Source organism: Cloeon dipterum, chromosome 1 (assembly GCF_949628265.1).
Source record: "Cloeon dipterum chromosome 1, ieCloDipt1.1, whole genome shotgun sequence".
NCBI lineage: Eukaryota > Metazoa > Arthropoda > Insecta > Ephemeroptera > Baetidae > Cloeon > Cloeon dipterum.
In genome coordinates this window covers 38,430,372-38,572,882 of record NC_088786.1, presented here as the reverse complement: position 1 = coordinate 38,572,882, position 142,511 = coordinate 38,430,372, and the positions used below count along the sequence as shown (strand labels likewise).

Here is a 142,511-nt window from a genome sequence, read left to right as displayed (position 1 = left end):
ATGAATGGCATTTTGATTTGAAAATTGCAAAAAATTCGCAAATTCGGTGTCTATTGCGAACTTTGAATTATTCCCAAACTTTGCAACCCTTAAAAGAGAACTAATTACTGAGAATCTCAATTTCTATTCAGTGTTCCTGATCACACAATACCCTTTAGTAATATTTTGTCTGTCATGAATTGTCCCACATTTATTATTCAATGATTTCCATGTGTTTTGGTAAAATTTTGCCGTTTTGTCCTTTCAACAACGTTGTTTCCTAATCAATTGGTCTTACAACGGAGGTAAACCTCAGTTGAAGCCTCGAAAATACTATAAATTTTGGCTCTCAGCCGTCCGAATCGAGCACGTTGTGATTAAATACAGCGGTCAAGATTTTGGTCCAATCGGCCGATATTTGACGCAACCTGAGCAAGGCCACACGTTTAAAGTATTTCCCAATGCCTTATTGAGTCTATTTCATCAGATTTAACTCAAAACTCACCTTGAATTTCGTTGGAATATAGAAATTTGAAGTGAGCAGCGACCACTCAACACGACCTTCCGATGGCGAGAGGAGAGAAGATGTAAACAAACACAACACACCTTCGATAGTTATTGCTTGGAAGCGCTGGCGAGCGTTGTGGCTAGGGTTGCCAGCTGCTCGGTGCTAACAATCTGAATTAAACGAGTGTTGTGTTAAGGAAACTGGAATTTTACAGTCAAATCCGATTATTTGTATCATATTTTGCAGGTTTTAAGGCCTTACACGATCCTATTATTAATGATTATGAATAACCTTTGCATGAAATTTCACATGTGGCAACCTCAGCAGCAAATGGTCGCATTGCCAGGGTAGTGTTCATTTTGTTTTCCTGAGAGTAAACTTGAGACGGTAAATTGAAAACCTTTACTTTTCTTAACACCATGCTCATTTTACTTCAAACACATGGCGCAATGATTGGAAAATGTTGAATTTTTTAAGTGATATTTTCAATTCTTCTGAACAAGTGGTTCCGTCCTTTCACCTAAAATCCAGTTTTGCAAGAAAATGCAAAAATGAGCAAAATGATGCAGTTTTGGTGAATTTTTTTGCGTCCCTGAATAAATGAAATTGCGATTTAATTAGAATGCAGCATCAGAAAGTGTTCATTATTTGTAAACAGAAATTATTATTTTTGGTTGAGGAAAAAGAACAAAATAATGCAGGAAAAATGCAAAATTGAGCGAGGAAAAATAAAACCTTCCTGAAAGTTTTTGAAATTTTTATCCCACCCCAGCCATATTTAACGGGGTGTTCAGTTCCATTTAAATTTAAATTTCTGCTTCTCCCTGTATTAAATAATCCTATTTATCTGAATGGTATTTTCAATTTCCTACAACCCTGTGCAAAATTTCAATTTTAAAATAATGAAATATTAATTTTAAAATTATTTCTTCTTAAAAGAAATAAAAATGCGTCTTAGGCAATCTGCCTGGTGAAAGTGATGAGCGGAAAAACTATAAACTTTCTTCTTTTGCAGGCGCAGAATTCAATTTAATTTATTGTTTTAATTATACGGAAATGAAATATCTATTAATTACAAGAATATAAAAATTTAATCGTAAAATCCCCCCCAAAAAAATCGACAATGAAAAAAATTTTTGAGTTTTAAAGGAACAATAAAACATGGATTAAAGTGAACCAATAGAAGGCAACGAATATCATTATTTGAATTGTTGGATGCATTAAAAAATTAAAAACGGCCATGATTGAATGAAATTTCAAATTTTCTCTACATTTTCCGGCGCTTGGCCACATTTTCTTGGCGAAATTTTATGAAACAAAAACTGCTTGATCTATTTTTATTTATTTTCCATTAAAATACAAAGAAATTAAGAACATTTCATATTTAATTTAACATAGGTACACTTTATTGCCAGCTGACTTTTTGTACATTGCGAAATTGACGAACCCTGTGACTTATGAAAACCGATTTCCCGCCTAATTCACTTCTTTTATCTGAAAACATCATTGCTCCTATTCTTAAAAAAAAATAAATTAAAATTATTTGAAAGGAAAAACACAGATGTATTACAAAAATCTTCATAAACCTTATACTTTTCGCGTCTATTTTATCGCATAAAATGCCACTTATAGCGGGTTCGCCAAATTTGCAATGTGCAAAATCGATCAAACTGCTGTTTTTTGCATATAAAGCCATCGGGAAAATCCACCAGTTTTAGGTTTTTCTGCATTTTTTTCCGAAAAACACCGAAAAGGTTACATTACGCACCGAAAGAGTCAGAAATTTCGGAAAATTACGATGACCACAGTGTTAAAATTTTCGGTCTTTTGGTAAAAACAGTGACTTTTTTACTGCTTTTCTAAAAACCCCTTTTTTTAGTTTTATAGCTTCATGATAATTTTATTTTAATAAAAATGCATGAATGTGTTTCGGAAAAAACGCGCAAAATTGCAAAAAAACTGCATAAATACAGTATTTTTTGCAATGCAGTGTTTCCCCGAAAAAATACGGGATTTTGGGATCTCTGTAGTTACAGCGTGTTATAATTGAGTTTTGAGTTATGCAGCTGTCAGGGTTTTACCTGACGATATTACGATCGCATTAATAATTGTTGCACTCCGATATGTATTGACGTGAACTTTCGGGCGCCCACAGGGAGGAGCGGAGGGAGAAACTCAGGTATCAATAGAGGCAACGCAAGAGCCTCCCTCTCGCGAGCACACGACCCGCTCGCACCCAGGCCTTCGCTCTGCTGACGGCACACGAGCAAGAGGGTAACTCTCTCGCTCCCCCGCTCGTCCCTCTGGGCAGCCACGCTGTACTGTCGACGCCATCAACAATAAACTGGTATATGGTAAAGTAACTGGGCATTTTCCCTTCTTGTCCACCCTGCACCCTTTAAAGTCTACCATGGCTAGAAGAACGGGGGGCTCCGATCTCGTGATGGGGATAAGGCGCACCGGCAGGGCCGATTGCACCCATTCGGCGGCCCTGCCCAGCGTCGCTGACAGCAGCTTTTAAAAGCACATGAGCCGGCTCCAAGCCAGCCGCCAGCCGCGCCGATGGGATTTGCCAGCCGGCCGCCAATGTCTGTATAGACCCCTCGGAGCCGGAAAGCCAGCCGCCGATCAAAATGTGGGCGTCTCAGATGTCTCATTACATAAATGTTTTCTCTAACGCCCAAAGAGCGTAGTTCGGAAGACAATTCGTCCAAACCTATTTGATCGTGAACGTGGTCTGCGAAACACAAAATTCGAAAGTCAGTCATGTTGGTAAAAATCGAGCCATTTCTAATCCGTTTTAAAAGTGACTCTTTGTCAACCATCTCGAACATATAGGCACGAATATCAATTTTTTGAAGAAGTGGCGCAGAAAAAACTCTGTCAAGACTTATTATCTCTTCTTCTTCAAACCTGTGAAAAAAAATCCGGTTAGAAAGAAATTCTTTCGTTTCAAAATATATTTTTACGTTCGGTTCCATTTCAAATTCTTCAATTGGCCAAAAGAAGCTATCGGTTCATCATCGGACACACTTGAGCGACGTAAATCTATGGTTTCCAAATCAGTGCAGTGTTCAAAGATTTGTTTGAACGTCAAATTCAATTCTGGCCATATAGATTCAAGGATGAGAGTATTCAAAGTTCGTCCTTCTCTTCTCAAGATTCGCCGCAAATGGTTTCTCTTCAATAGAGTGTCATCGAACCCCAGGTCTAAATCTCTCGCGGCCAAAATCTGTAAAAAATTTAACTTTGTATAGCAGTTCCAAATCAGGCTAAAAAATAAATTACTTCTAGTTGCGTCAAAGGTGGGAAGATGTCATGCATGTCGTTTGAAAGAGAGACCTTTGCCTGTCGATAAGGTACATCAGCGTCTGTCTTCATCAAAGCTATTCCTATTTCTCTTGGATATTTCACTGCATTATACACTTGGTGATCAAACTTGGATTCCAGAGCCGTCAGAAACTGCTTTATTGAATTTGGTTCAATATCGATCAATATTGATGCGCGAATTGACTCCAAATTTTGGCTCTCTCTACAGACTCTCACAAATCCCGAAAATTGGATGTAAACACCAATGATGATGACATGCGTTAAATTCCTCATTTGCAACAGCAGATCAATGGCAAGTGGCTCTAGCTGTGCTTTTTTGAACATAAACATGTTGAAGTAAAACGTCCTTGGGTCTTCAATGTATAAATGTTGCAAATTCGGAACAAACTCAACCAGGTATTGCAGGAACTATTAGAAAGAAATAATCAAAATTCATCCTACATTTTCAATTTGGCTTTTTTACCTCTTCCATGGAAACACAACCTCCGAAAATCTCTCCTGTTTTCCCCATCAAGCGGAAAATGGTAGCGAAATCCTTGGTTGAGAAACTTTCAGTCGTCCTGTGCTGATCAAGGTATGGAAGAGCAGCCCAAACTTGGTCTTCTCCAATTTCTCTTTTCCTTGCCATCGCTTCATCAAATAATATTTTGCGCATAGGGGGAGCTAAACGTTGTTAATAAATATTGAAAAGCTAAAATAAATTATGTTTGTAGTGTACCAATTTTCTTCGTAATGAGGTCTCTGTAGCCTCCAATATTTTTGACGATTGTGTTGATCACCGAATCTTGCAGGGAACGAACAGCAGGGGGTCTCTCCACCTCACGGTTTGAGTCGTTACCACTCATCTGGAAATATGAATGGCATTTTGATTTGAAAATTGCATGAAATTCGCAAATTCGGTGTCTATTGCGAACTTTGAATTATTCCCAAACTTTGCAACCTTTAAAAGATAACTCTGATTACTGATAATCTCAATTTCTATTCAGTGTTCCTGATCACACAATACCCTTTAGTAACATTTTGTTTGTCATGATTTGTCCCACATTTATTATTCAATGATTTCCATGTGTTTTGGTCAAATTATGCCATTTAGTCATTTCAATAACGTTGTTTCCTAATCAAATGGTTTTAAAACGGAAGTAAGCTTCAGTTAAAGTCTCGAAAATACTATAAATTTTGCCCTCAGCCGTCCGAATCGAGCACGTTGTGATTAAATAAAGCGGTGAAGATTTTGGTCCAATCGGCCGATATTTGGCGCAACCTGAGCCAGGTTACACGTTTAAAGTGTTTCCCAATGCCTTATTGAGTCTATTTCATCAGATTTAACTCAAAACTCACCTTGAATTTCGTTGGAATTGAGAAATTTGAAGCCAAATGAGCAGCGAGCACTCGACACGACCTTCCGATAGCGAGAGGAGAGAAGATGTAAACAAACACAACACACCTTCGGTAGTTATTGCTTGGAGGCGCTGGCGAGCATTTGGGCTAGGGTTGCCAGCTGTTCGGTCCTAAGAATCTGAATTAAACGTGTGTTGTGTTTAAGAAACTGGAATTTTACTTTCAAATCCGAGAAATCGTATCATATTTTGCAGGTTTTAAGGCCTTACACGATCCTGTTTTTAATGATTATGAATAACATTTGCATGAAGTTTGACATGTGGCAACCTCAGCAAATGGTTGCATTGCCAGGGTAGTGTTCATTTTGTTTTCCTGAGAGTAAACTTGAGAGGGTAAATTGAAAACCTTTACTTTTCTTAACACCATGCTCATTTTACTTCGAACACTTGGCGCAATGATCGGAAAATGTTGAATTTTTTAAGTGATATTTTCAATTCTTTCGAACAAGCGGTTCCTTCCTTTCACCTAATATCCAGTTTTGCAAGAAAATGCAAAAATGAGCAAAATGATGCAGTTTTGGTGAATTTTTTTGCGTCCCTGAATAAATGAAATTGCGATTTAATTAGAATGTAGCATCAGAAAGTGATCATTGTTTGTAAATGGAAATTGTTATTTTTGGTTGAGGAATATGAGCAAAATAATGCAGGAAAATGCAAAATTGAGTGAGCAAAATAAAAACCTGAAAGTTTTTGAAGGACGTGCTGTGGAAATTTTTATCCCACCCCAGCCATATTTATCGGGGTGTTCAGTTCCATTTGAATTTTTTAATTTCTGCCTCTCCCTGTATTAAATAAACCTATTTATCTGAATGGTATTTTCAATTTCCTGCATCCCTGTGTAAAATTTCAATTTTGAAATAACGAAATATTAATTTTAAAATTATTTCTTTTTAAAAAATACCATCGCTCTATCAAACGCGACATCTGCCGGCACCCGCGGAAACAATTTCCACCCCCTGCGTGAATTAGATCTGGAGCATGAGATGAAATTCATTCGCTGCGGAATATACGTTCCTGGGAAAAAGTGTATTCAATCAACGGAGATAATGACGGGAGATTGCAGCGTGCTCCAGGAGAAGAAATAAAAATGCGTCTTAGGCAATCTGCCCGGCGAAAGTGATGAGCGGCAAGACTAACTTTCTTCTTTTGCAGGCGCATAATACAATTTATTTTATTGATCTTTTTATACGGAAATGAAATATCTATGAATCATAATAATATTGAAATTTAATTTAATAATCCCCAAAAAAATCGAAAATGAAATAAATTGTTTCAATTAAGAAAAAAACAGTATAACATGGATTAAAGGGGATCGGTAGAAGGCAACAGAAATCATTATTTGAATTGTTGGATGCATAAAAAATTAAAAATGGTCATGATTGAATGATATTTCAAATTTTCTCTACATTTTCCGGAGCTTGGCCAAATTTTCTTGGCGAAATTTTATTAAACAAAAACTGCTTGATCTATTTATATTTATTTTCCATTAAAATACAAAGAAATGAAGAACATTTCATATTTAATTTAACATACGTACACTTTATTGCCAGCTGACTTTTTGTACACTGCGAAATTGACGAACCCTGTGACTTATGAAAACCGATTTCCCGCCTAATTCACTTCTTTTATCTGAAAACATCATTGCTCCTATTCTTTAAATAAATTTTAATTAAAATTATTTGAAAGGAAAAACACACATGTATTACAAAAATCTTCATAAACCTTACTTTTCGCGTCTATTTTATCGCATAAAACGCCACTTATATCGGGTTCACCAAATTTGCAATGCGCAAAACCGATCGAACTACTATATTTGTTGCATATAAAACCATCGGGAAAATCCACCAGTTTTAGGTTTTTCTGCATTTTTTTCCGAAAAACACCGAAAAGGTTACATTACGCACCGAAAGAGTCAGAAATTTCGGAAAATTACGATGACCACAGTGTTAAAATTTTCGGTCTTTTGGTAAAAACAGTGACTTTTTTACTGCTTTTCTAAAAATCCCTTTTTTAGTTTTATAGCATCATGATAATTTTATTTTAATATAAATTCTCGAATGTCTTTCGGAAAAAAACGCGCAAAATTGCAGAAAAAACTGCATAAAAACAGTATTTTTTGCAATGCAGTGTTTCCCCGAAAAAATACGGGATTTTGGGATCTCTGCAGTTACAGCGTGTTACAATTGAGTTTTGAGTTTGCAGCTGTCAGGGTTTTACCTGACGATATTACGATCGCATTAAAAATTGTTACGCTCCGATATGTTTTGACGTGAACTTTCGGGCGCCCACAGGGAGGAGCGGAGGGAGAAACTCAGGTATCATTAAAAGCAACGCAAAGAGCCTCCCTCTCGCGAGCTCACGACCCGCTCGCACCCAGGCATTCGCTCTGCTGACGGCACACGAGCAAGAGGGTAACTCTCTCGCTCCCCCGCTCGTCCCTCTGGGCAGCCACGCTGTACTGTCGACGCCATCAACAATAAACTGGTATATGGTAAAGTAACTGGGCATTTTCCCTTCTTGTCCACCCTGCACCCTTTAAAGTCTACCATGGCTAGAAGAACGGGGGGCTCCGACCTCGTGATGGGGATAAGGTGCACCGGCAGGGCCGATTGCACCCATTCGGCGGCCCTGCCCAGCGTCGCTGACAGCAGCTTTTAAAAGCACATGAGCCGGCTCCAAGCCAGCCGCCAGCCGCGCCGATGGGATTTGTCAGCCAGCCGCCGATGTCTGGATCGATGCCTCGGAGCCGGAAATCCGGCCGCCGATCAAAATGGGGGCGTCTCTGATGTCTATTTACATAAATGTTTTCTCTAACGCCTAAAGAGCGTAGTTCAGAAGACAATTCGTTCAAACCTTGTTTATCGTGAACGTGGACTTTTTCATACAAAATTCGAAAGTCAGTCATGTTGGTAAAAATCGAGCCATTTCTAATCCGTTTTAAAAGTGACTCTTTGTCAACCATCACGAACATATAGGGACGAATATCAATTTTTTGAAGAAGTGGCGCAGAAAAAACTCTGTCAAGACTTATTATCTCTTCTTCTTCAAACCTGTGAACACAAAATCCAGTTAGAAAGAAATTCTTTCGTTTCAAAATAGATTTTTACGTTCGGTTCCATTTCAAATTCTTCAATTGGCCAAAAGAAGCTATCGGTTCATCATCGGACACACTTGAGCGACGTAAATCTAGAGTTTCCAAATCAGTGCAGTGTTCAAAGATTTGTTTGAACGTCAATTTCCATTCTGGCCTTATAAATTCAAGGATGAGAGTTTTCAAAGTTCGTCCTTCTCTTCTCAAGATTTGCCGCAAATGGTTTCTCTTTAATAGAAAGTCATCGAACACCAGGTCTAAATCTCTCGCGGCCCAAATCTGTAAAAAAATAACATTGAATAGCAGTTCCAAAGCAGGCTAAAAAATAAATTACTTCTAGTTGCGTCAAAGGTGGGAAGATGTCATGCATGTCGTTTGAAAGAGAGACCTTTGCCTGTCGATAAGGTACATCAGCGTCTGTCTTCATCAAAGCTATTCCTATTTCTCTTGGATATTCCATTGCATCATACTCTTGGTGGTCAAACTTGGATTCCAGAGCCGTCAGAAACTGCTTTATTGAATTTGGTTCAATATCGACCAATGTGTCTGCTTCAATCGACTGCCAATTTTGGTTCTCTCTACAGACTCTCACAAATCCCGAAAATTGGATGTAAACATCGATGATTCTGACGTGCGTTAAATTCCTCATTTGCAACAGCAGATCAATGGCAAGTGGCTGTAGCTGTGCTTTTTTGAACATAAACATGTTGAAGTAAAACGCCCTTGGGTCTTCAATGTCAAGCTGTCGAAGGTTCGGAACAAACTCAACCAGGTATTGCAGGAACTATAGAAAGAAATAATCAAAGTTCATCCTACATTTTCAATTTGGCCTTTTTACCTCTTCCATGGAAACAGCTAGAACCTTCAAAAATCTCTCTTGTTTCCCCCTTCAAGTGCTGGAAAATGGTAGCGAAATCCTTGGTTGATAAACTTTCAGTCGTCCTGTGCTGGTCAAGGTATGGAAGAGCAGTCCAAACTTGGTCTGCTCCAATTTCTTTGATCCTTCCCATCGCTTCATCAAATAATATTTTGCGCATAGGGGGAGCTAAACGTTGTTAATAAACATTGAAAAGCTAAAATAAATTATGTTTGTAGTGTACCAATTTTCTTCGTAATGAGGTCTCTGTAGCCTCCAATATTTTTGACGATTGTGTTGATCGCCGAATCTTGCAGGGAACGAACAGCAGGGGGTCTCTCCACCTCACGGTTGGAGTCGTTACCACTCATCTGGAAATATGAATGGCATTTTGATTTGAAAATTGCATGAAATTCGCAAATTCGGTGTCTATTGCGAACTTTGAATTATTCCCAAACTTTGCAACCTTTAAAAGATAACTAATTACTGATAATCTCAATTTTTATTCAGTGTTCCTGTTCTCACACAATACCCTCTAGTAATATTTTGTTTGTCATGATTTGTCCCACATTTATTATTCAATGATTTCCATGTGTTTTGGTCAAATTTTGACGTTTAGTCCTTTCAATAACGTTGTTCCCTAATCAATTTGTTTTAAAACGGAAGTAAGCTTCAGTTAAAGTCTCGAAAATACTATAAATTTCGGCCCTCAGTTGTCCGAATCGAGCACTTTGTGATTACGTAAAGCGGTAAAGATTTTGGTTCAATAGGCCGATATTTGGCGCAACCTGAGCCAGGCTACACGTTTAAAGTATTTCCCAATGCCTATTGAGTCAATTTCATCAGATTTATTTCAAAACTCACCTTTAATTTCGTTGGAATTGAGAAATTCGAAGCCGAATGAACAGCGTGCACTCAACACGACCTTCCGATAGCGAGAGGAGAGAAGATGTAAACAAACACAACACACCTTCGATTGTTATTGCTTGGAAGCGCTGGCGAGCGTTGTGGCTAGGGTTGCCAGCTGCTCGGTCCTAACAATCTGAATTAAACGAGTGTTGTGTTAAGGAAACTGGAATTTTACAGTCAAGTCCGATAAATTGTATCATATTTTGCAGGTTTGAAGGCCTTACACGATCCTGTTTTTAATGATTATGAATAACCTTTGCATGAAATTTGACATGTGGAAACCTCAGCAAATGGTCGCATTGCCAGGGTAGTGTTCATTTTGTTTTCCTGAGAGTAAACTTGAGAGGGCAAATTGAAACCTCTACTTTTCTTAACACCATGCTCATTTTACTTCAAACACTTGGTGCGATGATCGGAAAACGTTGAATTTTTTTAAGTGATATTTTCAATTCTTTCGAACAAGCGGTTCCTTCCTTTCACCTAAAATCCAGTTTTGCAAGAAAATGCAAAAATGAGCAAAATGATGCAGTTTTGGTGAATTTTTTTGCGTCCCTGAATAAATGAAATTGCGATTTAATTAGAATGCAGCATCAGAAAGTGATCATTGTTTGTAAATGGAAATTATTATTTTTGGTTTAGGAAAATGAACAAAATAATGCAGGAAAAATGCAAAATTGAGCGAGGAAAAATAAAACCTTCCTGAAAGTTTTTGAAATTTTTATCCCACCCCAGCCATATTTAACGGGGTGTTCAGTTTCATTAGAATTTTAATTTCTGCCTCTCCCTTATTAAATAATCCTATTTATCTGAATGGTATTTTCAATTTCCTACAACCCTGTGTAAAATTTCAATTTGAAAATAATGAAATATTAATTTTAAAATTATTTCTTCTTAAAAAATACTGCGCATTTCCGTGTTTTTTGAGCAGTGTTTTAGAAATTTTCTCTCTTTGTAGAGTTTGAAGACGCACTAATATGATATTAAATGTTAAATTAATTTCAATTATTAAATTATTTTAAATCGAAACTCACCAGGAAGTCCAAATAAATTAAAATCCACTCTTTACTTTGTATTTTTGCGCCGCCGAATGCATTCAGACCACCAATTAAAAGATGCAGCATTTGTTATTTTTATTCAGTTTTTCACAGGGCTAGAAAATGAAGCAGAAAACTAAAATAGCACTTTTGATAGGATAAAAATTTTATTTTGAGTCGCTTGATTATTGTTTTCTAATTTTCTCTAGCCGATAAATATCCAAAACATTTAAGAATTGAGTCATTTTCCCCGCTCAAGACGAGGCCTGTTCTGAGCTGCCTCCTGTCGGTCGAACGGAGAATCAAAACCCATCGCTCTATCAAACGCGATATCTGCCGGCACCCGCGGAAGCAATTTCCACCCCCTTGTGTCAGTTAGATCTGGAGCATGAGATGAAATTCTTTCGCTGCGGAATATACGTTCGTGGAAAAGTGTATTCAATCAACGGAGATAATGAGGGGAGATTGCAGCGTGCTCCAGAAAACGAAATAAAAATGCGTCTTAGGCAATCTGCCCGGCGAAAGTGATGAGCGGAAAGCCTAACTTTCTTCTTCTGCAGGCGCAGAATTTAATTTAATTTATTAATCTACGGAAATAAATTATTTATTAGTTAAAATTTAATTTAAAAATCCCCAAAAATATTGGAATTAAAAAGTAACACTAAAACATTGATTAAAGTGGATCGATAGAAAGCCACGAAAATAATTATTTCAATTGTTGGATGCATTAAAAGATTAAAAAAAGGCAATTATTGAATAAAAATTCAAATTTTCTCCAAATTTTCCAGCGCTTGGCCACATTTTCTTGTTAGATTTCTATTCCTCTCGTCTAAATCTGTCCAACAGCGTGTGAAACCTTTTAGTGAAGTTCTTTGCTGTGAAATAAAATAGGATTTCAAGTAAGGAGACTATGCTAACTTTGCAGCCAATTTTCTAATAAAAAAAAATCAAAAAAATTGAGTTAGATAATTTTTGCAGTAAATAAATTTTTTTTAAAAAAAAACGTCTTGAAACCCTAAATTGGTTCAGCTCTTTGCCACGGAAAGGAATGATTTATATCTGAAAATTTCAAACTAAATAATTCAAAATACCTAATTTTAATGACGTCACTTCCCCAACAAAATTAAATTCCTGAATTTCCACACAATATGAAGGGAAAAAACGGAAGACAGTCAAATTTTTCAACGGGCTGGACAAAAAATCCTGGTCTTGCAGAGAAAAATCCCTATTTCCTAAATAAAATTGTCCGTTTTCCAACAAATAGAAAATTTACGTTCTTCGTGATTTTGGTCTGCAAATTGCGGCTCGGGAGGAAATAAGTTTGCATTAAAAGTCGCTGCTGAGCCTGGATAATGAGGAGGCAGGGTGGTTTGGAGCGGGGGGTGGGTGGGGGTTGGCGTGACAAGAAAAGTGGGCCTCTAATGATGTAATATAAACAACGATACGCCGGCTGACTGAACCGCTCGATGGGCTTTTAACTTGGAGACATTAAGGCGATTTGCGTGTTTGCGCAGCGCCCTGGGGAAATTATCGCGGCGTGCGCTCGAGATGTCAGCCGTGACAGCCAGCCAGCCAGCCAGACTATTTTCCAAGCCGATATTCGCCGCGTAATTGGCCACTTTGCCGCTGCCGCGAAATATCTTCCTGCGCATCGCAAAAACTATTATTTTTAACTGTCCGAAATTGACAAAAATTTTACGGATTCAATTTAATATTAATTTCTTTAAAATTCTAGCGGAAAATCAGGAGAATTAATTTAATTATTTTTATTTCTGCAGAAATGAAAAGAATGCGTATTTTTCGTATGTGATTTATTTTATTTGTATTATCGGATCTCGGGGGAGATTAACATGAGCGCTCGTGTCACTAAATCCGCTGTAATTGGCCATTCGAGATAAACCACTAACCTTCCCTGCACGACGTGCCCTCTCTCGTTATTTATCGCGAAAAAAAAAACAGAAAAACGTCAGTTTCAATCCTTGATAGTGAATTTTCCTGCAAAATCCTTAAATGCGCATACAGATTAGGTCCTGAGGATCATTTACAGTTAAAAACATCAATAGGTAGCGGTGTAAATTTTGGAGAAAATCGGCCTGAAAGTTAGCATTGTTTTAAATGGAGAATTCTCAACAGGAATTTGTCAATCGCGATTTTCACTTAATTTCCGCGTTTCCCCAAAGAAAGACTCGCGCTGTCAGATAGATCTTGATAAGAGAATTCCAAATCATGGGAGAAAACATGGTCCAGCGATGGAAATTTCGGAGAAAACTGGCCAGCAGAGGGGGCGTGGCACGCACTTTCCCGCTTTGATACAGAAGAGGTGGCCCAATTTCACTTAAATATCATTTTAATTGCGTTTTTACCTCTGAAAATCAGATGAATTATTAATATTAAATGAAAGAAAAAGGTTGGCGACATGAAAGGGTGAAAAATCGTCGCTGATTGTGCTTGAAATTTGTGAAATAAAGCATTAAAAACAGATCTCAGGTCCGGGTACCCTGAAAAAGGTCGTTTGAATACCCCTGGTTGAAGCCCCGTCCGAAACCTGTCCGATGAGGGGTCGTGGTTGACGATCGGACGAACGGCCGAATTTTAACAAAAATAAAACCATTTTCAACCGAGTCGCGAAGCCGAAAAATCCGAGAAAAAAATTAATTTTAATTTTTCTATGGGCGCGAGAAATCTGAAAATCGGTTTCCAGACCGGAGGTGGTCCTCCACGTGCGATACAGTCAGTAAAACTCTTCAATCTTGCTGCGATGAGAAAAAAATGAAAATTTTCAATTTCCATGTTGTCCTTATGGAGAAAGTGCAAAAATCACGTTTTTAAAACTTCAAAATCTATTTCTTCCTGGGATTTTGATCTGATTGACTCGTATTTGGTCTTAAAATAATCCCAAATAAATTTAGCGTCGAGTGAGTAGCTATTTATGAATTTTTGTTCTTGTCCGGAGAAATCATAAAATTTTGTCAAAAATTTGGCAGAAAAAAATTCGTAAAAATTCTAGAAATAGTCCGATTTTAGAAAACCAAACATTGGTGGATGCACCTCACTGAGGGGCGTTGATTGGTAACAAAATCGGTGCAGTCCGACCCATAGAGGGTCCCTCTCGACTCTCTCGAGCCCCAAAAACCTCGTTTTTTCGACTTAAAAAATTTATTACTCAGCTTCTACGGATCATATTTTTTCTGAGAAGATTCTCGAATAATTTAACTTAATTTTGGATATTTTTATTTCTCCCAAACATTTTTAAAGGTTTTCTAACGGCCAGTTGGAACTTTCAGACGGTTTTTTTTTCGAAAATGGTAAATTTTAGAAAAAATTACTCAATAGGAAAAAAGCTGGAAATTTAGTGAGCTTTCTGAATTTAGGCAGTTTTTGACGCTAATCTCAACTGCTGAATTTTAATCAGGCAAAAAACACACCCCTTTCGAAAATCTGCAATTTTTAAAATTAACTTTCAAGACTCAAAAGAACTATTTTTTATCTTCTCACTATTAAATTTTCATCATTTTTCTCACTCCGGAAGCAATTAATTTTCTTCGATTTAAAAAATGGGCGTAACTGGTAAAATTCGAAAAATTGGATTTTTGGCACTTTTGGTCAAAAATTTTGTAATATCATTTTTAAAATAAAAAAATCACTTTGAAACAGAAGAAAAATCAACTAACTGTCTAAATCATTCCCTTTTAAAAGGAAAAAAATATAATAAACGATGATTGTTCGTCCGTTGCGTAATAATTGGCGGCATTTTTGCGTCAGCACAATCAGAAAATTAGGAAAATTACGCAGGCAGAGCTGCGCCATTAATGGATGCGAAATTCTGCTCTAGTTAATTTGATTAGTTGATCGCTAATTAGCTTGTCGAGCGCCCTCGCCGGCCCGCCCTCAACGACGGCATGCTGCTGGCAAATTATTATCATATTGTTGCCGATGAGGTGATTTAATTAAAAACATCCCTTCCACCCACCCATCGCGTGCCCTGCTATGCTACCGCGTCTGGAATTTCAGACTTAATGAACGGATGATGAGACAGAGACACAGAGAAAGAGCAGCAAAAAATGTCGTCGTTGCGCCAAAATTAGACACATTTTCGTTCATTTTCCGGGAATAAAATAGAGATAATGTTTGAAATTTCATTTCATATTTTTCTGGATCCACGTAACGCGCAGATATGGCGGGAAAGTTGTTATTTCTTTTTATTAACAGCTGATTAGCCCGGTAATTGGCGAATCGACCGTTAGATGGCACACCAGGCTAATAGAAATGTAACAAAATACGCGGGAATGAAATTATTAGCTCGGCACGCCCCTTTTTTGACGCTTCTGACTGGCCGCTGGACTGTCTTCTGATTTGGCCTCAATTATTTCGACGCCATCTTATTAACTTCTGACCGGCGAGAACCAACACAGATCGCAACCAGGCCCCCCGGTGGGAATTACGACTGCGCAGAAGGTTTTAATTTGGTCCACGCATGCGCAGTAATGAGTTTCAGCCTTCCTGTGAGATGAAGAAGCGATCTGAACATACTGCGCATGCTAAAGATGCGCACAAATTTACTGCGCAGCTTCAAAATGGGCGTATATTTAAAGTTAATATAAGCACCTTGAAAGCCTCCATTATTTCGACGCCATCTTGAATTCTGACCGGCGGGAACCAACACAAGCTGCTTAAATTGAGGCAAAATATTTTTTGGAATTTAAGTTAAAGAAAATCATGATTTTAAGTAATTTTATTTCTGTACATATTACTTTTGTTATAATTATCACACGCATTGATTTTCAACTATTCTATAACTAGAAATTATTACACATTTTATGCATTACACATCGCGAAAGTATAACAGAGAATTTTTCATTCAACACGGTCCAATTATCGATTGCACGGCCCCGGATCTCCGACGATGTCGATGTCCTCGGAGTCGCTGGACAGGTGTCCTCTGGCCGTCATCGAGACAGGAGAGCTCGACCGGCTGCTGCAGCTCGAGTAGGCGGCATGGCCCCGCGACGAGAAGTCGACCGGCCCATCGTCTGAAAATTCAAATCAAGAACAAAGACGCTTTTAAAAAATTTTGTTACGCAAAAATTGATCTAAATGTATTTAAATACCACCTTTGACGAAGTTTCTGAGCCCACCAATCGATTCCTGAGGGTCGAATTAGGTATAGTGGATATTTTTCCCGCCAAAAAGTGCAGCGCGACGTGCGAACCTTTTTTCCCGCCAAAACAATATGAATGCGAGATCTGCGCAGGCGTGAGAGCTGGATCTGACAAAGAAGTTATTCGTACTAACGGTTTCTCTGCAAGTGCTCAAACCAGCTCTGACGCGTGCGCACTTCTCGCATTCTTATTGTTTTGGCGGGAAAAAAAGTTCGCACCTAACGATGCACGTTTTGGTCGGAAAAACATCCACTTTACCTAATTCGACCCTCAGGAATCGATTGGTGAGCTCAGAAACTTCGTCAAAGACGGTCTTTAATAGGAAATAATTTAATTAAAAATGTTTAGGCTGCCAAAAACCATCTTAATAACAAAAATAGAAATTTAAATAAAGAAATCCATTCAATTCAGCCTGAAAATCAATTAATCACGCATGAAAAATATCAATTATTGGTTTGTTCAAGCCAATGGAACAATTAATGGAAGCAATTTGCGCAACAGCGACCGAAATCAAATCACAATTCCGCGCGCACTCAATGCAAATGCAAATCAGAGATTCAATTATCATATAATTATTCACCTGTACGCTGCTGCTGCTGCTGTTGGAATCTGAGCGCGTCCTGGTGCTTTGCGTCCGTTGCCCCCGAGCCGTTGGTGCTGCTCGACGATGCGTTCTTGTCGTCGCTGAATTTCCTCAGCTGCTTTTTGTGCTTCATTCGACGGTTTTGAAACCACGTTTTCACCTGGAATTAAAAAATCCAAACGCGCTTTTGTATTTTAAGAGCGATAATTGGCGGTGTAAAAATAAGAAAAATGTGACATAATTGTCACTTGCAGATTAATTTTAATTTTTGCGGGTTTTACAGGGACATTTTGAGAGTGTCAAAAATAATTTTGAGTTAGTGCGTTGAACTCCTCTCGTCACGAGACCGAATTGGAGGTCATCGGACAAGATTAAAGGTCATTTTTCAGAAATTTTGGAGTATTTTTTGGATAAGGAAATATTTTAAAAATCCGAAACGCCCATAAAAAGTGGTCTCAGGGTACGTGGGGACTTGTGGGAAATTTCCAAGGTGGTATTTGGCTTCGTTTACGAGAATCTAAATTTTGAATTTAAAAAAAAACGCAATTTATTCAAATGTTCTGAGGGCCAAATCTCGGGTTTTAAGAGTCAGAATTGCAAAAACTACCCACTGTTAGACTCTTCTCAACTTTCCCTAACTTACTGAAGGGTTTAGGGGGTGCTTAACCCCACCCATTTATTGCTAAAATATTTTAAAACCCCGCGGAACATGCTTTTGAGTACATTTTTCTCCTTTAATTTTAGCAAGGGGGTTGAAAGGGGTGGAGGGTTAGCACCCCTTGAACCCTTCAGGTCTTTAGGGTAGATTTAGATGTGTCTAATGGTGGGTAGTTTTTGCAATTCTGATAATTAGAACTCGAGATTTTGAGTTTGCAAAATACGACAAAATCGACAAAATTGTGATTTTTGTGTTTTTTTGCTAATATTTCTAACTCTAAATCTCGGGTTCTAACCACCAGAATTGCGAAAACTGAATACCATTCGATTCCTCTCAATCTCCCTTAATCATCTATAGGGCTTAAGGGGTGCTTACCCCCACCCACTAATGGCTAGAATAATTTAAAACCCGCGGAAAAATGCTGCTGAGAACATTTTTCTCCAATACCTTTGGCGAGGGGGTTGAAAGGGGTGGAGAGTTGGCACCTCTAAAACACTTAAGCTCTGTAGGGTAGTTTAAGATGTGTCTATTAATGGGTAGTTTTTGCAATTCCGATCATTAGAACCTGAGATTTGGAGTTTGCAAAACACAAAAAAAGTTGAAAAATTCGTGGTTTTTGCGTTTTTGTCACTTTTTCAAACTCCAAATCTCGGGTTCTAGGCACCAGAATTTCAAAAACTACCCACCGTTCGACTTGGCTCAACTTTTCCTAAAGAACTAAATGAATTTAGGGGTGCTCACCCTCAACCCCTGTTCACCCCCCGATCTCAAAGTTGGCAAAAAAACGTGCCATAAAATCCGTTTTTGTGTCAATTCTCTTTTTGAATTGAGATTATTTTAAATTAAAATACTGACCTGAGTTTCTGACAGGCTGAGGGCAGCGGCCAGCTCGACCCTCTCGGGCGTGGACAGGTATCGCTGCGCCTCGAATCGCTTTTCCAGGCCCGTCAGCTGCTGGTCGGAGAAGACTGTTCTCGCCTTGCGACGCCTGCAGTGCTTCGAGCCCGGCTCTCCGGTGAAAAGCGAGCCAAACGGAATTCCTGACACACAAATTTAAAAAAATTGAGAAAATTAATTTTATATGGACACTTGGAGACGCCATTTTTAACAAACCTGCGAGGCGGGAACGGATTTAAAATAATTGATTTTAATTAATTTTAAATTCAAAACACCAGGAATGTGATATTTTTGAATTTCTAGAGCGTGCGGCAAACACATTGAGGGTCGAAAATAGCTGATAGCGCGCGCGCGCGTGTGTGTGTGTGTCGCCGTTAGAGGTAACAAAATTAGGAACTAACGAGCCGCCGCCGGTAACTTTGCTACACGCATCGGGCGTTCAATTACCGCTGCGGGCCGGAAATTCAAAGTTTGAGCCGCTATTCTTCACTTTTCACGAAAGGGATCTTTCTTTGCACGTACCTGCGGTGGGCAGGAAGAAGTGGTCGCTCGGCTTCGAGTGCTGCAGGAAGGCGGGGTGCGGCCCTGGCTGCAGGTAGGCGGCCACGGCGGCCACCGCAGACGAGTGGAACAACGGAAAACCCGACGCCACGTCCGGCAGCCCTCGGGACACCATCGGACCCTCTCGACCCTGCACACAAAAATACAAATAATGAATTTTTATTAATTCAATGATATTTTATTTTTCCTAAAATATTAAACGACAAATAAAAGACCTTGATTATCGACTAATAATCCATTTTTCCTCACTTTTTTTAATTCATATAAATTTATGTGACTTAAAAATGCTTAAAAAATAGTTAAATTTCAGACTTTGCCAAATTTCTCGAAGAAAATAATGATTTTTCGCTCGATTCATGGCGGGAGAAAATCCCCTAAATCGTGTTTTTACAGTAGGGAACAGTGCTCGCCGCTCGATTAGCCGATTTTCTGAGCTATTACAACGGCAACCTGGCAAATTTTTGCTTTTCCCTCGTATTAATTTATTAATTTTATCAAATGTTCTGTACATTTATTTAAATTTATTTAAAAAAATGTAATCACCTTCTACCTTTGGGAGTGAAGAGGACAATAAAAATATTTTTAAGAAAAATATGCGAAAGAATGTTTCTGAAGACATTTTTGCTGCGAGAATTTTAGCAAGGGGGCTAAAGGGGTAGAGGGTTAGCACCCCTTACACCCTTCAGATTTTTAGGGTAGGTTGAGATGTGTCTAATGGTGGGTAGTTTTTGCAATTCTGATAATTAGAACCCAAGATTTGGAGATTGCGAATTACAAAAAAGTCGAAAAATTTGTGATTTTCGTGATTTTTTGTCACTATCAATAATTTTAAATCTCGGGTTCTGGCCACCAGAATTGCATAAATTACCTCCCATTCGACAGGTATTAAACTTCCCTAACCAGCTAAAGGGCTTAGGGGTTGCCTACCCCCACCCAATAATTGCTAAAATATTTTAAAAACCTGCAGAAGAATGCGCTGAGAAAATTTTACTGCGAAAATTTTTGCGATGGGGTTGAAAGGGGTGAAGGGTTAGCAACCCTTAAACCCTCTAGCTATTTAGGGTAGATTGAGATGTGTCTAACGGTGGGTATTTTTTGCCATTCCAATTATTATAACCCAAGATTTGGAGTTTGCAATTTACAAAAAAGTCGAAAAATTTGTGATTTTCGTGATTTTTTGTCACTATTAATAACTTTAAATCTCGGGTTCTAACTATCAGAATTGCAAAAACTGCATACCATTTGACTTCTCTCAACCTTCCCTGACCATCTGGTGGGTTTAGGGGGTGCTTACCCCCAGCCACTAATTGCTAAAGCATTGCAAAACCCGCGGAAAAATGCATCTGAGTACATTTTTCTGCTATAATTTTAGCGCGAGGGTTGAAAGGGGTGGAGGGTTAGCACCACTTTAACCCATCAGCTATTTAGAGTAGATTAAGATGTGTCTAATGGTGGGTAGTTTTTGCAATTTTGATAATTAGAACCCGAGATTTGAAGTTGGCAAAATACGGAAAAGTAAAAAAAATCTGTGATTTTCGCGTTTTGGCAAATATTGCCAAGACTAAATCTCGGGTTTTAACCACCAGAATTGCAAATACTGCATACCATTTGACTCCTCTCAACATCCTCTAACCATATGATGGGTTTAGGGGGTGCTCACCCCCAGCCACTAATTGCTAAAACATTTCAAAACCCGCGGAAAAATGCATCTGAGTACATTTTTCTGCTATAATTTTAGCGTGAGGGTTGAAAGGGCTGGAGGGTTAGCACCCGTTTAACCCTTCAGCTATTTGGGGTAGGTTGAGCTGTGTCTAATGGTAAGCGAAAATTCCTTAAATTTAAAGAAAAAATTGTGATTTTTCAGTAGGGAACAATGAAAAAAACTGGCTTTTCCATCATTTTTTGGATATTTCGCAAATTTTCTGTACAGCAATTTTTCCAAAGTAAAAACGTGTAAATACCTGTCTGGCTTTCGGAGTGAAGAGGATGTCCTCGATGAGGAACGAGGTGCGGCTCCGCATGTCCGAGATGAGGTGCTGGTTTGCGTTCTCGAGGGGCCTTGCTGCTGCGGCTGCGGCGGCGGCGGCTGCGGCGGCTGCGGAGGCGGCTGTCGGGGGCCTTCGGTCCATGTGGAGGGCCGCGGGCGACTGCACGGGGGGCCGGCGGCCGCCCATCGATTGCGGACGCGTGGGGGCGGCGCCGCCGCCAATCAGCGCCACCGGCTGGCTTGCCACGCGAAAATCATCCCTCGCGTGCCGCCCCCACGGGCCCGAGTGCCGCGCGTCGGGGGTGGCTCCGCCCCGGAGTCCGCTTAGCGGTTGCTAAGCTACACTTTCCGATCGCTCGCAAATTATCCGCCGACGACGACGATGAACCGAATAGAAGAGAGCTAATTTCTGCACTTATCTCCAATCAAGCTCTGTTTTGTGCTCCGCGCGCCGCGCACAGCACCGCCAGCGTAATTAGCGGTTTTCCCATGTCAAGCAGCCCGCTGATTGCCGCCGAGGCTAAATCTTTCAGCCCTTCGATCTCGTTTCGGAAGATGGAATTTCATTTTTTATTAAATTTCGTTGCGGCACTGTCAGATGAGCACGAATTACTCTCGATAAACAATTAAAAAAGGAACTTGTTACAATAAAAATTCAAATTTTCTCAAATTATGCAGCGCTTGACCTCATTTTCTTGGCATATTTCGATTCCTCTCGTCGAGATCTGTCCAACAGCGTGTGAAACCTATTAGGAAAACTCTTTGTTGAGAAATTAAACAGGATTTCAAGTAAGGAGACAGAGTGCTAACTTTGCAGCCACTTTTCTCAAAAATTCAAACGGCTATTTAGCTCAATTTTGGCTTCAGCTGAATCCTAAGGGATGATTTCATGTATTGGCAGGAAAAATGTTTAAATAAATAGTTTTAAATTGTTTCAAAATTACAAGAAATTCTTTAACGTGGCCATTCACGTTTTTCCGGCATTTTACAAGCTTTCCCAATCGCTTTTAATTATTTTAATTATTTTCTCATGGGATTGGGCGCCACAATGAAGTGTCTTTTGTCATTATAAATTTTACAAAAAGGCAAACTTATCATTATTTGGTTCTTTTGCCTGCTCTGCACCGCATTCTTGGAAAATTTGAAAATATTCCAACGACGATGCGAAGCAATTATAGTTGAAATTCAGATTTTGCGATAATTAGTCTAAAAATTATATAATTTTTTGCTCGATTTTGAACCCCTTAACGCGATCTATCAAAAAATATGCGAGTTTTAGAGAAAATTTCCACCAAATTGTTAAATAAATCGTGGTTTTACAGTAGGGAGCAGTGCACGCCCTTTCATTGGCATGATAACTTTCCCTCTAAATAGGAAATTTTTATTTATTTATTTATAGTATTTCGAGCGCAGGGGGAAATACAGGGTTCCGAATTTAAATCCAAAAAAGTCAAACTTTTTGGAAAATTCCGATTTTAGGGTGATTTTTAAAAATTTTAAATTAAAAATGCCCGATGAAAGTGGTTTCAGGATACGTGTGAACTTCTGTGAAAATTCCAAAGTGGCTTTTGGCTTCGTTAACGAGAAACTCAATTTTTAATTTAAAAAATCGCAATTTTTTCCATTGTTGAGGGCGCCAAATCTTGGGCTCTAAGTGTCAGAATTGCAAAAACTACCCACCGTTAGACTCATCTTGACCTCCCCTAATCAGCTGAAGGGCTAAGGGGGTGCTTAACCTCACCCACTAATTGCTAAAATATTTTAAACCCCGCGGAAAAACTCTTCTGAGAACATTTTTCTGCTTTCATTTCAGCAAGAGGGTTGAAAGGGGTGGAGGGTTACCACCCTTTAAACCCATCAGCTGTTTAGGGTAGGTTAAGATGTATCTAATGGTCGGAAGTTTTTGCAATTCTGATAACTAGAACCCGAGATTTGGGGTTTGCAAAATACGAAAAAAGTCGAAAAATTCAATAATTTCGTGTTTTTGCAAATTTTGCGAACTCCAAACCGCGGGTTGTAAGCACCAGAATTGCAAAAACTGCATATCGTTAAACTCTTCTTAACCTTCCCTAACCATCCAAAGGGTTTAGAGGGTGGCTACATCCACCCACTAATTGATAAAATATTTCAAAACTCGCGGGAAATGCGTCTGAGTACATTTTTTCTGCTAGTATTTTATCGAGGGGGTTGAAGGGGTGGAAAATTAGCACCCCTTAAACCCTTCAGTTCTTTAGAGTAAATTGAGATGTGTATAATGGTGGGAAGTTTTTGCAATTCTGTTAATTTGAACCCGAGATTTAGAGTTCGCAAAATGGGAAAAAAAGTCGCAAAATTCGAGATTTTTTGCGTTTTGACAACATTTTAAAACTCCACATCTCGGATTCTAGCCACCAGAATTGCAAAAACTACCCACCGTTCGACTTGGCTTGACCTCCCCTGATGATCTGGATGGTTTTAGGGGTGCTCACCCGCATCCCCTATTCATCCCCCGAGTCGAAAAGTGAATATTTTAAATTGTCGCGATTTTTTTCATCTATATTTATTTTTAATTTGAAATTTGACAAACCTATTTGTCAGATATTGGAAACAACGTTCCTAAAAATCCGTTTGGATGCCTGATTGTGTAAGAATCCCTTTATTTGGATAATTTTTTTAAATTTAAGAAAATTCAATTTGAAAAAAATTGCCTCAAAATTGAAGAAAACCTGATTTCCTGTAGAGGTAAAAAGGATTTTTCTGTATAATTGATTAAAATTATTAAAAGAAAATAAAATTAAATAGAACATTGGTGAATTACCTGCGCAACAAATTAATAAACTTTGACGGCTGACAAATTGACGCGCGTCGGCGGGGCCGCATTGAGAACAGAGAGGTCTGCTGTCATTTAATTAAGTTATGAGATTACAGGGCGATAAGCGACAAAGGGCTGCTTTTCAATAACATCTCATCACTCGGCTATTATTCCGCCGACGACGCCGAGCAAAGCAATAAGCTTCATTCCTCCTGTGACGCGCGGTAATAAAGTGAAATTAAATTTAATTAAGCGCGCGTGCGAGTACCTGCGCGAGCGAGCACGAGCGCGCCTCTCGCTCTTTTCATCTCGGTGAGGGCCGAACAATAGCTGCTTTTATTAGCTAACAACCAGCCTAGCATGTCGAGCCGCGCGCCTGCATTCATTCAAAGCATCTCGCTCTTCTATGTGTGTGTGTGTTATTATATATTGCGCCGCGCTCTCTCTCACACTGAACGGTGGATGAGCGACACAGACGCGCGCGCGAGGGGAGTCGCGAACACACACAAACATCGGATTTGTGATTTCTGATCTGTAAACTACAGCCGTTTAATCTGGATTACAACACCGGTTGATTCATTTAAAATGAGTTAAAGTGGATTGATGGAGATTTTTTTATTTAAAAAAATGATATTGCGTGAAAAGGTTACCTGCTTTAACAGACCAATTTTTCAAATTTTACCGGTTACGCCCTCTTTTTTAGCAAAGAAATTTAATTAATTGCTTCCGGGGTGAGAAAAATTATGAAAATTGAATTGTGAGAAGATAAAAAATAGTTTTTTTGAGTCTTAAAAGTTTTTTTATTTTTTAAAAAATTGCAGATTTTTGAAAGGGGTGTGTGTTTGGCCTGATTAAAATTCACCAGTTGATAGTAGCGTCAAAAACTGCCTAAATTCAGAAAGCTGATTAAATTTCCGGTTTTTTTCCTACTGAGCAAATTTTTCTCAAATTTACCATTTTCGCACAACATGCGTCTGAAAATTCCAACTGGCTGTTAAGACAACCTTTTCCTTGAAATTTTTTCCCTGAAATCAAATTTCTGCTGACCCACAAGTTTGTTTCAAAATATCAAAAGAGTTTTCAAGGATTTTTCTCTCCCAGCAATTTTTCTCCCTGACAAAATTCAATTTGTATCCTCCTTGTCGCACAAATCCAATTTAAGTAAATATTTATTTATGTTTTGCTCAACCTTGAACGGGCATTCTCATTTCTCACAATAATAGAAGAGACGCAGGTGCACTTTTCAGTTTGAAGGCGAATTTATTTATCCAATATTTACGAATCTCTTGCAACAGGACGGGAGAAAAAGAAAATGCAATAGTTATTTTTTCTTTCCAAGCTGCTGCTGCTGCTCTAAAGAGCGGATTCCAAGACAGGAAATGAAATTTCTTGCTTTTTCATGGAATTCCGGCAGGACAAGTCAGGAATTTTGTTTCGAAACAATTTCAATCTTAGTTTTTATTTTTCAATAAGCTCTGTTCTTGGCACATACTACCTGAGAGGAAAAGGTTTCCTGTTTGTTACACCGTTTTAGACTTCCTAGAAAATGATCTTATATTCAGAATTTAAAAAAACGGAAGATTGTTTTACTTTTTAGTCAAAAACCTTCAATTTTATTTTCTACAAAATTATTTATTAAAACGATTTAATTTAATTTGTCGACAATTATTTGAATTGTTGGATGTATTACGCAGTCCGTCGATAAAAAAATTGTTCTACAATTTGCAATAATCAAAAAGAGGACATTTCTATATTAAAAATTCAAATTCTTCAAATTTACAACGTGTTGTATTAGATTATGACAAAATTTAGACATAAATTATCCGAATGAAGTGATTAGATCAGAATAAACAATTTAATTTATTTAATTTTAATTATTATAATTCACCAGTTGCATAAACACTAAGTAAGTGATCGAAGCCGCCAGTAGATGGCGCCCCCGTAGACTTCCGATTTTAAGGCACTTCCGCTGCGATTTCAGACTCAATCGAGCTACTGTGCATTCTTCAATTAATTTGCTATTTTTTGACGTGCTGAAAACCAAAATCGGTTCTGCCAATCGCCGTAGAATCGTGAAAAACTATTTTTTGAAATAAAAAAATCTTTTCCAACGTTTCTACGGCGAATGGCTGAACCGATTTTGGTTTTCAGCACGTCAAAAAAAAGCAAATTAATTAAAAAAAAGCAAAATAGCTAGATTGAGTCTGAAATCGCAGCGGAAGTGCCTTAAAATCGAAAGTCTACGGTGGCGCCATCTGTTAATTGGCGGCTTCGAACACTTACGGTTTATGCAACTGGTGAATTAGACAATACTATAAACTGTTCAAATTAAATTTCTTGCCTTTGGGATGAGGGTTCGCGGATCGAAAAACTAGAACAACGTTGAAAAATTAAAAATTACAAAATTGCGCGTGTTTAAATCATTTTAAACCACATCATTTTCTTGGCAGATTTCGATTCCTCTGGTTGCATTCTGTCTATTAGCGTGTTAAACCTTTCAGGGAAACCCTTTGATGTGAAATAAAAAATAGGATTTCAAGTAAGGAGACAGTCTGCGCACCATTTGCAGCCACTTTTCTAAAAAAATTACGCTGCTACTTACAAAGCTAATTTTGTATTAGATTTGGAAAATTTTAAAAAAAGTGTCATTCCCACAAAAAGAATTTCATGTAATTCAAATTTTCAGTTTAATTAATTCTACACCTTTGAAATAAAAATAATAAAAGCTCCTATCGTCTCTCCTCCCCGCTCGCTGTACCGCAAAAGAGGGGTCGAGTTAAACAGAGGTGATGGGGGAACAGGTATAGCGGCTGCTGTTTGTGCAATTGTTGAATTAATGTAAAAATTCGGCTCTTGATAAAATTCTCGACACAGTTATTTCTTTAAAAAGGAAAAATGCTAATTTGTAGAAAAATCCTGTATTGGTCGGAATTTTTCATTTGAGAAAATAAGCAAAAGTAAAATGAAATTATCGGCGAGGCATGGATAAATACGATAAATACAAGCCATTCTGTTCAGTTACTCTCAGATTCACACATCTATCTTGTGATTATTAGAATAATGCTGTTGGTCTGGTGCCTTGACAAGTCTGTAAGTCTTTGTAGAGCGCTAGATGAGTGGCTCTTCCTCATATGCTCTGAGGGACATGATATTAGGTTTAAGGTCCGGACACATGCGACTAACAGCTTTTTTAATTTTTTTTAAAAATAAAAACAAAACTAGAATACAAAGCTCAGCCACTTTTCTAAAAAATTTAGCTATTTTTTTAGTTAATTGACCAGTTGCATAAACCCTTAGTTATTGAAGCCGCCAACAGATGGCGCAACCACAGACTTTCTTAAAAATTTTGTTTTAAGCGGTTTTAAGGCGTTTCCGCTGCGATTTCAGACTCAATCAAGCTATTTTGCTTTTTTTAATTAATTTGCTTTTTTTTGACGTGCTGAAAACCAAAATCGGTTCAGCCATTCGCCGTAGAAACGTTCAAAAAGATTTTTTTATTTCAAAAAAATAGTTTTTCACGATTCTACGGTGGTTGGCTTAACCGATTTTGGTTTTCAGAACGTCAAAAAATAGCAAATTAATTGAAGAATGCACAGTAGCTTGATTGAGTCTGAAATCGCAGCGGAAATGCCTTAAAATCGAAAGTCTACGGTGGCGCCATCTGTTGGCGGCTTCGAACACTTAGGGTTTATGCAACTGGTGAATTGCATTAGATTTGGAAATTTTTAAAATCTTCCAGTTAAATTAATTCTTATCAAAAATCAGACAGCATTTAATTAAAAAAAACAAATCACCACTATTTATTTCTAGCTGAAAAATAAAAGAAGAAAAACGCACGATTGTGATTCGCCTGGCGGACCATTGAGCACGTCCGGCCCTTGAAATAAACGCTGCACTGCACTCGCGGAGAGAAAAATCTGTCATCAAGTTGTTGCTGCAATTAACAACCCGGGGAATCGCCGCGTTTAAAAAAGAGGGGGTGGCGATTTCCACAGAGGCCGCGGCTCGGGTTTCCTCCAAGCGATTTGCATTATATTATTTTCTTCTTTCGGGCCTAATCCCCGACTAATTAAGCAGATTGTTAGAATTTAATGAGCCGAGCCAGAGAGCCAGCGAGCAGCTTAAACCGTCGAGGTTTGGCATTTGGCGCGCGCCGCGCGGCGCGTCTCAAGTTTCGCCGCGTCTTTGAATGTCACGCCACAATCCTGAGGCCTTTTAGTGGCATTCACTGCTGACCTACTCGTCCTCCTGATCGACGCCCATTACCCCCAGGCCCACCCCCAACCCCCGACCCCCAACCAGACATAATTTATTAAATTGCTATTTGCCATAATGCCACTCCGAATGGAAGATTGCATAAAAGACGCTTCTTGGCGGTTTTTTCATGGGGAAAAATCTGTTATTTTATTCATTTGGAAGGAATTGTTCACACTTTTAATTAAATAAAAATATTTTAAGCAAAAATAATTAATTTTTTTCATAAATTGAAGGTTTAAACATTTTTAAAGTCACGTCAGGATTAATTTCTGCAACAATTATTTCAATAACCGGATTCAGGATTGTCTTTTGGCAGTTTTGGCTTTATATTCGAGCTGTATACCAGCGAAAACCTATAAAAAGACACCAAATTCGATGAAATTGAAAATTTTTGAAATTTATCATCTCAGGGTCACGTCAGGTACAGACCCTGAAGGTTGATTTCGACCTTCCTAGGTCTACCCTAGTCCCTCTTGACGTTACTAAACAAGCAAAATGCGGAAAAACACACTTTAAGAACGAGAAGCGAACTGCGCATGCGCGACTGAGCAGGGTTTTTTAATTTTCAAATTCGAATTGCAGCCAAACTATCGGGATTACACCTTTGAAACTTGGTGGGCTTGTGCAGAATTTCATGGGCTATATTTCAGCCGTGAACCCCGAAATAATCGGAGGGGGCTATCATCCCTTAATTTTGAATTTTCGAAAAAGTGACCTTCACCTTCGACCTGCGAATTTTTCGTAAATTTAAAAGTTGTTCAGGATTGAAAACTAGGTTGAGCAGTGAAAATTTCAGGGTGATACCTCAACCCAGTCAAGAGTTACAGTTTAGAATTCGATTTTCGGGGATTTTTTGATACCGAAAAATAGAAAACGCCCCCTTTTCCGAGCCTCTAAAACCTGGAATTTCACCATTTTTAATAGGTTATTTTAGAAATATTTCTACAACCTCCAGGCTGCGCACAATGGCCGCCACCAGCGTCCGCTCGAGCCAAAATTCTTAATTCTTTCCCTGTCTCACTGCCAACTCCGATATAATAATTAAAAACGGTACGGTGGCCGCGGACTTGAAAGCGTTTCGTGTCTCTTGCTTTGTTTTTAAAATTTGCGTTGACAGGACAGCGCTCTTGTCTGCTCTGTTCCCTCGGCGCGCGCGCGAGACGCGAGACATATTCCGTGCAGTTATGCAATATTAGCCGGAGCAATTACCGCGCGGGGCGAGCTGTGTGTGTGTGTGTTTCTTGTGTCGGGGCGCTAATGGTTTGCTGACGGCCGTAAGCACCCTCGATGCAAACGAAAACACGAGGCCGCGCGGACGTGCCTTATCAGCCGGCGGCGCAATCGCAAGCCGCGCGCGGTAATGAGTCGCAAATGTCGCGCAGCAAAGCAGCAGAGAGAGAATCTCAATCAAACACGCCAGCCAGCCAGCCAGCCAGCCAGCGCCTCTCACCCCCCTTCACCCCCTCGACAGCCAGCTCCCTCGACCGAGACCAATTAGCCGAGCAAGGAATTTTAAGGCTTGGCATTTATGCAGAATCGCGTAATCTTCAAATTGGAGAAGCGCGAGATTTATTCCTCTTTGTCAAAGGGTGTGAAATTAAATATTAAAAGGGGAAAAAATTCGGGATTTTTTTTTTAAAAAAATAGAAGGTGAAAATTTTGCTGTTGGGAAGCTGATTTTTACGAATTTTTTCGTATTTTGCAAACCCTAAATCTCGGTTTCTAATTATCAGAATTGCAAAAACTAGCCACCGTTTGACTCGTCTCAACCTACCCTAACCAGCTAAAGGGTTTAGGGGGTGCTTAACCCCTCCTACTATTTGCTAAAATATTTTAAACCCCCGTGGAAAATGCTTCTGAGTACATTTTTCTGCTATATTTTAGCGAGGGGGTAGCCCGGGGTGGAGGGTTACCACCCCTATAAACCCTTTAGCTCTTTAGGGTAGGTTGAGATGTGTCTAACGGTGGGTATTTTTTGCAATTCTGATGGTTAGAACCCGAGATTTGGAGTTTGCAAAATACGAAAAAGTCTAAAAATTCGTGATTTTAGTGGTTTTTGTCACTTTTTGAAACTCCATATCTCGGGATCTAGCCACCAGAATTGCAAAAAATGCATACCATTCGACTCCTTTCAACCTCCCTTAACCATTAAATGGGTTTAGGGGGTGCCTGATCCCACCAAATAATTGCCAAAATAATTTAAAATCCGCGGAAAATGCATCTGAGAACATTTTTTCGCAATACTTTTTGCGAAGGGAGTGAAAGGGTTGGAGGGTGAGCACTCCTTAAAGCCTTCAGATATTTAGGGTAGGTTGAGTTTTGTCTAATGGTGGGTATTTTTCGCAATTCTGATAATTAAAACCCGAGATTTGGGGTTGGCAAAATACGAAAAAAAATCGAAAAATTCGTGATTTTCAAATATTTTAAAACTCCAAATCTCGGGTTCTAGCCACCAGAAATGCAAAAATTACCCACTGTTCGATATGACTTAATCTCTCCTGGTGAGCTGAATGGATTTAGGGGTGCTCACCCCCAACCCTTATTCATCCCCCGAGTCAAAAAGCGAGGATTTTAAACTTTCGCAATTTTTTGTATTTTTTTAATTGATAATTGGAAATTTGTCACTCCTGTTTTCTTTCAATCGGCAGAACAATGTCCCGTAAAATCCGTTTGAATTTGTCAAAATCTCCTTTTTGGAAATCCATCGTGAGAATTTTTTTATTTCAGACAAAAATGTGGTTTCTCGACTAATGAAGAAAATTAACGTTTCCGTGCACTTCAACAATGTAACAAAATTCCTAATCATTATTTCGTTTCAGTTTCAGCTCTGGCATCGATTTTGCTGTTACGAATTTTAATTAGCGTATATATATTTTGTTTTCGGCTGGCTGCCTTCCCCGCCCGCGCGCCTCCCTCTGCGTAACTCTCTCACTGGGGATGGATGCGGTTTTCGAGTTTTTGATGGTTTGATAATGATTCGGTAATGATGGCTGGGTAACAAGCGCGCAGATGCCAAGATTACCCACGGCAGGCAAAAATATGACGTGCCATTGTACAGTCACGTCCTCGCCTAAACTGTCAAAGATGGTTTAATTAGCCGCCGCGCCGCGCAAATCCACCGGACGCACGCATTCCGATGGGAATTTTAATTCGAATTTGTATGCAGAGGGTGATTTTTCCTGTTTTATTTTTAAAAAGGAGGCAAGAAAGAATTTATGGTATTTTTATTATTAATTATTGTTAAATAGTGATTTTGATGAAGTTTCTGAGCCCACCAATCGATTCCTGAGGGTCGAATTAGGTAAAGTGGATGTTTTTTCCGGCCAAAAAGTGCAGCGCAACGTGCGAATTTTTTTCCCGCCAAAACTATTTTAACGTATTTGCGAGAACTGCGCATGCGTGGGAGCTGGTTTGAGCACTTGCAGAGAGACCACCTGTACGAATTAATTCTTTGGCAGATCCAGCCAGCTCTGGCGCATGCGCAGTTCCCGCAAATACGTTAAAATAGTTTTGGCGGGAAAAAAATTCGCACGTCGCGCTGCACTTTGTGGCCGGAAAAAATGTCCACAATACCTAATTCGACCCTCAGGAATCGATTGGTGGGCTCAGAATCTTCGTCAAAGACGCTCTTTAACAACAAAAGTGCAAAAAAACTAGAATTTTACATTTATTTACATTCCAAGAAATGACGTTTTCCATTTGTGGTCGATTCTGAATTGATTATAAAAATTTCATCCGCTGTTGAGCCGCAACAATCACAATCAGACCGGAACAATATGTATTTTCACATCATCGTGAATAGAGAGTGTAGCATAGCATAAAAAAGTGAGTTCCCCCTCTCTCTGATGCTCTCGTTTCTGCTTTCTACTTGCCACTCACAATCAATTACGATGCGAGAGAGAGAGAGAGAGAGAGCGCAATAGAAAAGCATGTGTCCACAATTAGGGGCGCGTGTGTGTTTGTATTTTTTATTTCGCATTCCGCACCCCATCAGCAGTCTTGAGGGCTGTCGACTTTTCAACAATAGCCCTTCGTTTAACGCGCGCACAATGGACACGTGTTTGTTTTGGCAACCACCACACATGAATGCAGATAATACATATTAACTAAATTTTATTTTTTTCTGGACATTCAGACATGGGAAACAAAATCTGGCTAAGTTTAATTTTTTTAGAAAAAAAATGCTCAGGACGAGATTTTGGGAATTTCAGGGTCTTGCCTGAGCGCCCTGATCGCTTCCAAAGGGTCGAATTGCACATTTTCTGAAAGATCTCGACTTGCTCTTTCCAACGATGTGCACATTTTATAATTTGGAACCAATACAGAGCCCGTCAGGCGTCGTTAAAGTGGCCACAAAATGTAAATTGAATGATTTCAATCGCTCGAGGGCTACCCTGACTTCAGGGGTTCCTTCCATGCTCCGAGGCGGGTGAAAATCAACACTGATCGTGCAATAATGAAATCAAGACGGAGGAACAGTTAAATTTCAGATTTTACCAAATTTCTCGAAAAATTAAATGATTTATTTGATCTCTCTTTGAGGAAAAATTCCCTAAATTTTGATTGAAACAGTAAAACGAGAAAATGCTTGAACCTCGTCCCTTCCTCCCCACTCGCTGTAGCGCAAAAGAGGGGTTAAACACAGGTGATGGGGGGAACAGGTAGCTGCCGTTGTTTGTGCAATTTTTGAATTAATGTTAAAATTCGGCTCTTGATAAAATTCTCGAAATAGTTATTTCTTTAAAAAGGAAAAATTCTAATTTGTTGAAAAATCCTCTTGTGGTCGGAATTTTTCATTTGAGAAAATAAGCAAAAGTAAAACGAAATTATCGGCGAGGCAAGGATAAATAGGAGCCATTCTGTTCAGTTACTCCCAGATTCACACATCTATCTTGACTGTGATATTAGAGTATAATGCTGTTGGTCTGGTGCCTTGACAAGTCTGTAAGTCTTTGTAGAGCGCTAGATGAGTGGCTCGTCCTCATATGCTCTGAGGGACATGATATTAGGTTTAAGGTCCGGACACATGTGACTAACAGCTTTTTTAACTTTTATCAAAACGAAAACAACAAATTTATTTAATTGAGAACTATAAATGTGACTAATCTCTTCAAATTGTATGGAAAAATAAATTTGAGATTTGAAAATTCAGTTTAATTTAGATTTCTGATTCGCGAGAGCGGTTACGTGACTGGTGGAAGTCACAATTGGTAGAAAAACACCCTAAAAAACGCATAATTTCAATTTTAATATAAAAAACTAGCCCTTTTTTAATAAAAATCACCTAAAATGTTGTTCATTATTTGATACCTATCCAAGCTGGCTAGGTGGCATTATTGAGAAAACCTCGGGTCAAGCTGAAAGAATCATTTGAAAATTTTTAGTTTTTCCAAAAATCAGACATTCAAAAAATCGTAGTAATTCTAAATACGGTCAAATAATTAATTAATTAATTAATATTAAAAAAATAATTCATCTCTGCTGAGATTTCAACACAAATTATTGACGGGTTGTCCCTGAGAAGGAGTTGGCGAGTGGCAAAAGGGGCGGTTGCGTCGGAAAAATCATGAAAAGTGGCCCCAGGACTGATTTCAGGGTGGGGTACCCTGAAAAAGGTCATCAGGGTAATTCAGATGATAGGACTCGGCGAGACCTTTCGTTTAAGACGTTGTGACTTAAAATCCATCAATCCGTTGAATTTTTCGAAAATTTTGAGTTTTTCCAAAATACAGACTTTAAAAAAATCGCAGTAATTCTAAAAATGGTCCGATTTTGAAAAACCGAACAGGGGCGGACGTGCCCTACCAAGGGGCATCAACTGGTGCCATAATTAGCGCCCTCCAGCCCACAAGGCCCAGGCTGGGCCCCGGAAACCAAAATTTTGTCATGTCGCACAACGTTTTTTTACATTAAAAAATTCATAACTCGGCTCCTATTGGTCGTAGAGGGAAGAAACAAAGTTCGTTGGACTCGTGATAGAATTCTGCGTCGAATGAATCCTAAAACGGTCCACCCCTTTCCACCCCCAAATATCTGCTCAAAAAGTACCTTATTCTTTTATTTTTTTAAAATTCCCTTATGGGCCGGAGGGTGATTTTGACTTGATTTTCCTTTATTTGGGACCGAAAAGCGTCGATTGGTGCCAAAATTCCCGTTTTTATGTTTGAAGGAATAATTTAAAAAAACAAAATAGGAAATTACGAACTGATTTTCGGCAACAATCGCAGTTAAATAGCGTTACAATGGACACGCGCCGCGTTGTTTCGGGCGAACCGCCGTCGCTGCATGCTAAATAAGTTGATTTGTCGCATTCGAGTCGAGTGAGGAGAGCAGCAAGTAGAGAACCGGGAGACACACACAATTGTGCCACTTAGTTAGGGGCGGGCATTGAATGCGCGCGGGGCCAATTTGCCGCCTCTTATTGAGTTGCCATGCCGCCAAATTGAAGAGCTGTCTCTCTCTCTCTCATTACCCGGCAGTTCAAGATACATTAAGCCGCTGGTAACTCGATTAGCCGCGCCGACGGACAAAACACAACACAACACACCCGAAAGCGGAATGGAAAGAGGGAAAAAGGCCGGCGAATCGAATCGCGACGACGACGGTTTCGCTTTGCAATTACCTTCCAATTAAGCGCAGACCGCACTCGAACGAACGAACGAACGAACGAATGAACGCCTCCTCTCCTCGCGCTAATGTTGTATATTGAACGAGCCGGCCTCCCTCTTTCCACCCTCGCCGCACACTCGCAGCGTAGATTGATAACAGTTGCTCTGCTCTCGCTCTGATTAATTGACTCACTCAAAGAGCACACATACATGCACCGCCGGCTCTCTCGCTCGCATTTAATAAAATAGACATTAATAGTTAACCCTTTACAGAACAATTTTGGACCAAAAATCCAATTTTTCGAATTTTGCCGGTAATTAATTGCGTCCGGAGTGAGAAAAATTATGAAAATTTAATTTTGAGAAGATAAAAAATAATTCTTTTGAGTCTTTTAAGATTTTTTGAAATTTTCAAAAATTACAGATTTTCGAAAGGGGTGTGTGTTTGGCCTGATTAAAATTCAGCAGTTGATAGTAGCGTCAAAAAGTGCCTAAATTCAGAAAGCTGATTAAATTTCCAGTTTTTTTCCTATTCAGAAAATTTCTCACAAAATTCGTCTGAAAATTTCCCAGGTTTCTGTTAGAATTTTTGAGGAAATCGGCTAATCAGCACTGTTCCCTACTGTAAAACCACGATTTAATTCACAATTTGGGGACTTTTCTTCAAAATTCTCCCACCATCGGATAGATTGCAACAATAGGCATCGATTTCAGGAAAAAATCTTTTTCAAAAATAAAAAATGAAATTTTGCAATCTTTTAATGATTGTATTGTTCCTAATTTTCACAAAATAAAAAATTATCCTTAATAGACCAAATTTTTAGTCCTGAATCTTTTTTATTTAAAGGATTTTGTTTCATTAAATAATTTTTGAGTTCATCTGTGCATTGCAGAATTAAATAAGATGTTCAAATCGTGCATTTCTTTATTTTATATTTAATATTTGAAATTTTTACGCTAATCGCATCTCCCTACTGTTTAAACACGATTTAATTCACAATTCGTCTAATTTTTCTCAAAATTCACCCACCGTTGGTTAAACCGCTCTGAACAACAATTAAAATTCAACACTTTGTTGGAGTTACAATGACTTCCTAGCTCAAACAATGCAAAATTTTCTTTAATTTTTGGCCTTTATTAATTGTAAGAGATATCCCCAATGGAAAAATTTTGATTATTACCACGGATTTTGCGAGTTTCGAAGTTCCGAAGATAAAATTCCTAATAAAATGTGTAATTTTTCTAATGAGAAGCCTATTTCTGTTCAATCGTGCGGTGGTATTTTATAGGAAGACTCAAATTTATTTTTAAGCAAATCGTGGGGTGACTTTTTCTGGTAGAGTCTCTTGCCGGAAAATTAGCCAACGACTCGAAATAAAGTTTTAAAAATTTCTGAGCTTACTGCCAGGTCATCTTGAGGAAAAATATACAGAAATTTTCATCTCGCCTCACGTAGAGGAATTAAGATTTCAAATTTTTTACGTTCAGTTCACCAGTTGCATAAACCCTAAGTGTTCGAAGCCGCCAACAGATGGCGCCACCGTAGACTTTCGGTTTTAAGGCATTTCCGCTGTGATTTCAGACTCAATCTAGCTACTGTGCATTCTTCAATTAATTTGCTATTTTTTGACGAGCTGAAAACCAAAATCGGTTCAGCCAATCGCCGTAGAATTGTGAAAAACTATTTTTTGAAATAAAAAAAAATGTTTCAACGTTTCTACGGCGAATGGCTGAACCGATTTTGGTTTTCAGCACGTCAAAATATAGCAAATTAATTGAAGAATGCACAGTAGCTAGATTGAGTCTGAAATCGCAGCGGAAATGCCTTAAAACCGCTTAAAACAAAATTTTTAAGAAAGTCTGTGGTTGCGCCTTCTGTTGGCGGCTTCAATAACTAAGGGTTTATGCAACTGGTCAATTAAAAAAATAGGAACTTTTATGAACTTAACCATTTTTGTTGTGAAATATCATCTGAATTAGGTTTTGTAAAAACAAAAAAAAAACAATAAAAAAGGTCTAGCTAAGCAGAGCGTTCCTCGTCCCTTCCTCCCCGCTCGCTGTAGCGCAAAAGAGGGGTTAAACAGGTGATGGAGGGACAGGTATAAGCTGCTGCTGGTTGTGCACTTTTTGAATTAAAGTGAAAATTCGGCTCTTGATAAAATTCTCGAAATATTTATTACTTTAAAAAGGAAAAATTCTAATTTGTAGAAAAATCCTGTATTGGTCGGAATTTTTCGTTTGAGAAAATAAGCAAAAGTAAAAAGAAATTATCGGCGAGACATGGATAAATACGATCCATTCTGTTCAGTTACTCTCAGATTACACATCTATCTTGTGATCTTAGAATAATGCTGTTGGTCTGGTGCCTTGACAAGTCTGTAAGTCTTTGTAGAGCGCTAGATGAGTGGCTCTTCCTCATATGCTCTCAGGGACATGATATTAGGTTTAAGGTCCGGACACATGCCACTAACAGCTTTTTTAACTTTTTTTTTTAAAATAAAAACAAAACTAGAATACAAAGCTCAGACACTTTTCTAAAAAATTTAGCTATTTTTTTAGTTAATTGACCAGTTGCATAAACCCTTAGTTATTGAAGCCGCCAACAGATGGCGCAACCACAGACTTTCTTAAAAATTTTGTTTTAAGCGGTTTTAAGGCATTTCCGCTGCGATTTCAGACTCAATCTAGCTATTTAGCTTTTTTTAATTAATTTGCTTTTTTTGACGTGCTGAACCGATTTTGGTTTTCAGCACGTCAAAAAATTGCAAATTAATTGAAGAATGCACAGTAGCTAGATTGAGTCTGAAATCGCAGCGGAAATGCCTTAAAATCGAAAGTCTACGGTGGCGCCATCTGTTGGCGGCTTCAATAACTAAGGGTTTATGCAACTGGTCAATTAAAAAAATAGGATTTTTTATGAACTTAACCATTTTTGTTGTGAAATATCATCTGAATTAAGTTTTGTAAAAACAAAAAACAAAAACAATAAAAAAGGTCTAGCTAAGCAGAGCGTTCCTCGTCCCTTACTCCCCGCTCGCTGTAGCGCAAAAGAGGGGTTAAACAGGTGATGGGGGAACAGGTAGCTGCCGTTGTTTGTGCAATTTTGGAATTGATGTAAAAATTCGGCTCTTGATAGAATTCTCGAAATAGTTATTTCTTCAAAAAGGAAAAATGCTAATTTGTAGAAAAATCCTGTATTGGTCGGAATTTTTCATTTGAGAAAATAAGCAAAAGTAAAATGAAATTATCGGCGAGGCACGGATAAGAACGATCCATTCTGTTCAGTTACTCCCAGATTCACACATCTATATCGCACAACTAAATAATGCTGTTGGTCTGGTGCCTTGACAAGTCTAAGTCTTGATGAGTCTAGACTCTTGGAGGATGAGGTTTAACTCTCAGGACATGTAAATAGTAGGTTTAAGGTCTGGACACATGCGACTAACAGCTTTTTTAATTTTTTTAAAAATAAAAACAATAAAATAACAAAGCTTGGAAAATTCTAATTTATACCAAAACGTCAAAAACAACCCAGAATGATTAATTTTTCTCACCGAACAGTGTCTGCAAACCAAATTTCAGCAAATATTTCATTTTAAAATTGAATTTTGAACTAATTTGCTACATGACAACACTAAAACCTTGAATCCTGACGGTTTTCTTGTGTAATAAACAATTCAAGATTAAATTTTTAAGCTGTTACACGAAAAAAATGTCTGTTTTCTAATTATTGACAAAGTGTCAAATCCATTTCTCAAATAGAACGAAAATCTGCATTTTTTGAAAAAATAAAAAATAACTTTCAAGACTCAAAAGAACTATTTTCTATCTTCTCACAATTAAATTTTCATATTTTTTCTCAACGTGGAAGCAATTAAATTCCTTTGCTAACCGGTAAAATTCTAAAAATGGGATTTTCGGGCACTTTTGGTCGGTTAGAGTAGAGTAAACTTTACACGAAATTCATTTTTTTAAATAAAAATCCCTATCATTCCACTTTAAACGAACAAAGAGCTTTCATTCCCACATATTTCGATCACTTAACTCGAATTCCTGCTGTTTTCCTTTTCCCGGAAAGGAAGAGTGTGTATTAATAAATATATTTGACAAAAAAGCCGCCATTCCTTTTGTGCCGCGCTCAATATTGCGCATACGTGGCTGGGAAATCGAGCCTTTTGCGCGCTGATTCGCCTAACCGGGAGCCGAGAGAGCGAGAGAGAGAGAGAGAGCGGAGCAAAAAGCTGCATCGGCAACTTCGTTTGGCGGCGAATTTTTGTACGAGCACGAGATGCTATTGACATTTCAGAGAGTGAGCCGGAGCCGGAGAGCGAGCGAGCGAGCTTTGAAAGCTTTAGGTGGATAAAAGGCTAAATCACACACGGTGTGTATGTTGGGGATGATGATGATGGGGATGGGGGTGGATATGCGCGCTCCATCCATCCATCCATCCATGCGGCTTCATTCAATTTGCTCGTCGGCAAATCCAATTTTTGCAAAGCCTGCCAGCAATCTAATGTGTTTTACATCTTCACAAAGAGCTCATCACGTGCGGCAAAAAGCAGCCACGCCTCTATCTGTTCGCTCGCTCCGCCGGCAAGCAAGCAAGCAAGCAGACAGATAGATGACAAAGCCGAAAGGAAAATCGAGCGTGGCCCCGCCGTGCAGGCCGGAAAATACAAATAAAAATAAATAGCCCTCGGATCGAGCGCAAATCTGCTCTCACGGAATTTTGTCATTTTTCTTTTTATTTAATTTTAAGATATTTAAAAATTATTTGGAACATTTTCACGAATAACAAATATTAAATCTGAAATAAGTAGAGCACATTAATTAATTTGTTGAATAAATATATTCTTGCTAGCAAGCTACAGAGTTTCAGATAAGATGAAAATTGCTTCATAACATGACTTTAATTTCGTATTTTTTAATTCAGTTTAGACTCTGCTCAGTGGATGTTAATTTAAAAACCCTTTGAAATTGACGTCAAAAAGGGGTAAAATTGCACTGCTAACATTATTCTTTGATTTAGGAGACAGAAAAGTCCAGATTTCAGTTCGTGATGTCGACAAACATGTGAATTTACACAAATAAACAATGTTATGTTTTGATGAAGCCCAAAATTTCGCCCTTAAGGTTAAGGGATGAGTTCCCTACCCCATCCCCCAACCGCATTTTTGCAAAAATTATTTACACCGGACATATTTTGATTAGTCTAGCTGAGCAGCATTTTTAAATCATCTAAAATTTGATTTTCTGGATTATTTGAACCCCCATTTTCTTGCCTTCTTGTAGATTAATTTTAAAATTAAATTTTGCTTTAAAATTTCTTGTTAATAAAAGGTGAGTAAAAAGCTCCCTATATTTTCGTTATCTAAAACATCCCCAAAAATAAAATTCTTAACTATAACTCTTGACTGAATTGAGGTATCACACTGAAATTTTCACTGCCTGACCTAGTTTTCGATCCTGAACAACTTTTCAATTTACACAAAATTCACAGGTTGAAGGTCAAGGTCCTTTTTTCGAAAATTAAAAATTAAGGGATGATAGCACCCTCCGATTTTTTCGGGCTTCAGGACTGAAACGTAGCCCGTGAAATTCTGCACAAGAATACCAAGTTTCATAGGTGTAACCGCGATAGTTTTGCCGCAATTCGAATTTGAAAATTAAAAAACCTGCCCGACCGCGCATGCGCAGTACGTCTCACGTTCGTCAAGTGTATTTGTATCACATTTCTTTTGTTTAGAAACACGAAGAGGGCCTAGAGTTGAACTTGAAAGGTTGAAATCAACTTTCAGGGTCTGTACCTGACGTGACCCTGAGATTTAAAATTTCGAAAATTTCCAATATCATCAAACTTGGTGTCTTTTCATAGGTTTTCACCATTTTAAAGCTCAAATTTAATGCCAAAACTACCGAATTTCAATCCTGAAACTGGTTCTTGATATTATTGTGGCAGTCATTAATCCAGACGTGATCTTAAAAATGGTTTAAATTTTTAATATTCGAAATTAACTTCACATTTTAATTTTTTTTAATTATTTTTCATAAAGAAAAAATATTATTCTGGTTGGAAATTTTTAAATCCTATTTTTTAGAATAAAAATGGTATTATTATTAAATTCCATTTTCATAAAATCTCCAAAAATCCAGCACTCTACAGGGTTTCTAAAAACTTTCAATTTCAATGAGCTTCGTGTGTCATCATTAGGTTTAATTCTATATTGAAATTTTGATATCTCACCTTAACATTTCACCCTAAGGCAAAAATAGATCGGATTTAGACATTAGAAAAATTCTAATTGATTTTTTTGGCAGCGAGAATTAAATTTAAAATTATTTCAAGCACTAGAAAAAGTTAATTTTTGATAAAAAAAAACCGCAACTCCTTTTTGGGAATTGTAAATTTTTATTTCGACTAAAGGAATTTTCCTCCAATTTTCCAGATATTCTGGCGCAAATTCTTTAACACCTTATTGAATTGGCGCGGAAAGACTGGAGCGCGCTTGGGCGAGAGGGTGCGATTTGATTATCGGGGTGGGGGTGGTTCTGCGCGGCGGATGATATATATAATATCAAGTTAGTCGGAGGCCCGCCCACACGTTTCAGCGGCAATTTGCAGCCTCTTATTGAGTTGCCATGCCGCCAAATTGACTGCAATATCTGCTGCTTCTCATTACCCGCCAGTTCAAGATACATTAAGCCGGGGCCCAATCGAGTTATGCCGCCGAGAGAGAGCAAAAGCAACCAACCCCTCCTATATAGCTGCAATCTGCTCCTTTTTCGCGTGTGCGTGCGCGCGCTCTGTAATTATTATTGTTGCCGGCCGGGCATTGTTCCCTTGATTTATCCGGCAAATCTGCGCCGCTGCCGCTGCTGCTGCTCGACGCCAAAGTGGAAAATTAGAGCAAAAGTGCGCGCTCTCACAGAGATAATTAAGTGCCTCGTCCTGTAATTTAGATGAAAACGAAACTTGCAAAGCTTTTAAAGCGGCATCGTTTCAATTTGAACCACTCACTTTTTCATTTTAGCCAGAGCAAAATTGGATTTTTTACAGAGAAAGAATGTAACTGTATTAAATTGAATTTGTGAAACTATGTAGTGCGCTGGATTTTTGGCTGATTTAAAAGTAGATTTTTATTCTCAAAAAATAAGATTTAAAAAATTTCAACCTGAATAACACTTTTCCAAAATAAAACAACAAATAATTCATAAAATTTAATAAAAATATTCAAAACGTACGGATTAATTCACGAATTAAAGTTTAAAAATTTTCAAGTCACGTCAGGAATAATTTCTGCAACAATTATTTCAATAACCGGATTCAGGATTGTCGTTCGGCAGTTTTGGCTTTATATTCGAGCTGTACACCGGCGGAAACCTATGAAAAGACACCAAATTCGATGAAATTGGAAATTTTCGAAATTTTTAATCTCAGGGTCACGTCAGGGATGGACCCTGAAGGACGATTTCAACCTTCCTAGGTCCTCTATAGGCCCTCTTCGTGTTTCTAAACAAAAGAAATGTGATAAAAATACACTTGACGAACAAGAGACGTACTGCGCATGCGCGATCAAGCAGGTTTTTTAATTTTCAAATTAGAATTGCGGCAAAACTATCGTGGTTACACCTTTGAAACTTGGTGGGCTTGTGCAGAATTTTACGGGCTACATTTCAGCCATGTACCCCGAAAAAATCGGAAGGGTCTATCATCCCTAAATTTAGAATTTTCGAAATAAGGTCGCGAAAGGATACCTTAACCTTTGACCTGCGATTTTTTCGTTAGTTGAAAAGTTGTTCAGGGTCGAAAACTAGGTTGAACAGTGAAAATTTCAGGGTGATACCTCAGCTCAGTCAAGAGTTACAGTTTAGAATTCAATTTTTGGGGATATTTCAGATACCGTTAAAATAGGGTACGCCCCCTTCCCTTCCTTCAAACCTAGAAGAATTCACCGGGGGCCAGGTTGTGTTCTGAGTTGGCTCCCGCCGGTCAGAAGTCAATAATGGAGGCTTTCAAGGTGCTGAAATTAACCTTTTTACAGTTGTTTGAATATTCACCAATTTTGACGCTGCGCAGTAAACTTGTGCGCATCTGAAGCATGCGCAGTATGTTTAGATCGCTTCTTCATCTCACAGGGAGGCTGAAACTCATCACTGCGCATGCGTGAATCGAATTAAAACCTTCTGCGCAGTCGCAATTCCCACTGTGGGTTCGGATTGCAATCTGTGTTGGTTTCCCGCCAGTCAGAAGTCAATAATGGCGGCCAATCAGGAGACAGTCCAGCGGCCAATCAGAAGCGTCGAAAAAGGGGCGTGGCGACCTAATAATTTAATTCCCGCGTAATTTGTTACATTTCCATCAGCTTAATTGTGCCATCTAACGGTCGATTCGCCAATTTCCGCGCTAATCAACTCTTTATACATTCATTTTGCTGATGATGATTAATCCAAATAGTGCAAAAAATTGCTCTTTCTGTAACTTTTGCATTTTTTTCATACCAAAAATTAAATTAAACAGCTGTGATGGTTTTTAGCACCATTCAATCCCTTCTCGAGGGACGCGAGGAGCAGCTACTTCCGGCGGCCGCAGTTTTTTTTTCTCTTCAATCTTTTTTCGGCGTGTGATTGTTCGTGGATATCGGGGGGAGACCGACGCGAGATTCTCTCAAGTGATAGGGGTAGAATGCAGCGTGATCGTGCCGCTCGAGGCATCTAAGTGATTGCACAATGAAAAGGTCGATGAAGATGATGGCGCTCGGTCGGCTTTGTTTCCACAATACTTCACAGGGGGTTATGCAAGATAATAGGCGCCCATTCCATTTTTAGTCCGCGCGCGACACTCGGCCGCTGCTCTTTCACCGCCGCGACAAGCTGCCACCCTCGCCACCCTCTCGCCCAGCGAAAAATCTAACAATGAGCTGCTCTCGTCGGCTCTCTCTCTCTCTCTCTCGCTTTAATTAACACAAAGGAAAATGAATGAGCGTATATCACAAAACGGTATCAAAATTACGCTGCTCTACACAAAGGAACGAGATGGATCACTTTTCACCCGACACCAGCAATTTCCGAAATTTCATCCAACTTTGCGCCGGAAATCTAGATTATATTTGTTTTCATCCGGTTTTTTATGGAATTTTTTAAGCAGGATTGAGTGAGGCTTAAATAGCAGCACGGCGGATTTTTTAGAAAAAGAAAATGAATCTCCAAAAACGTGAATTTTAGCGCCGAAACAGGCCAGTCGACTCCTTTCAGTACGAAATGAAGGAAAATAAAGTCATAATCGCCCATAGTTGAATTTATATTAAAATCAGAAGAAAAAAGGGGCTTTTCGCGCAGATTTTGGGGGCTGTTAGGGGTGGTCGGGGGTGGAAAGTGGCTGTTTTAGAGTTTATTCAACGCAGAATTTTTTAATGATTCTAAAAAACTTTGGTTTTCTACTCTACGACCAATAGGAGCCGAGTTATTAATTTTTAAATGCCGATAAACGTGTTTTGTGACATTACGAAATTTTGGTTTTTGGGGCCCAGGCGGGGTCCTATGGGTCAAATGGCGCCGATATTAGTACCAATCGATGCCCCTTAATAAGGCGCGTTTTCCCGTTTGCATTTTTCCAAAATTGGACCACTTTTCGAATTTTTACGAATTTATTTCTGCTGATTTTTTGAAAAAGTCAAAATTTTGGTTTTATTTATTTTAAAATTCGGCCATTGGTCCAATCGTCTACCATTACCCCTCATCAGACAGGTCTCAAGAAGGACTTTGACCTTCGGTACCCTAGCGACCTTTTTCAGGGTACCCCAACCTGAGATCTGCTCCGAGGCCAGTTTTTAATGCTTTTTCAGTATTTTTAAAAACATTTGGCGATACTCACGGCCTGGAGAGCAGTGATTCTGGTCCCAGTTGATGCCTCTGGGTGAGGTACGTCCCCCGTGTGTGGTTTTAGAAAATCCGACCCTTTTTGAAATTTCTACGATTTTTTTTAACGTCTGCGAATTTTATAAAAATAAAATTTTATAAAAATAAATTTTTTTTTTAAATTATTTAATAAATTCATTCTCCCAAGGTATCTATCGCACACGCAGGCCTATTGCCGATCAGGAGACTGATTTTGAGGTTATTCGCGCCCATAGAAAAATTAATTTTCGTTTTTTTACGGTTTTTCACATTCGCGCAGGTGAAATTGGTTTTATTTTTGTTAAAATTCAACGGGTGGATGGATTTTAAGTCTCAATGTCTCAAACGAAAGGTCTCGCTGAGCCCTACCACCTAATCTACCCTGACAACCTTTTTCAGGGTATACCACCCTGATATCGGTTCCTGGGCCACTTTCCGCGATTTTTCCGACGCCGAGACGTCCCTTTCGGCTCTCCACAATCAGGATTTTGTCTTAAAACAACCAAATCAATTATAATTTTCCATTTTTGAGGCTAGACACTTGCAGCCACCATATTTGAGCTTAGATAAAACTTTAAAAAAAATTAAATTAAACACGTTACTCAATTTTTATCATTTTTAATTACACAATGTAACAAATAATTTTAATTATACATCCTCTTTGCGCAGATTTGTTCACAATGGCGTCCGTCAGAGCCAGAAATCATCAAAATCTTCCAGCAGCCGCCATCTTTGCGCGGAAACGTGTCACTTATTCCATCCATCCAAACATATAAATTATTTACAAAAATTCACACGCGGTCCATTCGCCGTCCAAACTCAAATGCCGAATTTAGGATTGGTGAGCCTGACGTCGCCGTTCCTCGGCCTGCGGCACCTGCCCATTTTGGTGGCGAGGGCGCGGCGCTGGCGGTCGTAGCGGCGCTGCAGCACGAATCCGACGACGAGCAGCGCGAGCGCGACGCACGCGATCACCGTCAGCGCGATCAGCATGCCCTGCGACGAGCCCGACTGCAGCAGCGCCACCTGCGTCTCCGGCCCTGGCGGCTCCTTGCAGAAGGGCTTGTCGTCGTGGTTCAGCCAGTTCACCAGACGACGCGGCGCCAGGTGAGCAGGCGTCGCGCACCTGGAAATTACATATTTTCACTTTGTTTAACGGAATTTCTAATTGACCAGTTGCATAAACCCTTAGTTATTGAAGCCGCCAACAGATGGCGCAACCACAGACTTTCTTAAAAATTTTGTTTTAAGCGGTTTTAAGGCATTTCCGCTGCGATTTCAGACTCAATCTAGCTATTTTGCTTTTTTTAATTAATTTGCTAATTTTTGACGTGCTGAAAACCAAAATCTGTTCAGCCATTCGCCGTAGAAACGTTGGAAAAGATTTTTTTATTTCAAAAAATAGTTTCTCACGATTCTACGGTGATTGGCTGAACCGATTTTGGTTTTCAGCACGTCAAAAAATAGCAAATTAATTGAAGAATGCACAGTAGCTAGATTGAGTCTGAAATCGCAGCGGAAGTGCCTTAAAATCGAAAGTCTACGGTGGCGCCATCTGTTGGCGGCTTCGAACACCTAGGTGAATTAAAAATAATTTAAAATTTCGAGGGGAAAATAATTTTTTCGACCGAAAAATGTTTTTTAGTTGCGAGCAGCAACACAAAGCAAATCGCACGTTTCTTTGGCGCGCAAAACGTTTGAATCTTTTGGTCACTACTGCGCATGCGTCTCCCCACCCCTCTGACGTCACAGCCATGCTTCCTGCTTGGCATTGGCAGCTGGGAGAGCTGTGACGTCAGAGGGGGACGCATGCGCAGTAGCGATCAAAAGATTCAAACATTTTTAATTAATTAAGATTTTAAATTACCTGAATTCCTCCAGCATTGAAGAGTTGATTTTGTACAAAGTCGGGAGCAAAGAGTCGACCATCCACTGGGCGTCACAGCTGCAATCCCACGGATTGTGCTGCAGGTCGACAAACTCGAGCAGCGTCCACGGCAAGAGGTCGTTCGGGATTTTCTTAAAGCCATTTCCACTCAAATCGATCTGAAAAATTTAAAATTCGTCAAAATAACTGAATATTTTCTTTAATTAAAAAAGAAATACCATTTTAAATTTCCAGTCGTTTTGCATCTTTTCTTCTCCCATGAAGAAGAGTGTCTTGTCCACCGACTCGAGCTGCTTGTTGTCCGCACACCTGAGATATTATTATTTATTTTTCTTAAAGACCGTCTTTTTGACGAAGTTTCTGAGCTCACCAATCGATTCCTGAGGGTCGAATTAGGTAAAGTGGATGTTTTTTCCGGCCTAAAAGTCCAGTAGGACGTGCGAATTTTTTTTCCCGCCAAAACAATATGAACCACTATTCGCGAGAAGTGCGCATGCGTGAGAGCTGGTTGGATCTGACATAGAAGTCATTCGTACAGACGGTTTCTCTGCAAGTGCTCAAACCAGCTCTGACGCATGCGCAGTTCTCGCATTCTTATAGTTTTGGCGGGAAAAAAGGTTCGCACGTTGCTCTGCACATTTAGGTCGGAAAAAATATCAATTTAACCTAATTCGACCCTCAGGAATCGATTGGTGGGCTCAGAAACCTCGTCACGGACGGTCTTTAATTTTATTTCATTGGTTTCGAAAATAATTTGATTCCAACCTGAAAACCTGCAGTTCTGAGACTCCTTTGAGTGCAGCTCTGTCGACGCGTTTCAGGTCGGCCAGGTTGCTGATGACGAGGGTGTGCAGGGTGGCCAGTCCGGTGAACGCGGCGCCCTCCACCGTGCTGATCTTGTTGCCGTCCAGGGCCAGGAACTGCAGGGCGCCCAGGTGCGACTGCAGGCACTCAGGCACGACGGGAATTTTGTTGTTGCCCAGGTCCAAATGCTCCAGACGCACCAGGTTGCTGCACGTTTCCGTCGGGAAGTCCACCAAGACGTTGCCGCGCAGGTTTAATGACTGAAATATTGATTTACTTGTAAATAATTCTTAAAACTATGAATATCTGCAAGTTAGAAACCAAATCCGGCCCATAGGTTAATTTAAAAATAATAAAAACCAGTAAAATATTAAAATAGCGCGGATTTTGGGGGTGGTGGGGGTGGGAGATGGTAGGAAAGGAACCTAATAGACGGAAAATTTGACGGGGAGTCTAGCAAACTTTGTTATTTTATTCTACGACCCATAGGAGCCGAGTAATTAATTTTTAAAGTCGAAAAACAGCGAATAGTGACATTTCAAACTTTGGTTTTCGGGGCCCAGGCGGGGCCCTATGGGCCGGATGACGCTAATTTTGGTCACCAATCGACGCCCCTTAATGAGGCGCGTTTGCTCGTGTTTAGTTTTCCAAAATCAGACCATTTTTCGAATTATTGCGAATTTTTTTCTGCCAAAAGTTCGAAAAAGTTAAAATTTTTAATGACTTTCACCGCAGCCATATCTCCGGTCAGGGCAAAAATTAAAAAAAGCAGCTCAGTCTACACTAAATTTATCTGGGATCATTTTAAGACCAAGTACGAGCTGATCCGATCAAATTCCTAGGAAGAGATAAATTTTGATGTTTAAAAAACGTGATTTTTGGGCTTTCTCCATAATCGAAAATTGGCAATTTTTTTCCAAACGCAGCAAAATTGAAGGATTTTACTGACATCATCACATTTTCAAGACCACTGCCGGTCTGGAAACTGATTTTTAGATTTATTCTTCCCATAGAAAAATTAAAATTAATTTTTTAAGGATTTTTGGCTTTGTGAGGCGAAAATGGTTTTATTTTTGTTAAAATTCAGCCGCTCGTCCGATCATCGACCACGACCCCTCATCAGACAGGTATCGAGTAGCGCTTCAACCTGGGGTACCCTAACGACCTTTTCCAGGGTACCTCGCGACCTGAGATTCGCTCCAGGCAGTTTATTAACGCTTTTCGAGCGCATTTCGCGATACTTGGCAATAATTTTTCACCCTTGCCTGTCGCCGACCTTCCTCAGGTTGCGCACGACCTGAGATCAGGCCCCGGAGTGATTTTAGTGGTTTTGCTGGCGCTAAATATTTGGGTCCTTTAGTCAATTTCTGCTTCAACGGAATTTTCGTTGAGAATTAATTAATTTCAAATACTTGAATCCTAAATTAGGTCAACAGTAAGAAATCAGGTCAGAGATTTTTCTTAATTTACAAAAAACACATACGGACACAGTTGAAATTCCTTTTTTTACTCAAAAAGCCAATTTTTAATCTTGGTTATATTTTTTATATTTTTTCCGCTCTCCGTATAACTGTTTAAATTAGAATTTCCTTCTAGGAACGCGATAATATCTATGTTTCACTCTATCCACACTCATATATTTCTTATCAAAAGCGCGCGTTTGTTTGTCAAACACTCGAAGCCGCGGGCGTTCTCTTTCATCAATAAATGACGCGCGAATCTGCCTCATATATGAAACACACCTTGAGTTCGTGCAAATCCAGCGGCTGTCCCGTCAAATTGGCCACGTAGTTGTCCTGCAGGTCGAGGTGCCTGAGCTGCGTCAGGTCGGCGATGGAGGCCCAGTCGAAGTGCTGCAGGTCGTTCCGCCGCAGCTGCAGCACCTTCAGGTTCTTGTTTCCCTGCAGGATTTCCGCCCGCCAGTCCTTCAGCACGTTGTTGTCCATGTTCAGCTCCTCCAGGTCGAAATCCTTGAAGGCGTGGTCGGGAAGAGAGGAAAGGCTGTTGAACGCCAGGGACAGGGTGTGCACTTCCTGCTTCGCCGGCAGGTCGGGAAGACTCTTCAGGGACGCGTGGTTCACCGCAATCGACCTGGAATTAAATAACTTGATAATTATTTGAATTTAATTAAATTTAAATCTATTAAGTAGCCATGATTTGGTGTTCAAAGTCACCTACAGCCTACAGATGGTGTCAATTGATGTTTGGCTGTGTAATTTAACTGCTCAGCAACGGGGGCCGGATTCACGAGACGCGCAGACATGGCGTCTGGTAGAAAATTTGAATATTTTTTGTGTTATTTCTTTTTTATAAGCTGATTAGCCCGGTAATTGGCGAATCAACCGTTTAGATGGCACATCAGGCCGATGGAAATGAAACAAAATAAGTGGGAATGAAATTATTGGGTCGGCACGCCCCTTTTTTACGCTTCTGATTGGCCGCTGGAATGTCTCCTGATTGGCCTCAGTTATTTCGACGCCATATTGAATTCTGACACGCGGGAAACCAACGCAGATCGTAATCCGGACCCCCGATGGGAATTTCGGCTGCGCAGAAGGTTTTGATTTGGGCCACGCATGCGCAGTAGTGAGTTTCAGCCTCATTGTGAAGTGAAGAAGCGATCTGAATACACTGCGCATGCTTATGATGCGCACAAGTTTACTGCGCAGCTTCAAATTCAAACTATAAAAAGTTAATTTAAGCACCTTGAAAGTCTCCATTATTTCGACGCCATGTTAACTTTTGACCAGCGGGAACCAACACATATCACACACAACTTTTTTACAGTTGTTTGAATATACATGCATTCTGAAGCTGCGCAGTAAACTTGTGCGCATCTGAAGCATGCGCAGTATGTTTAGATCGCTTCTCCATCTCACAGGGAGGCTGAAACTCATCACTGCGCATGCGTGACCCAAATTTAAACCTTCTGCGCAGTCGAAATTCCCACCGGGGCCTGGGTTGCGATCTGAGTTGGTTTCCCGCCAGTCAGAAGTCAATATGGCGTCGAAATAATGGAGGCCAATCAGGATGCAGTCCAGCGGCCAATTATAGAGGCGTCAAAAAAGGGGCGTGTCGACCTAATAAATTCATTCCCGCGCATTTTGTTCCATTTCTATTAGTCTGATGTGCCATCTAACGGTCGATTCGACAATTACCGCGCTAATCAGCTGTTAATAAACACAAAAAATTCAAATATCCCGCGTGAATCCGGCCCCCCGTTCAAATCCCCCGACAGGTGGCACTTTTTATTTAATTTTCCCGCCAAAAATGAAGACATAAAGAATTAACAAAATTAAAATTGCTCCTATTTATTTTCTGGAGTTTTTCTTTTTCTTTATCTGCGAGCAAGAGATTAATTTGCGGTTTATGACCATTGACAAAGCGACTCATCACGCGTAAGTAATCGTGAATGACGTTTTTATATATTATACGCTCTACAAATCCGCCTTTACAATTTTATACTTCTTGCTTTGTCAGCGTAAATATTACAGACACAGCTTGTATGTGTTTATATTTAATAAATATAAATAAAGCATTACGCGACTTTGAGCCGCTTCTTAAAAAATGAAATAATGTAAGAATTATTCAAAGAATTTGGATTTTTTAAATGCCGCCGGCAATTATTTTCAAATTTGTAGGATTTTTTCTGCACGAAAGCCGGATTAACAATTTTAATTATTGCTACCTGACTTGTGCTGGCCAGACTTGTCCCCTGGTCATCTCGAGGACGGCGTCCTCGTTGTCGCACTGGACGCTCCACTGTCCACCGGCGGCCCTGGTGCAGCTGCAGACGACGCATATGGAGGGCGGCGGCTGCGTGGCGGCGGTGCTCTGCACCTCGCCGGCCGCCGTCCGCCACAGAAATAATAAGAGCAACAACAACAGCCTCCGCATCGCAGCAAAGTGCTAAACAGAATAATTATTAAATCTGCGCCGAGGAGTTGACGGAGAGAGACGAGGTGCGGCTGGCGGGCGGGCTTATCGCTCTTCTCTCTCTCGCTCGGCTTTTAGATAAAAATTTACACATCCGCACCTGTGCCGCCGCCGCCGCTGTCGGTGCTGATTGTGAGAATGAGAAGAGCGTTTGCTTTGCGCCGGTGCATCAGCAATTCGTATTATCCGCGAGCACTGATAACTGATATGATAACACGCGCATGGTGATGGTGATGGTGATGCTCGATCTATCTCTGCGCTGTTTTCAATAAGTGTGTCACTTTATTAATGGGAAGCAGAGCACGAAATTGTGAGTGAGTGACGTCATTGCCTTTCATTATTTGTCAATGGATTGTGTTATCAGTTTATTAAATTTTAAATTGAAGAAGATGCAGGTTTCTTTATTAAAAAATGGTTCTAAAATATAAATTTGTATTTTAAATAAATTTAAAATCATTTTCCAAAATTCTTAGCATATTTTGCAGCGTTTAAATTTATTTATTTATAAATCTGGAAAGCTACTCTCATCAAAAGACTACTAAACTCTGCAGTTTGTAGGTAATGGCGATCGTTTGCTTTTGATATTTAGAATATTAGATTTGAAAAGAAAATCTTAAAAAATTCCTGTTCATTGAATATTTCTAGAAAACGGAATTTATGATTAATAAAAATCCTCTGTGCCTTATTCGAACTACTTTTAAGGGCCTTGCAAATTTAATGACAGTTTAAAAATTACGAAAAGAACAAACCAATTTTCAGATTTTTCGCGCCCATGGAAAAATTGAAATTAATTTTTACCTCTTTTGGCTTTGCGACTGAGAGGCGAAAATGGTTTTATTTTTGTTACAATTCGGCAGCTCATCCGATCATGGACGGCAAAACCCTCATAAATTAATTTTTTTTAAAACAGCGCATTTTACGGCGAATCTAGCCAACTTTGGTTTTTTACTCTACAACCCATAGGAGCCGAGAAATTAATTTTTAAATTAAAAAAACGTGATTTGTGACATTTCGAACTTTAGTTTTCGGGGCCCAGAAGGGGTCCTATGGGCCCGATGTTGCTTATTTTGGTATCAATCGATGCCCCTTGGTTAAACGCGTCTGTCCGTGTTTGGTTTTTCAAAATCGGATCATTTTTCGAATTTCTTTCGGCCGATTTGTCAAAAAAGATGAAATTTTTAAAATAATGGTTCAATTTTTATTAAAATTCGGCCATTCATCCGATCATCGATCACGACCCCTCATCAAACAGGTCTCAGAAAGGGCTTCAACCTGGGGTACCCTAACTACCTTTTTCAGGGTATGCTGACCTGAGATCTGCTCCCAGACTGGTTTTAATGTGTTTTTTTTTCAGTAATTTCGAGCTCATTATTTGCTGTCGATTTTTCACCCTTGCCTGTCCCTGACCTTTCTCAGGTCGCGCACGACCTGAGAACGGGCCCTGGACAGATTTACCAAAAAAGAGTCAACGTTTTTTTATGGGCGCCTAGTACAAAAATTTAAATGTAAAAATTTTTAGAAAATAAGCAACAAGAAAAAAATTCTGCCATAATTTTCCAGCTGAAGTTTGCTGGGAAAGTCTTGTGCAGAAAAAAAATATTATTTTTTTTACATTGGAAATCTTTCTAAATATCTAAATTTGCCTACATTTTTCCTAATTTTTAAAGCCAATTTCTTAACCCTTTTGTGATACGTCTGGTTTTTAGATAATTTTTTTTTAATCAGAAATTCATTTAGCGATCCACATTGCAATTTTCGTGAATATGAACTCTATAACATCATAGTTTTCACACTATTTCCAATTTTTTCCATCATTAAAAAATTAGGTGTGAATTATTTAGCAATTTACCTCAGCTTTCAAAATAATTTAATGTAATTTTTAATTTTTCAACGTTTTAATAAGCCCAAATTGACTTCTTTTTTAAAAATTCAGTGGTTTTTCAGCAACTGAAAATGACTCACGGATCGATTTTTCTCATGAAGAAGAAAATGTGGATTTTCAAACTTTTTTGTTAGTGTTTTGGCCAAATAAATAAAACGCATTGCGGACTTTGCAACAAGTTTATGCTCACGGCCGATCGACGATTTACAAAGCTCTTATAAGTAAAATAGATCATACTCTTGATTTGGTTATCAATCAAAAATACACAGAAATGGAATGATGATTTTGAGCACGAAAGAAATTCAGCTGCTCTCTCGCTCGCAACTCAGGGAGTAAAAAGCATTTTTGGCATTGGTTTATTATTTCCTTTCCTTTTCTCCAGCAGAAAGAGCGCGGTGCGTTGGAAACCAGCTGCGACACCGTGCAATTCCGATTCACAATAATGCGTACGAAGAGGAACAAAGTGCTTTCTTTTGTTTTTCTTGTCTACAGACAGGCAGGCAATCTACAACTAATTGTAAGGGTCGCGCTACGAAGAACCGAAGCTATCACCTAAATTCCGAATGTACAGGGTTAAATTATTTAAAGGGCGTGGCTGCAACCCTAGGAAAAGTAAAACCGGGCCGGCGTCTGTGTGGCCGAGCCGTAAATAATAATCTGCAGTCTTGACGAGAAACCAAAGTAATAATATCGTGTGTGTGGTGTAAGGCGCGTGTTTCCGACACTCAAAAAAAGGTACAAAATAACGCAGCAGCATTCTGATTGTTGAAAGGCGCGCAGAAGCTGTTAGTTCTTGTCAGTGAGGCTCTCTCTCTCTCTCTCTTCCCTCCGATTCGATAAGCAGCACTGTCGGCCAATTTCTTTTCTTTTCTTTCTTTCTTTCTTTTGCATCGAGATCAAAATTCAGCCAACGCGGTATCACTCAGTTTTCAAAGGCGAACACGCCGAGCCCGACGACTCGCAGTCTTCCAGCTCCTCCTCCTCGCCCTCGGTCAACAGCTGCGTCAGCAACTCCATCAGCGGCTCAAAGAACTTGCGGTAGCCTTCCGGCGTCAGGTGCAGGTAGTCGTCCATGTCGTGCGCGTCGATTTTCCCATCGGCCTGAAAATTAAATTTGAAATTGTCATTTACGAGCAAAAACTGTCAGGTCACGTGACCTGAGGAAGGTCGGTGACAGGCAAGGGTAAAAATCGTCAACGAGTATTGCCAAATTTGTTCAAAATTAGTGAAAAAAGCATTAAAAACCGGCCTTGGATCGGATCTCAGGTCGGGGTACCCTGAAAAAGGTCGTCAGGGTACCGCAGGTCGAAGCCCCGTTCGAGACCTGTCCAATGAGGGGTCGTGGGCGACGATCGGACCACCGGCCGAATTTTAATAAAATTAAAACCATTATTTTAAAAATTTGTCATTTTTTCCAAAAATCAGCAGTAAAAAAATCGTAAAAATTCGAAAAATTATCCGATTTTGAAAAACCATACACGGACAGACGCGTTTAACCAAGGGGCATCGATTGATACCAAAATCGGCGCCGTCGGGCCCATTTGGACCCCACCTGGACCCCAAAAACAAAAGTTCGAAATGTCACAAATCGCATTTTTTAAACTTTAAATATTAATAGCTCGACTCCTATGGGTCGTAGGGTAAACAACCAAAGTTGGTTAGACTCGCCGTAAAATTTCGCGTCTAGTGGACCTAAAAGCTACCAACCGCCCCCTACAGCCGCCATAGGTCACACAAACTGCACTGTTTCCAAAAAAATTTTGGTGTATTATTTTTTTTAAATTCCCTATTTTTTAATACCCCAGGTCGAAGCCACGTCTGATACCTTTCCAATGAGGGGTCGTGGGCGACGATCGGACCACCGGCTGAATTTAAATAAAAATAAATGTGTGTGTACATTGCAAAGCCAAAAATCCTTTAAAAATTAATTTTAATTTTTCTATGGGCGAGAAAAATCTGAAAATCGGTTTCCAGACCGGCAGCGGTCCTTTGCGTGCAATAGAGTCGGTAAAACTCTTTATGTTTGATCCGTTAGGAAAAAAATCGATTTCCCATGTTATCCTTTTGTCCGGAGAAAGAGCAAAATTCACGTTTTTTAAAGTTAAAAATTATCTCCTATTAGGATTTTGATCCCAATGGCTCAAATTTAGTCCAAAAATATTCCCAGATAAATATCCAGGACCGAAAAAATGACAAGCAAAACTCATTGAAAATTTAGAATTTTTCAAAAAATTTGCGGAAAAAAATCGTAAAAATTCTAAAAATGGTCTTATTTTGGAAAAATTTACACAGGCAGACGCGCCTCGCCGAGGGGCATCGATTGGTACCAAATTCGGCACCGTGCGGCCCATAGGGTCGCGCCTGGGCCCCGAACACAAAAGTTTGAAATGTCAAAAATCATAAAAACCGGCCTGGGAGCGAATCTCAGGTCGGGGTACCCTGGAAAAGGTAGTTAGGGTACCACACGTCAAAGCCCTATCTAACACCTGTTAGATGAGGGGTCGCGGTCGACGATCAAACGAACGGCCAAATTTTAAGAAAAATAACACCATTTTCACCTGTGCGCATCACAAAGCCAAAATCCCGAAAAAATTAATTTTAATTTTTCTATGGGCGCGGACAATCTGAAATTTGCTTTCCAGACTGGCAGTGGTTATTTGCGTGCGATAGATTCGCTTAAACTCTTTAAGTTTGCTCCGTTAAGAAAAAATCACGAATTTTCGAATTTCCATGTAATTCTTATGGAAAAAGTGCAAAAATCACCTTTTTTGAAGTTAAAAATTAGGGTTTCAATCGGATTGGCTCGCATTTGGTCTTAAAATGATCCCAGACGAATTCCGCGTCGATAAATAGGCCATTTATGCGATGTTTTTGCCCTGGACCGGCGATATGGCCGGCAAAATCATTGAAAATTTCGACTTTATCAAAAAATTGGCTGAAAAAAATCGTAAAAATTCAAAAAATGAGCCGATTTTGGAAAACCGAGCACGGACGGACGCGCCCCACTGAGGGGCATTGATTGGTACCCAAATCGACGCCGTCCGGCCCAAAGGGCCCCGCCTAGGCCCAAATACCAAAGTTGGCAAGTGTCACAAATCAAGTTTTTTTACTTTAAAAAATTAATAGCTTGGCTCTTATAGGTCGTTGAGTAAAAAACCAAACTTCTTCGGTCTCCCCGTGAAATTCTGGGTATTTAAGGTCCAATTGCCACCCCAATAATATTTTCTTTAATAATATAAGGGCCAGATTCAGTTTCTGACTTGTGAAAAGCGTCAATTGCCAGGTTTTTGCACCAAAATATGAAAATAAGGAGGGAATTCACTTAAAAATCAAAGGATAAATCTTGCAACTGTATATTCTCGGCGTAAAAATGTTAATTTAACTTTCTGGAAAAAATTTTCACTAGAAAAAAATCATTTCAGCTTGAGTCTACCGCTTTTGACTAAACCAAATTAGGCTCAAGGCGTTATAAATTTATTTTATGGTTAAAAAGCCATGAAATTGCAAATAAAATGGGGGTGGCCATCATTAAACAGCATCAGACTCAATAAAAATTAGAGTAAAATAGTTTTAACATGCTTAAATTGTTTTAAGCAAATCTGTTACTGCAGAAAACCCAGAATAAACAGGGTTCCGAATTTTCCCCACCCGGATAAAACCCACCCGGGTTTTATTGGGTTTAACCAGGCTAAAAAACCCAATAAAACCCACTATTTTACCCAAGGCTCCAATATTTTTAGTATCAAAAATAAAAAAATGCTGGAAAATAAAAAAAAAATTGTTTTTTGGCTGTTTTTTTAACGCTGTAAAGGTAGTGCTGCATTTTTGCACATTGAAAAATTGGCAAGTCCCGGGCCATGAGGATTAAATTTCTTCGTCTCTTGAAAAAAAGCAGTGAATAGCAAATTTTAAAAAACCCAAAAAAACCCATATTACCCCCCAATAAAACCCAGGCGGGTCGGGCAAAATGTAAAAAACCCGGGTTTTTCGGAACCCTGAGAATAAACCAACAATTGAGCACTGGCGCCACTCGTCGGAGTTGAAAAAATATTGTACCTGAACAATGCCTTCATTGACGTCCAGGACCTGCACTTTTTCCAGCCCGACCAGCTGTTCTTTGAGGAGTTCGTTGACCTTGGCGTTTCTCTCCCGCAAAGGATTGGGTTTTTGGCCGCGAGGAAGTAACGACTGCAAATTAAAAAAGGTTAAAAACCAATAATTTAAATTAAATCAAACCGTCTCACAATTAAGACTAGATAGGCCTGAGGTTGTTTGCTTTGGATCACTTTGATGACCTCCCGAATTCCCTCAACGATCATTTCCGGCAGGTGGCCGACGTTGTTCGTGCCGACCAGGAGCACGACCACCTGAAATTTAATTTATTATCAAATTAAAACTGTTTAAAATTGTCAAACCTTGGGCTTCATGTGCTCCAACTCTCCATTGAGCACTCTCCAGAGCACATGCTGCGTTTGGTCGCCGCCGATGCCGAAATTCAGCGAGTGCATCGGCACGAAATGCTGCCTCCACATGTCCGTGTGGGCCAGGTTCCGGATCAGCGAGTCCCCGATGAAGAGCACTTCGGGCTCCAGAAGGGTTTCCTCGAGGAACCGCTCGTGCTGCAATGATTTTCAATCGGAATTATTGCCTGCGGAGTGTGGGTCGGGGTCGGGGGGCCGACTCACGATGTTCATCCATCGATTGTCGCCCTGCACGTCCTCGGGAGGGACAGGTGTGGTTGCTGGGTTCATTTCCGTCTAAATCGGCTGGGAAAGCACTCGAGTCACGCGCCGCCGACGCCCTTACACCATCAAAGCACGCGTGCCGGTCCAATCGGCCTGGGTTTCGGCTGGGGCGCGCCGAAATCGACCAATTAATCGACGAAGCGAGGCGAATGCGACTTTTTTTTTGACAAATAATACACGGCGAGAAGTCGGGAAGTTGTTGCCCCTGCGCGCCACTGCCACCTGCCGGCCGCAACCGCTACCACCACACGGGAGCGCGCGAAAGAATTCGGAAAAATTCGTCATTAATGGCACTTCTTTACGTGACACAAAGAATTTTAATGTCACAATCAGAATAATGGACGCCATGTTGTTTTCGCGCGAACTGAAATGAAAGAATTTAAACTGAAGAATTTGAATACAACACGGCAACACGCCTGCATGCTTTTATATATTCAATTACGCTACACACCCGAGCGGTTTGTATTTATAATAAGAGTCTGCTTAGGAGCGAGCAGCACAAAAGAGTCATAAAATTTAGCCGAATAATAAAAGAGGCATTAAGAAAAACTGGTATCAAGGTCATTCGCGAGAGCGAGCAGAGATGAAGCGGCGGCTGGACCAGCAGCCGGTGCTGACTGTTAAAATATTTATTCTCGCGCCACTGCCGATTTTACGAGGCGAATATGCAAATATGCGCAACTATGAATAATAAATAGCAAACAAATTCGCAATTCGGCTCGAATTTGTGTTAAATTAACACGCACGGTCTCCTAGCTCTCGCAGAAAAAGAGGATTTGTGCGCCACCAGGCAGCTTTTGCGCACGTATAAAAAATTCAAAACGACAAATCAATTTGGCAAAATGCTGTTTTAATTTGATTTCGACCCTGACGGAGCCCGAAGGCCTCGATTTGCGCACGTTACGATGCGCGGCTAGAAACAGAAGACTGCAGACGAACAGGAAAAGTGCGTTTTTCGAAACACCCGGGACTTTCAGCATGCAAAGAAATGGGCGTAGACGGGAATTTTTCAATTAATAAGGACGGAAAATTCGTGTAAATAGTTTTAAAAACCAGGAATTTGAATGGGCATGATGTTAAATGGGCCAAACAGCGGCTGACAGGTGCGAAAATCTGCGAAATTCCGACGGATGACGTCACGCGGATGGACAAGTAGCGCCACTTTACGAGGCAGTACCACAGCATCAAAGAGGGGACGACCTTCACGGGAGGCCGGGCTTGCGGGTTCCGCCGTCGGCCGATTCCCCAGTTTCAGCCCGATTTATCACCATTTCGGCCCCGTGGCCGCCCGAATTCGGCCTCCGGACGCTTCAGACGCCTTTTATCAACCCATTGGAAAGGTATGAGGGGCTCGGCGGGCTCGTGAAAGCGGCGGAAGGGATCGAAAGTCGCGGAGGCGGGCGGCGCTGGCGTCGCGCGGCGGATTTTGGGAGGAGACCGCCGCCATTAATGACGAAGAGTGACACCTCGCTTATCTGCCACTCAAACTGACAGCCGACGGCACGGTTTTAAATCGCCGACTGCGGGCCCGCGACACGAGCAGGTGAGTGGAGGGCAAGGGTTGCTAGGGGCCCGCGGGCCGACAGGGGCCCCCGGAGGCCGGGGACGCGGGGAAATCGCGGCGGTGGCGGCTCGGGCGGGCTGGCCGGAGCGGAAAAAGCGAGCGAGCGGGCGACGGCGGCGGCCAGGTTTGTTTTGACCCGTCAATCAAATCTGAAAATACCGTGGTGGGGCTCTGCGAGTTGTCAAGAAAAGGCGTGGGGAAGGCTCACTTTAAAAAACCATAAATCAAGCCAAGTGCCGAGCCGCTCATGACTCAATTTCGGGCCGTGCCTGCCGAGGCGGCCACTTCGGCCGCCCCCGTCGCCCCCCGACACGCTGGCCGCCGCCGTGTCGATGCCGACGCGGACCCAAAGCCACCTTCAAGGTCTCGCCGACGCCGGACTAACCGCCGACACGCACCCACCCCGAATTTTTAATTAGGCGTCGATTTTTTTTTGTAAATTGATCTGATTAAATTGATTAAATTATTTAATTTGTCTCGTATTCTCGATTTTTCGACACAATTTAGTGGGGCAACCTTAAAATTTGGTATTCAGGATTTTTTTTCAGGGTTTCGTGCAGAATAAAATTAATTCCTTAATTTTTAATTGGATGCGCCTGCTATGATCTGGATCTTTTACGCGTTTAATTAATTTTTTAAATTTAAATTGAGTTTTTTTCGAATTTTTTGTTAGTTTTTTAGCCCGGGAAATTGATCCAAAAATTTTAAAAATATTATTTTTAATTTTTTAAGGGATTTTACTGCAATTTAAATTAAAGAAAATGAGAAAACTCCAAATTAATTGTTTTTTAGCGCTGGATTTTTTGGGATTTTTACATAAATTGTATTTTAAAAAAATAAGGGATGTAAATAAATTTAATATTTTGGTCAGATTTTCAAAATCAACATTTTTCCCAAATTTATTCCTTTATTTTTTGTATTTTAAACTTAACATTAACAAAAAAATCATAGAATTGACGTTTTAAATTAAATAAAAAAACTCCCTGTTAAGGTTTTCGCCGAAATTAAATCTTGTTTCTTTATAAAAATAATTTTCAACTGATAATCAGGGCTAGGTACACGTGCTGAAGTACGCAGTTGTTTATTGTTCATTTTTATCAGACATGCAATTTTTTGTCGACCTTCCGTTTATCGCAATCTCGAGCAAAAAACGGTCCAGAAACGTTGTTTAATCTGCGATATGATTTTTTTGGCGCGTGTCAGCTGTCAAGTAGTGCATTTTTATCTCTTCAACTACTTCAATTACTGCAATAAACAACCCACCCGAATCGATTTCATTTTTGTATTTCGTGAATACCGAAAATTTGGAATGCAGGTCGCGGCACACACAATTTCTTTTGTTTGTTTGTTTGTGTTTTATTTTATTCCAGGTCTCGAAGGGAAGCGAAAATGCTGGTTGGATCTCGTTACCTTTTGCGTATGCATGGCGATCATGAATTATTCCGCGGCAATAAGAATGGAAATCCAACCTTGCTCTGCTGCCTTTTTCATTGGTGGTGCGCTCGCTCGCGCTCGCGCTCGCTGCACTGCCATATCGGCGGCGCCCCAAACCTGTTCTGCCTCCGTTGATTTGTTAATTAATTAGCGTTGCTCTTTTCCAGTCTCGTTTATTTATAGACACACGCGGATTAAATCATGAAATCGAGACGTGAGTGGAAATTTTTTCCTTTTTTTCTATCGCTGACGTCACGAAATCTAACCTTTTCTCAGGGCGACAATTTTGTGATGCAATAAAAAAATTCTAATTTTCTCCAAAGCGCTTGAACACATTTTCTTGGCATATTTCGATTCCTCACGTCGAGATGTGTCCAAGGGAAACTCTTTTTTGGTAAAATAAAACAGGATTTCAAGTGAAGAGACATTTTCAGCACTTTTCTGAAAAATTTGCAGCGCTAATTAGCTCAATTTTGGCCTCAAATGATTCCTCAGGGTCGATTTCATGCATTGGCAACAAGCATTTTGCAGTATAAATCCTATTTAAATTAAAAATAAAAATTCTAACAATAACCAAAATTTATCTTTTGGTTCAAAGTACAAATATCTGCATCCAGGAGTGATTTGAAGCAATTTTAATTCCAAATTTGGTCTCAGCATGGTTGAAAACCTATAAAACGACACCTTACATGCACTTTGATCCTCAGGATAAAGTCAGGGTCTGACCCTGAAGGTTGTACCTGACCTAAAAAAATCTATTTAGGTACTGTAAGAGTGCCAGAGTAAATTAAACGCAAAAAATCACCTTCGGCGTATTTTCAGGTAAAAGGTAAGGTTTCCGATTTCAAACTTCAAACCGGAAGTGCAGCGGAACTACTGCGATTACAACAATGAGACTTGGGTGTGCTTGTGCGTAATTTCACGGGCTACATTTTTGTCTATCTGCTCGTAAAAATCTGAGAGGGCTATCACCCTGAAAAATCGGAATTTTTAAAAAGGTCGATTTTTTTTTTTTTTTGAGGAAAATGTTTATTAAATTATGAACTTATTAGAAGAGAAAAAATGAAATGCAGAAAGACCTCTTAAAAGCATTTTTGGCTTTCTAACGTATTTTTTTTTAATTAAAACATTTAAAAGCAATTTAGGCAAAGAAGGTGGCGATTCTTTATTCTTCATGCCCGTATTCAGACGCTCACTCTCTCAGCCGGCTATTTACTTTCAAGTTTTGCCCAATTTGGAGGAACCGCGCGGCCGGCGTCTGGCCAAATAAATCCTAATGGAGATTGAAATGTCACACCCGAGCTGCCGGCCGAGCAGCAAAACTGGTTAACGGTCCCGTTAAGTAAATGAATATTATTATGCCTCTCTTTCAAACACCAACCGACAGCTTGGTGTTTTAAAATGCCGCAAACGGAGTAAATCCACTGCAGCAAACAAAATTTGCATTTAAAATGAGTGCATTGTTTTTTAGACGCTCACGATCCATTAAATCGAGAAGGCGTTTGCCAAGTGCGCTGCAATCGGCAATCACTCGAACGCGCGTTACTCGAGAAGGCCCCCGCATCCCGCATCACGTCAGCGAGGCGTGCGAGAACCGAGAGGCTTCAAGCTTGATCCAGTGATCCGAATCAATCAATAGGCCACCCGAACTAACTCGGCTACTTGCAATTTCGACGCATCCGAGTAGTCGGATCAATTTCAAAGGTCACATTTCAGGAGAGGGACACACGCACTGATTAGATATTGTTTTTGACAAGCCGGAGTTTTGGACTTTTAAAATAATCTCTTCCTCTCTCAAAGTTGACGCATTAAAAAAACGTATATTTTTGTGGAAAAATTGATTTTCCGCGCGTTTTGGTACCTGCCACGCCCACTTTTAATTATTTTAATCACGCCCCCGTTTAAATTTCCCGCTTTTTGGTAGTGTTTGAAATTAAAAACATTAACTTAAATGCAAAAAAGTTATTTTCTTCAAAATTAAATAATATTTTGCATTTTTTTTTCTATTTTATTGTTTTTATTACAGAACTTTATTACCCTTCAAGCAACAAGAAAAGAAGTACGAAAAATTAAAGACCTTGGAATTTTTTTTAAATAAATAAAACTATCAAGTGTTGGAATAACACTTTTTTACAAAAAACCAATGAAATTGGACTAGATAAAATGGCATCGATGTTGTGATTTATTTTTTAAGCTGTGAAAAATTCCACTTTGGATAAAAATTGACAAGTTTTCAGATTTTTTTTCTAGAGGGTTAATTTGCAAAAAATTAAAACGGTTTTATTTACTGAAGCAATTTTAGGTACGAAATTAAAAATTAATTTAAATTATTATTTACAAATCAAACGTGGTTTTTGCGACCTGAGGAAGGTCGGTAACAGAAAAGGATGTAAAAAATAGTATTTTTCCCCTCTACAAGTGTTCACTCAATAAAAAATCTATGTTTTTTATTCAATAAAATGCAAAATTATTTGAAATTATTATTTTAAAAAAATTTCAGAGTTGATAAAAATTTGCTTTAAAGTGGAAAGATACTGGGCAACAATTGAAAATTATTTAAATTGTAGGATGCCTTAAACAATTGACCGATAAACAATTTGTTCAACAATTTGCAATAATACATAAATGACCTTCCTACAATAAAAATTCAAATTTTGCCAATTTTCTCCAAAATTTACAGTGCTTGAAGATATTTTCTTGGCATATTCCGATTCCTCTCGTCGAGATCTGTCCAATTGTGTATGCCACTTATTGGGAAAACTCTTTGGTTTTGAAATTAAATCGGATTTCAAGTAAGGAGACAGCCCTTTCCATTTGAAAAGCACGCTAACTTTCCAGCCAATTTTCTCAAAAAATTACAGTGCTTCTCAGGTCAATTTAGGCTTTAACTGAAGCCCAAGGGATGAGTTTATGCATTGGCAACAAGCATTTTCCAGGCTTTTCCAGTATCAATCCTCTTTAAATCGAATATAACCTTTTTTACCAAAGCGTGATCTAGGAAATTGTTTTGATTTTGTAATTTTTCTGTCAAAGCTGTCAAAAATTCCGCTTTGAATAGAATTTTACGAATTTTCTCCATTTAATTTTAAAAAATGTTTTGGAAGTACTTAAAAAGCACAAATAATTGAAATTTACATTTTAAAAAAAATCAATGTCGCATCAGAATTGAACGACAGTCATTTTCATGACTACTTTAATTAAATTGATTATTTTCGAACTCCTTTTTAGTTTTATAGGTCGTGAAATTAATCCACGCCTCTATATAATAATATTAACATTTTATTTTTAAAGGAATTTTACGGCAATTTAAAATCACAAGAAAAGGATTAATTTTCAAATTAATTTATTTTTGCGCTGGCCTGTTTTGGGATTTTTTTTTTATCAATAATTACATTTAAAAAAAAAGTAGGAACATATTATTTTAGCCAGAAATTTTCAAATAAATTTACAATATTTTAAGTTGAAAATTTTTTATTTATTTTGGCGCAAATATTTCCCATTATGTTGTTTTAACTGGACAGTTACTAACAAAGATCATGGGTCTGACATTTTAAATTAAATAAAAATCCCTGTTAAGATTTCAATTTTGTGAAAAATAAATTTTTTTTCGTTTTTCTTTAAAAATCTTTTTTCAAGCACCAAAATGCATAATTAATTTAAAAAAAATATTCAATGTTAATCCAAATTTAACGAGAACCATTTTCATGACTGCTTAATAAGATGCAGCCGAAAAGTTGGCAGGGCGGGAAAATTGAGCGCCGGCTGCGTCGTTGAAAATTTAAACGCGCAATTTTAAACCTGGCGACATGCATCTAAGTAATCCGGGTGAGCGAGCGGGCGAGGGAGGCAGTCGTTTTTAAATATCGCTCGGCACGCCGGGCGTTTTGTATTATTAAAGGAGTAAAACAACACGAGCCATTAGACGGAAATTTTAATGCACCGTCAGAGTGAGAGCTAGAGGAGCAGGCAGCGAAAGCTAGTTAAAAAATAAAGCATCAGCCGTGGGGTGGGTTATGGAGCAAGTAATTTGCGCATAACAATGCGTTATTTATGGTAATCACTGTGTGGATCTCGAGGCGAGTAGCATCAGGGGACGGACGCGTGTTCTTCTCGCCGGTGCAGCGCAGCAGCAGCTCTAATGCATGCAATATTCATGACACTCTTTTTCTTCCTCTTGCTCCCCGTCCCCCCGCGCGGCATCGCCATACGCAACGCAACGCACGCACGCACGCCGCTAATACCACGATTTATACATATTATTATTTGCTCAGCCAAAGTAGATTTTCTTTCCGCCGCCGATGAAACGTGAAAGACGACACAATGAGACGCTTTTATTCCGTCCCGAGAACCGGTTTCTAACTCTCAAATGCTGTCAGATTTTTTTTGTAGGGGGTAAACAGGGTCTTCAAGTCTTTTTTATATTGAAGATAATTTTAATTTTTAGAAAAAAGCTAAAATTTCTCAGGTAATATTTGAGAAAATCGGCGAAACTGTCTCCTTATTGGAAAATCTCGATTTATTTCTCAATTTAAAGATTTTTTTCTTCGAAATTTGCACACCATTGGATGAATCGCGACGAGAGGAATCGAAATCGGACGAAAAAATCATTTAATTTATCAAGAAATTTAGCAAAAATAACACGGACTGTCTCCTTACTTGAAATCCTATTTTATTTCTTGACAAAGAGTTTCCCTATAAGGTTTCTGACGCTGTTGGACACATCTCGACCAGAGGAATTGAAATCTTCCTAGAAAATGTAGTCAAGCGCTGGAAATTTTGAATTTTACTCTTTTGATTATTTTAAATTGTACAACAAATAGTATAATGCATCTAAAGATTTAAATTATTATCAATTGTCACCCTGAATCGATCCAATTTAAAATACCAGAGTATCAAAAATGACCCATGGATTGTAACCAAACATTTTTATTTCTTATAATAAAGAATACATTTATTTTAAAAATGAATTTCCGTTTTTTTTTTAATTTTCATTTAAATTTAAAAGTTATTTATTTACTTTTAGTAATTAATTAGCGTTCTTATTTTTCAGATAAGTTAAACGTTTTTCTGGTATATTTTTGAAAGGTATTTAAAACAAAATAAATAATTTTTCCTTTTTCAAATTTGAAGAAAATCAAAATGATTTGTTCCACCAGTGTAATTTTGTATTTGGTTGAAACAGGTCATCAGTTATTGAAATTAATTCCAATTGACCAGTTGCATAAACCCTTAGTTATTGAAGCCGCCAACAGATGGCGCAACCACAGGCTTTCTTAAAAAATTTTGTTTTAAGCGGTTTTAAGGCATTTCCGCTGCGATTTCAGACTCAATCTAGCTATTTTGCTTTTTATTAATTAATATGCATTTTGGTTTTCAGCACGTCAAAAATTAGCAAATTAATTGAAGAATACACAGTAGTTCGATTGAGTCTGAAATCGCAGCGAAAGTGCCTTAAAATCGGAAGTCTACGGTGGCGCCATCTGTTGGCGGCTTCGAACACTTAGGGTGTATGCAACTGGTGAATTTAAAAAAAATCGTTTTGTCCATAATCTTCATCGTCGCAATCTATCCAATGGTGTACGAATTATGAGCTAAATTTCCTTAAATTCTGAATTAAATCGTCGTTTTACAAATTCTCTCACGACAACCTGAAAAAGTTTAAATTCTTTTCCGATTTTCAGAGCAAGAATAATTATTTCAATTTTCTCCTAAAACAATAAATTATTAAACAATTCCACGTGGGAATCCATGATGTCGTCCAGAGGTTCGTTTTTAATCGAAATTTGTGCTATGCGCCGGTCGTTTTCTCGGAATGCCGTTTCGCCATCGGAAAACAAGGGGCCCGCGGGTGCATGCAGTCATCGGACAAGTATGCCCTGCCTTCCTCGCTCCCGCTCTGCTCCTGCTCTCAATATATAATATATAATATCATGTGTGCGCGTGGTGCATCCAGTTCTCGCGTCTCGTTGCCTGCTGCACTTAATTAAAGATGTTGCGCGCGCTCGCGAGCATTCCAGCCACTTTTGACTCGTGGGGTGCCGCAGAGGTTCAAAGAAAGAAATTAGTGCCTGCCGACGCGCAATTAGTTCCTTCTCTCTCTCTTTGCTGCTGCGCGCGTTATTCTTTCTCCGGCGAAAGGGGCGAGATGGCTGTTTATTGCGTCGCACCGAAACACACACACACACACACACTCGATGGCGCACGTATCAAATTAAACTTTTCGTCGCCTCCTCGGTGGATTGCAACACCGAACACCGCACCTGCATGCACGAAAAACTTTCAGCGCGGCTTTTTCTGCTAACAACACACTGCAAACAAGCAAAATTATTCAGAAATAAAAATAAACACAGGCATGAAATCTGTCTTTCACAGTTTTAAATATTTTCTACAGTTGAAATAGAGAAAAGGCTTTAAGGGCCCGCTGAAACCACATTTTCGTCTGTTCCGATCGATTCCTGAGGGTCGAAATAGGGGGAGTAAATAATTTTTCTGGTTGAAAAACGTTTTGTGACGTGCGAGCAGAGGCTTAAAGCAAAACGCACGTTGCTTTGGCGCGCAAAACGTTTGAATCTTTTAGTCGCTACTGCGCATGCGTCCCCCCTCTGCCATGTTTCATAGCTGAGAGAGCTTTTGACGTCAGAGGGGGGACGCATGCGCAGTAGCAACCAAAAGACTTAAACGTTTTTTTCAAACCAAAAGCCATTTTTTTAAACCACGCCCCCTTTTAAAAGTCCCGCGAAAAATCACAGTTGGTAGCGAACAAAATTAGAAACATTTAAAGATTTTATTTTGAAATTTCTGCAGTTTTACCGCAAGGAAAAATAGCATTTTAAGTTAAATTAAATAACATTTTAAATTTCTTCAAAATTAAATTATTTTGTACAAATTTTTTACTTTTTTTTGTATACTAATTGTTTCCAATTTTATGTATTTAAAACAGAAATTTATTCCCCTTTAAGCAGAAAGAAGACAGGTTTACAAATAATTGCTGTGATCAGTATTTTTTTTAAAACCTATAAAATAATTATATATCATTAAAACTACTAAATATTTATTTATCAAAATCTAATGAACTAGGAAAAATTGCTTAGATATTGTGATTTTTTATCAAAACATTCACCATAGATAAAATTGACGATAAGTTTTTTTTGGCGCGCGCAACGTTTGAATCTTTTGGTCGCTACTGCGCACGCGTCCCCCCTCTGACGTCACAGCCATGTTTCATAGCTGAGAGAGCGTTTGACGTCAGAGGGGAGGCGCTTGCGCAGTAGCAACCAAAAGATTTAAACGTTTTTTTCAAACCAAAATCCATTTTTTAAACCACGCCCCCTTTTAAAACTCCCGCGAAAAATCACAGTTGGTTGCAAACTAAATTAGAAACATTTAAAGATTTTTAAATTTCTGCAATTTCACCACAAGGAAAAATTGCATTTTTAAGTTAAATTAATTAACATTTTAAATTTCTTCAAAAATAAATTATTTTGCCCAATTTTTTGCTTTTATTATAATAATTGTTTCCAATTTTATGTATTTAAAACAGAAATTGATTCCCCTTTAAGCAGAAAGAAGAGAGGTTAACAAATAATTGCTGTGATCAGTATTTTTTTAAAACCTATAAAATAATTATATATCATTAAAACTACTAAATATTTATTTATCAAAATCTAATGAACTAGGAAAAATTGCTTAGATATTGTGATTTTTTATCAAAACATTCGCCATGGATAAAATTGACGATAAGTTTTTTTTTTGGCGCGCGCAACGTTTGAATCTTTTGGTCGCTACTGCGCATGCGTCTTCCCTCTGACGTCACAGCCATACTCCGTGCTTGGCATTGGCAGCTGAGAAAGCTGTGACGTCATAGGGGAGGCGCTTGCGCAGTAGCGACCAAAAGATTTAAACGTTTTGCGCGCCAAATCAACGTGTGTTTTCCTTTGCGCCTCTGCTAGCACGTCACAAAACGTTTTTCGACCTGAAAATCTATTTACTCCCCCTATTTCGACCCTCAGGAATCGATTAGAATAAAAAAATGTGGTTCCAGTCGTTCTTAAATAAAAAAAAAACTCAGGAACCAATTTTAGGAATAAATTTATCCAATAAATTCTCTGTAGGTTAAATAAGAAATTATTTACAACTGAAATCACTCACCTTGACCTGTGTAATTGTGTGGTGCTCATTTAGTTCCTTTCCTAGTCTTTTCGTAGAGGAAAGTGATTAAACATTATACGTGTGAAGTGTTTTTTGAAGGATTCGCCGCGGTTATCTTTTGGCTTCGAGTCTGCCTGCCTCTCCACTCGAGAGCCGATTACACTAACAACTACTGATAGAAACGAGCCTTAAGTGTTTGACACTCAGACGCGCACTTTTCATCTGTTCGACTTTTTCAATTAGACTATAAACCTCCTTATTATTCCGTCTCGTCGCGCAAGATACCGAAATGTTGTTGCTAATCGATTATAAATAAAGGTTCTCGAGACTTCTTATCAGGGTATCAAAAAAATCACGAAGACTAATTATTCCTAATTACTCAGCTTCTATTTTTTCTTAATTTATAAAAAACTAAAGAGCAAGACCTAAAAATTTAAAATTAAAAAAATTCTCTGGAAAATTCTGATCAGTTTTCCTTATTATAAATTTGACAACCTTTTTCTGAAAATAATTGTTGGATTATAGTCCTCACACTCACTTGTCTTAGAATTAATATCAGATGAAATCGTTGATCCTTTTGCTTATCTCTATATGGAGAAAAAGATACGAAAGGTTTGTACAAAAAGTCTAAGTGCTTCAATAGTTTGATTGTGTTGCTCAATTTAGACCATTAAACAATGTAGAGAAGCTTCAGAAGTAGTATTTAAAGAGCAACTAGATAGTAAGCTAAGTGGGCGATTGAATGAAATCTACAAGCAGCAATTATTTGTCCTTGCATTTTAAATTAATCAGGACCTGATAGCGAAATCTAGGCTTGGAGGTAAGTAACTTTCACTTATTTTGTTCGCAAAGTGATTTAAATTTATCTGAACTATAAAAAACGAGTGTGATCGAATTGATTCAATTTCATATGAAAGTAGTTTCCAAATAAATCTTTCTTTAATTAAAGCAGAAGATAAATTTATCAATTGATCAAATAAAAATCGGATCGACTGCAAAAACGACGGTATAATTCCCCTAAAAACTCACCCTCCGAAATCAGGGTCGCATTTTTTACCACCCGCTTTTTCACCACTGGTTTTACCATTCAATTTTTACCAATTTCTTGCGCAAGAAATGATTTTGTTTCCAAAATCTAAAATTCGCGTTCGGAGTGCTCAAAATTTCTCCTGAAATTGCTATTTTCTGCCTCAATTTCTCCAAAAATTTCTCAAGTCGAGGTCATTAGCAAATAATTAAAAAAAAAAACCTTTGAAAACGATGTTAGAAACATTACCCGAAAGAAACACTAAATAGAAAACTGAAAAAATACGCTTTTTACCACTGCACTGCATTTTATTTTAAAAAATGCGGGTTTTTTGCCACCCTGCCCGATATTTTCTGGGTTCTGGTGGAAGGGGCTGATCAGCCAGGAAGGGGCTGATTTCAGGAAAACCTGCCTAAAACATTTCAAAAGAAAGCCTAAAGAACAATTATTTTAAAGTTATATTCTTACATCGAAAGTTTTTGACGTTTTTGTTGCGGGGGTTGCAAAATTGATCAGACAAAGCCACCCCTCATGGGGCTCCCGTATTAAATAGGAATTTGAAAAATGCAATGCTAGTTTTTTTTTCTTTTGCCGCAATGATGATCAGAAGATCAAATGAGAAAAAATCAAGAATTTTTATGCAAAACCTATCTAATTGAAGATTTAAGCTAAAAACCTCAGGAAAGTCAAATTTTAATAATTTTCCCTCGCTTTTTGACACGTGCCAAGCCTTCCTTTACAACTCTAAAATCCCCAGGAGTTTCACGTTCTCTTTCAGGGACCCTGTTTTAACAGAAAATTGGATAGGCTTGCTTTTTTATTATTTATTTATTTACTTTTTTCTTGTCAAATGGTTAACTCGATAAGCCATTGTTTCTTTCACATTATTTTTTAAATTGGATCGATACAGGGTGACAATTGATAATAATTTGAATCTTTTGATGCATTATACTATTTTTTCTACAATTTAAAATAATCAAAAGAGTAAAATTCAAAATTTCAAGCGCTGCTTGAGCACATTTTCTTGGCAGATTTCGATTCCTCTCGTCGAGATCTGTCCAACAGTGCATGAATCCTTTTAGAGAAACTCTTTGTTGGGAAATAAAATAGGATTTCAAGTAAGGAGACACTTTTGCAGCCACTTTTCTCAAAAATTTACAGGGCTTCTTAAATCAATTTTGGCTTCAAATTAAATCTAACGGATAAGTTCATGCATTGGCAGCTGTGGATCCTCTTTAAAAATGCTGATTCACATTTTTAATTTAAAAATTTTGATGCAGAAACCGCAATTTGATAAACTCGGGCGTCCCTTTGGCACAAATTGTGCATTTCGAAGGCAATCATCGTGATTTTGCTCTGGCGACAATCACATCCATTGCCACGTGGTGCATAATACGCAAAAAGGGTGTATCTGCGCTGCGGGGTGGCAGGACAGGTACGTCATTAGCGGGCGCGCGTGCCGCACGCGCAAATTATTTCCGGCGCGCGCGACTTTTCGGGCCGATAAGGCGCCGTCGAATTGACTTTTGCCGTTTTTTTTATGCGGTCGGCCAAAAGTGTGATAAGGCATAGCACGTGGGGGGCGTGTGAGCCGCGAGAGAGAGCGAGAGAGAGAGCCGCAGAGACAGAGAGCAGCAGTCAGTCAAAGGCGCGCAACAAAAAGCAGAGAGTCAGTGTTGCTGGCGCCGCCGGGTTGCGAGGAACTACCCCCGACACGCCGTTCCACCCCTGCCGAGCGGCCGGCTCTCGCTCGCTCCGCGTAAGCAAACGATCAGCTTTTTTTATTCTTTTTAAAATGTGGCGACTGTGCCAATAGTCTGTTTGGCTTTGGATTTTTGTCGGAAATTTATAAATATTTTTTTTTTAATAATTTTCAAAGGAACGAAAAAATGGGAGTTATTGGAAAGACTTGATTTAATCATGCGAAAAATAATCCCAAACGCACCTTTCAATTTTTTAAATAATTTTAATCAATTTTTTAAGAACAATTTACCAGGTCAGTTTTCTTATAAACAGCAAAGGATAATTTTAAAGGTGCCGTTTTGAATTAATTCATTTTTTTTATCATTCATTACAAGAATCGTTTAAATCTAAAGAGGTAAAGCCGCAGCAGTGATAAGAAATGGCAATCAGAATGGTTAAAATTCTTAATTGAACATGTCGGTGCTGAACAGATACAAGATTTGAAAGAGCAATGTAAGATTAGCCAAACAAATAGTTCGCAATCTATATTATTCGCAATTATACTCGTTAATCATATCATAATTGCCGTTTGACGAGCTTGTATTCTTCTATCGCGAATTGATAATCTACAAACACAATGCTCGTATCACGCAAATTTTCACTCGTCCGTTAAGAAAAAGCTTTTTGACTTGCAATATTGCGTTTTGCTTGAAATTACCCAGATGAGTAATGAGATTTTATCACAATTGACGAAAATAATTATCATATCAATCAACAACAGTGGTAAAAATTGACGTTGATTGGAGATTTCGGGTCCTAATTTTATCATTAAAAACGGAGAGCCCTCTTTCGTAGATTTTTTTTTATTTCTGATGAAATTCCCATTATTTAAAAATGCCAAATAAAATTTTCCGAGCAATTAAAAAAATGTGGTTGAAAGAAGAAGAAAGAAGGAAGGAAGTGTGATTTTTTTAAAAGTAATGCACAAATATTTAATTGTGAAGTATTTAAAAATTTTAAAAATGAGATTAAATAAATTAATTGATTTCAGAACATTGAGGTTTAATTGTTTAGCAACAAAATACTAAAAATCTGCTTAAAAATTTTTATAAATTTAATTTTGAATAAATTTAGAAGATTTATTTGCTCTCATGCTTGTGAACAAAAGTGCCGAAATATTCAATTTTTTAATTTTACCAGTTACGCCCACTTTTTTTAGCAAAGGAATTTAATTAATTGCTTCCGGTGTGAGAAAAATAATGGAAATTTAATATTGAGAAGATAAAAAATGGTCCTTTTGAGTCTTGAGAGTTATTTTTAATTTTTTTAAAAATTGCAGATTTTCGAAAGGGGTGTGTGTTTGGCCTGATTAAAATTCACCAGTTTTAAGTAGCGTCAAAAACTGCCTAAATTCAGAAAGCTGATTAAATTTCCAGTTTTTTCCTTTAGATCAAATGTTTCTCAAATTTACCATTTTCGCACAAAATTCGTCTGGAAATTTGAGAACCTTTAAAATTATTTTGGAACAAACAAAATACCCAAAATTAAGTTAAGAGGTGAACTCAGACTTTCATTAAACCCATTTTTAAAGAATAAGCAGCTATAGAACTGTCCAAATCCGAAAAATCATAAATGTCAAAACTGTCTGTTTATAAATTTTGTTTGAATTAATGAAAGGAAACAAGCCAGTTTGTATGGGTGTGCTGAACGCTGGGCACTATTTGTTTGTCAAGCGAATGCGTGCCGCGAGTGACAAAAAGACGCGGCGTACATTATCGCGTTCGCACGTCGGACGCACTCTCTGCATGCTCGTCAAACGAGGCGCACATAATCAGATTGGCCGCTCGCTCACTCGCCCGCCCGCCCGCCCGCCGGCCGAATAAATCACTCCGAGCGTTACTTCCGTCCCGAATAGACCGAGTGGCAGCAAGGCAACCCCCAAACACCAGTCAACCCTTAAAGGAGCTCGCAAAATTGAAATAAATCGTTAAAAAGAATTAATAAATTAACTCTCGTTTGCTTTAAAGTTCGATAAAAAATTACATTAATTCACCAGTTGCATAAACCCTAAGTGTTCGAAGCCTCCAACAGATGGCGCCACCGTAGACTTTCGATTTTAAGGCACTTCCGCTGCGATTTCAGACTCAATCTAGCTACCGTGCATTCTTCAATTAATTTGCTATTTTTTGACACGCTGAAAACCAACGCACGTCAAAAAGAAGCAAATTAATTAATAAAAAACAAAATAGCTAAATTGAGTCTGAAATCGCAGCGGAAATGCCTTAAAACCGCTCAAAACAAAATTTTTAAGAAAGTCTGTGGCTGCGCCATCTGTTGGCGGCTTCAATAACTAAGGGTTTATGCAACTGGTCAATTAAAAATATTAATTTCTCAGGTTTGTAAAGTTTAAAAAAATAAAATTAATTTATTTTGTACGGTTAAATTGTTTTTTCTTCTTTTTGGGAGATACAAATTTAAAAAATAAATAAATAAAGACGAATTAGCTCAGTGTTGTACACAAAAAATAATGAAATTTCATAGGCAAGAAACTACTTTCAAGTGCTAATAAAAATTAATTCAATCACAAATCAACCGGAATGACAGAAAGGGCCGCAATAAATCATTTTCGCGATCGGACGGCGGCGCGATTTGCCTTTGCTTTTGCTTGCTGTGTGTTTGGTGGGAATCGATTGAATTGTTGTCGGCGGCCGGTTTTACGGTGCGTCGTTGGCGTTTACGGCCAGCTTGTTTGCGGGCTCGTTCCGTCCGTCCGTCCGTCTGCTCGCCCGCGCCGCGCGTTTATTGTGATTTCCGTGCTTCCGCGGCAATCGCCGGCAAATTGCCGCGTGATGCTCTCCTCGGGACACTGAAATATCGCTGTCACAGCGCGCACAGCATAAATCCGACACTCAATTTGACACAATTCCAGGGTAAATTGTAGCGAAATAAGTAAATCAGTAATTTCTATAGCGGTTTTTTCCAGAAAATATTAAAAAATAATTAAAGATTGCAAAGGAAAGCATCGTTTTTATTTTCCTTGCACTTTTTGAGTCAATTTAGACGGTTTAAATTTGGTTCAAATGGCTTAAAATTGGATGAATTGAGGCTCAGAAAAAAATAATAGTCGACTGTTTAAATTTGACAGGCCTAATTAATCCTTATCTCGGAGGACAGATTTTCTTATCTTGTCTTCTTTTTTATGGTCGAAGACAAAATGGTTGTCACACACATATTCCATTAGTTCCAAAGTGCGAATGAAATGACATCGTTAAAATAAAAAATGAGTCAGCGCAGGACAATAGAATTGGCCTATCAAATCATTTTTTTTATTAACCGAAAGTTTGCAATTTGCGATATTTGAAGACAGTAAACATGTATTTTTGTAAAATTAAATAATTTTTTTTACTTGAATTAATTTGTTGTCTCTTGTCGCGATCTATTCAACTGTGTGCCAATTATCGGGAAAAATTCTCTAAATTGTTAATAAAATCGTGTTTTTTTTAGTAGGGAGATGATTAGCGTGCAAACTTTGGAGCCGATTTTTTCTGTCAGAAATTAAACGGCGCGTTTTAGGACTTTCTTATTTAAAAGAATTGCTAATTTTGAACATTTTTTTTTAATTTTGCGTAGCAGAAGGAACAAAATCCTTAAAAAAATGATCAGTTGGACAACAAATTTCATCTGTTTAATTTCTTTTATTTTGTGAAATTTTGCAACGATTCAACTTAAGAATCAAATCGTTTGAATTTGCAGTAAATATCATTTTTTTTTGCCAATTTTATCGATAAAATAAATTATTTTGTGCTTGAATTCGATGCCTCTTGTCGCGATTTATCCAAAGGTTTGCCAATTTTGAGGAAAATCCCTAAATTGTGAATTAAATCGGGATTTTACACTATGGAAATTTTTCCAGAAATTAAACGGTGCATTTTAACACTATATCATTGGACGGAGTTATTATTTGAACTTTTTTTATTAAATAATGTTGCTCTGCAGCTAGAAACTTATGAATTATTTCACACTTGTTTTTATTTTTTAAAAATAAATAAAATTGATTTAAATCTGCAATTCTTTTGTTAAAAATATTGATAATAAATTGCGGCGAAACAATTTTTGCTAAGCAGTAATTTCCATTTCAACACTTGTACAACTAAGCAATTCAAACAAATTATAAAGAAAAATTGTTGAAGGTTCGTAATTTAAGTTTTTTATTTTTTAGTGATAAAAAATGCCTTGAAAATTTGAAAAGAATATATTTAAATTCAAGAAGAGTTGAGGAATTAAATCGGGAAAAATTTTGTAAGAGCAACAATTAAAAATTAGGTGTTTGTTCATTGTTAAAAATTGCCCCTTTGTGAAATTTTTGTTGATATTTGTGTTAAAAAATACCTGACAAATAATTGTTTTGCTTAATTTTATTTTTAATCGTTTTTGTAGACGCTCAAGATTATAATAAAATTATAAAATGTCTTGCTTTAGATTTTCACTTTATTGATTTTAATTTTTAACATCACAAGATTGTAAGCCGAATTCAACCAGACGGTCCGAAAATCGTTATTTTGGTAGTTTTTTGTTTGAATTTACTAAAAAGTGCCACAAGAAGGCTCTGATTGGCTTTTAGACCGTCTCGGTCTAGCTGTGAGCCAATCAGGCAAGTGCGCATACCTTCTCTGATTGCAATGGTCATTGGTTTTCTGGCTAGGTATTCAAATAAAAAAAAACTCTAAAATAACGGTTTCTGAATCGATTTGCTCTGTCAGAAATGAAATTAAAAACTAGAAATTATGTCAATATTCCTTTAAAGCAGCGGGGACAAGATTCGTGCGACGCGCAGATATTGCGTCCGGTGGAGTAAAAACGGTCGCACGTGAAAATACGCGAAAAGAAGAAGTTTCGGTCAATATTGTGACACAATTTGCATTACTCTTAACTAATTGTGTCTTTTGGATCGTAAAAACAAACTCTTGACACTCGTACGCCAATCCAAAGAGAGCTTTTTCAGACGCCATCTTGGATCTGCGCGGTGGGAACCGATTTTATCGCACATTTGGACCCCGCTGAATTTTTTAAAAAAAATAATATTTAATTTAGAGCCAACAGTGAAGTGACTAAAACATTTAATTTCCACATTGGCTTGAAATTGATTGATTCGCAGTACGTGAAGCTGCGTCGAGTCGTGTCTCGTTTCCATAATGCCGAGTTGGTCGGTTTTGCAATAAATTTAATTTGTCATCGAATCACGCATCAGCCACTCAAAGTCTGTTCTCTTCTCTTGTTTCAGATCCGACCGAGGAAGCAGTTTGCTGGCTGCGGGTGAGTTTGAGCGCCGAATATATTCATTCGTTCGTGTGTCTCTATTTCGATTTCGCACCTCCCAATGTCATGAGCGTCGTCGTCATGCACACACACACCATGAATGTTAATCGCCGTCAGTGGGTATTGCTAATCCAGCCAACAAAAGGTCATTATTGCGCACAATTCGAGAATAAATTTTGTATGCTCAGTTCCGGCCGGATTGGCCGCAATAACGTCTCTCTCTCTCTCTCAATGCCGTCTCCGCCCCCGCCGCCCCCATTGCCTGCCGCCGAAAGCGGCACGGGGACGAAATAATAATTCCAACAAGGTGTATCAGCTGTAGCCCCGACTGCCGGCGCATGTAATATTGAAAGCACAAACTTTGCCGCTGCTCTCGCCCTGTGTGTGTGTGTGGAGCAATTTCTCTCTCTTTTCCTGTTTCTCGCGTAACGACTTGCATGATGCTGCCATTTGTATGCGAAGTCGCGATCTTCCCTTCTACGCCGAGCTCACTCCACCACCGCCGCCGCCGCCGCCGCCATGATAAACAAACCCTTCGAGGTAGGCCGGCAGCCCCCTGACAAATCGCACGGTGAAACCATGCAACGCAACAACCTCGGCCTAAAATGCTGCTATTTGTTCAGAAAAACTGCGATTTGGTGCGAATTAATTTAATTTAAGCCTGCAATAAATCAAGAATTAAATAATAATTATCAAGAAAATGATTTAAAAACAGGGGTTTCTCACTGCATTGGTTTATTAGCAATTTTTTAAGCATAGAATACGCATATTTCCAAATTATGGATATTTTCTATCGATATTGAAGCTCGCAGAGCATTTATTTTTCTGAGAATTTCATAAATTAGTAGTTGAACGCATCGAAAATATAAAATTCTAAAGACTAAATAAATTTAAAAAATTTATTTAAATAAATATTACTTTTTAATATGATTTGAAAATTTAAAAGTTTCTAAAGTTGTCCCACGACAAGTCTGGGCTTAGTAGAAAACTTCATTTTATTTTAAAGAAGCTCCTCGGAAAAATAAGATTTTTTTCAAATTTCGTTTTTTTTGCAACTCCAAATCTCGGGTTCTATCTATCAGAATTTCAAAAACTACCCACCGTTAGACTCATCTCAACTCCCTCTAACCAGCTGAAGGGCTTAGGGGGTGCCTACCCCCGCCCAGTAATTTCTAAAATATTTAAAACCCCGCGGAAAAGTGCTTCTGAGTACATTTTTCTTGCGAGTATTTTGGCAAGGGGGTTGAAGGGGTGGGGGTAAGCACCCTTTAAATCCTTCAGGTATTTAGAGTAAGTTGAGATGTGTCTAATGGTGGGTAGTTTTTGCAATTCTGATGATTAGAACTCGAGATTTGGAGTTTGCAAAATAGGAAAAAGGCGTAAATTTTTGAGTTTTTTTGCTAATGTTAATAACATCAAATCTCGGGTTCTAGCCACCAGAATTGCGAAAACTGCATACCATTCGATTCCTCTCAACCTCCCTTAACCATCTAATGGGCTTAGGGGGTGCTTACCCCCACCTACTAATTGCGAAAATACTTTAAAACTGCAGAAAAATGATCTGAGAAAATTTTACTGCGAATTTTGTCTGCGAGGGGTTCAAAGGGGTGAAGATTTAGCACCCCTTCGATCCTTTAACTCTTTAGGGTAGGTTGAGATGTTTCTAATGGTGGGTAGTTTTTGCAATTCTGATAATTAGAACCCGAGATTTGGAGTTTGCAAAATACGAAAAAGTCAACAAATTCGTGTTTTCCAAAGAACTCCAAATCTCGGGTTCTAACCATCGGAATTGCTAAAACTAACCACCGTTGAACTCGTCTAAACCTCCCCTGACCAGCTGAATCGTTTTGGATTTTGCAAAAAAAATTAAATAATTTTTTTTCGATTGTTACAAGTTTTTGGCAGGCCATATATATGTTTGCACCTCAATTTTCAATAATTATTTGCTTATGACATCCCCTGGAAATATTTTAGACATTAATTTCGTGTATATCTTGCGCAGGTAAAAATTGAGCGGTATAGAAAGCAATGTTCCAACTTCTTCTGTATTTTGTTCCATCAAAATAAGGCAAACTTTCCTTTGGCGAGAGCAGCTTTGAAAGACTTTTTTCCGTCGGTGGATCAGCGTGTCTGTTGCGTGCAATGGGGTTGAAAGGCGCGGTCCGGAAGAGTCCCGAATTGGGCCGTTTGCAAGTCAAGCAGCGGCGCGTTTTTTCTCTCTTTCTCTAGCTCTTGCCACCTTATTCGCGCGTCGGACCCTTTCTTTCTTTATTCTTTCTCGGCATAACTCGGCTCTAATAAAGCGTCGACGCGGCGCAGTCTTTCTTTCCTTCTTTCTTTCCTCTGGGGCGAAAATCTTGCCGGCCCCAGATGGTCACACACACACGTAACATTCCCTCTGTTTCTCATCTCTCGGCAGCAGCAAAAAAGTGTGCGCGCACTATTCAAAATGAGAAAAGCCGGCCGGCCGCGTAGAGCAGAGCGCAAAAGGGTTTTTATAAATATAATCAACGCTGCAGGCCGGGTCTCTCTTATAAACAACTCGCGCGCGCATAATTAACGCATAAAAAATAATGAGCTCTCTTAATATGTATGCGAAAGTTAATCTAATTTACTTTGTGCAGGCGGACAAAATACGATTATCGTCTCGAGTATTAAACAGAGCCTGCCTCCGCCTCTGCCTCCGCCTCTCGGTGTAATAAAGTGAATTAGAAAATATGCACAATGAGTGAAAAGTACGGACGTGAGAGAGAAGCCCGGCCGGCAGACACGACAAACACGCGCGCCAGAAATTGCCCTTGCGAAATACGTGGCATGAGGTGACGACGCATGCCAATGCAACGAAAAATCCGACACGGGAATAAATAAATGTGTGCAGACGCGTTCGCTTGCTTGCTCCCACGGCAGCCTCTTACGCTCGTAAAAAATAAATGTGGAAAAGGAGCGAGCAGAACGCAGCCAAACGCTTCAGGGAGTTGAATAAAAGCACGCCTTTTGTCTTGTTTCCAGGGATTGCCGCGGCGCTAAAATCCCCTCGAGATGCAAATTTGTTAAATTGACAATTATTTAAATACCAAAAGTGGCCAAAAATCCAATATTTCGAATTTTACCGGTAGAGCAAAGGAAATTAATTCCTTCCGGGATGAGAAAAATTATGAGAATTTAATTGTGAGAAGATAAAATGTGGTTCTTTTGGGTCTTGAAAGTTATTTTTAAGTTTTTCAAAAATTGCAGATTTTCGAAAGGGGTGTGTGTTTGGCCTGATTAAAATTCAGCAGTTGATAGTAGCGGCAAAAACTGCCTAAATTCAGAAAGCTGATTAAATTTCCAGTTTTTTTCCTATTGAGAAAATTTTTCTTAAATTTACCATTTTCGCATAAAATTCGTCTGGCCGTTAGAGAACCTTTAAAATGTTTTTCAATAGTTTCTATGCACTTGTGTGAATTAATTCCAAAATTAAAAATATTTAAAACACAGTAAAAAAATCAAACCATAAATTTGCAAGCCTGAATTTATATTTAAAGAGCGAACGAAACGGGACATTTGTGGTGCGAAAACTGCTTTTCCTCCTCCGTCGGCAGCGACCTTTTGGTGTTGGTAAAAGAGGCGTTTGAGCCATCAGCTGAAACAGCGCGCGTATTAGCGTCGCGCGCGGTAATAAGAGCGGCTGTAAATTTCTTGAATCGTTATCGTGGCCGTTGCCGCTGATCCCGCGCGCCGTCTCGAATTCAATTCCGCCTCCCAACCGGCACCCAACACCCAACACACACACAGCCGCGTGAAATCGCAGCCTTCTTTCATCTGACGAGCGTGCCCAATCAAATATGTGCGTTTATTTTTACACGCACGCAGTTTGAATTTTATTTTATGAGAAGCAAATAAAAATAAAGGCAATGAACTCAGAATTTCCAGAATTGTGATTTTATGCGCTGTTGGAAATAGATCTATTTTCGCGTGGCGGAGGAACGCACCGTTCTGATTGGCCGGCGGAAGGATGTACGCTTTTTCTGGCCAATCAGCTCATTCGGGCTCCTCCGCCACGCGAAATAGATCGCTTTTAACTCGCTAAAATACGTTTTTTAAATTACGACACGGTTTAAAGTGAATAAATAATTTTTTGAGTTGATTTCTGCACCTCTCCGAGATTTGTAAAACCCAGATTTTATTTTTTAAAATTATTTTCTCATTACCTCGCCTTGAAAATTTGTCAAAAATATTTTTGTTTTTTAGAAATTGAGGCAGAAAATGGGAAAAAATATTAAATTTCTTTCATTTAAATTGCGAGAAATCACGCAAGAGTCACATTCCCTATAAAATTTCGCTTTGTTGCCTAAAAATCTAATTTAAAAATGGTCCAGATGATCCGTTAAAAAATCCAATCCAAAAAGAAATAGCATTTTTTCCACCATCTACCCCCATTTTTCCATTCAGTCGATTTAAATAATTAATTTTTATGTCCTTTCAAAATAAAAATCCTGCTCAATATTCAAACACATTCTGGATTAGCCATGGTCGCGAGTCGCTTTATGCGTAATTTGGCGCGGATTAGGGGATTAATGTCGACACCTCTGCGCGTTATTCGCAAGTCGGCGGCGACGGCGACGGCATTAAAATGCAAGCGCGATCGCGTGCAGCGCTGAAAAGTTGCCCGGATCTCGTGCTCTCGCTCGCTCTTCTCGCCGGTTCGGTGTAATATTTAAGCGGCGAGAAATGCAGGCGAGCGAGCGCGTGCGAGAGAGAAAAGGATTTGCGTCTCGGGCCGCGCGCGCGTCTTAGTCATGGGGATTTGTCCCCAACTACGTGTGTCGTCGCTTTCCTTCTCTTCCTACCTACAGACGGTTCCAAAACTCGGCAAACACTGCTTGACAAAAGTCCTAAGATTTTTTTTATTCGCAGATGCGTTTTCAAAGACAGATTTGATCTCCATTTTAGGTGTTTTGCGCGGATAAAATCGAGAAGTTGCGCCATCTAGATCAAATTTTAAAAAATCGCCAATTCTTTGTCACTATTTAAATTTAAAGACCGTGTTTGACGCAGTTTCTGAGCCCACCAATCGATTCGTGAGGGTCGAATTAGGTAAAGTGGACATTTTGTCCGGCCAAAAAGTGCAGCGCGACGTGCGAGCTTTTTTCCCGCCAAAACGATACAAACGTATTTACGTGAAGTGCGCATGCGTCAGAGCTGGCAGGATCTGTCAAAGAAGTCATTCGTACGGGCGGTCTCTCTGCAAGTGCTCAAACCAGCTCTGACGCATGCGCTGTTCTCGCATTTACGTTCATAATATTTTGGCGGGAAAAAACGTTCGCACGTTGCGCTGCATTTTTAGGCCGGAAAAATGTCCACTGTACCTAATTCGACCCTCAGGAATCGATTGGTGGGCTCAGAAACTGCATCAAAATAACAGAAATATCTTTTTCAACAAATTTGTCGAGTTTTCAGAGTTTTCGGGTCCCCCTGTATAAATATACACGGAGCTCGGCAGCGGTGGCGCTTAACTCGAGTGCATTATGAAAAGTTTGCCCGCTGAATACAAACAACATAATTGCCACATATAAAAAGAGGGCGTGTGTGTGTGTGTGTCTCTCTCTCTCTCTTTCTGCTTGCTCCGTGTGTATATATTTTATATAATATGAAGACTGCCGCCGCCGCCGCCGCCGTATTACAATAAAAATATGCGCGCGGCTGACATAAAAAGTGCGGCATAATAAAAACATGAAGCTCCTTCTGTTGTTGGCCTCATCCTCTTGCTGGCAGAACAACTTGCCAAATCCCTCCTCCTCCTGCCGCCGCTGCTGCTGCTTCGCCTCCTTCGCAATAAAGCAGCAGCAGCGGCCCGAATATTTATGTGTGCACAGACAGACAGACGCACGTGACGCCGCGCCACGCCGCGCACAAGGCCACTCAGCTGAGGTGTGATCAATTGTGCATCCAAAGGTGAAAGGAAATAAAACCCTCGAGGCCGATTAATGCACCGTGCACCGATTAAAATAAAATAAAATAATGCCTCTCGCAGGTGATGACACGACAAAATCCAACAGATGAAATTAAGAAAAATCGAATTTCAGGGTATTGGTAATTAAGGATAATTTATTTTAAAATTTTCGCCTCTTTCTCATTTATCCTGAGCATAATTAGAATATTTTCGACATATTCCACATTTTTTTTATATTTTAATCGATTCCTGAGGGTCGAATTAGGTGGGATAAAATTATTTTTCCGATCGAAATCCGGCCAAAACAAAACGCACGTTGCTTTGGCGCGCAAAACGTTTGAATCTTTTGATTGCGACTGCGCATGCGTCCCCCTCTGACGTCACAGCCATACTCCGTGCTTGGCATTGGCAGCTGGGAGAGCTGTGACGTCAGAGGGGGACGCATGCGCAGTAGCGACTAAAAGATTTAAATGATTTGCGCGCCAAAACAACGTGTGTTTCGCTTTGCGCCTCTCCTCGCACGTAAAATAATTAATCCCACCTTTTTCGACCCTCAGGAATCGATTAATACGCAAGAAAATATCATTTCAGTGAATTTTCTGGCATTTCTGGAGGCCCTGAATCTAAAAATCACCCTGATTACCAGTTTTAAATGAATTTTCCATATATATTTGATGAATTAAATACAAGGAAGCGCTAAAAAACATTCTTAAAAAGACGAATATCTTGATATTTGAACCGAGATGTCTCCAAAGACCGTCTTTATCGGCTCACAAATCTAAAAGATATCGCTTTTAGGCAATTCCTCGACAAAGACGCTGCACAGGTTGCATAACTCTGGTCTTTTTTCTCATATTATTGCAGAGCGAGAATGAAGCTGAGATTCGTCTCGTGGCAGCGGTGCCAAGACCAATTGAAATAGCTTTTTGCTCCAAAGAAAGAGACAAACAAACAAACAAAGCAGAGCCGATAAATTGCTGGAATCATATTTCCGCAAGGGCAAAGTGACAGCCGATCGCGTTCGCACTTGGCCCTATTCCCCGCGCAATCAATAAATTATTTTTCTTACGGTCTATTTGTTTTGTTTACAGTCTTCCCATCGAAGCAATAAATTCAAATGAGCTCTCTTCACGCGTTTTTAAATTATTATCGATTTAATTCTGCAAAAAAATTTAACTTCAGTAAAAATCACCGGGGGCCAGGTTGCGATCTGTGTTGGTTTCCCGCCAGTCAGAATTCAATATGGCGTTGAAAGTTACAATTGTTTGAATATTCGCCCATTTTGAAGCTGCGCAGTGAACTTGTGCGCATCTTAAGCATGCGCAGTATGTTCAGATCGCTTCTTAATCTCACAGGGAGGCTGAAGCTCGTTACTGCGCATGCGTGAACCAAATTAAAACCTTCTGCGCAGTCGTAATTCCCGGATTTTGATCTGTGTTGGTTCCCGCCGGTCAAAAGTCAATTATGGCGTCGAAATAACGGAGTCAAATCAGGAGACAGTCCAGCGGCCAATCAGAAGGGTAAAAAAGGGGCGTGCCGACCTAATAATTCCATTCCCGCGTATTTTGTTACATTTCCATTGGCCTGATGTGCCATCTAACGGTCCATTCGCCAATTACGGGGCTAATCAGCTGTTAATAAAAAGAAATAAACCCGGGCCCCAGTGTTAAAAATAAAATTCGGGTAGCTGCAAGCTGTCCAAAATTGAAGCACTATCAAATGAATGAGTTTTAAAATAAAATCTAGAATTTTCTCTGTTGCTTCTTACGAATTGCGTATTGCATTGTGAACTTAATCGATGAGAAAAGTTGCTGGCGTTGCAGGAAACTGCAGAAGTATGTCGCGCGGAGCAACTGGAGCGAAAGTAACAACAAGTTTTTATTATTTAAAATCGCTTTGTTTCGAGTTTGCCGCGTGCTGAGTCCTGAGTCGCTGGGGCGGCCAGCTTTGGCGCGCGTATTAATAAAATAAAATGCCCGTGAGTCATGGGATTAGAATTCGCATTCGGGTGCGGCGGCGAGCAGAGAAGAGAAGAGAAGAGAGAAAAGGAAATTTCATATTCCACGGGTGGGCAGCGCGGGCGTCGGGCGAATACTTGCCGGCCATAAAGCGACGACGAGGGGAGGGGGCGCGAAAGTGGTGTGTGTTGGTCAGCTATTATTATTATTAAGGCCGAGCCGGGCCATAAAAAGCATATAGAATGTTGAAATGAGAATCATAACTATGTGCCTGGCTCAAGATCCGAGCAGAACAGACCAGAACAGACCAGAGGGGGACCCCGCGCGCGTCGTGTAATGTGCCGCCCCCGCCCCCACCCCCAACCCCATTCAATGCCGGCTGACCTTTCCTCGGACGCCAAATTAAATTCGCCGACGCCGCCGCGCCGCTCGCTCGCTCGCCACCCCCGAAAATTTGCCAACGACCCTGCTTATTCGCGCCTTTTGATTTAAACACCCCCATATGAAGGAATGAAAGGGATCTTTTTATGTTCCATTGTAATCTTGCAATGTAAAAAAGGAATCATCAAATAAAATTATTTTTAACAATTTTAAAAATTTTTACATCACGTCAAGATTACTGGCTACCACGATTATTTCCAGAAATGGTTTCAGGATTGTAATTCGGTAGTTTTGGCATTTTATTTGAGCTTTGCAGCGTCGAAAACCTATGAAAAGAAACCAAGTTCGATGAAATTGGAGATTTTCGAAATTTTTTATCTCAGGGTAACCTCAGGGACAGACCCTGAAGGACGATTTTGGACCTTCCTAGATCAATCGTAGGCCCTTTTGATATTTCTAAACAAATAAAATGCGAAAAAATACACTTTACGATCGAAAGGCGAACTGCGCATGCGCGATCGAGCAGGTTTTTTAAATTTCAAATTCGAATTGCAGCAAAACTGTTGGGGCTACACCTTTGAAATATGGTGTGCTTGTGCAGAATTTCATGGGCTACATTTCATCCCTGAACCCCGATAAAATCGGAAGGGGCTATCATCCCTTAATTTTGAATTTACGAAAAAAGGTCGTGAAAGGTTCCCTTGACCTTCGACTTGCGAATTTTTCATAAATTGAAAAGATGTTCAGGATCGAAAACTAGGTTTGGCAGTGAAAATTTCAGGGTGATACCTCAACCCAGTCAAGAGCTACAGTTTAGAATTCGATTTTCGGGGATTTTTGAGATAACGGAAAATAGGGAACGCCCCCTTTTTCTTCCTTCAAACCTGTAATTTCACCATATATTTTATTTAGTACTCTTAGAAATATTTCAACGCCAACAAATCCCGTCCAATCGACCTGAAAATTCGCATGGAACTGCTTAAATTACTTACAGGATTCTTTCCTTAAAACAAGTTATTTTTTAATTAAATTTTCGGTCTCTTTATAACCAGTAAATGGCTTCTCACAGACGTCGACCGCAATAAACTGCCTGAATGTGCTTACTGGATATGCAGGAAACATAAACTTTGACTCGACTGCTAATCTCGTTGGGAACGGCTTTTCGGCACGACCTGGACTTCTTGCAAACAGTTTGTCGTCGCGTGATCGCGTCGGAACGATTTATGAGACCGATCGGCACCGTGTATCGGCGGCAATTTCGCTTAATTGGTCGAGCGAGAGCGAGAGAGAGAATGAAAAAAAAACTCGTCTGAGGCGAAAAACCGCATGAATTTTTAGATCGTAAACGACACGATAAATAATCGGGGATGACATTTATCTTTTCAAAGTACTGTCATTAAATAGTTAGGAAGGTCGTAAAAATTCCAAGAATGGATATAAATTTAATTCGGACAAGAATACAGGTGGTGGAAAATGAGCTATTGGAACAAATTTAAATATTTATTTCTTTTATCCAAGATGTTCCTGAATTAATACTGAAGAAATTTAATTAAAGAAAAAAATATTGAATTTAAAATACGTCACCGGGGGCCATGTTTCGATCTGAGTTGGTTCCCGCCGGTCAGAAATCAATGTGGCGTCAAAATAATGGAGGCTTTCAAGGTGCTTAAATTAATTGTTTTATAGTTGTTTGAATATTCGACCATTTTGAAGCTGCGCAGTAAACGTGTGCGCATCTTAAGCGTGCGCAGTACGTTCAGATCGCTTCTTTGTCTCACAGGGAGGCTGAAACTCACTACTGCGCATGCGTGAACCAAATTGAAACCTTCTGCGCAGTCAAAATTCCCACCGGGGTCCCAGGTTGCGATCTGTTTTAGTTACCACCGGTCAGAAGTCAATATGGCGTCGAAAAAATGGAGGTAAATCAGGAGACAGTCCAGTTGGCGAATCAGAAGCGTCGAAAAAGGGGCGTGCCGAGCTAATTATTTCATTCCCGCGCATTTTGTTACATTTCCATCAGCCTGACGTGCCATCTAACGGTTGATTCGCCAATTACCGGACTAACAAGCTGTTACTAAAAGCAAAAACATTCAAATTTCCCGCCGCACACCACCAGACGCCATATTTGCGCGTTGCGTAGCATAAATACATATAATTCCAATCAAAAGACATTAGTTAGTATAATTAGAAATGTGGAAGCAAAACGGGGCGTCGTCGAGCACGTAATGAGATAATAATTGCTGCTCCTTTCGACGTTTCGACGTTGGAAAGAAAAATGGCTTGAAGGAGCGCGCGACCCGGCCAGAGGCGACAAGAGGGGCGTCTCATTAAAATGTGGCTCTGGTAAAAATTGGTCATCACGGCATGGCAATGGCAGCGGCGGCAAAAGACAGAGAGAGAGAGAGCAGGGCGTAATTGAGTGAGTGCACGCGCGGCGACGGCGTCGTTAGCGTCTGACGAGTGAGAGCGTGATCAAGGAGGCGCGACGTGATTAAGTGATCAGCGCGGCCGGCAGTCCGTCAAAAGACAAACGAACGTTCGTGTCTTCTCGACCGTTTAATCGACAACGAGCGCTGACGAGCTCAAAAGCTTTTGTTTTAGAAATTTTCGAACAAAATGATCGAGTGATTTTACAAATTTCTTATCTTATTAAATTATTAAAAATTGGTGATTCTTTATCATTAATGATGAAATTTGATGGAAAGACTAAAACAACCAATTAATACCTCAAAATGTGGGGGGTGTCTTTTTTATTTTCAATAATTGCGATTTTTCGGGATTTTAAAAAATCTTTTCACGCCCAAATCTCAGCTTCTAATAGTCGGATTTTTAAAAGCCACTCACCGTTCGACTCATCATGACCTTCCGTAGATAGCCAAATCATTTGCCACCCCTCTAACCCCCCTTTTTGCACCCCTAAAATTGGAAATATTGTTAACACCTGACTGCACACCTAAAGAAAAATATATTTTTCTCCAAATCTCGGCTTCTAATGGTCAGATTTTATTAAATCTGCACAACGTTAGACAAATCTCGACCTCTTCTAGATAGCCAAACCATTTTCACCCCTTATAACCCATTTTTTCACCCCCAAAATCGGAAATATTGTTTTCAATTCACAGCATTCTGAAAGAGAAAGACTTTTTTCTCCAATTCTCAGCTTCTGAGCATCAAATTTACGGAAACTAAACACCGTTCGACTCTTCATGACCTTCTCTAGATAGCCAAACCATTTGCAACCCTAAATCACCCTCTTTGCACCCCCAAAACTTGAAATTATTTTTTGTACCTCAATGCACACCAAAAGAACAAAACGTTTTTCTCCCAATCTCAGCTTCTTATGGTCGGATTTTCAAAAACAACCCACCGTTTGATGGGGAACCACCTTCCCTAGACAACAAAACCATTGCCACCCCTCAAAACCACATTTTTCACCCTAAAAATTGGAATTTTTAGTGGTGATTCCCTGCACACCAAATAAACAAAACGTTTTTCTCCAAGTTTCGGCTTCTGAGCTTCAGATTTTCAAAAACTGTGCACCCTTCTTCTCTTCATGACCTCTCCTAGATAGCTAAACCACTGTCACCCCTCCAACCCCCTTTTTGCACCTCCAAAATGGGAAATATTGTTTTCACCTCACTGCACGCTGAAAGAAAATGTCGTTTTTGTCCAAATCTAGTCTTCTGAGCATCAGATTTTACGAAAACTACCCACTGATGGACTCATCATTACCTACCCTAGATAGTTGAAGCAGTCAAAGGGTGCCCACCCCTTTTCAACCCCTTTAAAAATGGGAATAAGCAACCAATATACGACTAAGTCAGCATGTGAGGTCAAATTCAACCCGATATGCCCTTCAAAATACCTTTCCACACCAGTAAAAAGGCAGGTTTTATCCTCAGGGTTCGACCCTGACGTGACCCTGATGGTTGAAATTTCGAAATCGTAAAAAATATGCGAGTAAGGTGTCGTTTTATAGGTTAATGCCCCTGAAAAACTCAAATTTAATGTCAGAATTCATTTAAGTCACTCTTGTTAAGATTATTGAAGGGTTTATAAGTTAAAAAATCTTAAAAATTGATGTACCAATCTCGTCACGCGGATCTATTAATATAAAAGCATCATGATAGTACAAAAATTATATTTTAAAATTAACTTTGATGCAGAAAATTGCACGTAGAAGCGAAAAGACGGGGCAGAAAGTGGTGGAGTGCTGCTGGCGGTGCCTTTGGACAAAATTAAAAATTAATAAAGGCTGGCGGGTGCATGCAGTCTTTTCAGCGGCGCCCCTTTCTCATTTATTTTGCATAGATATATCGCCTGCGCTCGCTCGCTCGCTCGCTCTCCATCTCATCTCGGCCGGAATGGTTATGGCAGAGAGGAAAAAGTTTCAGAACTTGTTACTTTTTTAATGAGCTCTCCGGCAGGCAGGTGTATTAAGAAGCTGCTGCCGCCGCCACGGCCGCCACCGCCCTTTGTTGTTCTTTCCTTCCTTCTTGCAGTGGCCATCCGGTCCAAATTGCAAAACTTGTCGCTCGCACACGCCACCCAAATAGCTTCTCGCTCGGCCGCATTTTTCCAACTTTCCACTCGGACCCGCACCTCGCGCGATTACAGCATTTTCTTTTAAATATAAATCGATTTGCGCAGGCTGGAAACAATTTTTAATCGTTTTAAATAAAATTCTTCAATTGATTACGCGCATACATGGCCGCCGTTAGGGACTTAGCGGATATTTCAGCATTTATTTCGGTTTGAATCATCGAGGAGACCGAAATAAAATCATTTAGACGCTTCAGGGTACGCAAATAATAATCTAACAGAAAAACCAAAATGATTTTTGCGATTTTGTTCATTTTTCTCGTGCATTTTTGATGAAAATAAAAAATTCTCAGGATGGATGACAGAAAAAGCCACTGGTTTAAAAAATAGACTAACAATGGAAACACTCGTCGTAATTTTCCAAAATTTCTGACTTTTAGGCGCTAAATTTGACCATTTTGGGGCTACGGACAATTTTCCAGCTGTTTTTTAGCGGAAATTTTTTTAAAATTAAATTTTTGCTCATTGTAAAATTGGTGAACCCTGCTAAAATTAGAGAGATATATTTTTTTAATTCAGTATAAGTCTTTAAAAATTATTTACACACCTATTTTTTTAAATTTCATTGGAATTTTTTATTTAAAAAGAAAATCAGATAAATCTCAACTGCAAATTGCAGCTTTTGTGATCTTGTTGCGGCTGCAATCGAGCCCGGAGGCGAACAACACTGATGGCAGTGGAGGAAATAAGCGCGCGGGAGTAGTTGCTCTTTCGCTCCATAATCATTGGAAAGAGAAACGGTCGGAAAAGTGCAGGCGGACGGATCAAATGTGTTTTCCTTCTTTGCTGCTCGATTTGGCGGGCGTTGCGAGTGAGCGAGAAGAGAAGAGAAGTGGCCGGCTTGTTTTGCCCGAGAGTGTCGACGGAGCAGATTTTTTCCCTCGGCAGTGTGTCTGTCAGGCGGGAAGGCAGGCAAATGTGCGCGTGCTCTGCTAATCCCCCTGGGGACCTAGTAACTCTAAACTGCCGCCTGCTCTTTTGTCTCTCTCTCTCTCTCTCTCTCTCTCTGCTGAATGGATACAATACACACGGTCGCTCTCTCGCTTGCTCTCTCGGCGGCCAGATAAGATTATGTAATCAAAATGCATCTCCTGCCTGCCTGCCTGCCTGCCTGGCCCACACGAAATTGACCAGCAAAAATAAATTACTTTCTTTCTTTGCCTGCTCCTAGCTTTTTCGAGCTGACTAAACTAAAGAAAACGCGCACTCACCAGCCGTGGAAAAACAAACGTCGTCGTGTCTTGAAATTCGATTACACCTCGTCGCTGGCTGCCTGGAAAGCTGGCTGCTCGCATTTCGATCGGCCCCCCAATCCCTTTCTGCCTTTTATTTAAAATTGAGTCCGACTCGACCCACACACCTGCAGAAATATAGACAGAATCTGTTTTGTTTTTGGTTACTCTTATGTCTTCGCCGTGTGGAATTTTAAAATTTCGAAGTGCTGATTTTTGGACAAACTCGAAATTTTCATAAATTTATTTCGCTCGAACCAGTTTTTTCCCAGATTTAACGCCTAGCCATCTCAGCTAGGTATTGAATGAAGAACATTTTGTGCGGTTTTAAAGAAAATCTATCGACGAATTTTTATTTAAAATTGAGATTATTGGATTTTTGCATGTTTTTCAACCCATTATTTTATTCTAGCAGCCATATTTCGCGATTGGGGAAAAAAATTAGACAAACCTCATGGTAAATCAAAGCCAAATTTATTGAGGAATATTTTAAGACCAATTTCTAGCCAATCGGATCAAAATCCTAGGAGGAGTAGAATTTTGAAGTTTGAAAAACGTGGTTTTTGGACTACATCTCCAAAATTTGCTTTTTTCCAAACGGGGGCCCATATTGAGTTTCCAACTGTTCCTCCGCATTTGTATTAGTCAAACACCAGTCTTGAGACTGATTTTGAGAATCCTCACGCCCTTTAAAAAATTAAATTCGGTTTTTTCGAAAAATGTTTTTTTCTGTTAAAATTCGACGGGCTGTTGGATTTCAAGTCACGACGTCTCATATGAAAGGTCTCGCCGAGCCCTACCACCTGATGACCTTTTTCAGGGTACCCCACCCTGAGATCTGTCCCAGGGTCACTTTTCGCGATTTTTCCAACGCCGTCGCCCCCTTTGTCACTTTGCCGACTTTTTTGTAAATTGCTTACAAAACTGATACCGAAAAAATATTATTTTTACCTTTTAATGAAGAATGAAGCCTTCAAAAATTGAATGCAGAAATGATTTAAATTAAATTTTCCTCCACAGTTTTAAGTGTTACAATTTATTTACTTAAATTTATTTATTTCTTTTAATTTATGGGATAAAAAATATAAATAATATCGATCACTCACAGCCTGAGTGACACAGCCTGAGCACAGTCATAATTCTCATACGTTATTATTCAACTTTTTTCGAATTTTAAATATTGAAATTAACAAAAATGAGAGAGTTAGAGAATATATATCGGTTTTAAAGTGGATAGAGAGCAAAAATCATAATTTACGTTGAGTATTCTCTGGAAACTGGGAGAGAATTGACATTTTCCCAGGTTATTCCTTTTGAAGAGAAAATTCCACAGCCAACAAATAAATCATTAAATTTTTTTCCAGATCAAAAACAATAAAAAGAAGGCGAGAATGTGGTTATTAAGAAAGTTTCTCTTATAATTCGAGGTCCAGGTGAAATTGGACAGCAATCAGACGCAATTTTTTGCTTCGATTTTACTTGAGATGGGGAAATTCCCGGATTCGAGGGCGTTCCCCATTTTTGGTTATCTCAAAACCTCTCAAAGACGAACTTTTGATTGAGTAGAGAGACACCATCTTGAAATTTTCGCCTTCCAACCGAAAATTCGATAAAATTTTAGCTTAAAAAAAAGATGCAGGTGAAAGGTCAAGGTCAAATTTTTACATTAACTTTTAATATAAATTTAAAAGCCCTTAAAACAAGATAAATAATACAGAATAACGAAAAAAACGAAGTCGGCGTTTTATTAGCGAAATGGGCTTTGCCAAAAATATTTGCACGCCAATTTAAAAGCAGCAAAAATGCGAAATGTTGACTTCTGACCCGCGGAAGAAGGAACAAAAAGAAAAGAAAGAAAAGAAAAGAGAGAACGTCAATATATGTCGGGTGGCCGGGGCGAAACGAAAAGCGCTGGTGCTGCAATGCTGGATATTTTTCTCATCATCAGAGAGCGAGCGAGAGAGAGAGGAAAGAAAGAAAGAAAGTGCCAAATCTCAGTTTCATTTATGGGGCGAATTTACAAGGAGCAAAGCTGCTGCGAGTTCGGAAAGCGAGCTGCTCGCTTTTTTTATTGCTGTTTGAGCGCGCCCGCGCGCGCGTGCAAGAGTCGATGATTTATAAGAAGAAAAAGTTAACTTTATTAAATCCCGGGATGGCCACTGGCTTTCTTTCATAAGAGGACGCGCTGTGTTATTCCTTTCGGGGCCACCTGTTATTATATTAGGCGAGCGAGCGGGCACGCACAAAGCCGGCGCCTTTATTAGAAGCAATTATTGCACTGCACTTTTTTCATAAAACGACGTCTCTCGCTCCTCGGGGCTCGGGCCAAGATGCTGACTTTCCACTACGGCTCGGCTGGCGGGTAGCATTTGCGAATAATGGCCCGCACGAGAAATATCTCCCTATGTACTTATGCTACCCCCTTGATACCCCCGGAATACTGATGCCGCCGCGTGTTGTCTTCTATAATGTATAAGAAGCAGCAGCCGCCGCCGTTGCCGCCGCCGCCAACTTGCACAGCCACCGAGCAGAGCAGAGCAGAGCAAACGCAGATCGATCTCCCCCTTATTTCTTTTTTTTTCTTCTAGCTCCGCTCCTGCTGCTTCTTCTTTTCCGAAAATGATAATATTGTTTTCAGTTTTGCCCCTGGGGTGCTGGCCCTCGCAGCGAAATCACCGCCGCTCAACGCATCTCGCGCACAACACAAAATATGAATCGATTTTTTTTTATTTAAATTCTCACGAAAAAATGTATATTTCAAATTATTTAATTTAGTTCTAATTTTTCTAAAACTTCTGGATAATTTTTATTTACTGAGCTGTCTTAAATTAATTTTCTATTTTGTTAAAAGAGGAAAACAAATCGATTTTTTGTTTACATTTAGGAAATTTTTAGAATTAATACCATTTGCAGCATAGTAATTTAACTTTCATCCTGCCATCATGTACGATGGCCTTTTTTCTTGGAAAATTTAATAGAGTTATTTTTTTAATAAATTGACCAGTTGCATAAACCCTTAGTTATTGAAGCCGCCAACAGATGGCGCAACCACAGACTTTCTTAAAAGTTTTGTTTTGAGCGGTTTTAAGGCATTTCCGCTGCGATTTCAGACTCAATCTAGCTATTTTCCTTTTTTTAATTAATTTGATTTTTTTGACGTGCTGAAAACCAAAATCGGTTCAGCCAATCGCCGTAGAAACGTTGGAAAAGATTTTTTTATTTCAAAAAATAGTTTTTCACGATTCTACGGCGATTGGCTGAACCGATTTTGGTTTCCAGCACGTCAAAAATTAGCAAATTAATTGAAGAATGCACAGTAGCTAGATTGAGTCTGAAATCGCAGCGGAAGTGCCTTAAAATCTGAAGTCTACGGTGGTGCCATCTGTTGGCGGCTTCGAACACTTAGGGTTTATGCAACTGGCGAATTATTTTTAATGTAAAGAAAGTTGAAAATTGGCAATCTTTAGAGAAAATACGAACAAAACCAGTAAAATAATACATTTTAGCTGGGTTGCAATGCTGAATAATACAAAAATTAATTCTTGAAGGCATTTCTGATTTTTCGCAAATCATATTTCACCGAAATTCTTTGCCAGAAATCACGTTTTTGAACAAAAAGGGGCGTGGCAAGGGCTTAAATTGACGGGAAATTTGAAGTTTTTATTTTCTGCCACCAGAATTTGGTCAAAATCATCGGATCTTTGAAATATTCCATTTTAAAATTGTGTTAGAATTCTCAAACGTGGCTCCCGGAAATTTTCAGGGGGCGTGGCATGCGCCAAAATTGGAAATATTTACTCATCCTACCATAATTTATGGAGAAAATTCATCTTGTGCCTCCTTAATTTTCTAATTGATATTTCTAACAGGAAAAAAGGGAAAAACAAGAATTTTTTATTAATATGTAGGAAAATTTAAATTTTTTATAAAATTTAATACCACATTATGTCTTATTTGTAACAGTAGTTATCCTTCAAGATGATTTTTCCATGGAAAAATTAGTAAACCAATTTTTTTTATTTTCAATAAATAAAGAAATAAATTATTTCGCGCAGTGTGTAATTTCCTTTTTAATTATTTAAATTTTTAATTCACATAGAAGTAGATTTTAATGCTATTTAAACACCAATTTGTTATTTAAATTATTTTAAAAAGGATTTAGAAGTTGGCAAGAATAAACAACGATACTATTTTCTTAATTTTTTCTTCGTAATATTTTATTTATTCTTAGGACGAGAGTATCATTCGTAAATTTCAACACTAAAGATTTAATCTTTCTGTGGTACAATGTTTTATAATATAAAAATTAAAAATTGAATAATTATACTCGTTTTTACCAACTGAAAACTCGGTAAATATAAAATCGTCACTTTTTTTACTTTTTCGCGTTGGCAAAACATTTTAAATTATTGAAGAAGGATGAATTGAAATAAAGAAATTATTTTAAATCCACAAAAAAATTTGAAAACTAGAAATTCTGTCTTTGCACGACAAGGAATTTTGTATTAAAGTATTATTTGGCAATTGGACTAAAATTAAGTCTCAAAAATCATCTAAACCCGTCTCTTTGGCACCAAATAAACGGTCTTAAAATAGTTGTCATATTTTTCGCAGCTCTAAATTGTCTTAAATCAAGCTTTCAATTTGATTTTTGATGGCAGGAAAAGAGGAAAATAATGCCACGAAGAGAGAGTTAAACTCTATTTTTATTCGCTGCAATTTAAGGAAAATTTTAGTTTTTTATTTAAATTAAAACCAGATTTGTTCCTTTTATTTTTTTGTATCAGTAATAATCCTTGTATTCAGCTCTTTCCATGAAAAAAAATTTTTTAATCATTATTTCGATTATTTCAATTAGATAAATTTTAAATAAGTTTAAATAAAGGATTTTAATAGTTTTTTAAACACTAATTTGCAATTTAAATTATTTGAGAAAGGTTATTTTAAGAATAAAAATATATGAACTAATTTTTATTTATTTAGAGGACGAGAGAATCGTTGATTAATTGCATAAACACTTAAATTACTACTTTCTTTTGTCGGAAGATTGCATAAATTTATTTCCAAACAAATATGATATAAAATTTAATTTAAAATATAGCGTTTATACCAATTGCAAACTCAGCAAATCTAAAATCAGTCTTTTGGACGTTGATAATACATTATAACAATTCTCGAAACAGTCTCTTATAATTTTTCTTCGTGCCTTCCGTTGGAGGAAGATGAATTTTAAGAAATAAATTATTTTAGATCCACAACAAAATATAATAAATTACAAAAATCTGCTAAATATGTTTTGGCGGGACAGGGAATTTTGTATTGAATTTCTCTGTAAGTGGCAGAAATCAATTAAATATATTTAAAATCCGTGATATTCACCGCCAGCAATTAATTTTGGACTTAAAAGTTAGAAATTCCAGTGTTGCATCCCTAAAACATTTTTAGAGGAATGTCTCCTTACTGGAAATTCCATTTTATTTCACAACAAACAGGTTTCATATGCTATTCTCGACGAGTGGAATCGAAATCCGCCAAAGAAATTTTGGAGAAAATTGGAAAAAGTTGAATTTTTCCTGCAGTTATATGTATTTTTATTATTGTTGCAAATCAGAGCAATTCAATTAATTTTAAATTAGCGCCCTGTAGCGAGATGAGCTTTATGTTGCATACACAATAGCTGTTTTACAACATTACCGACTTGAAAAAATGAATTTCCGTCCAAATTTTAAGTTTAATTCTGATTTAAAAATTGAAAATGACAAATTTCCTTTTTTCTGGAATCCAATAATTAAAGGAAAAATGTTTTTTTTAAATTACAATAAAAAATAAACTATAATATTAAAGGTTTTATTATTTTTGAGTCTGATTTTCTTGTTGTAATAATTAGGAAAAAGACTGTAAATCCTCCCATTTCCAATCTGACAGCCTTTTAATTAATTATTTATTAATTTTCCTTTGCTACGTGACAAACGCAGCACTCTGCTCTATCATAAATTTCGCAACTCTACTCGCGTCCGATTTTCGCGATTTCCCATCGAGATAAAAATTGGTGCCAAACGGAAGCTGCTTTTTCGCTCGGTTTGACGCGTTTCCCCTGCTGCTTTTAAAAGCGCCACCGTGTTGAAGTTGGCGTGTGTGTCTCTCTCTCTCTCTCTGATGTGGCTCGGACAAACAAACGCCCCCATTCACGCACAAAGCGCAGCCTTCTTTCCTCCGCAATTATACAATTATTTGGTGCTTGATTTCAGCTGTTGGCTGCCGCGATTGACCGACCGACCGACCGACTGGCCACAGATGAGATTGCAACGAGATTAGCGCGTCGCCACGCCACTGACTGATGCAGCAGGACTCAGTCGTTGCCATGGTTACGCCAGCAGGTACACAAACAAATAAATAAAACGATTCATTAGCCGCTAATTCTCAGACTTTTTGATCCGCCAACCGCAGCTTATTATTTTAAAAAACATTAAAAATGCTGTTTAATTATTAATGAAGCTCAATATTAAAATTTTTTTACGTTAAATTCATAGGGGTGTCATCAATCGGTTGTGCGCAAACATGGCCGCCGTAAGGGACTTAACGGTTATTTCAGTGTTTATCCCAATATTTCGGTTTTAAACATCCTGGAGACCAAAATAAAGTCACTTAGACGCTTCAAGCCGCCATTTTGATGCGCAGATAACTAAAAATCATATTTTATTTTTTAAAAAAAGCTGTAAGTTTTACTTTTTTAATTAGTGTTACCTTTCACTTATGACTTAAATTTAAATTAATGTTTAAAATTAGTCAATATTGCTCTGGAAAAATTCAATTTGTGACCTTTTATTTAATTCGTTTCGGATCTTACCGCAGGTTTTTAACAATATATTGTCTTTTAAGAGGTCATTTTAAAAATATATGTGCCTAGAAAGACGTTTCCGCATTGGAAAATTATTAATTTTTCCAATGGGGGTGTGGCAGATTTAAAAATTGGCGGGAAAATCGAAAGCTATTTACTCTTTTACCGGCATTATTGGAAAATCCATGTCAAAATAATGTCAAAACTGTGTAAATAATTGTGCTGAAACGGTTAAAGAAATTTATTAATTTTAAAAAGTCGTTTTTAATTTTATAATTATTATTTCCCGAAATTATTATTTGTTTTGCGAATTTACTCCTCTAGAAAATGTGGTATTTTTAAATAAATGGCATACCAGGACGTGGAAAGGGGCATTCTTCCAGAAGATTTTACAAAAAAGGGGCGTGGCAGGTGACAAAACTGGTGGGAAATCGGAAAATTTTACTTTTGTACCAGCATTCTTTCAATAACATCCGGTTTTAACAAAATTAAACTGACATTTTTATTAACTTAATCATAAGCACGCTCAATAAGTAGAAAAATCAAAGAAAAAGGGGCGTGGCAAGTGCCAAAACTGGCGGGAAAATCCCAATTTGATGTAATTCTTTGCCGAAAATCACGCTTTTTGGCCATTGGGGGTCTAGAAAAGGGCGTGGCTCTTGGTTTATTAAAAAAATGGGCGTAACAGGTGCTTGAATTGGTGGGAAATTTGAATTTTTTACTTTCTGCCTCGAGCATTTTTAAAAAATCATAATAATAAATGCTCCCAACAATTTGAAGGGGGCGTGGCACGCGCCAAAACTGGCGGGAAATCAACAACTGATACTCTATGGGGAAAATCCCAACAAAACCAGTAAAATAAATTGGTCTAAAATATTTTAACAGTTTTAAGAGTGCGGAAAAATTGAAAAAAAATTCCATAAGGGTTTGCAAATCATATTTTCCCGGAATTCTTTGCCGAAAATCACGCTTTTTGGTCCGTGGAGGTCTGAAAAGGGGCGTGGCTCTTGGCGAATTTTTAAAATGGGCGAGACAGGAGCTTAAATCGACGGGAAATTTGGATTTTTTACTTTGCGCCACGATTATTTAGAAAATTTAATTAATTTTTAATTTTTAATTTAATTTTAATTTAAGGGGGGCGTGGCATGCACCGAAAATGGCGGGAAACCAGATATTTTTACTCTCTCACCACCAAACCTTCATGATTAATTAAAATTTATGTTTTAATCCAGGCTACGACCCTCAGCCGCCTCCATCTCAGGGCAACAGCCAGATGCAGGGCGGCGTCGGCGGCAACGTGCAGGCGCCGGCGTCGTCGGGCGGCCCCGAGTACGAGCAGGAGCAGGCCATCTTCGAGGCGGACAAAAGAGCCGTTTACAAGTAAATTGTTTATTTATTCTCTTTGTCTCTCCTCGAATGAAATGACTAATTTATTTATTTATTTGAACAGGCACCCGTTGTTCCCTCTGCTGGCGCTGCTGTTCGAGCGGTGCGAGCAGGCAACCCAGTCGGCCGAGAGTCCCAACTCGGACAACTTCAACATGGACATCCAGGCGTTCGTGCAGCACCAGGAGAGGGACCGCAAGCCGTTTCTTGTCAATGATCCAGAGATCGATGGACTGGTCAGTCGACTTTTTTATATTTAGTGCGCGAAAATGCAGACAGGTGGCGCTCAAGTCTAATTTAATTTAAAATATCGTTTGCTTTGAGGCTTGAATTCACTTTTTAATTCGAAATTCACAAACTGGCAGTTGAAATAGCATCCGTTTGGCCTGAAAAGCTATGGTTATGTCCCTGAAAAGATGTTTTCAAGCAGAAAACTCAAATTCGTTGGTGGCGCCATCTATCAGTGGTTTCCGGAACTAACAGAATTTTAATCAACTTGTACCTCTAAACGTTTCAACTCTTCTTTATAACATCTGAAGGCAACAAACATCAATAAAATCAGTTTTTAATAGAATCTCTAATTCGACGGTGGCGCCATCTATCAGTAGTTTCCAGAACTTATTAAGTTTTAATGAAATTGACAGCTTTAAACGTTTTAACTCGTCATTATTACATCTAAAGGCAACATATACGAAGAAAATTAGGAATTTTCTTAGAAACTTTAACTCGACGGTGGCGCCATCTATCAGTGGTTTTCAGAATTAACTGAATTTTAATCAGTTTGTTAGCTCTGGGCATTTAATTCCTCAATATTTATTTCTAAAAGCAACATAGACGATAAAAAATCATAATTTTTACTACAAGTTTAATTTCAATGGTGGTGCCATCTCACGGTGGTTTCCAGAACTACTAGAGTTTTAGTCGATTTTTCAGCTCTCAACGTTTGAACTCATCATTATTACATTTATAGGCAACAGATACGAAGAAAATCAGTATTTTTAATGGAAATTCTAATTCGACAGTGGCGCCATCCATGAATTAAATATTTTCCCGCCTTTTTCAGATGATCAAAGCGATCCAGGTGCTGCGGATACACCTGTTGGAGTTGGAGAAGGTGCAGGAGCTGTGCAAGGACTTCTGCAACCGGTACATCACGTGCCTGAAGGGCAAAATGCAGAGCGAGAACCTTCTGCGGTCCGACTACGCGTTCGACAACAACAACCTTCCGGGCAGCACCAACAACAACAGCTCGTCGTCGGCCGGCAGCCCGCCGCCGGCGCCGCAGGCCATGCTGCACGCCTACCACTCGGCGGCGGCGGCGGCGCCGCACCACCAGGCGGCGCCGATGGGCGGCGTCATGGCGCACTACCACGCAGCCTCCTCGTCCGCCTACCAGATGGCGGTGGCGCTGCCGTCCGTCTCGCCGCCCGGAATGCACCACGGAGGCCCCGGCGGCGTGCTCTCGGGCTCGTCCACCTCGTCGTCGGTGCCCGCGTCGCCCGGCGTCGTCCACGGCAGCACGCCCCTCTCGCAGATCGGCGCCTCCTCCTGCGCCGCCAACGCCGCGCAGCCACCCTCGGAAAACTCGCTCCTCCAGAGTGAGTACATGCCCTCCATTTCCCCTCCTCTTCGTGCTTATAAAATCTTTTTGATTAAATTAATATTTTAATATTAAGTAAAAGCGAAAAAATTCGAAAAAACCGCCATTTTAAAAATTTAGTGTTTGAAACTTCCAACAGATGGTTCTACGTAAACAAACAAACAAAAATCATGCCGAAAAACAAACATGGCCGCCTCATGATTAATTAAAATGGCTGTAATCAGAATCTAAATATCCATCAATGGGGAAATTCTTGAGCGAGAAAATTCAAAATTAACAGCTGAACTTCCTATAAGAGGCTAGAATCCGCCATTTAAAAATTTTCTTGGTGCTTGAAACGGCCAACAGATGGTGCTCCACATAAACAAAAGAAGAAAAATCATACAGTAAAACAAACATGGCCGCCTCCAGAGGATTGAGAGGCTGAATTTCGCTTCTAACGCGCTTTGTTATTCAAAATAGTGGCATTTAGAGCCCCAAAATCCTATTCTGGGGAAATTCTTGAGCGGGAAAATTCGAAATAACCCTTACTCTATCATTCTTTGGCTCAAATTCGCCATTTTGAAAATTTCTTAGGGTTTTGACCGGCCCCCAGATGGTGCAACATTAAAAAATAAAGAGAAATCATGCAAACATGGCCGCCCCGGGGACTCGAGAGCCTTAATTTCACTCCTACCGCGCATTTTCATTCAAAATAGTGGCAATCAGAGTCCAAAAATCCTCTTATAGGGAAATTCTTGTGCGGGAAAATTCAAAATAACCTTTACACTTTCATTCAGTGGCTTGAATTTGCCATTTTAAAACTCTCTTAGTATTTGGAGTGGCCACCAGATGGTGCCACATGAAAAAATAAAGAAAAATCATACCCAAAAATCAAACATGGCCGCCTTCAGAGAATTGAGAGCCTAAATTACGCTTCTACTGCGCATGTTTATTCAAAATGGCGTCAATGGGAGTCCACAAATGAAGAGTTATTGGGGGAAAAAATCAAATGTACCGCCAAAAAGATAAAGATAAAGAACAGCGCCACCTATTGACAGCCTTGGAAACTTCGCAATGGCAGCAAACATTTTCCAATAGAATTTTTCTACGCTCCAGGCTCGAAAAAAAAGCATTTCTTTTATTCCGAATGTAGTATTTAATAAATAGCAATTAATATAATTTAAATTTTTATTTTTTTAGATTTTATAGAATTTTGGAAAATTATTTAAAAATAAATTACTTACATTGGCCAGTCTTAACAAATTAAAATTTTTAAATATTCAGAATTAGCAGAGGTTCCTTAAAAAATTAATTTTCCTTTTGGATTGGTAATAATTTTATGTTTTTAAATATTCTAAATAAATTTCAAAAATATGAAAGTATAATTGACCGTGTAATTAGACACCATTTGGCACAAAATTAGCTGTTATATCTTCATTAAAAACTAAAAATATTCATTAAAAAATCGCTCGGAGAGACTAATGATTTTCCCAAAGTGTTGAAAAGAAATAAATTTGCCTTTCTGGATAATTTATCTTGGTTCGTGTGGCTCGTCCGCGACCATTTTTCTCTAGATTTCGCGCTTGCAGACTCGCTGTCGCCTGCGCCGACCTCGCCGGGCTCGATGGACGACGACGACGACGGCTTCCTCGGCGGCAGCGGCGCCTCCGGCAAAAGCAAAAAGCCCAAGCGCGGTGTTCTTCCCAAGCATGCCACCTCCATCATGCGATCCTGGCTCTTCCAGCACCTAGTGGTCAGTACCGATTTCTCCTTATTTTCTTCTTTTAAAAAAAGAGAAATTAATTAAAAGTGATTTTTAAACAGTTCATCGTTAAAGATTTCCCAAAACACGTGAATTTTTCGTATAAACCGCGGAGTCCTTTAAAAACGCCAATGGCAGCCATCTTTGCGCAGTGTTCAAAATTAGAATATTTATAAAACTGCTTTTAACTTTGTCAATTTTATTAAATTTCCCAAATATTTGCTTGTCTAGTGTTTGGAGTGGCCATACATAAACAAACAAATAAAAAAAACATGGCTGCCTTCAGGGTCTTCCATAATTTTTGTCTTCGTTTCTCTTCCACCGCGCAGGTTTATTCAAACTGGCGGCATTAATCCTTCAATGGGGAAATTCCTGAGCGGGAAAATTTCAAATGACCCCTGCTCTTTTCTTTCTGTGGCTCAAATTCGCCATTTTAGAAGTTTCTTAGTGTTTTAAACGGCCACCAGAGGGTGCCAAAGAAGAAAATAAAGAAAGTTCGTGCAAACTGGCTGCCTCCAGGGACTTGATAGTCTTGGAGGCGGGTCTTGGACTTCAGAGTCCTTTAAAAACGCCAATGGCAGCCATCTTTGCGCAGTGTTTAAATTTTATATGTTTTAATACTGCTTTTAACTTCGCAAATTTGATTAAATTCCTCAAAATATTGCTTTTTAAATGTTCATGTATATTCAAAATGGCGGCAATCAGAGTCCACAAATTCAACGGGGAAATTTTTGAGCGGGAAAATTCGAAATTACGCTACATTAGAATTTTTTCGTGTTTTTAGTGGCCAACAGATGGTGCCACATTAACAAATAAAGAAAATCATGCAAACATGGCCGCCTCTAGGGACTTCTGAGTCTAAATTTCGCCTCTACTGCGCATTTTTATTCAAAATGGCGTTAATCAGCGTCCACAGATAAAGATTTGAAGGGGAAATTATTTTTCAGTGCCCTCAATTTCTTGATTTGCTTCTTGTGGAAAATTAGAAATGGCTGAAAATGAGGAAAAAGCATGACAAATTTTAAATTTTAAAACTGTTCCTCTTAGAAGATTTCTTTCAGATGTGAATTTGGGTGGAATTTTTCAAATACTCCACTGAATTATTGCCTCGGACTTCAAAGCCCTTTAAAAAAACGCCAATGGCAGCCATCTTTGCGCAGTGTTCAAAATTTAAATTCTAAAAACTGCTTTAAACTTCGTCAATTAGATTAAATTTCTCAAATTATTACTTATTAAATGTTCATATATATTCAAAATGGCGGCAATCAGAGTTCAGAAATTCAACGGGGAAATTTTTGAGCGGGAAAATTCGAAATTACGCCATTTTAGACTTTTTTCGTGTTTTGAGTGGCCAACAGATGGTGCCACATTAACAAATAAAGAAAAATCATGCAAACATGGCCGCCTCTAGGGACTTCTGAGTCTAAATTTCACCTCCACTGCGCACTTTTATTCAAAATGGCGTCAATCAGCATCCACAAATCAAAAGTTTAAGGAAAAATGTATTAAATTTTCTTCTAATTTATTTATTCCTCATTATTTCACGTTAATTAACAAAAGAATTATTGAATTTCGGTAGCACCCGTACCCGACGGAGGACGAGAAGCGGCAGATTGCGGCGCAGACGAACCTGACGCTGCTGCAGGTGAACAACTGGTTCATCAACGCGCGGCGGCGCATCTTACAGCCAATGCTGGACGCGTCGACGCCGACGGACGCGGCCGTGGCGCCGCACAAAAGCAAAAAGGCAAAAAGCGGCAGCGGCGGCGGCTCGAAGCAGGCCGCGCAGCGCTTTTGGCCCGACTCGATCGCCAGCCTGCAGCCGCAGCTCGCGCTCAACGGCGCCATGCAGGTCTCAGGTCAGTCCTACGAGACGCCTCTTATTTCTATTTGATTTTATTCAAAAACGGAAACGTCAGACCTCACGCTTTACGAGATCAAAACCGAACTGGACGCTTTCTTTGACAGTTGATGCGTGTAAGTTTTTTGTGTGTGTTTGTTATTTTAATTCAAATTTTCAGCTCTGATTGAGAGATAATAATTAAAAGGGGACTTTTAAGACTGCATCAGCCTGCTAGTTTTGTTAAAATGGATTTGTTTGCATTTGGACCTCTGACGATGGTGACGCGGTGTCGCGTTAATGCATGACTTTTTGGCACTTTTTCACGGTATGTTTATTTTCACAGGATTAAATTTAGATTATGTGGCCAATTCAAACCCAAAATAACCATTTATTTGTGGAATTAAAATAATGTATGAGAAGTTTCAATTTTTTTTAATTTTTTACTGCGCAAAGATGGCTGCCATTGGCGTTTTTTTTAAAGGATTCTTCTTAATAGAGGTCTCAGCTGCGAGATTTAAGGTGGCTATCGAGGTTGAAAATATTTTAAACGATATGTTTCTCTTTTTCATCGTACAAAATGTATAAATTTTGTTTGTTTTTAAGTTTAAAATTGAGAAATTCATTTATTTTGAGTTTGTTGCCAATCCAAACCTTGAATAACCAATTCATAGCGATAAATTAAATAAAATTGCAAAATTAAAAGCAGTTTAAAAATTTAAAAACTGCGCAAAGATGGCTGCCATTGGCGTTTTTAAAGGACCCAGGTCTGATTAGAGGTCTAATCCACGAGATTTTACGGCGACTGGCGCGGCTGACAATATTTTAAACGTTATATTTAATTTTTCAATGTTAGGAAATTTTTAAGTTTTCACGAATTTTTACTAGAAGAATTTTTAAATTTATTTATATTGAGCATGTGTCGGCAATCCAAGCTCTAAATGTCTAAATAACGATTTATTTGAGAAATTAAATAAAATTTAGAGGTTAAAAGCAGTTTTAAAAATTTACCACTGCGCAAAGATGGCTGCCATTAGCGTTTTTAAAGGACGCTCATCTCAATAGAGAGATTTGTGGCTGTTGGTCATTTTCACCGGTGGCTGGCGCGGCTGACAATATTTTAAACGTTCAAGTTTGTGTTTTTCATTGTAAAAAATTGAAAAAAAAAATATTTTCGCAGGTAGAAATTTATAAATTTATTGATTTTGAGTATTTGTGGCTAATCCAACTAATCAAGAACCAGTTATTTGAGAAATGTAATGAAAATGACTAGTAAAAAGCAGTTTTAAAATTTAACACTGCGCAAAGATGGCTGCCATTAGCGTTTTTAAAGGACCCTCATTTTAATAGAGGTCCCGGCCGCGATATTTAAAGTGGCTGGCCATTTTCACCGGCGGCTGACAATATTTAAAACGTGAAATTTTCCTTTTTCACGGCAAAAAATATTTGAATTTGTCGAATTTTCACAGAAAAAATTTAGAAATTGATTTATTTTGAGTATGCCGCATATCCAAACACTAAATAACCATTTCTTTGAGAAATTAAATTAAATTGATGAATGAAAAGCGGTTTTAAAATTTTACATTGCGCAAAGATGGCTGCCAATGGCGTTTTTTAAAGGACCCTGATTTTTTTCAGCTCGAAAATGGAAAATCAGAGATTTTAATCTCCTTCCGTCGATTTAGTTCGGGGCAAAAAAAAATAATTTGACGCAATTATGATTTGTGTGTTTGCAGAATCGTCGGTGATCAGCTCGACGACGGCGTTGAGCAGCGACGAAGAGAGCGACGAGGAGAGCGAGGAGGAGAGCGGCGACGAGGGTTCGAGCGACGACGAGCCGTCCAAGCTGCGCACGCCGGCCGAGTTGGCGCACGACCAATGACACCAGCCGGAACAGCCCTTCTTCCACCGCAACGCGTAAGAAACAGAAAGAAAAAAGATACAAAATTACAAAAGAAAGGCAGTGCAATCCACGTGTCAGAGATCTCGATCGAGTGTGCCATCGTAAGAAAACAAAAAGAAAAAGAAACGGCGCGCGCTGTAGCCATATCCTAACTGCCGTAGCTCAAGTCACCACACAACAGAGGCAATTAATTAATTAATTAATTGAATAATTGAATAAATAATAATTCATAAGCGAAAGGCATACGGACGCTCCTTTTTCACTCAGTGTGCAGATTTTCTCGAAATTTTGTGCTCTTCCTAACATAACCTGTATACGTAAATTAAACCTTGGAATTATACACTATTCGCAGACTAGCGTGTAAAAGACGCACACTTTTTAAAGCCCCAAAACACGGCTGTTCACCACGCGAAATGAGAAATTGAAAGGAAAAAATAAAACATTGTAAAAAAATCCTTTAAAGACCCACTGAAACCGCTTTTTTCATATTTTAATCAATTCCTGAGGTTCGAAATAGGTAGGAAAAATATTTTTTCCTGTTTAAAAATGTTTTGTGACGCGCGAGCAGAGGTTTAAAGCAAAACGCACGTTGCTTTGGCGCGCAAAACGTTTGAATCCTTTGGTCGCGTCCCCCCTCTGACGTCACAGCCATGCTCCGCGCTTAGCTAAGATGGCAGGCGACGGCAGCGACATCTGCTGATACCCAGCAAGAGCAGTGAAAGAAGTTCCAGCAGTCACGTGACTCAATCCCGACATCTCATTGGCGCATCTCTCTTGGCTTCTCCCCACCACTCTCTCCAAGCAGCGGCAAGCACTCTGGTGCGCATGTCACATTCCTCAGTCTTCAGAGTGGGGGTATTACAAGAGGAGGGAGAAGCGAGAAATTCGCGTGCCTGATCTTGGCCAATGAGATGGCGGGATTGGGTCACGAGACTGCTAGAACTGCGTCTGTTTCTCTGATTTATACTACAGCTGGAGCTAGCGACAGTGGAGACATCTGCGCATACCCAGCAAGAGCAGTGAAGCAAACTAAGTTCCAGCAGTCACGTGACTCAATCCTGCCATCTCATTGGTCAAGAGCATGCAGGGAGTGTATGGAAGGGAGTTAGCAAAGAAACTCCTAGCCAATGAGATGGCGGAATTTAGTCACGTGATTCGCCACTTTCACTAGGCAGATGTCTCTGCTGTCGCCAGCTCCAGCTGTAGCTGTCACAGCCATGACGTCAGAGGGTGACGCATGCGCATGAGCCAAATCAACGTGCGTTTCTTGCACGTCAAAACCATTTTTCAACCAGGAAAATATTTTTCCCGCCTATTTCGACCCTGCGGAATCGATCGGAGGGGTCTGTAAATAAATTCGAGGAGGTGTATAGCCGTGCGGGGCGATAGTTTGTGCGTTTTGAGAGGAGCTAGCCGATCCTCGAGTCTAAAATGTATACGATTTTGCGAAGCGGGCGGGCGTCGGTCGTGTTTTGCCCACACCACGATGAATAAATAATAATATTTTGCGTTTCAGCATGAATAAAAACCTAGTGATATTGAAGAGAAGCCATTTTTTGAGTCATGTAAAAAGTGCAAATAATAATGAAAATACGATGTATGTCCGCAAGTGCGATTTTGTTTGGCTCGTCGTGTAGTTTTCGGAATATGAGAACAAGTTCCTTTTTGTGTATACGCGCGTACGTACGTTTCGTGACCAGCAGCTCAAACAAAATGAAAAAAAAAACAAGAAAACAAGATGTATTCTAAGGACGATGATACGTATTTTTACATTGCGTGTGAATTGTATGATATTTTACTTTTTTATTCGCGACATTTTTGTGTTTGGTTCGGTGATATTTTGCGCCCGCAGCAAGCAACCAAGTGCGTGTACTGTACATACGTGAATTTTAAGTGCCGAAAAGTGAAATTTGATTTCAAATTTTTAATATTATGATATCGTGCCAACTTCCGAGCCTGCGATTCGAACCGAATCCAAGTGTATACGCTGCTGAAGACCTAACGGCGGACAGACCTAAGCGTCCGCCGCTACTATTAAATAACAAAAGATGCGTAAATTATTTTTTGCTCTGCTTCTATTTAACTGAAATCGACACAAGGAGGTCAGAATCTCTCTCTAAACCGGCTGCTTTTCCAAAAATATTATGGGTCCTTTAAAAAGACGCCAGTGGCAGCCATCTTTGCGCAGTGAAAATTTGATAATTCAACAAGACCGTCTTTGACGAGGTTTCTGAGCCCACCAATCGATTCCTGAGGGTCGAATTAGGTATAGTGGATATTTTTTCCGGCCAAAAAGTCAAACGCGACGTGCGAACTTTTTTCCCGCCAAAACATTTTTAACGTATTTGCGAGAAGTGCGCATGCGTGAGAGCTGGCTGGATCTGACAAAGAAGTCATTCGTACAAGTGGTCTCTCTGGAAGGGCTGAAACCAGCTCTCACGCATGCGCACTTCTCGCAAATACGTTAAAAATGTTTTGGCGGGAAAAAAGTTCTTACGTTGCGCTGCACGTTTTGGTCAGTAAAAATATCGATTATACCTAATTCGACCCTCAGGAATCGATTGGTGGGCTCAGAAACCTCGTCAAAGACGGTCTTAAAATAAGCGGGAAAAATTCAAAAAATTCTCTCGCCTTTAATTTACAATTTTCGCTGACATTTTATGAAATTTTCGCCTTGAGAGTTCTTCCAACTTTTTTTGAATCAATAAATTGGAAAAGCAGCTGGGTGTAGTGTCTATAGCCCGTAGGAATGAATTATAGCGTCTCTTTTCCTCCACACTCTCGCGTCGAAAAGCAGAAATTAGCGCAGCTAAAGAGAGAAAATACAAAAAGCAATTTCCCATGTTCAAGTCTTGCATGGTAGCTGTAAAAACGGTTAATTGTCTAATGAAAAGCGTACGTAGGACTGATCATTTTCAAGCTTTTTCCTCTCTAAATATTCATTGAATCATGACAAAACGATGAGATATTTATTTTTTAATTTAAAATCAATCCGTACAGCCGTTAATAAGTGTTTGAAGTAATCAGCGCCCCTGTGGACGGCTTCGGACACTACGCAACGGCAACCAAACCTCGAAAATAAAAATTCCAATTTGATTCCGAAGCGATTTTCCGTGATTATATTGATTGTTTTGCGCATAACTATCTGTGATAAGTGTATGAAAATAATTTTTTACATGACAACATGATGATTGACTACTTCTACTGTATACGTACTACGCCTAATGTTCATAAACAATTATTATACATTACACGCAGTAAATTAGACACGAATTATTGTAAAAAGGTGCATTTTGCCACGCAGCAACTCTTTCTCTCTCTCTCTCTCTCGATCTATCTACCCGCATCTTAATCCTCTATCTGCTCTGATCGTCTTTTCATTCATTGATCGTCGTTGTGCTGATGAGAGAGTTCGTTCGTTCATTATTTTGTTATTCAACCGATCCGCAATTGTTGCTAATTGTAGCGCGTGACATTTCATTCGAATTCGAGTGTATACGTACGACAAACCAGAGTGCAAATAAATTAACAAAGCTGTACATGTCTCATTCATTATTTTCTTTTGCTACTTCTGTGAATCGCCTGACAAACAAACCAACAAACAAAACACACACAAACAAACACTCGGAAAAATTCAAATTATTTGCTTTGTAGGAAATAAAAACAGTAAATACATATAAGTTACAAAGTATGTCATTTTTGTTTTATTTAATAAGAAATTCAAACCCGAAAATTTACTGAAATTTTACTGGTTAACGCCCCCTTTTTTGAGCAAAGGAAATGAATTGAGCACTTCCGGGGTTAGAAAAATTATGAAAATTGAATTGTGAGAAGATAAAAAATAGTTCTTTTGAGTCTTGAGAGTAATTTTTTATTTTTCCAAAAATTGCAGATTTTCGAAAGGGGTGTGTGTTTGGTCTAATTAAAATTCAGCAGTTTTAAGTAGCGTCAAAAACAGGCTAAATTCAGAAAGCTGATTAAATTTCCAGTATTTTTCCTATTGAGCAAATATTTCTCAAATTTACCATTTTCGCACAAAATGCGTCTGAAAATTTCAACTGGCCGTTAGAGAACCTAAAAATATTTTTGGGGAAAATTAAAATGCCCAAAATTGAGTTAATTTATTCGAGAATCTCCTCTGAAAATTTTTTTGCTATCAGCTTTCTTTTGACGGAAAGAAATAAAGAAAAAGCAGTCCAAAATTCACACAAAATCGAGGTAATTTTTTTAATTATTTTGAAACATAAATAAATTCCTGAAAAGAGTCTAACACCTCAATTCTAATCTAAAAAAAAACAAGAACAAAAATCAAATCCATATCTGGTGCCCGCGTCTCAAAACTCATCATCGGAGACGACGGTGGAGTTCTCGGGCAACACGTTTTTGCAGAATTCGTCGTGGGAGACGTGCCTGAAGTTGGAGATGTCGACGCGTTTGCTCTGCAGCGTGCCCTGCAGCACGTCCACCGTCACCCTGGGCAGCTCAGGGTCCCGGCTGCTCACCACAAAATAAAATTAATAATAAAAATAAAGGCTAGAATTGTATTTCAAACCCGAGGATCCAGGCGTCCTGCTTGATGTGGCCGGTCCTGGTCAGGTAGCAGCCGTAGAGCAGCGCGTGCTCCTCGTACACCACCTCAACCACCCCCAATTCCTCCTCCACGGCGTCTGGAAGGAAACACGATTTTTACAATTTTCAACAGGAATTTTTTTGCTGAAAGACCAACTCAAATCACATTTTTGTTCATTCCAATCGATTCCTGAGGGTCGAATTAGGTAGGATGAACTGTTTTTCTGGTTTTAAAACCTTTTTTGACGTGTGAACAGAGGCGGAAAGCAAAACGCACGTTGCTTTGGCGCGCAAAACGTTTGAATCCATTTGTCGCTACTACGCATTCGTCCCCCCTCTGACGTCACAGCTGCCAAGCACCAAGCAACAGCTGGAGTAGGCGACAGTAGAGACATCTGCTCATGACTAGCAAGTGCAGTGAAGCAGAGACGAGGTTCCAGCAGTCACGTGACTTAATCCCGCCTTCTCATTGGCCTAGAGTGTGCTAACTCCCTTCCACACACCCTCGAAGCAGTGCGTGCTTTTGGCGAGACTGAGTCACGTGATCGCTCGAACCATTTAATTGGTCGCTACTGCGCAAGCGTCATTCTCTGACGTCACAGCCATGCTAAAATCTTGGCATTGACAGCTGAGAGGGTCTCGTGACTAAATCTCGCCATCTCATTGGCTAGGAGCAGAGGCACGCGAATTTCTTCATTTCTCGCTTCCCCCTCCTCTTGTATATAATACCCCCACTCTGAGGAGTGTGACATGCGCACCAGAGTGATTGGAGGGAGTGGAGGGGAGACGCGCATGCTTGTTCTCGGCCAATGAGATGGCGAGATTGAGTCACGTGACTGTTTGCTTCGCTGCTCTTGCTGGGTATGCGCAGATAGATGGCTCTGCCGTCGCCTGCCATCTCAACTAAGCGCGAAGCCTGGCTGTGACGTCAGAGGGGGGACGCGATTAAAAGATTCAAATGTTTTGCGCGCCAAAGCAACGTGCGTTTTGCTTTAAACCTCTGCTAGCACGTCACAAAACGTTTTTCGACCAGAAAAATCATCTACTCCCCCTATTTCGACCCTCAGGAATCGATTGGAATATGAAAAATGTGGTTTTAGTGGGTCTTGAAATAAAAAAATATTTTTACCGGAGTACTTGAAGAAAAATCTAGCATTGTCGTGGACGTTCTGCTCAGCGACGCCGATTTGCGTGATGGTGTTGTTTTTGGCGTCGAGGCCGGTCCGTTCGACGCGCAGTTTTCCCTCGTCGGTCAGCAGGAAGTTGAGGCGCACGCACGACGACAAACGCGGCCGCGTCGTCAGTCCGCTGCTGCCCAAATTCGGGTCGAACACTTGGAAACGCGCGATCTCGTACCAGGTGCCTAGAAACTGCACCAAATAATTTTTTAATACTGCTTTTTCAAGGAAAAAATACTGAAATAATTCTATTTTTTTCAATTTAAGAAACTGCGCTTTGTTTTCGAACTGTGTGTTCTTACTTGTTTGAGGTCGAAGGGCGAGACGATGCGGACATTGGGACAGCGGATGGCCGCGTCCTGGACGCTGCTGCCAATCAGGGAGCCGAGGAGGAAGAGCAGAAGGAGCTGCGGTGCCATGCTAGCTGCTGCTTTCTGCGTCGCCGTTTTCTTTCTCTTAACGAGAGCAGTGCTGATTTTCTCGAATTAGCACCCAGAGTCTAATCAAAAGCGAGAAGAGGAAACGAACAGAGAAATGAAACGACGCAGCCGAGAGCGACTTCAGTTTTCAGGGTGTAAATTTTTGTTCAATTTTCCCTCCCAGCGCTCACACGTCCATCAAACACAAGCAGCAAGTAAAGTAGGAAACAAATTTTGGCGGTTTCCAGACTAGCAAACAATAATCGTCAGGTCGCGCGACCTGAGCAAGGTTGGAGACAGACTAGGATTAAAGAAAGCGTTGGAAAAGCACGAAAATTCGGACTGGGAGCGGATCTCAGGTCGCGGGGACCCTGAAAAAGGTCGTCAGGGTACCGCAGGTCAAAGTCCTTCACGAGACCTGTCCAATGAGGGGTCGTGGTCGGAAATCGGACGAACGGCCGAATTTTAACAAAAATAAAACCATTTTCGCCAGAGTCACGAAGCCAAAAATTCACGGAAAAAATTTAGTTTTAATTCTTCTATGGGCGCGAAAAATCTGAAAATCGGTTTCCACACCGGCAGTGGTCCGGCACGTGCGATGGAGTCGGTAAAACTGTTTAATTTTCTTCCGTTTGGAAAAAATCGCGATTTTTCGGTTTCCCATGTTAACCTTATGGAGAAAGCCCAAAAATCACGTTTTTCGAACTTCAAAGTCTATCTCCTGCTAGGATTTTGATCGGATTGGCTCGTATTTGGTCTTAAAATGATCCCAGATAAATTTCCCGTAGACTGAGCAGCCATTTTCCGAATTTTTGCCCTGGAATGGAGATATGACCGGCGGTATTCATTGAAAATTCGGAAAATTCCGACTTTTTATAAAATTGGGTTGAAAACAATTCGTAAAAATTCGAAAAATGGTCTGATTTTAGAAAACCGCACACGGGCGGACGCACCATATAAAGGGGCATCGATTGGTACCCAAATCGGCGCCGTCGGGCCCATAGGACCCCGCCTGGGCCCTGAAAACTAAATTTCGAAATGTCACAAATCGCTTTTTTCGACTTTAAAAATCAATAACTCAGCTCCTATGGATCGTACAGTAAAAATCCAAAGTTTATCAGACTGTTCGTGAAATTCTGCATCTTTTCGGCCCTTTTTCCGCCCCTAAACGATCCCAAAATCTGCTTTATATTAAAGATTTTGGGTTTTTTTAATCGACTAGATGAGGAAACGACGAGAGAAATGAAACGAGGCAGCCAAGCGACTTCAGTTTGCATATTCTGGGTGTAAAATTTTATTCAATTTTCCCTCCCAGCGTTCACACATCCATCAAACACAATCAGCTTTGAGCAGGCTAAAAAGTAAAATAGGAAACAAATAAAATTAATGTGTGTGTGTCTTTGGCGACATTATTTTGTGTTGACATCGAATACATACCAAAAAAAAAGAGGAAAATCAGTAAAATCAGAGGCGGGACCTGTTGCAGGACCGACATAAATAAATAAATTAATTAATTAAATTCCCGAATTTATCGCGGGAATGTGACAAGAACGAATTTTTTGTTTGTGTCGGGTCGGACTGCGATGGATGCGCGCGGAGCCGAAAATCCGAAAGAGGTGTGTGCTCGACAACGACGACGACGACGACGGGGCCAAGAGAAAAGAGCAGAGGAGACAGAGGTCCGCCTACGACACTAGTGATTTTATCATTTTTTATTTTCTTTCTTTCTTTCTTTCTTTATTTCGTTAGACAGGATAGGAAGTGCATCTCAATCACGATTTCTGCACAGAATCAGAGCTGGACGAAAACCAATCGAGCTCCTGGAACCCATCAGAGTATTACATTTTTTTAACGAGTGCGCCGTCTTTATTTTCATACCAAATTAATACATTTTTGTTCGGTCGAATCAGCTAGGGATGTGCAAATGCAAAACCAACTTCATCGTGTTAATTAAGTAAATAAAAAACACATTTTAAGCATTTTCTGACTGGATTAGATTCTTAAATTCTGTTAGTTCCGCTCCGTGACACGCCCCTGTTTCAATTTAATTGAAAGAATTCGACAAGAAAAGATTTTCCGTTCAATATTTTGACTAAAATGTCATAAGTTCTTTGACTGTCTCGCACCAACGATCGTAATAATACTTTTCCGTTGGTTACACCCCCCTGCCACGCCCACTTTCTTGGGAATTTTACAGCAATAATTCTCCGACATGTTGTTATTCCAGCTGGACACGCCCCTCCAAAATAAATCATTTCTAATTATTAGTTTAGTGACCTGCCACGCCCCCTTTTCAATTTAATCGAAAGAATTTGACCAGAAAGAATTTTGCGACTTAAATTTTGTGACTACAATGGAGTTAAGTTCTTTTGAATCGTAATCCGTTTGTTACACCTCCTGCCACGCCCATTTTTCTCTGGAACTTCACTGCAATAATTCTCCAACATGTTTTTTGTTCCTGCTACACACGCCCCCTCCAAAACAAATTAATTCCGATTGTTTATTTGTCACTTGCCACGCCCCATTTTCAATTTATAATTGAAGGAATTTTGCGACCAAACATTTGTGACAAAAATGGAGATAAGTTCTTGAAAATTTTGACTGTTGCACCAACGAACGTAAAAATTCTTTAGAATCAGTTGGTTAAACCTCCCGCCACGCCCATTTTTCTCGAGAACTTCACTGCAATAATTCTCTAACGTTTTTTGTTCCAGCTGGTCACGCCCCCTCCAAAACAAATCATTTCTAATTGTTTATTTGTTCACCTGCTACGCCCCTTTTTCAATTTCGACAAGAACGAATTTTCCGACTAAAAATTTGTGACAAAAATGGAGATGTTCACTGTCTTGCACCAACGAACGTAATAATTCTTTAGAATCGTAATCCGTTGGTTACACCCCCTTTCTTGGGAACTTGACTGCAATAATTCTCAGACAGGTTTTTCACTCCAGCTGGTCACGCCCCCTCCAAAATAAACTAATTCTAATTGTTAATTTTGTCACCTGCCACGCCCCTTTCTTCAATTTAATTGAATTTACAAAACAAAATAAATTTTTGATTACATAATCTGACTATAATCAAGTAGTGAAGAATAGCAGAAACAGATAAAAAAATTCCCAGTTTCCGCTTTAAGTTCTATCTCGCAGAAATCACTTCCTGCCACGCCCATTTTTATAAATTCTTGGGTCTGAAATCACTTTCTAACATTTCCAACTCCCGCCAATCCATCCAAACTCAAAACTCCAACAGTTCTGTTGGAGTTTCGCCCCCTGCCACGCCCCTATTTCAATTTCATTGAAATTTCCAATAATTAAATTCAATTTCAACTGATAATTCGTAAATAAAAATCAGTTTTTCCGAGCCTGGCACCAATGAGTGTTCGTTTTACACCCGGTGCCACGCCCACATTTGAAAAGTCGCCATTTTCCGACATTCCATCAAGTTGCATCTTTGCACATCCCTATTCTTAGAGAAAAAAAACATATTTTTAGACCAGAACTTTCCGAAAAAAGAAGCACTCGCATTTGTGACAAATTAATTCTTCCCAACTCAAGTCCAAAAGCGAAAGATACAGAGGAAGAAACAAAAAATAAATCAGTCGAGAGTAGTAAAAAAAGTAACAACAACAATAATTTTGTCATTTTGCGTTTTTGTTTGCTTGTTTTGTTTTTCTCACTTAATCAGCTAAGAAATTAGTCCGCGAGCAGGAACGAACGAACGATTTGAACTGCGCGCCGTGCAAAATCAACCAACCAACCAACGAATAATTAATAAATTAAACACAGAGACAGTTGTAAGTTGAGCCGCGAGTTTGACTTTGTGGTCCAGCGACCTGCGTTTCTTTCTTTGTTTATTTTCTTGCTTTCTTTCAATAATTTTAATTCCGCAATTGGGAAAAAGAGACTGCACGTTCAGATCAAAAGCACGCTCCGCGGAGCAGTTTTACGAGGATAACGACTAAAATTCTTCCTGCGGTCGAGACGGGTGCGACCCTAAGGTAGAGCTCACTTGTGACTAGCAATCATTTGAGCCTGTGATCACGAAAACAACGACGCTGATTCTTTTTACAAGGAGGAGAGGCCGCAAATCGACGCTCTCCGAGCTCTTCTTCCATTCTTCCTCTTCCTAGCCTTGGTTGTTGTTGTTGTTGTTGTTGGTGCCGGTGCCGCCGCTGCTCGAGAACCAGGTGGGCGAGTGCTGCTGCGGCGCCTGCTGCTGAGTCGGAATGCTCCAGAGGTTCGTCGGCGGCTCAAACAGGTTGAACTGAAATCAGAATTTTTTTTAAAAAAAATGGGTTAAACAGTGTCTAGAAAAGGAGAGCGAGAACAGCAGCAGGCGACAGTGGCGACATCGGATCATATCTAGCGAGAGCGGCGAAGCAGACTAGTTCTATAGCAGTCACGTGACTCAATCCCTCCATCTCATTGGCCAAGAGTTTCTTTGCTAACTCCCTTCCATACTCCCTGCATGCTCTTGGCCAATGAGATGACGAGATTAAGTCACGTGACTGCTGGAACTTGTTGTGGTTCACTGCTCTTGCTGGGTATGCGCAGATGTCTCCACTGTCGCGAGTTCCAGCTGTAGTAGAGATCAGAGAAGCAGACGCAGTTCTAGCAGTCACGTGACCCAATCCCGCCATCTCATTGGCCAAGATCAGGCACGCGAATTTCTCGCTTCTCCCTCCTCTTGTAATACCCCCACTCTGAAGACTGAGGAGTGTGACATGCGCACCAGAGTGCCTGCCACTGCTTGGAGAGAGTGGTGGGGAGAAGCCAAGAGAGATGCGCCAATGAGATGGCGGATTTGAGTCACGTGACTGCTGGAACTGCGTGAGCTTCTCTGCTCTGGCTGGGTATGCGCAGATGTCACTACTGTCGCCTGCATCTTTCTTCCCAGACAAAAAGGGGCAATTTTCGAACGCGAATTTCTCGGTTGTTTTATTTCCCGCGATTATGGTTTCAAATTGGGAGGAATGAGCTCCTCGCTAACCCTTCACTTCGTTAAAAGAGATCAAAACGAGTCAAACCAAGAGTATTTTTAGCAAATTCTGTCTGTTTGAACTGAGATTTTCCAGTCAAATGTTTAAAAATGCGTGTTTTTTGAGCTCAATAAGAGATTTTTTCATAACCAAAAGCTTAAATAGGTCTGAATTTTTTACAAAGGTTCACAAATGGTTGGGAACTGTTTTTAAAATTTAGATTTTAACCTATACACGAAGAAAAAAACTCTAAAATTTTCACAAAATGACCGTTATGACCTTTGACCCCAACCAGAGACTTTAATTTAAATGTCATTCGATTGGGCTTGACGAGAAGAATATAATAAACGTTTCTTTATCTCAATTAGACCTCTAAGAGGCAAGATATTTTGTTTAAAAAGTGAATATTTTGAATTTGAAGGGGATGACAAACTTTTTAACCCTTTTTTGGTGAAGTTTTGTCATTCTGTAGGTCAAAGTTTTGTCCTTTTGGATTTTTTTAATAAAATACAAATATTTTAAAAATTTGTAACACCTTCTAAAAGCGAAAAAATTGATTAATTCTGTCCTGTCATTCAATTTAAAATAATTTTAAAAATCATAAGTGAGAAAAATTTACCTCGACGGGGGCGACGGTGGGTTGGTGCTGCGGCTGCGGCGGTGGAGCCTGCGCGGGCGTGTTGGTCCAGGCGCTGGCGCCGCCGCCTCCGTATGCCCACAAACTCTTGCTCTCGGCTGCGCTTGCGGCTGCGGCGGCGGCTGCGGCTACCGCGGCTGCGTCCAGGTGCTGCGGTGTGCTGCCGATGTTGGTCAGCGACGGAGGATCGAACGCCCACGTGTTCCAGGATGAGTTGTTGTCCACGACGCCCGAGGATGAGGTGGTGGGCGTGCTCTGGCCGAACGAGAAGCGGCTCTCGTGCTGCTCGACGCGGCGCCGCCGGTCCGCCAAGAGTGACCGCCACGAGTCGTTCACCACCATCGGAGTCCACGGAGACCCTGAAGACTGGCTCTCCAACGAGTGGTACGACGCGTTGTCGAAAATGTCGCGCATCATCCGAGAATTACTGTTGAAAATAGAATTTTATTAATTTATTTGATTGAAAATATTAATTAAAAAAAAACGCCGGCGAAACAGTCAGGTTGCGCGACCTGAGGAAGGTCGGGGACAGGCAAGGAGGAAAAATAGTCGCTAAATGTGCTCGAAATTAGTGAAAAAAGCATTTAAAATCGGCCTTGGAGCGGTTCTCAGGTCGGGTTACCCTGAAAAAGGTCGTTTGAGTGCCGCAGGTCAAAGCCCTTCCCAAGACCTATCAGATGAGGGTTCGTGGTCGGAGATCGGACGAACGGCTGAATTTTGACAAAAATAAAACCACTTTTATCTTGAGAAGCCGTAAAACCGTACAAAATTTATTTTAATTTTTCTATGTGCGCGAAAAGTCTGATAATCGCTTTACAGAATAGCGTTAGACCTACGCGTGTGACGGTGAAAAATAATCGTCAGGTCACGCGACCTGAGCAAGGTTGGAGACAGACTAGGATAAAAAAAAACCGTCGGGAAAGCATGAAAAATCGGCCTGGGAGCGGATCTCAGGTCGCGGGGACCCTTAAAAAGGTAATCAGGGTACCGCAGGTCAAAGCCCTTCACGAGACCTGTCCAATGAGGGGTCGTGGTCGGAAATCGGACGAACGGCCGAATTTTAACAAAAATAAAACCATTTTCGCCAGAGTCACAAAGCCGAAAATTCACGGAAAAAAAATTAATTTTAATTCTTCTATGGGCGCGAAAAATCTGAAAATCAGTTTCCACACCGGCAGTGGTCCAGCACATGCGATGGAGTCGGTAAAACTGTTTAATTTTCTTCTGTTTGGAAAAAATCGCGGATTTTCGGTTTCCCATGTTAACCTTATGGAGAAAGCACAAAAATCACGTTTTTCAAACTTCAAAATCTATCTCCTGCTAGGATTTTGATTTGATTAGCTCGTATTTAGTCTTAAAATGATCCCAGATAAATTTCGGGTTGACTGAGCAGCCAATTTCCGAATTTTTGCCCTGGAATGGAGATATAACGGGCGTCAGTCATTGAAAATTTCGACTTTTTCGAAAATTGGGTCGAAAAAAAATCGTAAAAAATCGAAAAGTGGTCCGATTATGGAAAATCACACACGGGTGAATGTGTCTCACCAAGGGTCGTCGATTGCTACCGGATTCGGCGCCATCGGGCCCATAAGACTCCGCCTGGGCTCAGAATATAAAAGTTTGAAATGTCCTAAATCGCGTTTGTTCATTTAAAAAAATTAATAACTCGTCTCCTAAGGGTCGTAGAGTAGAAAATCAAAGTTTATCAGACTCATCGAGAAATTCTGAGTCTTTTAAGCCTTTTTACTGCCCCAAAACACCCCAAAATCTGCTTTAAATTAAAGATTTTGGTTTTATTTTTGTCCTTAAATTCACCTATGGGCCGGATTCGATTTCTGACTTGAAAATACGCCTCCCCGCGACGAAACGCAACGATAACTCTGGTTTCGCGCCAAAATTCGCAACTTTTCCAATTTTTTTTACATGGGAAGACAGGGAAGATTTTCGGACAAAGTGTCGAACCTGGCGGCGTCGATGTCGGACCAGTGGAGGTTGAGGCTGTTCTGCTGCAGCTTGGGCGAGCACTTAGATCCAATGGGGCCTGGCAGTTCCTTTTTGACGACAACGTCCGAGTCGGCGAGGGGCGAGAGGACCGACGAGTAGAGCGGCGACGGGCAGGTCGGCGCCTCCACGGGCGACGACGCGGGTCGCGGCGGCGGCGGCGGCGTCACGGGCCGACTCTTCTCAGGCGCCTCTGAAACTGAGACGAGAAAAAAGGTTCAGGAAACGGAGCTGAGGGGCCTGGCGCGGACTAGCTACCTTCCGGCTCACCAAAGACGAAAATATCACAACTTAAAATGTCTGCAATACACCAAACAAACAAATTAAACGGTCAGTCACAGAATTAAATCAAAATAATTTATGTACAGAAAGCAGGAAACGATTAGAACCAAAACAATTAGTTAATAAGGAACCTTTGAAGTTGCTTGGCAGCATTTTCTTGGTCTTGGCCAGCGGCTGCGGCTGAATGAGCATCGGGGTGCCGCCGCGCGGCGCCTTGCCCTTTTTCTTCTTCGGGTGCTCAGGCAGCACCAACGGCAGCTTCTTTTTGTTCACCAGCGGCTCCAACGGCTCCTCCAAACTTCCCTTCGTCTGCTTTGCCTTCGACCTGAAAAAGTTTAAATTTTTAAATGAATTTTTTAACGGGATTTTCATTTAAACACGTTTTTAAAATAGGTTAGTGTTTGTAATTTAAAAATTGAGCTTTAAAACCATATTAAAATTTTTTTTTGAGATGATGGTCAGTTTTTGACGTTTTTCTATTTAATTTTGGTGTTAAAGGTTGGGGTAGTTCACCCTTTAACCCCCTCTATTCAATAGGGGAGGTCGAGACGAGTCTAACGGTGTGTAGTTTGTGAAATTCTGAAGCTTAGAAGCTGAGATTTGGCCGTGAAAAAAAAAGAAAATCTTTTTTCAAGTTTCAAATTTTAAATTCTCAAAATCTCAAAATTTTGGTCAAATATCAGTTAGAAATTTTTGCAAGACCTTCCAAGTGTTTTAGAATTACTTTTGAAGGTCTTTTAAGATTTAAAAAAATTAAATTAATTGAAAAGCTTGTCCAAAAACACAAAAATTTGCAGAAAATTACCATTAATGACCTTTGACCTTTAATATAAACCTTGAATTTGGTAATCTTTCGATCGGGTTTGACGAGAGAAATCCAACGCATATTTTACTTTAGAAATTGGGCCCCAAAAAAAAAAATTACTTGATGCACTTTGCGTCTTCAAGGTCCTCCTCAGTGTCCATCTCGTAGAGGTCGAGCTTGTGCGAGGCCGCGTTGAGGTTTTTCCTGTGCATGGCGAGCCGCTCCTTGTTCTCGAACGGCTCCTCGAGGCTGGGCGTGGGGCTGCCCTCGCCCGAGGTGGTCGAGGCGGCCGCCGACTCGCACGTTGCTACCTTGGACCGCTTCGCCTTCTGCAGAGGTTTCTTCTGCTCGGCCACTGGCTCGGACGCGTCCCTCGACTTCCGGCCGAACATGTCCGTCCAGGCGCCCTTCCGCTTCGCCTCTTTGGGAGGCGGTGGCGGCGAAGGCGGGCTCGGACACGCTGGCGTCACAACTGCTTCCGGAACTGCAAAATGGTTGAATTTTATTATTTAATTTTTTTCTATTCATTGAAGAAGTAGGTCTTCAGGTAGCGCGACCTGAGGAAGGTCAGTGAAAGGTAAGGGTGAAAAATCGTCACCGAGTATCACCAAATGGACTCAAAATTACTGAAAGAACATTAAAAACTGGCCTCGGAGCAGATCTCAGGTCGGGGTACCCTGAAAAAGGTCACCAGGGTACTGAAGGTCAAAGCCCTTCTTGAGACCTGTCCGATGAGGGGTCATGATCGACGATCGGACAAACGGCTGAATTTTAATAAAAATAGAACCAGAATTTCGACTTTTTCAAAAAATCGGCAGAAAAAAATTCATAATAATTATAAAAATGGTCAGGTTTTGGAAAACCGCACATGGGCGGACGCGCCTCACTAAGGCGCATCGATTAGTACCAAAATCGGCGCCATCCGGCCCATAGGGCCTAGCCTGGGCCCCAAAAATAAAAGTTTGAAATGTCACAAATCTCGTTTTTTGGACTTTAAAAATTAATAACTCGGCTCCTATGGGTCGTAGGGTAAAAAACCAAAGTTCATCAGACTCGCCATAAAATTCTGCGTCTTTTGAGCCTTTTACCAACCCCCGCCCGCCCCTATCGCTACCAACACCCCCCAAAATCTGCATTACAATTAATTTTTTTTAATCAAATTTTTGAAAATTTTCTTTCGGGCCGGAATTTTAAGCATTTCATTCAATTTTTGTATTAGTTTGCCTGCTTTTTAATTAAATTACCAATTTAAAAACATTTAAAAACCTTGTGAGACGGCGTCGGCAGAGCTGGTTTGCTTCTTGCTCAGCTTGCGACGGACGACTTTGACGTGTGCGGGTTGCGGCGACATTTTGGTCACCTCCTTGGACTCCTGCAGACGCGGCTTGCTGCCCTCCTCCTCCTCCTTGCCATCCTTCGCCTTTGAGGCGTCCGCCATGCCGCTACTGCTGCTGCTTTTCGTCGTCTGCGAGGTCGGCGTCGAGTTCGTGGAGGACGAGGACGAAGAGGAGGAGGACGAGGACGAGCTCGAAGACGTGCACAGTGCAGAAAGAGACGATGACTGCTGCGGCGAGGGCAAACTCACTCCGTTGCTGATCACTTTGTTCCTAAAAATTAAATTAAATATTAGAAAATAAGTATTTCTTATTTAAAAGAATGATTAAAACAATTTTTTACGATCCAATTTGGCGCGCAAATGGTTCGAATCTATTGGTCGCTACGGCGCATGCGTCCTCCTTCTGACGGGACAGGGGTGACGCATGCGCAGTAGCGATCAAAAGGTTCAAGCGTTGAGCGCATGCACCAAAGGAACGAAATCCCTAAATAAATAATCCAAATTTGTGTTCTACTTTGAAAATGCGGCTGAGACGTTGGTGAGGCTCTGTTTGTGGATGCGTTCGGCCTCGACGAGGGCGCCGGCGATGATGAGAGCGAGCAGGACGAGCATGAAGAACAGCACGAACATGTAGATGTTCCGTTCCCAGAGTGGGCGTGGCAGGGTGCGAGAACACGGGCCCAAGAGCTCGGTCGGCACCGTGGCCAGCAGCGTGTAGTTCATCACGCCATTGTCCGCCCCGCCCACACTCGTCGAAACCTGAAAAAAGCGTTAATTTAGTTGAAAATTGTTTCCTTTGAACGGATTTTGGTTTTTAAAAATGCTAGATTTTTTTATGTGCGTGAAACCGAAATATTCGGCGTCCAAACAGAGGAAATCGGCCACTGAAGAAGGGGGCGTAACCGAGGGAATACAATATGGCGGTGAACCACGCCCCCTAAGAGCGGCAAAAGCTATGCAATGCGGTTACACCTCCTTAAAAATTCGTCACAAAGATGTTCTTGAAAAAGCATTAAAACCGGCCTCGGAGCGGATCTCAGGTCAGGGTACCCTGAAAAAGGTCGTTAGTGTACCGTAAATCAAAGACCTTCTCGAGACCTGTCCGATGAGGGCTCGTGGTCCACGATTGGACAACCGGACGAATTTAAATAAAAAAAAAACAAAATTATGACTTTTTTCAAAAATTCGTCCGAAAAAAATTCGTAAAAATTCGAAAAGTGGTCCGATTTTGGAAAACCGCACACGGGCGGACGTGCCAAATTAAGGGGCATCGATTGGTACCAAAATCGGCGCCATCCGGCCCATAGGGCCCCGGCTGGGCCCCAAAAATAAAAGTTTGTAATGTCCCAAATCGCGTTTTTACAACTTAAAAAATTAACAACTCGGCTCCTATGGGTCGTACTACGAAAAACCAAAGTTCAACAGACTCGCCGTAAAATTCTGCGTCTTTTAAAGCCCAATTGGCACTTGGTTACGCCCCCCTCTTCAGCGGCCGATTTTCTAAAACGTCTATTTAAGCCCAAAAAACACGTTTTTGGATCAAATATTGCATTTTCTAATGTATGTTCTTGGCTAAAAAGAAAATTTTTGAGTGGAGACGCTAGTGGCGGCCATTATGCGCGGCCTGCTCAGGTGACGCCGTGAGATTTTTTTAAAAAAATATCGTTTTTTTAAACATGCTGAATTGAAAAAAATCTGAATCAATTTTTTAATATTAACTGACCTTGAGGACTCGTTGGACCTTTGCCAGGGTGAAATCCGGCGTGAAAGCGAGCTCGATTTTCCTGCTGCCGTTGACAGGGAGGAGGAAGGGCTGGCAGTGGGTGACGCGAAATCCGTAGCCGACGCAGGGCTGGTCGTCGATGGTGAACTTTGACACGTAGACGGGCAACTCTCCGGTGTTCCTGGCCGTGAAGGAGCGTCTTACGCTGAGCAGGGGCACGATTCCAGGGCCCCAGCCGCCTTTCCGGCATTCCTTCTCGATTTTCTTGCTCATGTCGAACTGCAGCGGCGGCGACGCGCCCGACCTGCGATTTCCGAAGCGGAAGTGGGCGACGGCGCCCGCCCCCGACAGCCGCACCGCCTCCAGCACCGTCAGGTTGTTTTTGACGAAGAGAACGGCGCTGGCGGCTTGCGCCTCGCGCGGCCGGTACTCCACCACGGCCGGGTACGAAACGCCCGGGCCCAAAACCACCGTCACGCTGCCACTGTGCGCTCGCACCCCCGTGAAACCCTCCACGTCCTCCGATCCGTCCAACCAATTGAGGTTGTCGGAATCGGAGGGAGCGCGGGACACGCGGAACTCGCCTCGGTCCTCGCCAGACGCGCTCGGAGGCTGTAAACTGGAACAAGAGGAATAATAGAAAAAATCATTATTAAAATTAAAATTGACCAAAAAACTTAAATATTATAAGAGCTAGGTCTCAGGGTACGCGACCTGCGGAAGGTCAGTGAAAAGTAGGGGTGAAAAATCACCGCTGTGTATCGTAAAATGTGCTCGAAAATGCGGAAAAAGCATTAAAAACCGGCCTCGGAGCGGATCTCAGGTCGTGGTACCCTGAAAAAGGTCATTAAGGTTTCTCAGGTAAAAGCCCAATCAAAGACCTGTCCAATGAGGGGTCGTGATCGACGATCGGACAAACGACCAAATTTTAATAAAAATAAAACCATTTAGTTTCAAAAATTTGACTTTATCGAAAAATCAGCAGAAAAAAAATCTTAATAATTCGAAAAATGATCCGATTTGGAAAAACCGAACACGGGCGGACGCGTTTCACCAAGGGGCATCGATTGGAACCAGAATTGGCACCGTCGGGCCCATGGGACCCCACCTAGGCCCCAAAAACAAAAGTTTGCTATGTCACAAATCGCGTTCTTTCGACTTTAAAAATTGATAACTCGGCTCCTATTGGTCGTAGAGTAAAAATCCAAAGTTGGCTAGACTCGCAGTAAAATTTCGCGTCTATTGGACCCTAACACAACCCTCGTCCGCGCGCCGCCGCCACCACTAAAGGCCGCAAAATCTACACATTTAAAAAAAATTGTTTAATTATTTTTTTTTAAAATTCACCAGTGGGTCAGATGGCGATTCTAATTTGCAGACACGACAAAACGCATCAATAACTCAAGTTTTGCGCCAAAATGCGCAAGGACAATTAAATTTTAATCATTTTCTCAGCGGTTCATCAACTCACTCTTCAGGTACAAATTGCAAGATCTCATCAGGCGGCGCATATAAGTCTCCGATGACCAACTGCATGATCAGCGGACTGTCCGATGGGTTGTGGAAATGCAGCATCAGCTTTGAAGTGTTCCCCACCTGAAGAATAGAATTTTTTTAATCACAAACAAAAAACCAAAAATGTGACAAAAAATTCTTCACCTGCGTGAGTGGAAACTGGATGTGTCGTTGGCAGGAGAAGAGCGACGGCCAGATCAGTCTTGTGGCGAGGGGCGCCAGGTGGCCCCTGACCTCGGTGGTGTCCAGTCTTAGAGTTGTGTTCAGCCAGAGCATCGACTCCGACGCCGAAAAACGCGCGTACAGCGTGTTCAAGATCTCAACGTCGCTGCGCCACGTGCTCGGCTTCAGGCTCAGACCCTCCAACCACTGCGTCCCACCTGAAATTGTAGAAATAAGGTCATAAAGAGCTACAGGAAGTTTTTCACTGATAATTGATAACTCGGCTTATATGGGTCGTAGAGTAAAAAAACAAAGTTCATCAGACTCGCCGTAAAATTCGGCGTCTTTTAAGTCCTTTAGCCACCCTCTATTACCCCTAAATCTGCGTTAAATTAATGTTTTTGGTTCACTTTTTTTCTTAAATTTACTTTTCGAGCATTTTATTCTAATATTCGTGTTTAATGTAGATATTTTTATACAGTTGTTCTTAAAATTCCCACACAAAAATAATAAATGAAATTTGGCAGTTTTTATACCTCCTCCTCCTCCTGACAACAGCCAAGAAGAAAATAAACCAACCTTGCGTTTCGTAGTCGATGCCGAGGTAGCAGACGCCGGAGCAGGCGAGTTGCGGGTCGAACATCAGCTCGCCGATAATCGACGAAGAAAAGGGTTTCACGCCGACGTCGGCGATTTTGACGAATTGCACGCGCTGGTCGCGTCCTCCGAGAGAAACCACTTTCATGTGCTGCTGAAACTCCGAGTGCAGCTCTAGCTGCTGCACTGACGTCCGACCCTAAAATTAAAGGGTATTTTAATTTCCATATCGGCCAATTATAATTTTCCGAAACAACTCACCGGAAACGCGTCGTCAAAGAGGATTTCGGCGGGTTCGAGGCGGAGCTGTCCCTTGGACACCTTGAGGCGGAAGGGCAGCAACACCGACTCGAATTTCGTCTTGACTACCAGCTCACCGGAGAAGTAGCCTTCCTCGTATCCGGTGCGCACTTTGAACTTGAACACGGCGAAACCCTTCGGCGGGATCGTGCTCTGCGGAAAGAAAATAATTCAGGTTACGTCACGCAAGCTCGAGCATCCAATGCCACCGCAGTTACGTCGTCATTATCAAGTTACATGTTTTGTTTTTTTTATTTTCATTTGCTCGCTTTCGTCACCGGTTTGAGAATATTTTTGCCTGGGAAGCTGTGCCATTTCTGTTTCCTGGAAATCCGTGTGTGTGTGTGCACGGGAAGTGTCCACACACAGCATCCACGTTGGAAACGGTTTACAGCTATATAGGCCGTCGAATTGGCTGGAAATGAGCTTTCAACTGAGTAATATTTGAAATTCAAACTGGTAGCATTTTCAGCGCAAGCAAATAATTTTCATGCTGAATTTTTGAAGTAAAAATTGCTCCAAAATCCATCTAAAATTATTTTCCCTATTTAATTATTTAAGGACCAGCTGAAACCGCATTTTCAAAGGTTCCAGTTGATTTCGGAGGGTCTCGAAATAGATTTTTCAGGTCAAAAACGTTTTAAGACGTGTGAAAGAGAAGTAAAGCAAATCGCGCGTTAAACGTTTGAATCTTTTATTCCCTACTGCGCATGCGTCCTCCCTCTGACGTCACAGAGATGACGCATGCGCAGTAGCGATAAATTCAAACGTTTTGCGCGCCAAAAAACCGTGCGTTTGGTTTTTCACGTCGAAAAACATTTTTTTTCGGCCTGAAAATTAATTTTTCCACCTATTTTGACCTTTAGGATGCGATTGGAATAATTAATTCAAATATTAAGAAGCATAAGTGCACGCTTTTCTAAAATCGAATAATTACAAAGGCGGTTTCAGGAACACTCATCCTTTTATACCTTAAAAAAATACCTTCGAAAGAGAATTAAAATAATTCAGGGTCAAAATTAACCAAAATGGCACGTATAGGTTTTGCGGAATTTATTTCTGCGTCTTTTGGCACCATATTGGTCCATTTATCTCGAAAATTGTAGGAGGAGATAATTTTAGAACGCCACCAAAAATGGTCCAAAAATTTAAAAAACAAATTTTTCAATAATAGCTCAGGTTCAGGGTACGGTCCAGGGTTGCAAATGGTCAGATGTGATAGAATTACCATTACACACCATTTGGTACAAAATTTTTTGAAAATATCTATAAAAATAGCCCGAGTTATGAGGGTTTGAAGTTTGAAAAATAGCCTTTTTAGCCAGAATCCTGTACGAACAACATTTTTTCCGACATTTTCATTCGGAATTTTTCTTGTTTTTAGCTCTCGGTTAACTCTAAATAATACCCAAAGAAAACAAACCGAGTTTCAAGACCGTGGGTGCCATAAAAAATTAAAAAATAAATTCCAGCGTTTTACGTCTCAAAAATATTACAAAAGGCAAAAAATTATTTATTAATTCATCGATTTGACGGATTTCAAGTCATGAGGTCTTAAATGAAACCATTTTCAGGGTTCCGTACCCCGAGCAACCTTATTTCGATTTTCCCAGCGCCATCGACCATGAAAATTTTTGCTCACCTCAGTGGACAAATTCATGGGCGTCTTGATCCACTGCTGCATGACGTCTCTGTTACTGGATTTGCCGGTGCCGACGAGGACGAGCGAGGTGTCCAAATCTCCACCTCTCAGCGGCTCGACGTGGATCGACTTGACGGCGATCGGCACCGGGTTCGGGTTGTACAGCATGAACTCGACGCTTCGTTCCCTTCGCGTGCCCATGAGGCCGAGGTCGAGCGTTGGCTCTTCCTCCTCGCCCCAGTCCCTCTCAGCAATCATCTGATCATTAATCTTAGAGTCAATAGGATTAATTCAATTTAATTTAAATTACCTTGATGATTTTTCCGTCGTAGCAGAGCACCGGCACCGAGAGAACCGACACATTGGTCACGATCTCCAGCGACGACTCGAGACGGAAACCCTTCGGAATCTGAGATTTCGGCTTCGGCACCAGCTGGAAGAGGACCGTGTTGGCGCCAGACTTTACGGCTTGTGCGGAAAAATTTTGGACCTGCAGAAATACAAAATTAGATGTTTAACGTGAAAATGGCAGGATTTAAATTAGGTTTAGGTCTCGGATTTTGATGAAATTTGGAAAATAGGTCACGTGGAGCTAGAGGAAGCAATTTGAACGTGAAACTGACTCAAATTTTGATTTTTCTGAGGTGGAAAACGTAGGGAACGAAAACGCGGGAGATACAAAACACAACTTTTTTAATATTATTTTATAAAAGAAATAAGTGGCCGAGGTGCAAGTGAAACCGCAATCTAGGACCTCAGGTCACGCGACCTGAGGAAGGTCAGTGAATGATAAGAGTCAAATATCGTCGGCAAATATGTGCTTGAAAGTACGGAAAAGCAGTAAAAACCGGCCTCGGAGCGGTTCTCAGGTCGCGGGGACCCTGAAAAAGGTCATTAAGGTTTCCCAGGTAAAAGCCCAATAAAAGACCTGTCAAATGAGGGGTCGTGGTAAACGATTGGACAAACGGCCGAATTTATATAAAAATAAAACCAAAATTTTGACTTTTTCCCAAAATTGGCAGAAAAAATTCGTGAAAATTCGAAACATGGTCCGATTTTGGAAAACCGCACATGGGTGAATGCGCCTCATCAAGGGGCATCGATTGGTACTTGAACCAGCTCCGTCCGGCCCATAGGGCTCCGCCTGGGCCCCAAAAAGAAAAGTTTGAAATGTCACAAATCGCGTTTTTTTCAACTTTGAAAATTTATAACTCGGCTCCTATGGGTCGTAGAGTAAAAAACCAAAGTTCATCAGACTCATCGTGAAATGCTGAGTCTTTAAGGTCCCTTTCAGGAGGGAAACAAGTTTTTATTTTAAATTTAAATTACTAAAAAACCGCGGGAAAACCAACAGACCCGGCAAAATTGGCTAAAATTAAGGAAATAACAAAATTAAAATATTTCAAGCATAAAATATATCGCCGCCTTGAATTTTAAAAGACTTTTCAATTTTTAAAATAATAAATTCAATATAAAAAAATTTAACTTTATCACAAATTGACCATTAAATAATTTTAATACCGACCTCGAAGTACTTGGCAGCCTCCGGCGCGAGGGTGACGTTGCTGACGACGACAGGGTAGTCGAAGGTGTTGCGCAAGGTGAGGTTGCGCGGCGAGACGGGCTCGTCGCAGCAAAAACTGGCGAACGACGCGTTGTAGTGCAGGCCGCCGGGCAGCACCACCACGTGGTACGGGATGACGATCTTGCTCTTGCCTTTCACCACGATCGAGCCAGAAAAGTGCTTTTCTTTGTACGCAATATCAGCTGCGGAATTAAAAAACAAAAATAAAATGCGTAAAAAACCTGTTTTTGGTTACGAGAGAATTTCGTTTTCTTGGAAATAGCGATGGTGACATGCGTGTTGGGAAAGATATCAGGCAGATAGTGCGCGTCGGCCGCGAGTCGGACGACAGGACAGGCGTCAAAAAAGGGAAAATTGTGTGCGAGGTTATTTTTGTTTTGTTTATGAGGAAACGCTTCTTTTTGCAGACGGTTTAAAATCCTTGGCGTTGGATTTTTAAATTTACGACACTTTGGTCATCAGAAACCGAAATTTATTTTTTTAAAATCAACCCCTTGCAAATTTCACCCCATTTTCAATCACAAACAATGACGTTAAATTATTTTTTATAGGAATAAACTGATTTTATCTCGATATCTTGATGTAGGTCATATAAGGGGTGAATTTTGAGTGTATATTTCCAACCCCCTTTCGATTTCAACCCCTAAACAGACCCTAACGCACCTTGTCTCTTGTTCAAAGCTCTTTATCTTCAACCAAAAATTATTTCATGCATAGACAATTTGCCATTCTAATTTTTCATCCCTTAAAAACCACCCCTTTGAAAGAATTTCTAATTTAAATTAATGTTCATCGCGTTATTGGGCACTTTTCAATAAAGAAAAGAGCCGGAACGAATTTTATTGAACCATTCGACCCTTCAACCCCATAACCACCCCCTAAAAAATTTTGTGACCTAATTGCTTAATGTTTTAGACAAATATTGCTGGTTTTTGGCTAAAAATTTTTAAATCAAATACAAGAAATTCTGTCACAGGGATGAATTGACTGGTTTAAGGGGGATGAATTAGGGTTGAACCCTGATAAAATGGTATATAGTTTTTTGGAGGGTGAACTGGTGGATGTAATTAAAGAATGTGCTCTAAATTAGAAACATTTAAACCAAAAAATTCAATTAGGGGTGGATTTAGAGGGTAATTAAGGGGTTGAAATTAAAAAATAGTAAAATTGATCGCATTAAATCCATCAAATCCAGGTTTCAGTTTGCGAAAACAGGATTTTTACAATCTTTGGGGAGGATTGAAATGGAAATTCCCCTAAAAATCACCCCTTAATTTCAACAAATAAATTTTTTCAGCGTCGTTTAGGATGAAAATTACAAAAGATGGATTTTTCCCGCCAAAAATAATATTTTAAAGTTGTCAGCTGTGAAAACAATCAACACATTTTGTTAAAAAGTAAACAAACTTTGACAAGAAGCGAAGGCCGTTAGGAAAACGATCAAGTTGCCGCACGCATAGACGCGCGATGAAGCGGCGGCGAGGCAAAAGATAAAATTCCAGCACATTATTCGTCGGCGCGGCCGCTGCTCTAATTAGGCAAAACCGGGTTTCAGGAAGCGGCCGCCGCTGCCGCCGCCGCCGCCGCGGCGACGCAATAAAAATGAGTCACAAAATTCGAAACGTCAGCGCCCGCCGCGTAAAACAACTATAAAATATCGGCCACGCAGCATAAAATAATAATAATTATATGGATTTTAAACCACCAACCATCCTCGCGTGCTGCTAATTTTATTATTATTATTATTATTTCAGCTCACGCTCTGTGGTGCAACGCAATCGATGATAAAAAAAAAATAAAAAATAAAAATTCAGCAGGTGTCGGTGGTCGACAAACAGCTGTGTTGATAATCTTGTTTGTAAAGTTATCGCGCTTGCGGCCGCCGCGAGGAATCAGGAATCAAGTTTCCAGCTGCATAAACGTTTAAATAAAATTTCGAAACAGCGATGGCTGAGCGCGCTTCCGGACCGAGCGCGCGCTGCCAGAAGAGAGAGAAATTTTTCCGCGTTTTAAAATTCTACTCACGGTAAAACGTGATGCTCGCAACTTTGGTTGCCACTTTTGAGTCTGGTGGGACTTTTAAGCTCTCGAATTCTACTTTGACAGCGTCGCTTGCTGGAACCGTGTATACATTCTGAAACACAAATGCACAAAATTAATTAATTGGAATGAGGAAATTTTAAATTAATGCTACAAATCATGAAAATATTTTTACAATCGAACGTTTGATAGTTTTATCGCGGTTTAGTTTGTTTTTACGCACTACGCAGATAAAAATTTTATCAAAAATTTTACAACTCTAGAAGTGGAACGCTGTGAAATTCGCCCCAATTTCTATGGATATAAAAAATAGACGCAATATTTTTTATTATTAATTTTTGAGGTTAAATTTCTTTATTTTCTCTCGTAGCCTCAAATTAAAAAATAAAATCTGAGAATAATTCTTTAAAGAAACGTGAAAACTCCGTGTTATCGGGGTTTCCAAGCCCAAAATAAAAATTAAGAAAGAATTTCCAAAGTGATTTTTCAATTTTTGTTAAGAAAATTACACCCTGATTTCGTTCCTGAGCACCCTGAAGGGTCAAATCATACATTTTCTGAAAGCTCTCGATTTGGCCGTTCCAATGGTGTGCAGATTTTGCAAATCAAACCATTACAGAACCCGTCATGTATCGTTAAAGTGGTCAAAAAATGGAAATTTTGTGATTTTGTTCACTCCCGGACTACCCTGACGCCAGGGTAAATTTTTTTTGCCTCTTGTCTGATCTCAGAGGTGTCCCAAAGCGATTAATGAGAGTAAAAATTGAATTTTGAATTTTTATAAATTTTGAACTAAATTTAAAAATACCCTTTGACCCTTTACAATTCAAAACCTGAAAGTTTCACTACACTGAAGAGTTCTGGGCATGTTACACACACTTAGGGCAACATTTTATTCCATACATTGACAGAAATTAGTCCAGCTGTTTTTGAGAAATTCAAAATTTAATTGCAAAATTGAACATTTCTCAAATTTTGGAAATTCCTAATTTTTTTGCAAATATAAAAGTTGTTGGCAATTTAATTCTGCATCTTTTGGCACCAATTTTGATATTCTAGCTTTATTAGAACTCGAGATAATCTCAATTTTGTAATCTTCGAGTGGTTAATTTTCCCAGATTTTCCGGAAAATCGTCATATTTATTAAAAATATTGCTTTTTAAATTTTTCCTTAGAATTTATCTAAAAAATACACCGATTTTTCCAATAATTCTAACTAAAAATAAATTTTCAGTTTATTTTAAGAAATCAGAAAACATATTTTCTCAATAAAATAAAAAATACCGGCTTCTTTATCTTCGAGAACGACAATTTAATCGAAAAAACATAAAAACAAGTCAATTAGATACTGTAAAACACAATTTAAAGCGTTAGAAAAATAAACAGCGATAAAAATTCCCTAACGATTCGTATTTTTACGTTTAAAAAAAATTATTTTATGATTTTTGATCGCTCCAGGGCTACCCTGACGCCAGGGTTCGATTTTTTCACCTATCCTGATGGTCTTAACAGACTTCAGAGGTGGCCCAAAGCGTAAAAATCTACCGATCGGGAAATTTTGAATTTTTTTCAATTTTGACCTGAATTAAAAATACCCTTTGACCCTTTGTGTTTCGAAACCTGGAAATTTCTGGGCATGATGCACACACTTAGGGCAACATTTTATTCGATTCATTGAAAAAATAGGTCCGGCTGATTTTTAAATATTCAAATTTTAAAAACAAAATAAATAATTAATTAAATTTAGGACATTCTTAATTTTTTTGCAAATATTTATGACGTTGGCCATTTAATTCTGCATCTTTTGGCACCAATTTTGATGTTCTAGCTTTATTAGAACTCGAGATGATCTCAATTTTTTAATCTTCGAGAGGCTCATTTTCCAAGATTTTCTGGAAAATCGTCATATTTTAATTAAAATATTGTTTTTTAAATTTTTCTCTACAACTTGTCGAAAAAATACACTGATTTTTCCAATAATTCTAACTAAAAATAAAATTTAATCTATTTTTTAGATTTCAGAAAACATATTTTCTCAATAAAATAAAAAATACCGGACTCTTTATCTTCAAGGACGACAAATTCATTGAAAAAACAACAAAACAAGTCAATTAGATACTGTAAAACACAATTTAAAGCGTTAGAAAAATAAACAGCGATAAATTCGTATTTTTAGGGAAAAAAAATACCTGAATGACGGCGGTCTTTTTGCCCGAGTTGAGGAGGCTGACCGAGAAGCGCTTGGGTGCGTACTCGGAGCCAAGGACGCCGAGGTCGACGGCCGGCTCTGGCGGGTAGAGGCCCGCGGAAGGCCCGACCTCGACCTCGAAGGGCACGACGAGGTGCTCTGCCGTGCCGTTGACCCTGATGCGCAGGTAGCACGTGTGGTTGCGCTGCACGTTGGCGCGGAAGCTGGCGCGGATGACGGCCTTGGTCTCGAACGGCTGGATCTGCCACAGCTCCTTGACAGCCTCCAGCTCGCCGCTCGGCAGCTCCAGCTTCACTTCGCCGCCGCTGCTGTAGATCTCCATTATCTGTGGTCAACACACGTTTCACTCTCTTTCTTTCTTTTCTCTCACTCGGCACCAAATTGACACACAGTTTAATTATCTGGTCTAAAACAAAAACGCGGCCAAATTAGAAGGGGGATTAGTCGGGGGCGTTTTGGGCATCAAACAAAAATAATGGAGAAAATTTCAAAAATTATTTTTCATTCCGGAAAATGAAGCAGCGGTAAAATTAAAACAAAGAAATCCTTTTTTTAATAAAAAATAATCAGCAGTAGAAAATTGAGTTATTTTCCATTTTTTAAATAATTTAAACGTCAGAATTAAATTAAAAATCTCTTCAAAATAAAATAAATAAATCAGATTCAGCAGTAGAAATTCGAATTAAATTATATTTTAATTTAATTAACCGGCAAAAATCCAGAAACAATTCAAACAATAATTTAGAATCTCTCAAAAAAAGAAGAAAAATAAATTGGCAGCAGTAGAAATTTAAACTGTTTTATTTTTTTAATTCAATAAACTAACGAAAATCTAGGAAATTGAGCCATGAGACCAAAATTCTATAAGATTTTTCATTTTGCAAGCACAAAAAATTAATTTAATTAATTTTAGAAAATCATTTTTTAAATAAATTTACTAAGAAAATATTGGTAAAAATAGAGATATAAGTAGAAATTTAATTCAGAATTATTTTAAATATTTGAAAATCGGTAGAGAAATTTCCTGAAAAATATTTACAACTCAAGAATAATGAAGCAATGATGAAATCGAAATGGAATCTTTTTATTTAGACAAAAAACCAAAAGTTTAGCAGGGAATATCAAAAAGTTTGAAGCACCACATAAATCTAATTCGATTAAAAATTTATTTAGATAAAAATCAGAATGTGCATGCAAAAATCCAGAAAATCAGAGCAAATTAAATTTTGTAATGTCCCAAACTGTAATTTAACCGTTTTTAACCCCTCCTTTAACTTAAAACCACCAGAAAAAAGTCAAAAACGCAGGTCGAAGGTTTAAAAAGGTCGTTTCAGGTCCAAAAAATTAAATTAATTCGCAAATTTGCAAAACTCAAATTTTTTTCAGTGTCCCAAACTGTATTTCAACCGTTTCAAGTCCCTCCTTTCACTTGAAACCACCAGAAAAATAGTGAAAAACGCAGGTCGAAGGTTTAAAGAGGTCGTTTCAGGTCCCAAAATTTAAATCAATTCGCAAATTTGCAAAAAATAAAATTTTTTTCAGTGCCCCTAACTGTAATTTAACCGTTTTTAACCCCTCCTTACACTTCAAACCACCATAAAAACTGTTAAATACAAAGGTCAAAAGTTCATAAAAATTAAATAATTCGCAAATTTGCAAAAATCAAAATTTATCAGTGTCCCAAACTGTATTTCAACCGTTTAAAGTCCCTCCTTTCACTTGAAACCACCAGAAAAATAGTCAAAAACGCCGGTCGAAGGTTTAAACAGGTCGTTTCAGGTCCAAAAAATTAAATTAATTCGCAAATTTGCAAAAATAAATTTATCTTAGTGCCCCAAACTGTAATTTAACCGTTTCAAACGCCTCTTTTCACTTCAAACCACCGGAAAAATTGTTAAAAACACAGATTGAAGGTTTAAAAGGGTCTATTCAGGTTCAAAAATTAAAATTAATTCGCAAATTTGCAAAAATAAAATTATCTTAGTGCCCCAAACTGTAATTTAACCGATTTTAACCCCTCCTTTCACTTAAAACCACCAGAAAAATAGTGAAAAACGCAGGTCGAAGGTTTAAAAAAGTCGTTTCAGGTCCAAAAAATTAAATTAATTCGCAAATTTGCAAAAATAAAATTATCTTAGTGCCCCAAACTGTAATTTAGCCATTTAAAATCCCTCCTTACACTTAAAACCACCATAAAAACAGTTAAATACGAAGGTCAAAAGTTCATAAAAATTAAAAATAATTCGCAAATTTGCAAAAATCAAAATCTATCAGTGTCCCAAACTGTATTTCAACCGTTTCAAGTCCCTCCTTTTACTTGAAACCACCAGAAAAATTTTATTTGAAAAATATCAGAATATACAAAGCCAGAAATTCGGACCAAAAGTTTAAAATCTCCCAAAAGAGAAGAAAAAAATCAGCAGCAGTATAATTTTGAAGGAGTTTCTTCTTTTTCCAATTAAATTAACTGGCGAAATCCAGGAAATTTAGGCAACACCAAAATTCTATTTAATTTTCAATTAAAAATCAGTAGAGAAAATATAGAAAAATGATTATGCTCAAAATTATCACTCAACACATTAAAAAAAGGTTTATTAAAATTTTTCCAGAAACAAAAATTTAAAGAACATCTGGAAAAAACCGATGCAGAGGTAAAGGACCTTTTTTAAAATAAAAAAATCCTGCGCATTGGAGTCGCGCCGAGGAATCTAATTAATAAATTAAACTTGAATTAATTGACAAAATCGATATGAGCAGCAGTAAGAATTCTTTCTTTATAAAATTTAGTTGGTGTATTTTTTTAAATTTTATCGACGTTCCAGAAATAGAATCTAATTAAGCCTGTTTTTATTTATTATGAAGCGTTGTCCTTATCTAAAAATGTTGAGCTAATTGGAAAAATCCACACCAACAAGATTTATTTTTTTCTGTAAATTTTTTATCGACGTTTGTGAAAAACAGAATTTCGTGGCTCTTACTTGGATGGGGTTGGGATGGGGGTTGTGCACGTGGATGAGGGGTGAGAAGCTGGCGTTGATGGGCATCTGGAGGCCGACGAGCGGTCGCAGGCGGTAGGGCGAGCTGACGCTGTTACCCTTGACCTGAAACTTGATTGTGCCCTCCGAGGTGTGGATGAAGAGCAGCGACTCGGCCACGCCCTCCTCCCGGCCCAGGAACACGACGCTGAAACTCGTGTTGCCCAACGGCGGCACCACCTGAACAAACAAACAAACAAATTGTCGAAATAATTTCCGCGCAAGCATGGCCGCCGTCGGCGTCCGGCCGAATTTACCTTGTCCTCGAAGAAGGAGCAGTGGAAGTGCGGCGTCGTGCCCGATATCGAGGTGAGCTGGATGGTTTTGTTGTTGTCAGTGTTGAACACTGTCACCTTTTCCTGGTGCGGCACCCCCAGCGGTCTGAAATTAAAAAATTCGACACAAATTCTTTGGAAGCGCACCCGCCATGGTCAACCAAAATTGGAAGGGAGCCATGTTTATTAACAGACATATGTTCACGAGACACGCTTGTCACGGTTTTCACTATTTGATCTGTAATAAATTGACCTATCACTCCTGCGCGAGTGAGGGCTGCGAGTGCAAATTCTGTGATATTAAACAAATTAACTTTGACCATTTTTTTGAATGTGTTAAGAACAATCTGACGTTGTGCCAAGCCGCCAAAGCAAAAACGAGCATTGATATGTGATTTAATTACTCTGTATTTTATGTCTGTTGTACACCTTTTGGTGTTTAATAAATATTTCATTCACAAATTCTTTGAAATAAAAAAACAAACAAACCTGTCCTTGAAGTCCAAAACGCGGGGCGCGAGCGAAAGAAGAGAGCTGGAGGCGAACACGTCCTCCTCGTATTTGGAGATCCTGTCCGAGGATTTTTATTAATAAAAATAAATTCAGGGTGATAATACGTACCTAACACCATTGTGAAGGGCGTCTACCTGCAAATTCCTCACGTCGATTCTTTGGGGTATGTAACCTGAAAGCAAATTAATGGTATACGTGCCGGTTTCACTTTTCGTGTCTCACTTTCTTTCTTTCGACTAGCTGACGTTATTTAAGCGTCGATTGTCAGGTAGCACCTGCCCCGCGTGCATTTCGTTATCAAATCTGCCGTTGAGACACTTCAAAACGGGATAATTCGCAATATTTGCCAAAAGTTTAAAATTTTCCAGTGGCCCAAACTGTAATTTAACCGTTTTGAACTCCTATTTTTACTTCAAACCACCAGAAAAACAGTTAAAAACAAAGGTTAAAGGTTTAGGAAGATCGTGTCAGCTTCAAAAGTAAAAAATAATTCGCGAATTTGCATCAATTAAATTTTTATCAGTGGCCCAAACTGTGATTTAACCGTTTCAAACGCCTCTTTTCTCTTAAAACCACCGGAAAAATTGTTAAAAACACAGATTGAAGGTTTAGAAGGGTCTATTCAGGTTCAAGAATTAAAAATAATTCGCAAATTTGCAAAAATCAAAATTAATCAGTGTCCCAAACCGTAATTTAACCGTTCCAAAATTCTCCTTTCCCTTAAAACCACCAGAAACACAGGCCAAAGGTTAAAACAGGTCGTTTCTGGTTCAAAAATTTAAAAGAATTCGCAAATTAGCAAAAACTACAACATTTCATTCAAATTTTCAGTGTCCCAAACCGTAATTTAACCATTTCAAGCCCTCAATTTCACTAAAAACCACCAGAAAAACAATTAAAAACACATGTTCGAGGTTTAATTAGGTCGTTTCAGGTTCAAAACTAAACAAAACACGGAAAAATTCGCAAATTCGCAAACATCCCAATTTTTCAGTGTCCCAAACCATAATTTAACCGTTTCGAATAGCTCCTTTCACTCAAAACAACCAGAAAAACAGTTACAGAAGACAGGTTGAAGGTACTAAAAGGTCTAGCCAGGTTGAAAAACCAAAATAAGGCGAGAGACGGATTCGCAAGATTCGCGAGTTGACGACGTGCCACCTGCCAGATCGCGCGCGGGTGCACCGCATTTAGCATTTAGCACGCAGTCGATATTAATTACAATTTGACCAGGAATTAAAAATAGAAATTAAAGTTGCAGACTGCCTGCCTGCCTGCCTGAGTGCGGACGAGAGAGATTCGCGAGTTGGTGGTGGTAGTGTGCCCGTGCCCGTGCCCGTGCCCGAGCGAGCGAAAAGTGGCCACTTTTGCGCCACTCGAGACTCACCGTGACTGTTGCCGTGGATGAAGTTGCATGTGTTGATGATCACCTCGGACAGCGTGATCAAAACCACGAGACCCCACACTGTTAATTCAGCCATTCTCGTGTTTTTCTTGTGCTCGCTGCTGGCTGACTTACTCCATACGTACTTTGTTTGTCAATATCTCGTCACCAGCAGAGGCGCTCCCGTCGCTCTATTTTGCAGCAGCATGCGCCCCAGAGGGGGGAGCCACGTGACCTCTGACGTCACGCCCCGCGCGCGCTCTACGCCTCGCTCGCTCCTCGCACGTCCAGCCAGCCAGACGAAGACGACCTAGGCCTATTTCGCGCGCCGTCGGCTCTGGCTGGTGGCGGCAAATAGTAATAACAACACACGTCAATGTTTGCAATGCAAATTGGCGCCAGTTTTTTTTATTGTGATTCATATTGCTGGAGGCAAATAAACCGTGACTCGCGTAGATAATGATACGCATTATTTGAAGAACTTTTTTTATTAAAAATTCTTTTAAATGTGAAGTTTAAAGAATGGGATTCTTGATAAGAATTAACTATAAGTGATTTAATGTTTAATTAAGACAACAAATATATCCCTCTTGAGAATTTATCTGAATGACATTTGAAAATTCGCACCGTTAAATTGGGATTTTAAGCCATTTTGCGTTAAAAATTCTTTCAAAAAAGAGATGGCGCCACTGTTCATTCACGACTTAAAGGCGGTTCCGTATTCTTTGCTGGAAATTCTCAAAAGAATCTATGATTCTATGCAATCAAAGCAGAAATTGGGTAAAGAATTTTTGTTCAAATAATTCTTTGAATATTTTTATTCGTTTTATACTGGTTGGCAGCACTGAATTTGGATTAGGGATGTTTTTATATTAAATATACTTGATTTTTTGGCAGATTTTTTCATGTATGCGTGAAACCGAATTGTTTGGCGTCGAAACAGCCGAAATCGGCCGCCGAAGGAGGGGCGTAACCGAGGGGGAATGCAATATGGCGGCGCGGACATGGCAGAAAAGCTCGCTTGACACTGTTCACCGCTCATAGAGGGCGTGGTACGCCACCATAATTCCATTGGATACGCCGCCCTCTGTTGCGACCGATATCAGCTGTCCGCTGTTTTGACGTCGAATATTTCGGATTCACGCACTTAAAAAAATCTGCCAAGATCTGTAGTATTTTATATATACCAAAACCCGGCCAAAGGAAACATTCCTGTGCCGCCATTAACAAATTAGAAGAAAATTGTGCAGAATAATTGATTTAGTGGTTAAAGATACAACGATTAATGGGTAAAAATTCCTTTGATGAAGTTTCTGTGCACATAATATGTACCAAACGATTTTTGAGGGTCGAATTAGGTAAAATTGCACCAAGGGAGGATCCAGATGAGCGATAAAATTGGTTCGCACTGCGCAGGTGAGAGATTGCGTCTGAATGTGGGAAACAAAAATCTCTCTTTGGATTTCCATGCGAGTGTCAAGAGCTGGTTTTTACGATTCAAAAGACACAAGTATCACAAGTAATGCAAATAATACGTCCCAATAATTAATACGAAAAATTGCTTTTCGTGCATTTTCACGTGACCGTTTTTTCATACAATACACCACCGGATGCCATATCTGCGCGTCGCACGAATCTGGCCCCCGCTGGTAAAACGGATGTTTTTCCGACCAAAAAGTCCAAATGTGATTTATTCTACCGAGAAATGCGCATGCGTCAGAGCTGGCACACGCCAACCGCTCCTCTCCTCGGCAACACCAGCTCTGGCGCATGTGCAGGTCTAGCATATTTATACTTTCGTATTTTTTTGAAGGAAAAAAATTCGCGGAATTCTATTTTAATGATTTTTTATTAGTTAAAGAAAAACAATTACAGGTATTAAAATTGTGATGTAAAAAGGCATAAATGTATTGTTTATGTATACATTAAAAATGGTTACGCAATTTGTCATGGTCGAGTAAAAATCAATTTTTAACATTATTGGGGCGGATCACGGCAACGTAGCCTTGAGAGAAAATGGCAACGCTGGGCATAAGGCAAGCATTGTACAGTGTATCAAGGTCGAGCTAAAAAATGGTGCCGTAAAATCCGATCCTGGTTTGAATTCACCAGTTGCAAAAATCCTAATTGTTCGAAGCCGACAATAGATGGCGCCACCGTAGGCTTTCGATTTTAAGGCACTTCCGCTGCGATTTCAGACTCAATCTAGCTAATGTGCATTCTTCAATTAATTTGCTATTTTTTGACGTGCTGAAAACCAAAATCGGTTCAGCCAATCGCCGTAGAATCGTGAAAAACTATTTTTTGAAATAAAAAAAATCTTTCCCAGCGTTTCTACGGCGAAAGGCTGAACTGATTTTGGTTTTCAGCACGTCAAAAAAAAGCAAATTAATTAGAAAATGCAAAATAGCTAGATTGAGTCTGAAATCGCAGCGGAAGTGCCTTAAAACCGCTTAAAACAAAAATTTTTAAGAAAGTCTGTGGTTGCGCCATCTGTTGGCGGCTTCGAACACTAGGGGTTTATGCAACTGGTCAATTGGACGATATTTTACCATCGATATTTTTTTAGACAATATATACCGAAAATTATACTATCGATTTTCAAAACATTTGGCGTAGACTATACGCGCCGAATTACTGAACGAAAAGCTTTTTTCAAATCAATGGAACTTTCTACGTAAGAGGAATAGTCACCCTTGGAACTCTCCGAAGTGAATTGCACCCTATCAATTATTCTAGAATACTTGAGATTCTGCAAGATTTCGCGACTTTGAATCCGAGCAATGACGGTCGCGTTGTCGCTCAAGTCAATTTTGTAAACGTCAATAAAGAGATCTTCAAGAAGTGGCGCTGACAAAATGCTCGAAAAAGCGACGACATCATGGGAACATCTGCAATGATTTAAAACCATAATAAGACAAAACAACGAACAATATAATTAGTCAAAAAATCAAATTTTCATAATAAAACCTTCCTTTCTCTTC

The 142,511-nt window shown here is 39.6% G+C and overlaps 6 protein-coding genes across 13 annotated transcripts; 1 reads left to right on the top strand and 5 right to left on the bottom strand.

Annotated features, from left to right (window-relative positions):
* Positions 1-15,840: 15,840 nt before the first annotated feature.
* On the bottom strand, positions 15,841-21,151 carry LOC135946944 (brain-specific homeobox protein-like). The gene is made up of 5 exons (XM_065495446.1): positions 20,924-21,151; positions 18,924-19,092; positions 18,360-18,544; positions 16,844-17,006; positions 15,841-16,134 (listed from the first exon to the last, which is right to left on the bottom strand). Exons 1-5 carry the CDS (start codon positions 21,134-21,136, stop codon positions 15,977-15,979), a joined length of 888 nt encoding a protein of 295 aa, XP_065351518.1. The 5' UTR covers positions 21,137-21,151; the 3' UTR covers positions 15,841-15,976.
* Positions 21,152-45,101: 23,950 nt separating this feature from the next.
* LOC135948418 (leucine-rich alpha-2-glycoprotein-like) lies at positions 45,102-51,109 on the bottom strand. Its single transcript, XM_065497656.1, has 6 exons — positions 50,880-51,109; positions 48,934-49,282; positions 47,153-47,451; positions 46,606-46,696; positions 46,367-46,545; positions 45,102-45,625 (listed from the first exon to the last, which is right to left on the bottom strand). Exons 1-6 carry the CDS (start codon positions 51,086-51,088, stop codon positions 45,319-45,321), a joined length of 1,434 nt encoding a protein of 477 aa, XP_065353728.1. The 5' UTR covers positions 51,089-51,109; the 3' UTR covers positions 45,102-45,318.
* Positions 51,110-53,174: 2,065 nt separating this feature from the next.
* Positions 53,175-57,940, bottom strand: Paf-AHalpha (Platelet-activating factor acetylhydrolase alpha). The gene is made up of 5 exons (XM_065481804.1): positions 57,695-57,940; positions 57,425-57,628; positions 57,254-57,376; positions 57,066-57,197; positions 53,175-54,110 (listed from the first exon to the last, which is right to left on the bottom strand). Exons 1-5 carry the CDS (start codon positions 57,758-57,760, stop codon positions 53,928-53,930), a joined length of 708 nt encoding a protein of 235 aa, XP_065337876.1. The 5' UTR covers positions 57,761-57,940; the 3' UTR covers positions 53,175-53,927.
* A 1,145-nt stretch (positions 57,941-59,085) lies between these two features.
* Positions 59,086-108,678, top strand: LOC135938197 (homeobox protein Meis3-like). Of its 6 annotated transcripts, XR_010574628.1 has the most exons (11): positions 59,086-59,297; positions 76,892-76,923; positions 97,280-97,408; positions 99,102-99,249; positions 99,320-99,491; positions 100,319-100,853; positions 102,412-102,590; positions 104,179-104,458; positions 104,519-104,576; positions 104,648-104,767; positions 106,176-106,315. XR_010574628.1 is itself a non-coding variant. In XM_065481803.1 (9 exons), exons 3-9 carry the CDS (start codon positions 97,369-97,371, stop codon positions 104,569-104,571), a joined length of 1,407 nt encoding a protein of 468 aa, XP_065337875.1. In that variant the 5' UTR covers positions 59,086-59,297; positions 76,892-76,923; positions 97,280-97,368; the 3' UTR covers positions 104,572-104,586. The 6 variants fall into 6 exon arrangements, 4 of the variants coding, with proteins under 4 accessions (XP_065337875.1, XP_065337871.1, XP_065337854.1 ...); XR_010574643.1 differs by lacking the exon at positions 104,519-104,576 and having other exon boundaries at positions 59,087-59,297; positions 104,621-104,767; XM_065481803.1 differs by lacking the exons at positions 104,648-104,767; positions 106,176-106,315 and having other exon boundaries at positions 104,519-104,586.
* A 1,877-nt stretch (positions 108,679-110,555) lies between these two features.
* LOC135938249 (apolipoprotein D-like) lies at positions 110,556-112,553 on the bottom strand. The gene is made up of 4 exons (XM_065481813.1): positions 112,392-112,553; positions 112,041-112,281; positions 110,895-111,009; positions 110,556-110,836 (listed from the first exon to the last, which is right to left on the bottom strand). Exons 1-4 carry the CDS (start codon positions 112,506-112,508, stop codon positions 110,677-110,679), a joined length of 633 nt encoding a protein of 210 aa, XP_065337885.1. The 5' UTR covers positions 112,509-112,553; the 3' UTR covers positions 110,556-110,676.
* Positions 112,554-113,773: 1,220 nt separating this feature from the next.
* On the bottom strand, positions 113,774-139,721 carry LOC135934636 (transmembrane protein 131-like). 3 transcript variants are annotated; one of them, XM_065476533.1, is made up of 23 exons: positions 139,531-139,721; positions 138,252-138,315; positions 138,120-138,200; positions 137,613-137,736; positions 137,299-137,535; positions 134,301-134,645; positions 132,097-132,205; positions 130,012-130,253; positions 128,797-128,976; positions 128,487-128,744; positions 126,806-126,997; positions 126,527-126,743; positions 125,930-126,165; positions 125,742-125,866; positions 124,271-124,889; positions 123,062-123,306; positions 122,478-122,818; positions 121,332-121,695; positions 120,538-120,731; positions 120,383-120,424; positions 120,086-120,323; positions 118,106-118,550; positions 113,774-116,771 (listed from the first exon to the last, which is right to left on the bottom strand). In XM_065476533.1, exons 1-23 carry the CDS (start codon positions 139,622-139,624, stop codon positions 116,634-116,636), a joined length of 5,130 nt encoding a protein of 1,709 aa, XP_065332605.1. In that variant the 5' UTR covers positions 139,625-139,721; the 3' UTR covers positions 113,774-116,633. The 3 variants fall into 3 exon arrangements, with proteins under 3 accessions (XP_065332605.1, XP_065332606.1, XP_065332607.1); XM_065476534.1 differs by lacking the exon at positions 120,383-120,424 and having other exon boundaries at positions 139,531-139,720; XM_065476535.1 differs by lacking the exons at positions 137,613-137,736; positions 138,120-138,200; positions 138,252-138,315; positions 139,531-139,721 and having other exon boundaries at positions 134,301-134,726; positions 137,299-137,434.
* Between the last annotated feature and the right edge of the window lie 2,790 nt (positions 139,722-142,511).

Bases quoted from the DNA above. Each gene is read 5' to 3' on its own strand.
- LOC135934636 (XM_065476533.1), bottom strand. From the start codon at position 139,624: ATGGCTGAATTAACAGTGTGGGGTCTCGTGGTTTTGATCACGCTGTCC. The intron at 123,307-124,270 runs GTCAGTTAATAT...CGCTTTTTTCAG, and splicing joins AGGTCCAACGAGTCCTCAAG to GTTTCGACGAGTGTGGGCGG. The intron at 121,696-122,477 runs GTTTTTAAATGT...ACCATTTTGCAG, and splicing joins TGCCGACGCCGTCTCACAAG to TTCCGGAAGCAGTTGTGACG.
- LOC135948418 (XM_065497656.1), bottom strand. From the start codon at position 51,088: ATGCGGAGGCTGTTGTTGTTGCTCTTATTATTTCTGTGGCGGACGGCG. The intron at 46,697-47,152 runs GTTGGAATCAAA...ATAATATCTCAG, and splicing joins TCAGAACTGCAGGTTTTCAG to GTGTGCGGACAACAAGCAGC. The intron at 46,546-46,605 runs GTATTTCTTTTT...TAAATTTTTCAG, and splicing joins ACGACTGGAAATTTAAAATG to ATCGATTTGAGTGGAAATGG.
- Paf-AHalpha (XM_065481804.1), bottom strand. From the start codon at position 57,760: ATGAACCCAGCAACCACACCTGTCCCTCCCGAGGACGTGCAGGGCGAC. The intron at 57,198-57,253 runs GTGAGACGGTTT...TTTAATTTGCAG, and splicing joins AGGCCTATCTAGTCTTAATT to TCGTTACTTCCTCGCGGCCA. The intron at 54,111-57,065 runs GTACAATATTTT...TTTAATTTTCAG, and splicing joins TCAATGAAGGCATTGTTCAG to GCCGATGGGAAAATCGACGC.
- LOC135938197 (XM_065481792.1), top strand. From the start codon at position 97,369: ATGCAGCAGGACTCAGTCGTTGCCATGGTTACGCCAGCAG. The intron at 97,409-99,101 runs GTACACAAACAA...GTTTTAATCCAG, and splicing joins TGCCATGGTTACGCCAGCAG to GCTACGACCCTCAGCCGCCT. The intron at 104,459-106,175 runs GTCAGTCCTACG...GTGTGTTTGCAG, and splicing joins CGGCGCCATGCAGGTCTCAG to AATCGTCGGTGATCAGCTCG.
- LOC135946944 (XM_065495446.1), bottom strand. From the start codon at position 21,136: ATGGGCGGCCGCCGGCCCCCCGTGCAGTCGCCCGCGGCCCTCCACATG. The intron at 18,545-18,923 runs GTACGTGCAAAG...TTTGTGTGTCAG, and splicing joins CTTCTTCCTGCCCACCGCAG to GAATTCCGTTTGGCTCGCTT. The intron at 16,135-16,843 runs GTGAATAATTAT...TTGAATTTTCAG, and splicing joins GCAGCAGCAGCAGCGTACAG to ACGATGGGCCGGTCGACTTC.
- LOC135938249 (XM_065481813.1), bottom strand. From the start codon at position 112,508: ATGGCACCGCAGCTCCTTCTGCTCTTCCTCCTCGGCTCCCTGATTGGC. The intron at 112,282-112,391 runs GTAAGAACACAC...TATTTGGTGCAG, and splicing joins CGCCCTTCGACCTCAAACAA to TTTCTAGGCACCTGGTACGA. The intron at 111,010-112,040 runs GTAAAAATATTT...GTTTCCTTCCAG, and splicing joins ATTTTTCTTCAAGTACTCCG to ACGCCGTGGAGGAGGAATTG.